The following is a 144,179-nucleotide window of genomic DNA, read 5'->3' on the forward strand; positions in this document are numbered from 1 at the left end:
ACACAGTGTACACCTGCTGGCCTTACATCGACACCCATTCTACAATGGAAACATGTTTTTAAAGTTGTTAGTGTAGTGGAGCATGTAACTTTTGCTTGTATTCAATCTATCCCTAGCGTCTGCCATCTTTCGACCAGTGTGTTAGCAGCGGCTTGTCTTGAAGTCAGAAGGATAAAGCTAACCTACCCACATAATGGGACAGTGCTAGTTTAGCCTAGTACCAGCAGGCTAGCAACTCAAAAGTGATATTAACTGGTAATAAGTAGGCCTATATGATCCCTTGGATATGCCTATCCCTGTAATCTCGACCAATGTCAGCAGTCAACTAAGCCTGGTTAGCATCTGTATTAAATTGATGAATTACTGTGCAGGAAAAACAGCACCCTGAATACAGATGTAGAGAGCAGGTTGGTGATGAATCAGCATCAGGGGTTCAGGTGAGATGTTGAATTGACCATTTTGGAAAATAATGCATTAAATTGCAGTTTTATTGGGATTTTTAGACAATGTTACCCATGAATGTTATTATTCACACTTATACTTGTAGATAGTAAAAAGGTGCTATACATTTGGATGCCCAAATGTATGCATCATATAAGATTTCATTGCTCAGAAGTCCAGTACAGATTATGTAGGCCTAGTACAGCTCTATAAAACTTTGAACCAATTACCTACGTTTAAAAAAAGTGTCCCTACCAAAGATGAGACCAAACCTACGCCCTTGTTACAGGCGCCCCAAAAAAGGGGCAATGTTCACCGCAGAACGTTGGGAAGCCCCATTCAAGTGAATGGAGCTTTCTACAGCATTAAGAACAGCCGTGTAATAACACATAATAAAGTTTAGCCATAGCTGTGGCATTGAAGACAGTACTGTAGCCTACTGCTACACTGCCAGTGGGCGAGCCGAGTCTGTGACTTTGAGGCTAACGTCAGAACAAGACGCGGTCTCACTCAAATTCTAAGTTTTACACAAATAACAAACTATGCTGACCCGCTGGCTGTCTTCACAATCGCCATATCTTTAAAACACTGCTGTCCATTTAGATGACCCTGGTACGAAATTAAGAAAATACTCACCAGACGCAGATCGACAGTTGACAGAGTGTCGACACTGTTGACTGTTGTTGTTTACGCAATCGTCAATGGAGGCTGACAGGCTCTCACGTAGCAAACAAATCAACGTTTTTACAGCAACCTATATTAAAAACTCACCACCTGGCTGTTTTCACAATAGTCATATCGTCATAACATTTCCCTCTTTCTTTTTTTCCGTGTAAAATTGAACTATAAAATTAGCTACAAAAAATACTACTATGACGCTTTCTAGCATGGCTGCCGCCTAAAAGACGAGGCGGTCGGGCGACCTGCACTCGCTCAAACTTCAAAGACTGTCACGACCTAAATCAAAAATGCGAGATTGCAGTTCCACTCGAAATCGCTTTCTCTACAAAGCCAAATAGTTGATTTTTGGGGGGTTGTATTTTTCACTCGTAATCCAAGCTCCAATTTGCGAGCTAGAAAGTCTATCACGTTGTATCCATGCGTCGTTGCTAACGTGTGTTGACGTGGTGACGTAGCTGCTAACGTGTGTTGACGTGAAGACGTAGCTAGCACAGGTTACCCTTCGTCGACAAAAGGCACTTTGTCCACACAAAAACGTTGTAACCTCCTAAACTGTGCTACGGAACCTAAATCCAAATACTAGCAACGCAATCAAGACCAAGACGAACATTTTGACACAGGCGTTGTCTTTGTAGTCCAAATATTGACTGAGCCTTAAGGCCGTTAAATGGTACACCGTACTTCACGATTACGGACACATGGGAAGGGCCTACGCATAGTTGGAACGCCCTGAAACGCCCTCTCCGTCGTCTCCGGGGCCGTCGGAGAGCTCTCCCGTGCACCGTTGAAATTCCTGTCGATCCGTCATGCCGTGCTGTACAGCGACGGATACCCCTTGGCCGTAATTGGTCCGCTACGACATCATTTCCAAACAACATAATTTCCAACTTCAACAGAAAGGCGTTTTCTCTAAGGTCATCTTTTTGAAAGACGTCTGTGATGAGAACTTCTTGGACAGAAAGTTTATTGTGAGCTAGTTTATGCTCTACTCTAGCGAATTCAGAAACGTGAGTTTGTTGTCTGTGCACTGACTGCCACAGTTTAGTGACCTAGAGTAGTACATTCTAGTTTTGACTGTACATACAGTTTGTATGGATCTTTTTGTTTCCAATTATATCAGTCTTTTTGTTTATCATTTTTCACATTGGATTATACACTTGGTGGTGGAGAAATGAATTCACAAAACCAGAGCCTTGTCTATATCGCAGGGGTGTCAAACTCATTTTCACCGTGGGCCACATCAGCATTATGGTTGCCGTCAAAGGGCCAGTTGTAACTAAGATGTAACGTCAGTAACGATGTAAAAACATGGTGTTTTTGTTGTAGCTTTTATGAACATAGGGCCTATTATGCTGCAATTGAAGTCCGCCTTTTAATTCTTGGACAATCTGCTGTTTTTCTTGGAGGATAAATTTGCATATTTTTCTCGGTGTTTGGTGACAAAATGCAAGCGCAAAACTTTTTTGCCCTTCATTTGAACGCAGAATAGCTTTTTGAGCTTAATGTAAAATAAACATTGCTGTTTTCCAATTGGTAAAACCTTGTCTAATGAAGGTGATGTCTTCATAATTTCTGGCTCCAAATTGTCGACAAGGGAAGCAGAAACATGCTAGCTTGGCTGAGTACTCTAACCAAGTTCGAGAGCGATACCAACTTGGGTTGAATGCCCGAGGACCTTGGCTGAAAATGCACATGGGGTACGTTCGCAGAACCGGCTGCATTGGAGTGCTGTCATTCAAACCATGCTCGCCTTCACCCAGTTAAACTTTGCGTTTAACACTGATGTGCATACACTGCTTTCTAGAGGCGGGATGTCGTCACTTTTCCGTAACACAATCGAAATGCATGGCGAGAGATGTCGTTTATGGTCAATGCACGCTGTAAAGCAGCGTAGACTTATTTCAATAGCCCATTAAGCTTCCGCGGGCCACATAAAATGACATGGCGGGCCACATTTGGCCCGCGGGACTTGAGTTTGACACCTGTGCTATATCGTATCGTCTCGTCACATGATCAAATAGAGACTTGCCATTGCACAACAACATACATATTACCCAGCAATCATCATTGCTAATCACAAAAATACCAAAGAAAATAAGAACGTATTCATTTCATGGAATCGTTTTTTAATAGTTTCTATAGTGTATATAAGATAGGCATATCATTTTGTTATAGAGTGCTACTATTTTCCCCACAAATAATACCTACCATGATAGAGATAAGTTTGCTCTTTCAGGTGGTTATAGTGCATTAGACACTGTCTTTAATATAATATTGTGTCACTGCACCTGCTGCACTCATCGTCTGACTAGTGACAGCTGGTAGGAGGGTCACACGTGTGATGAGAGGTGGGAGATAAACAACGACGATTTCTAACTTACAAAGACGCAACAAAGCAACGTGTTTTCGACAAAAAAACGCTTCTCCACCTACTATTCTGGCGGTGAATTGTTTTCAGCACCCCCAGCCTTCGGAGAACCATAAAGGCAACAGAAATGCTAATTAATCCGTCCTATCCGGCGGCCCGCCCATCCGTAACGGAGTCTGAGTACCATACTGGCACCTTAAGTGGGGCAAAAAAAAAAAACTAGAAAAGGCTGTTCCTGCGAAACAGCAGTGAGAATAATGAAAACCTGAATGGGGATAGCTGACCATGCTAAAAAAGGTGAAAATTGTGAACGTTTTTAGAAAGTTATATGCTGAAGCTTCAAAGCGCCCGAAAGGTATTTTAAATAGGGGCTGGAGCTGGACGAAGGCATAAAATTACACAAAAGAGAAGAAAAATACAAAACAAAAAGTGAAAAAATCAGAAAGAAGAGAACCAATGCATACAAATTTGAAAATTTTGCTGAAAATTATTTGCTGGAGTTTCAAAAGGCCTGAAATGTATGTTAGAAAGGACCTGCAGCAAGATGAAGGAAGAAAAGTACAGAAAAGAGAAGAAAAATGCTAAAGTACTGGCAGTTGGAAGGTACTGCTGTGAAAAGTATTTTTGAAAGGACCTGGAGCAAGATGAAGGCAGAAAACAGAAGATAATAAGATGAAAAATGCAAAACAAAAAGGGGAAACATTCAGAAAGATGAGCTGCAGGAAAGTGAAAATTTAGCAGGAAACCAGTTGCTGAAGTCTGGGTTGAACGAATTTGAAGGTAAAAGGACAACACTGGAATGACTCCTGGCCGACTTCTCCCACCCTGGACACTCCCTGTTTCAGTCACTCCCCTCCGGCAGAAGGCTGCGGTCCATCAGGACCAAAACCTCACACCACACAAACAGTTTCTTCCCTTCCGCTGTTGGCCTCCTCAACAAGGCCAAGAGTTCACACTGACTTTAATGACTTCATGTCTTAAAACATTTGCATTTGCACTACTCACAATTCGTGTAATATTTGTATTTTATATTGTATTTTATACTGTAAATTGGCAACTTATATTTTATGGCAACTTATATTCTACTTTATTGTCTATTTTATTTTAAATTGTATTCCACTTAGTATTGCTAGTTTATGTATCCTTAGTATAGTTAGACCATATATCTAAATTTAAGATTCCTATATGTTTATTGTATGCACCTTCCTGCCAAAGCAAATTCCTTGTCTGTGCAAACTTTCATGGCGAATAAATCCCTTTCTGATTCTGATGACTTGAACTTGCTGGAAAAACGTAACAACCGTTGGTCATTGGCAACATTTCTAACCTACAATCTAGGTTTCAGGTTCAAGACGGAGGAGAAACTAATCATGCGTGCCTGCACACCCAGTCCTGTTCAGACACTTAATTTAAGATGACATCAAAATAATAATTCATAGTACAGGGTTGCCGATGTTGTCGTTGTCCCTGGTGAGTTTTTTATACGTAAATAATAAGATCATGCTACATCTAACCAGCGGATCATTTCTTGCAAGTGTGTCCAAGCGGTATGTATTAACACCGTAGCCTTGAATAATAACCGAAGGCGTGAAGCTTATGGAAGCAAATCGTGACCAAAATTCAAATGAAAATGCATTTCCAGAAATGCATTTTCATTTTAAGAATGTGGCTGCATTATTTGACTCATAAATCAAATTAGTATTCAATCATCCTATTTGCATTTTCATTTTCTTCCTTAAGACTGCTCATTCTTTCCCTTAATTAAAATGAAAACGAAAAAGACATTTGAAATTTAATTTTCAAAATATGCCCCAGCAAATAGATACCAAAATTCAATTTGAAATGTAAAATTTGGAAATGAAAATGCATTTCCAGAAATGCATTTTCATTTTAAGAACGTGGCTGCAAAATCGTGACCACAATTCAAATTCAAATGCATTTCCAGAATTGCATTTTCATTTTCAAGAACGTGGCTGCAAAATCGTGACCACAATTCAAATTCAAATGCATTTCCAGAAATGCATTTTCATTTTAAGAACGTGGCTGCAAAATCGTGACCACAATTCAAATTCAAATGTATTTCCAGAAATGCATTTTCATTTTAAGAATGTGGCTGCATTATTTGACTCATAAATCAAATTAGTACTGATTAGTACTGAGCGGACATTGCATTTTCATTTTCATGTTCTGCCCGCAAAGAACTGCCCATAATTCGAAAACGAAAATGCATTCTGAGCGGCGCAGTAGAGTGACGTCAGTAGCCGCTCTTCTTCAACTCCCTGCTGACCGAGCTACCCATCTTGTTCGGTAGGGGGCGGTGTGCACATACGCATTGCATTACATGACAAATGTGCCGGGAAATTGATTGAATTGCCGGGTGTTTAGAGGACGCATCACAGATCATGGCGCTCCCTCAAATTGTGCAGACACTGATAGAATTAGCTGAGCTGGTAGAAACTAATAATATATCTGAGTCTGATGCCCGTGACCGAGTAGAACAAGTCACAGAGAGCTTGGCTGCATACTCTGCCGTCACAGACGTACACATTAATGAGGTTGCCATAGTAAACCTCTCTTCAGTCCTGGAACGGCTGGATGCTGTGGAGCCTCAAATGGGACGGGGACGACCAACCATCCACATCCCGTTCCAGTCCATCGAAAACTATGTATTAAATGGTCTACTTTTTCCTGTGAAAGCAAGCTGTTTCACCTTTGGCCTGGTTCAGACAAAATCTGAATTTCCGCAATCTGAATTTGAATTTCCGCAATCTGAATTTCAAGAATCTGAATTCCTGCAATCTGAATTTTAGAATGTTTTATTTTTGGATCAAAATAATTCAGTTGTATTAAATTTGGCATACAAATAATTCAGATATTATATATTCAACAGCAATATATTTCAGTTTTATGAAATTTGAGACACAAATATTTCAGATCTTTCATATTCAAATTCAGATACTTTTGTCAGCTTTCTAGCTCCGTAAATCCGTTGCTTTGCATCCTCCGACGGATGGTCTGGTGGCCGACAACAGCTCCGCTATGTCCTTTATTTTTAAACCATTTAATACATAGTTTTCGATGGACTGGAACGGGATGTGGATGGTTGGTCGTCCCCGTCCCATTTGAGGCTCCACAGCATCCAGCCGTTCCAGGACTGAAGAGAGGTTTACTATGGCAACCTCATTAATGTGTACGTCTGTGACGGCAGAGTATGCAGCCAAGCTCTCTGTGACTTGTTCTACTCGGTCACGGGCATCAGACTCAGATATATTATTAGTTTCTACCAGCTCAGCTAATTCTATCAGTGTCTGCACAATTTGAGGGAGCGCCATGATCTGTGATGCGTCCTCTAAAGACCCGGCAATTCAATCAATTTCCCGGCACATTTGTCATGTAATGCAATGCGTATGTGCACACCGCCCCCTACCGAACAAGATGGGTAGCTCGGTCAGCAGGGAGTTGAAGAAGAGCGGCTACTGACGTCACTCTACTGCGCCGCTCAGAATGCATTTTCGTTTTCGAATTATGGGCAGTTCTTTGCGGGCAGAACATGAAAATGAAAATGCAATGTCCGCTCAGTACTAATCAGTACTAATTTGATTTATGAGTCAAATAATGCAGCCACATTCTTAAAATGAAAATGCATTTCTGGAAATACATTTGAATTTGAATTGTGGTCACGATTTTGCAGCCACGTTCTTAAAATGAAAATGCATTTCTGGAAATGCATTTGAATTTGAATTGTGGTCACGATTTTGCAGCCACGTTCTTGAAAATGAAAATGCATTTCTGGAAATGCATTTGAATTTGAATTGTGGTCACGATTTTGCAGCCACGTTCTTGAAAATGAAAATGCAATTCTGGAAATGCATTTGAATTTGAATTGTGGTCACGATTTTGCAGCCACGTTCTTAAAATGAAAATGCATTTCTGGAAATGCATTTTCATTTTCAAATTTTACATTTCAAATTGAATTTTGGTATCTATTTGCTGGGGCATATTTTGAAAATTAAATTTCAAATGTCTTTTTCGTTTTCATTTTAATTAAGGGAAAGAATGAGCAGTCTTAAGGAAGAAAATGAAAATGCAAATAGGATGATTGAATACTAATTTGATTTATGAGTCAAATAATGCAGCCACATTCTTAAAATGAAAATGCATTTCTGGAAATGCATTTTCATTTGAATTTTGGTCACGATTTGCTTCCATAGAAGCTAGAGAGGATGCAATGGGAGATTGTCTACATAAGCTAGATCTACTACTTCAAATTGAAAACGGAGAAGATATTTAGAGTAAAGACAAGTTGTTTAACATCTGTGTTCAATATCTTCGATTAAAAGTAAAAACTGTCCAGTTATGAAGCGTTTGTTCGTAGGATTAACGCCAGCTGCAGCAAACACTTAACGCTAGTAACCCAGCCCTGGTTTGGCTGTTCGTGACGGTCAGCTATGCCTGTCTTGAGCCTCGATTTTTGCAGAATTCTGTGAAACTTGCTAAAATATAAAAGATCTAGCTAGATTATGTACACTTTAAGATCAATGTACATACCTTGTTTGGCCAATTTGGTCGATACTGTAGTGGAAGAAAAAGTCGAACCGTTTTATGGAAAGCCATATCGCGCTAGCTCGATTATAAGAGAATGACAAACATTTACCTAGCATCCACACCGCAAACAAGTTAACCTAGACGCAAAGCTGTACGTCCAATCCCAAAAATACAGATATTTTCCGAGACCCAAGACTCTGCCGAAACCATAGGTGTCTGTGCGGTCAGAAAAACAACTCTTTTGGCAGTTTCCAAAACGTTTACCTAGTGCGTGTCTGTTTGATTGCCACGGTGATGGCGCAGCTGTGATCGCTAACGAGCTGGGCAGAGAATAACCAACATTTACCTAGCATCCACACCTCAAACAAGTTAACCTAGACGCAAAACTATACGTCCAATCCAAAAAATAGACTCTGCCGAAACCAGTGATGTCCTTTATATGTCTGTGCGGTCAGAAATACGACTTTACCGGCAGTTTAAAAACACGTCTACTTTCGAAATTCTCTGAGAATTTTACCCACCTCTCCATTGAAGTTAGTGAGAGAATTTGAAAGGCTGCTCTTGCTTCAAGGCTCAAAGCTGAAAATCTGTAAATGTGAGCTCTTTAGTAGTTAAATTGGCTGAAAGAGGACAAGTTTTCCTACATTTGAAGGTAAAACTTGTTTCTGTAAGTTAAACTATATGAACGTCAGAGGAATTTGTTTGACAATTTAGTTGAATATCAGAAAAAGAGCAGCCAGCAGAGTGGCAGCTCAATCATAAAAGTCAAGAAGGAGCAACATTTTTCATGTATTGCAAACTGTCACGATTCAAAATTGGCTGAATATTTCAAAAGCTGAATCATTTGGGAATAGCTGAATGTCTTGTGAACATTTTAAAGGTTGAATGGTGTCTCTAGCTGAAAGTATGCTGAAGCAGTTAAGTTTGAAAGAGGAGGAATCCTTTTAATGATTTGAAAGGATTTACCATTACTTTTAATGGGACAATAATTTGCACTAAAACCTTAATTCTTTAAAAAGTATAAAAGTGAGAAATACCAAAAGTCATAGCCATCATCTCCTGGAGGAGCTGAACGTTTTGATACAAAAATTGTAGGAATCGGTGAAAGTATGCAGGACTAGTTAAAGGCCAAAAAACGGCGGAAGAACTGAGAAGTTGAAAAGCAATAGTGAGCAATTGTGCAATTGTGAAAATGCTTAACAGCATTCTCACGATAATAAATATATTTGTGAGATAACAATGGTTTGTGCTGCCGAAGACAAGCACACCCCAATAAGTCGACAAAGTACACAATAAAAATGTTTCATATGCCTATATTAATGAATATTTATTTGATTAAGTCTACCTGCTTGAGCATCTATTGCAGGCCGCATAATAATGCACAATACTCCCTGCAGATCAAAACATCTAGTAAAAGGCTTGCTTTGAACTCTGGGAGACCATGGAATGTAGCAGGAGGTGGTGAGGTTAAAATTGTAGTCTTTACATTGAAAAGTAATGCATTGATGCAATAATTCAAGTGGAATGACCTACACTGGTATTGTTCTAGACTAGAGTCTTTGGAAAATCAATACCTTAAAATAAGAAACTGTTGATAAGGGTGATAATACTGTTAGAAAACTGAATGTTCCAAGTGCAATAAAACGTTGAATGACCTCCACACACACACTGATGTTTATGTATTTTGGAAATCAATAGAGCTTGAACAAAAATTGTTAAGCAATGATAAAGGGTAAGGGACAATGCCTTCTTGGAATAGCTTACTTAAAGCCAATAAGTTACTGATCTCCATGTTTACATATGTTCAACCATGAAATAGTTAGACAAATAAGGTATAACCTACTCAATGAAACATTTAAACTATCCAAAGAGGCAGTCTGGGGTTATCTTGTACTGGGAGATGCAGATTAAACATAATGCACCTTTCATCTCTGCCAAAGAATGTTTGACGGTATTTAACAGACATGACCACGCTCCATCCTAACAAGGTATCGTTCGCCACTCGCTGGGTACAAACGCTCGATCTCTGACTTGACAAGCTTGGTCACTACCAATTCTGCCAACAAAAAGCTAGCTCTTTGTTTGGCCTTCTACATACCTGAGGAGTGAGTTTCACGGTTCTCACACCGTTACACTCACCCCTCTGAAACTCACTCCGGTGGTTAGCTAACGGTAACCTAGTGAATCTGGGTCCTGGCACCAATGTGACGGGGGTGTAAGAGACGTGGTCTTGCTCCGCCAGGACCACGCTGTTCGCTGCCATCTGGAGTCGAACCTGCCACCTCTGGACTGCCAAGTGCAACCAATACCAACTACGCCAAAGAAAAGCTAGCTATTTGCTGACGCGGGTGGCCTGCTACATACCTGAGGAGTGAGTTTCACGCTTCTCACACCGTTACAAATGCATCAACAGATATTATACCATATTATACCTCGCCAAGGAAGGCAGGCATCTCCTCAGGTGATTGCAGGAACAGGATCACATTAACAGAATTGGCTGGAAAGTAGCAGCCTGCTCCAAAAATTATAAATTGACATTCCACCTATACTGAGCTGTCTGTGTTGCTAAACATCTCAGAGAGTGCCACGTTAGCTTACATAACATGTTCATTGATTGATATAATTTCCTATAGTGTTCTTTCAAGATGTTTATTTGCACAAATAACTTCTCTCTGTTTCAAACCAATGGGTATTCTAGCATAAATTGTGTATTTACAAAGAAGATAGTGTTCACAAAATATCACAGAATATCACAGAAGCTTTCAAAAAAGGCAAAATAAAGCAGGCATCGACAGGGTATAATGTTTTTCACATGCTGTGATTCAGATAGGGTAGAAAAATTACATCCTTTGCCACATTCTTGCTCTCGTTCAAAAAACACTAAAACGTTCTCTCTTTCTCCCTCTTCCATAGTGTGGCTTGTGTAACCTGAATATATAAGACAGAGTTATTAATAACATTTAGATAAACAATTTAATAAACACAGGATATTGATGCATATTTGCTTCTATGAGACAACAACACCAATATGCACCGAGTATGCCATTGTCACACCCCCTCGTGGTCAGCAGCCAGATAGACGGCAGCGCTCTGGCTCTCCTCATTATTGACTGTGGCACTTGTGTCACATTTGGTTGATCAGATTCAGAATCAGAAAAGGATTTATTCGCCATGAAAGTTTGCACAGACAAGGAATTTGCTTTGGCAGGAAGGTGCATACTAGCCTGGTCCTAACCAGACCCTCGTACATTTCATTTGTACAGAGGGTCTGGGATCGCTCCATTGACAAACGTTAACTTCCTTGAAGGCAGGTCCTCTGTTGAAGTTTATAACTATTGGATCTGCCCAGAGCCACTCTGATTTACCATAACCAATCGCAAGCGTTCGCCTTAGCCAACTCCTTCACCACTACTTTAACGGAGCTAGCTGCCGTAGCTGGAAAATCAAACTTTTCCCGAACCGCGTGGGGAGGAGGGCCACAACATCATGGCCACCAACAAAACTCAGCAAGATGTACTTGCTCCGGCTTTAACCTATGGATATTCGGCAGCGTTGCCACAACTGCAGAATAGCTTTGCTCGCATCTTTCTCCGCCGCCATTACTGAACTACTCAAACTAGTGCACGGCATTAACGTCATCGTTCTCAGCCACTCCCTCTTTTCGCTGATTGGATCTACAAAAAATGTGTTTCTGAAAACCGACTTCAGTCATACTCCCAGACCTAGTACAGAAGCAAAATCCAAATTGAGCTGAAGTACGTAGGAGGGCAGAGCCAGGCTAGGTGCATACAATAAACATATAGGAATCTTAAATTTAGATACATGGTTTAACTATACTAAGGATACATAAACTAGCAATACTAAGTGGAATACAATTAAAATAAAATATACAATAAAATAAAATATAAGTTGCCATAAAATAAAATATAAGTTGCCAATTTACAGTATAAAATACAATATAAAATACAAATATTACACGAATTGTGAGTAGTGCAAATGCAAATGTTTTAAGACATGAAGTCATTTAAAGTCAGTGTGAACTCTTGGCCTTGTTGAGGAGGCCAACAGCGGAAGGGAAGAAACTGTTTGTGTGGCGTGAGGTTTTGGTCCTGTTGGACCACAGCCTTCTGCTGAAGGGGAGTGACTGAAACAGGGAGTGTCCAGGGTGGGAGTAGTCGGCCACAATCTTCTTCGCTCGCCTTAGGGTCCTCGAGGTGTGCAGAGGGAAGGCAGATTGCAGCCAATCACCTTCTCCGCAGAGAGGATGATACGCTGCAGCCTGCTCTTGTCCTTGGCAGTGGCAGCAGCGTACCAGATGGAGATGGAGGAGGTGAGGATGGACTCAATGATGGCTGTGTAGAAGTGCACCATCATTGTCTTTGGCAGGTTGAATTTCTTCCGCTGCCGCAGGAAGTACATCCTCTTTTGTGCTTTCTTGGTGAGGGAGCTGATGTTCAGTTCCCACTTGAGGTCCTGGGAGAGGATAGTGCCCAGGACGCGGAAGGACTCCACAGTGTTGACTGGGGAGTCACACAGGGTGATGGGGTGAGTGGGGCTGTGTTCTTCCTGAAGTCCACAACCATCTCCACTGTCTTGAGAGCATTGAGCTCTAGGTTGTTCTGGCTGCACCAGGTCACCAGGTTGTCCGCTTCCCACCTATAATCAGACTCGTCTCCACCAGAGATGAGCCCAATGAGGGTGGTGTCGTCCGCAAACTTCAGGAGTTTGACGGACGGATGACTGGAGGTGCAGCTGTTGGTGTAAAGGGAGAAGAGCAGAGGAGAAAGGACGCAGGCCTGGGGAGATCCAGTGCTGATGGACCAGGAATCAGAGACTTGTGTTCCCAGCTTAACGCACTGCTTCCTCTCAAACAGGAAGTCTGTGATCCACCTGCAGGTGGAGTCAGGCACGTTCAGCTGGGAGAGCTTGTCCTGAAGCAGAGCAGGGATGATGGTATTAAAGGCAGAGCTGAAGTCCACAAACAGGATCCTGGCGTAGGATGCTGGGGAATCCAGGTGCTGTAGGGTGAAGTGGAGGGCCATATTAACTGCATCGTCCACAGACCTGTTGGCTCTGTAGGCAAACTGCAGGGGGTCCAGTAGAGGGTCTGTGATGGATTTTAGGTGTGCCAGCACCAGGCGCTCAAAAGACTTCATTACCACAGAGGAGACTTCATTACCACAGAGGATTACTGTGCACTTCCATGTGGGTTACATACATCCCCCATTTCTCTGGGGACACACTACAGGATAATCGGGCCGATTTCGCCCCTTCCGACAATCCTAACGTCCCGATTATCTTGATGGTTCTACTGATTATTTGATCAGATGTTCCCTTGGTGTGAGGTGTGTCAAGAGTGACCGAATCTGCTCGCAAAGACGTCGGAGGCGACCCGATCGCGAAATATTGAACATGTTGAATATTTACGATCAGAAATCCTGATGTGTGGGGGGAACCCCGAGGACAAACCCCGGGTTTATCACGTGAAACGAAACAATATTCAGTAAACAATATCAGAAAGCAAGCTGAGAGAAGACAGAAGCATAACAAACAGAGTCACGGCGCAAACAAAGTTAAATGGAATTGATTTGTGGCAACAGCAAACCCTTAAATTTTTTCCGTGAATTTTCGGTGAAAATAATTCCAAACACCATCATCGCAATTTATTCCTGCATATAGTCCGCCATGCTTATTCTTAAATCTCGACAGATTTTGCGAGATTTTTTGTTTTAACAATCGGGACACTGATGGCAAATCTGTTTGTGAGTGGTGTGCTGTCTTTGTCAATTCATGGCACACCACACACTGTAGGAGCAAAACGGCTAAATCTAGGATTTTTTGTCCTCATGTTTGTGATCTCTCACAATTTGAAGATCTTATAAGGTTAAAAAATATTTTTGTGTGTCCCCAGCATAAGGGAGGTATTCAACCCTGGTCCTCAGGGACCCCCTGTCTATATACACTGTAAACTTATATATCTGGCTCTGTCATTGTTCTAGCTTTGCAAAGCAAGCTAAATTAAGCCTGTATAGCCTACCTATGTTACTATTATAATGATGATGAGTGTTGTTTACTATTACTAGCTTATTTTTAATGCCATCGTTGTAGTGTTGACAAAGTTAACCATATAACGACCATATTGTGGCTATCAGACATATTATTCATATTCGTCTTTGCTCCAGAATAACATGTCAACAATCAATAATGACGTAACATGCCACGATATTACAACTAATTATATGATGCTATAATTACGTTTGTCATGCCGTGAGCATAATAATTTGTTCATTACGAAATGGTTAAATCTGCTTTAAAATAACGGACATAAACTCTACAAACAACCGTCATGTAGCCTATGTGTGCAACCATTTGTAAAACGTGCTACAATAAAGGCAGGCAACTGTAGATTATCAAGCCCTTTCTCCTTGTTCTCATTCAGCTCAGGTAAATCAGCGGTTTGCTGATGTTCCCTTTTGTGCGCGTCCCCTGTTCGTATCCGCGAACACGTTTCCAGGCAATTTTTCTTGACGTAAGCAAATAAATTGCCTGCAAGTTTACCCATTTCGGATTGGTTTCAAACTTAGCAAAAATCAGGAAAAATTATTCTATGAAAAAGCTAGTAGTATGAGCCAGGTTCGAGAATCGAACAAAAATTATTGGGGGAGATAGTTTTGTAAATGTTGAATGGAGTTAATAGAATAAAAACGACCGGAAGAGTCGGAAACCCAACCGTACATGCAATACCACCTACATCCACCGGGGCTGTTGCCTCAAGCCGAGAGGCGAGGGGTGGGGGCTTGGTTGCGACAGACGCACTTGTCCGTTGGCTAAAACGTTCCGTACAGAAACACCATCAACCGGTTCATGAATAAGGCTAATTTACCATCCATCAATGCTTGGCCTACTCAGGTGGGATGAGACGTGACATTTAGTTTAAAATGTACGTTGTCGTGTCACCTAATTGATTAATAAGCAGACATAGTGCTAATTGTGGAATTCGATTGTCTGACGAGTGCTATACAGTAGGCTACTGGCTGTGCCGGTACTGTGTCACAGTGTGTGATTACTAGCTAGAACAAATTGTTCTATTGTACACTACAGTACTGGGCTGCTGCTACCGATTTTTTGGGGGAGTTGGCTAGCTAACAGTAGCTAGCTAATAACGTTAATTTGATCAAGACACGTGGTAGTATTTATTATTGCAATGGAGTCTTTCATCAAGTTCACAAATCAAAGTCAAGGGAGGGACCGTATTTTCAGGTATGTGAACACATTGGCTTGCTATCATAGTTTGTAGCTAGCAACTATATTACTGTAGCCTACTGAATATATTAGCCTACTCTGGATACAGTCACTGAATGTTGATCAGGACAACATGTACTATGGTGGCTTCTTTCTTCTGTAGCTCGAGTATTACTACCAAGCATAACATTAAAATAGTTTAGTTGCTAGTTAATTGACAGTTATAAAATAAACGAATAGGCTAGTTAGCTCTAACTAACGTAACCTGTATGTTGTTTATTAAAGGGCAACCCAATATGCTTGCGCTTTTACGAAGTACTTACTAAGAAATAATTCAGCCCATCAAGAACTAGCGATGAAGCTGAAAAGTCTGGAGTCAAACATGAGTTCTGGCAGAAAATGTGAGTCTTTTTTTTAACCAGTCAACACTCACCATGTAAACAAATTTGTTTGTAGCCTGGCTAGCAAAATTATTTTAAGTTTGACAAATACATTTTAGTTGACTGTCGTGTAGTGTAGCATTAATTTGATCCCTTTCTATGATCATTGTCTAAAACTTGGGAATATGCTGAACTTCTACGTATTGTTTTGTCTTTCAGTGTTTAGACTGGGGAACACCGCAAACTCCGTTGAAGCTGCAGCACGAACCTTGAAACTCTCTGACCCAATTCTACGCCTGTGCCTTACAGTGGCCAACCTCAACCGCGCCCTTTACTTTATCTGTGATAATGTACTTTGGGCCAGAAATGTTGGCCTAATCCATGATATTAACAAGGACCGGTGGAGCTTGCACGCTTCTCGTTACTACTTTTTGTCCCTGGTTATGAGTCTAACAAGAGATGTTTACGTAATCTGTCAGATAATGGTGCAGAAGGCAAAAGATAAGAGCTTTCAACAGAAAATCAATCAACACCTCAATGACAGTCCTGAGGTGGCCCCTGTTATCATCCCTCAGATTGATACCTTTCTCTATGTTCTTATTGAGAGCCTGAAAAGCCATCCTGCAGTTGCCCTAGACACAATGAAAAACATATGTGATATTTTTATTCCACTGGACAAGTTAAGAATCTACCAGTCAAATGCAGGGGTGGTGGGCTTTTGTGGTTTGATATCCTCATTCTTAGGAATAGTGTCTCTCCTGCAGCCCAACTTAAAAATGAAGCCATAGGCAAGCTTTTAGGAAAGAAAGAGAGGTACAGTGACTTGGGTCTAGTGATTCTAAAATCACTAGTCTAGTGACATGTATAACCCTGGCAAAATTGATATTTATTGGGATGCTACTGCAATGTGCATTGACTGCTGCTGCCCATTAGTTTTGTAAGCAAAGCTGAAGGTTTTGGCAATATGGAAAAGTAAGGAAACTCAAAGTAGTATATTAATTTAATACTAGGATGTTGTTTCTTTTTATTTAATAATGGGACCAACTTCAGTTCACTTATATGAGTCATTTTTCTAAAGGGAACTGCTAGGAGTATCGTATGTGTGCAATAGGCTAGTTGTGAATCACTGAGGTTATTGTTATCCTTGGAAGTTCTTAAACTTGAAAATAACGGTCTTGAATGAAAATTAATAATGTTTAACTAATGTACGCCTTAAAGCCACCACAGCACTGCCCCAGTAAGCCATCAAATATCACTCTTTAATAAGACTAGGATTTTAAAAGTTCAATAGCACTTTCTAGAGGTCTAGCTGTTTAGTAGTCTCTTTGCTAAAGGGAACAGTTTACATCGACAGTACAACTTTGTTTTTCTTCTTTTTTTTTTACAGTGTGCTGACAGATTCTTCCTGATATGTGCACCCAATAAGTGATTTCCAAACTGGCACAAAAAGCTTTGGGAGTACAGTTTGGTCGCCTGGCACTGTGAATTTATACCATAATCAAGTTTAATGAAACAGATCAATATTTGTATACAAATAGTACATATTGCTGCTTTAATCATTTTGGTTATTTCATTGGAGAACAGACTTAATATTTTTCTAATTGGTAAAAGATATGTAAAATTGTGAGTACTGTATTTTTCTGTTTTGTATATTAAACTAAATTACAATTGATAGGGTGCTGAAAATCCTGACCTCACTGCCATGTCAAAACTTTACTCATCATGGGACCTTTGTAACGCACACACAGTAATGTTCAGCATACACCTCACTTATGAAGCTGACATTGGCTGACCAATTTCTAGTGGTAATGTGAAAGTTCTCGTATTTCTATGGGTTGGCCTAATGTCTGTATAACAAGCATGTTCTCCAATTATCAAGTAACAGATTTTTGTATGTATGTTTGCATAACATTTTGAAGCTTTTTAATGAATAGTGCTTTCAAATCAAGTGACCTATATACCCACTTGGTAGTATGAAGCAGGGGAGCTCAATATGAATTCTATGCAACTTATATCTTAAGGATTAAAGAACCTTCAGTATCCTACCAGTGCAAAATGTGCTGAATGAAACTAAATTCTTTTAAGCCATCTTTAAATCAACATTAAAACATGTTACATAAAGAAATCACAATGTTAATATGTCATTATAGTCACTGTGTCAATAGTAATTCCGTTCAGATCAACTGAGTGATATTAAGTGACTATGTGCAATAGGCTACATTTGTTTTCTCTGATTTTCCTTTTAGGATAGTTTTCTGTAATTTATAGAAATTACATGGTTCTGTTGAGAAACACAGAATATTTGGGGAATTTTGCAAAACACTTCTGTTTAGTAAAACTGATGTGACAGTAGTTACTGTTAAAGTAGTATACTTATAAATTATAGTTCAATACTGTTCAAATCTAGGGAGGGAGTCAGGTGGCTGAGTTCTTGGGCAAGGCACTTTACCCTACTTGCCTCGGGAGAATGTCCCTGTACTTAAGTCGCTCCTGATAAGAGTGTCTGCTAAATGAGTAAATGTAATGTAAATGTAAATCTGTGAGTCAAATTTAAAAACCTTTACACTATTACACTGCAGTGTAACCGGTACACTATTGTTCTAATTTGAGATCCATCAGGCTTTGTAAAAGTCTACACTTGTGATGTTGTAAAACATGTTGTAATGTTATTTCTTAAAATGAATCATAGGAAAATAATTGATTGAAAAGAGCTTTATTTTAAATTGTTACAGAGACTAATACATTTTGTTGGCTTTTTCCAAGAGAAAGAGGTGGCGATAAAGCATCTCCCACAGAAAATTGCAAAAATATATTCAATTTCCCTTTCACCATATCTTCTGTCTGAGAAACTTGTGCAAAAGAGAAACCAAAACACATGAATAGCAATAAATAGTAACACATTTGTTCTCATACATAGACAAACTGCTGTGAGTTATATTGACGAGGTGTTCGATTTCACATTTCAATTTTTACATGTATTTTCCAATATCAACAAATAAAGTATACACACCACCAAACAGTTTACTTGAAAAGGGTTCATTTGACCTCTATTAATTGTTTTATACATGACAATATATTTTGCATTTGAAAGGCCAGTATATTGTTTGAATAGAACAAGTATCTTATTTGTCTGAATGCCATAAATAGCTGTCTTGAAACTATTTAAAAAGATTTGAGAGCAAACCTTTTGTTCACATATTATTCAATCAAATTGAGTAATAACAGTAATGCAACATTAATTCCATGTCACTCAAGAATTCCCTAGAAGGCACCTAGCTAACTTCTGCATACACCACAATTAGCACTTATTCAAATGAGTAGCCATTATGGCCAAGTCCAATACTGCACACAGCGACAGTGATCTGTCTTGGTATCAAATAATATAGCCTAATGTGCTTCCCAAAAAAATACATTAACATACATCTCATACATCTCTCAAGAAGTCATGAACTATGATGTTACAAAACTATGACGGCACATACTTTCACCTTTTGCTGATTAATTGACATTACAAAACCATTCTGACACTATACTGTGTGGTATCTCTAAAAGCTTCTAGTCATTGACAGTGGTGGTTTGATAGAATCCGACAATCAAAACTCTTAACATCAACGTGAACATAATTTTCTGGTCATGATTATCAAAATGATTACCACTGATCACTTTTCTTGTTTACAAAAACCCTACGACATACACAAATGATTAAGACTTTCTTGATAAAATACACTAACACTTACAAATGAGACAAACAAATGCATCCTTGCAAACATCCATTAACTTAATTCATTATTTCCTTAGACTAAAAACAAAGAATACAAATAATCAGATCATTTCAACTGTGCAGATAAACAAAACTGAGATGAGAGGTTTCAGGGAGCATGTACAGTATCACAAAAATAGAAATGTGCGACGGGTATGTTACTGTAAGGCAAAACGTTTCTTCCCATTTCCACCCATCATTAAGACAGCACTTAAGTAGTAAGATAGTGTTCACTGGCAGCCCCACATATTCAAATGTTGCTAGAAGTTACTGTATTGGAAAATAATGTCTTTAAGACACTGCATGAGCTATATGAAATCACTAGTAATTGTGTCACTGACAGATACATACATATAGTTTAAGTTGATACGATCCAGTTAGAATGAAGGCATCTCTTCAAACACATCCAGTTGCTAAATGTTGGAAAGTAACATTCACTGATTTCACATCACAATCCATTCAGTCCTAGCAAATCTTGAATGAAACCATGAGTTGAATGTACAGAATTGCATTTCATCCAAAAAGCTTGGAATACATGTTACCATAGAATATTCCAACAGAGCTGTTTCAAGAGCAAGAGAAGAGGTGCAATATGGCATGAGATAAAGGATATTGATCAAGTTAATCTTAAAAAGCTAACATTTTCGATACTTGATATTTTCCTCTTTAGATGTTCTGAGATATTTTCACAGGATCCTATTTCCAAGTTTCTGCAACCAGTGATTAAAACCCTCTCCATAGGACTCAATATTCTCTATCCTTTATCTTACAATCATACAATCAATGATACAGCAAACAACAAATTGTACAGAGGACTTAAATATAACATTTATATGTTTTTAAATAACTGGGTATTAGAAGTTTGGGTTCATCTATACACGTGATTGTAGCCTCAAACCAATGGGCCTTTATGTGTCATAGGAGTAGACAAAACGTTAAAAGCTTTAGGGCCAGAGAGGTTATGTCTATTACTATTTTGTGTTCTAGGTAGACATGTGGATGTAGCTTTAATTCGGTTGCCAAGCTAACCATTTACACAGCACAAAATTCCAGCCATTACAACAGCACTCATTCTCAAACAATCTGGCATTAAAGGGCTTCATTACATCATGAATTGCTGGTATGGGCCCCACTTCCAACAAAAGAACCATGCGCTCCTTTTCCACTGGGAGGAGTAAAGTGAATGTGTGATTCCAGGTCCTCCTTTCGGTCCACAAGGGTGTGGAGAAGAGACCTTTGGTCCATTAGAAGCACCCTGGGAGGGTGGAGGCCAGTAGCTATGAGTGTGTCTGTGTATGGTCGTAGTCCAGGATGAGACCTTTTATGTGTGACAGTTTCTGATGCAGATATTCACATCGCTTCTTCTCATCCCGGTACCCAGGAAACTTCTACAATGACGGACAGAAAGATATCAGCGTGGTGAAAACATTTATAATCGCAGTGGCGTGACTTGATGAGAGCAGCCACAACAAACCTCTTTGCCTGAAACCAATTCGCCCAACCATAACTTACCTTTTTATACTTTCTGTATTTCTGCAGGATTTGGTCCTCCATAAGCTGTGAATATTACAGAGAAAACACATTTGAAGCAAGAGTAAATACAACATTTTACAGCTGCATGGTATATTTTGGTCATACAGAAAGGGGTTGTGCTTTATGTGTCATCTGTTTCTAGCCCATACCTTATATTCTTGTGTTCCAGGGGAAAGAGTGTTGATCTTGGAGCCCAGCTGAACAAACATCTCAGTGATAGTGCCAATGCGGTCATGCAGGACTCTGTACTCATCGTACTCTGCACAGAAATCCTCCTTATACTGTTGACGCTGGTCTGATGCTTTAATGGTGTTGTATTTCCTGGAGAAAAAAAATAGAAAAACAAACATCTGAAGCAGTGTCACTCAAACAGACAGGCCTGTCACATTGAACGGACTGAAATCGAAAGTACAGTTGTAGCTGTTCCTCATTTTATCCAGTAGGTGACATTGTTTGCTAGCAAGCCATTTGAGTAAATTGTCTCTTGGACATTGGACGTGCACATTTTCCACTATTTATATGACTGTTTTCAAGCTTAGCCCAACCCTTTAGGAGAAAATCCGCTCCCTTTCTCAACAAGACTTTAAAATTGCCAAACTATGGAACAAAACAATTCGGTAACAGATGGTACAAAAATAACCTATAATACTGTGTTAACAGTTTGCATATCGAATGACTTCTTAACCACAAGTCTAACCTGAAAACCTGTGGTGATTATAAAATGGTTAAGATGGACTGCTTTGGAACTTACATTAAATAATCAGGCAGCTCTTCAGGTGAGGTACGAGCGACAGGTGTTTTGGTCCTCTCATGGTCTGGAGACACACATATAGAAAAAGGTTCATGTAATCTGCAAATACAAACGTGATAAAGCTCCCATCATGCCAAGGCTGATGGAGTTGTTAATCACAGCTACTGATAAGAGACATGCTCCAAGGCAGGCGGTGACGACAGCACCCCATCATGGGAGGCAGAACAGCCTGCTGACTTGCTGGACCGTAGGTTACCCAGCTGTTTAACAGGCAATCATCTACAGACTAGCCCTCGAAGGGAGGGGGGCGAGTCCAACACTTTTAACACAAATATAGAACTACAGTCACTCAACACAAAATATAGGGTTCGATTACATTGGTAATTCAACAGAAATGATACTTTATACAGTCATTTACCAATAAGATTTTCCTGATTGTGCTTCAGGTCAGGGCTGCTTTCATCCCAGTCCGCTTTTAAGCGCTCCCGTTCTTTGTCTTTGTGCTTTTTGGACTTCTTCTTTTTGTGTTGGCTGTTGGTGAGCTGCTGGTCAGTGCAAATGGGAGTCTGTGAGGGCTTGGGGCTGGGTGCTGCCGGGGCCTGCTCTGTCCGCTCCGCTTTAGGAGTACTTGAGGAGCTGCTGAGTTTGTGCCGTGTGTAGAGACTGTTCGGGCTCCCCTGGATGTGGTTGTTTGTCCTCTCAAACTCAGTTTTAGTCTGTACACTAGTGTTTCCTTGAGCAGGGGTGCTACGAGCCCCATTGGGGCCAATATGTCCATGGGAGGGAGACTGCAAGGGTAAACTCTGGTCTAGAAGCCTCTGTTTCTTAGGAGTCTGACAATCCGGTGGGTCAGAGTGCACGGGACGTTTCTAAAAGAAAATATGTAAATGTTACATTTTACAAATAAAACATCCTGACATCAAGACAAATTCTACATGAGAGCTTTTGAACTGGCTCCTGAAAACAAGCACTGACTGAACAGCCTCCAGCACAGACATCAATAAAAAGCAGATGGTCCAACACCAAGACATTTTCCTTTTTCTCCACATTTATTCCGCAGTAAGCCCAACTGTTGTTAAAACAATTTTAAAATGGTTTGGATTACAATTTACCCCTGCAACAAAGGCACTGTTTCATGTCTAAAACTTTACAAAACTAATTCTCATAATAGTGCAGCAGTGAGTAAGCAAGGTATAACTCATTTAAAGGTGAATATTTACCACAGGGAGATTCTTGACAGGGCTGAGTTGTGAAGGAGAATTCCCTGCTGTTTTAAGGAATGAATTACAGGACTGGAAACTCTTTGACTGGCTACTTCCAAGTGGCTGGAGCTTTCTAAATCATTGAAATGGAAGACACTGTCATTTTTCTGTTCAGATTAGGCATGGTGGGTCATGTGCTGGTTTTATAGTCTCTATATTGTAGTTAAAACTTAATATGCAATGGTGTTGATTTCAGCAAAGTGAAGAAGGTGGGGCTGTGTTTTCAAAGGAAAACAGAGCCAAAACAGGAAGAACCGTCTGGTTACAGTAACTGCAGGATCAAGGGTCATCACTTACAAGGAATGAGGAAAGTCTGTACACTATTCTGAGTATTGTCAGAGAACAGAGAAACATGCAGTATGTCATTGGAGACAGATCTTTGACCCTGAAATATCTTACACCATACTCATTGAGTAAACACAACATTTAGGCATGTGGCCAATTTAGTCAAACTTTTTTTGTTAAGCTTTCCCATGTGTCTAATGATAAAATATACAGGAGGCAGGCACTAGGACAGAGCAGTGTCCAGTAAGGAGGAACAATGGTGCCAGATGCAGGTTCTGCTAGCCCAAACACTCTACTGGCAATCTGCTTCCTACAGCTCCTTCCTTAGATAGAGCCCAGTCAAACCAGAGTTCAGTCATTCCCCCCACAGGACATACTGCCTTTTCAACAGCATGATCAGTGGAATCCGCTCTAAGCTCGACTGGGTTCATGGCATTCTTGAAATACGGCCGACTGACAAAGCTGCTAAACCAGAATGCATAAACACGTTTCTAAACAGTATCTATAGAGATGTTTATGTGAATATCTGAAATGATGTTTTCCTGCAATGAGGAACTGTGTACCTCCTGCATGTTGGAAAAAATAACCTATTCCCTATTTTTGTCATTACTCAGGATTTGTGAACTGAGGGAAAATATTCAGTTGCACAATAACCAGATGCAGTTGGCAGTCCTTCAGAATGATCTACTGTTTAACAGGGCTCTCCAACTATGAGCAAACCTGTACCCCCACCCCCCACCCCCGTTGCAACTAATTGTAAGAATTAGTTGGGCTTGATAAGGCTTTTAGTGCAAACCTACAATGCAAAAGCTTTCCAAAAGGACAGTTGGAGAGCCCATGGGATGACGCTCTTATTCTAAAAAGCATTGCCTTGCTACTCGCAGGCCTCCACATTAATTGTATTTGGCAACATCCTGCAGTGAATATTTCTCCCCCTGCTTTGATGTGCCCATTAACAAATTCATCAGTGCATAGAAATAGTGATTTAGTAGCTATGCTTTCAACATGATCACAGCAGACTGCCACATTAATCCACCGGTCTGGCAGACTTAACACCAGCACATTGTCAAAAGGTTACAGTGCTCGCTGCAACTGAGGAGAGGTGATCAACTAATTAGAGAAGCTTACAGGTTAAACGTAGAAAGACTTCAGACTAGACAGGTCCCTACCCATCCTTTCACAAATTCCTTGTCCCTATGGGTGATAGTAACTTTTTCTTTTGTTGATAATGAAGAGTCTGGTGTTACGTGCAGTGGAATAAACCAAGATTCTGAATGCAGGGACACTTACCTGGCCAGAAGCCTATGGATCAGCGGTTTCTCTTCCTCGAGGTACCCTGGCCAATCCTTTTGAACGTGCTTGTACAACTCATCCTTCAAAGTGAAGCTGTGGTCTTTAGGGTTCAGTTTTGCAATCTAGAAGTCAATGATAGGTTACATGTTAGTGTGAGAGGGCTGAATAGCTAGCTAAAACACTGTATACTGTACTTACCATAAATATACTGTATATACATATATTTAGCAATCATGTTGCATTCTTTTCTAAATAACAGCATGCATCTCTTTCTCATTTACTTTTTATAGACACGTTCTCTCACAATTTATTTTCTACTTCTAAATACAACTTGAAATTATTCAAATTGAAGACCGTAAGAATTTATCATTTCGCAGTACCAAAGGAACCAGAATCTTACTCAGACATCCATGTCTCAGAGCAGTCTGGGCACTGCTGGAGACACCACACCCTTGTCAAAACACAATCTTCTTCTCCAAAAAGAATAAAAGTACAACCCTAATTACAGCTACCAGCGGCGGATGCACAAGTCTTTCCTTGATGAGTGCAATGACTCCAAAATAGGCAGAGCACAGGAACTAACCTCAAATAAACTAACTGGGATAACCATTTTAGCCTCACAAATGTCTGATGATAAACAAATCAATTAGCATTAACCAGGGTGGTTGCAGAGTAGCAATTTACTTTCCATTTGGAAACCCTGTAGGGATCTCGATTGCCTTTAAATGTTGCTGTGACTTCTGAGATACGTTGATAGAGAGTTCCTTGCCTCTAAGTGAATGGTTAATTATAGAGCGTCATAAACCAACTCGACCAATCTACTTCCCCACCCTATTCCTCACCTCGTCTAGTACAGAGCTCAGGTCGGCCTTGTCCTTGGGACCAGACTTCTCTCTCTCCAACCATAGCAATAGCTCAGGCTTCTTGTAGGGTTTTAAGGCTAGCAGGTGAATAATGCGTTCCCTCAGTGACCTATGGACCAAAAGACTAGGGGCATTGCTCTTCTTGTTGCTGGGGGAGTGCTTGTTGCTGATGTCTGTGCCTATCGACAGGCCTGGCTTCTTCTGGATCTTCACACATTTACCTGCAGATGAAGAAGAATCAGGGTTTACATGAAGATTCCATGAAGGTAAAGATGCTGAATTGAATTTCTACACTTTCCTCCAAACTAAGCTAGGATCCCTTAAGTGTATATGTTACTTTTCAGTGACAGTGTAAGCGATTACCACAGTTATCGCAGGGATAATCCAAAGCTTTAGTGGAAGGCCACACAGTGCAATGTCGAGTGAATGTGACAAGAGGGGACGAGAGGATTGAGCCTGTTCTGACAGCCTATGTAGGATTCCCATACAGTACTCTGACAGTCCCCGGAATAGCCTCGTGTCTCAGCTCGGATTCAATCCTCAAGCCAGTTATGCAAATCCTGGACTGGTTTAAAGGTGAAACAAGGTCCACATCACCAACATCTGCACTTTGCCCAGGCTATACCTGTGGTACTGTACAGTGTTCAGTAGACAAACAAACAATAAACACACAGAAATGACACCTTAGTTCCAGCTGTTAAGGCCACACATTTGGTGTGCAGGCCATTAGTGGAGGCCAGTTAAAGGGTTGACAGTGGGGTTAGCTTGCTGCTACCTAAACAGGGTAGCATGGAAACTGAAACACCTCATACAGAGGTTCTTTTTTCCTGTTGCCGCACTAATTCACCTAGAGCCCGGCCAGCAGGACATGGCAATGCTTATAGATATCTACTGACCATAATCTTATTATAAGTTTAAGCTCTGCTTTGAAGGTTGCTACAGGACAAAGAAGAAGCACAGACTCTATATGGGACCTGTGGGTGTTGGATCTACTCCGTTGCATAATTTGTGTACTATCTACATGAGTGTTGTGATTTACTGACATTTTACAGTAAACACATGGGAAACCAACGCACTTAACCTTATATATAGAAAGGTTTACATGAGGGTTAAATTAATCCGTTGGGCAACTGACGTCCAGTCAGTTCGTTATTACACATATTTGACTGACTCTTAGACTGCTGTTTGTAAGTTGTTAAAAATCCTTCTTTCTTCAAGTTGTTATAACATGCCTTGATTTACAATATCACGCGCAACAATATGATATGAACTGAGGAACTCCCAAATCAATTCCCTTCCCAATTTGAGGTTACAGTGTAAATCATGTTATTAACATTGAACATCAGTGGATCAAAGGTTTTCATCTAAATCAGCCCTGAAACTTCATTCTGATTTTGACAAATGAGCATCATGAGCTTGTTTCAACAACTGCTTGTGGTTTAAGAAAAAGTTAAAAACAAGTTAAAAAGTTAAAAACCCAGCTAAAAACAACATTCTCCCTAACAGGGGGAGCTGACTGTGAAATGTTTGTAGTTTTTTGCCTCAAAAAGACTATACTGTAAATTATGATGTCTACATAATGTCTGCCACATATTTTTTACTCTCTATGATTGTGAGTCAATTTAGAAACATGGACACGAGAATAGAATTACTGTACCAAAGAAATACTTCCATCAACAACATGGGGTTTGTGCGCTTGTTGAGCGCATTGCATGGTTTTACATCTTTCATTTCGCGTCCCTTTGACATTACATTAACATTACATTTAGTCATTTAGCAGACGCCCTTATCCAGAGCGACTTAGAGTAAGTACAGGGACATTCTCCCCGAGGCAAGTAGGGTGAAGTGCCTTGCCCAAGGACACAACGTCATGTGCACTGGCAAGGAATCGAACTGGCGACCTTCAGATTACTAGCCTGATGCTCTACCCGGTCAGCCACCTGACTCCCTTTGACATCAACTGTATGGGAGTCCAGGAGCAGTGGAGTTTAGCTGTGTGCTAAAATGACTAAACATGCGTGAAATAGTGAATCCTATCAAGTCTTTATCGTTCATTTTATGGAAATGTCATAGATAGTACATACAGTATGTATGTCACTCTGCCAGGTCAACTCTAAAGCACTGTTCATAAGGCCGTAAAAGAGCCCTTTTAGCAGAAGAGTGTTGAGTTCAATATGTTGGCTCACTCTTAACAGCTGCATAATAGTTTGAAACAGCAATCACTTGTTACATTCACTTCATTAATGTATGTTTGTTGTCAGGTATGCTATTGTCAGCGTGATCATCGAGATTTGAAAGATCTTGTGTCAAATCTTAAGTCCACTGCTTGATTTACAGTTTTTGCTTGAAATGATCTTGTACAATATTTCAGTTAATGAAAACTAAGTGAATCTCATTCCCTGTGATTAAACTCTCAGCAGAACTTTATCCACTCAGCATGAGACTTGTTAGTGCATACTTCTGACAAACGCAATCACATTAATGGAGCCGGCAGGCAGGTTGGCAATGAGCCTGAACAATCTGGTCAGAATGACCAGAGTAGAAGAAGAAAAAGAGGCATCCCTCTTGCATGAATAATTGCAAACCGCTACTTTGATCAATTATGTGATAACTTCCACACCATGTGGCAATTATCAGCAGGACAAGATGGCATAGAGCGATGGATTGGATAGCCACTGGGAAGATAAAACACCTCGGTAGTTTGCCCTTGATCTTTTCATGCTTAGAGACACCCATGTGATGTGGCTGGGGGCCTGGCTCAGGCAGCACACTCACTGGGACGTGTGGAGCCGGGCTTGATCTCGATGGCAGAGCGGCTCCAGATGTCCTTCTCCACCTGGGACATCCTCTCCCGTGTCATCTGGTAGGAATCATCTGTGGCACACACCGTGATCTTGTCCTGAATACTGCCCTGCCCCTCCAGGTGTTCCCTGCCCTCCCTGTGGAGCAGAAAAGAAGAGATAGGATGCTAGACACAACACAGACCTCCATACCTGCCCTAATCAGTACATGGGAGTATTGAAAATTGCTTGTTGTTTCTAGGTATAATTCCTGCTTCATTCCTATGATCATTTAAGTGATTTACATCTTCCAGCCCATTCCTCAAAACCTAAAGTATATTAAAGAACAAGAGAGGGATTGTGAAAGCCACAAGTATTTTAACTTCAGGGCAAGCAGAACAGCACCAGCATATCCTTTCAACCAGCCCTTTGACCCTGCTTGACTACACTACCTTAAGGTTTCTGGCACTAGTCACATGGGTCAGTTGAAGCTTGTTCTTTCCTATCAGTAGTATACAGACCCTTAAAAAGCTAGTGGCAGCCTCAAATTACAACACAGCTGTTTAATCAACAGATGTAGTATTCTGTTTTCATAATACAAAACTGTAGAAATAGGCTGATGAAAACTTTTCAGTATAAACCGCAAGATGCATCTAGCAGTCACATAGGGACAAGAGTTACTTGTATTGGCAAAGAGAGGAGCGTGGAAGAGGGGGGGAGAGACAGAGAGAGCGTAGTGTCAAGGAAGCCCTGAGGTCACAACCTGACCACCAGCAGCCTGTGAATTCCATCTGTGGCAGACTATGATAACAGAGCAGTGTGTTCACTCACCCTGAGATATACTGGTGAATGCAGTCAAAGCTGGCCTGAGGTTTATCTTTGCTGTCGCTGGACAGGTAGAAGGAAAAGATTCGCAGGGCATCAGGAGACTCCGGGGACGAGGCTGGGATCTTGATGTACTGTGGCAGAGGAAACCCTCAGTATTAAATCACAGGCCAAACCACAATGTGGACACTTTATCTGCTTTTAAGTTACAGAGAAACATATTGTGTGTGTATATATATGTGTACAAACAAAACATGCATGAATGAATGAGCCAACCATCCAATATAGCAAACAGATGTCATTGGAATATGTTTTGTAACCCCACAGTAGTCCAAAAATAAGTCAAAAATAACATGTAAACATTAAAAGGAGGATGTTACAGATGTTTAGCTAAATTCTTTTTTAAAAGTTTTAGTGTTTTCATTGGTATCGTGTATAGCCCAGTGCCCCTCCTGTGTCATGTCTAAGTGCTATGTCCTTGCAGAGCAATTTGGTTCATAACTTTGTACTGGCTGTTCCAGTATCCACTCTTGTAGAGTACAGAGTGTCCAGTACAGTGCATTCTATTAGGAATGGAGCACATGTAATACATGATAACTAAAAGACTCAATTGCAATAAGTCTAGTATTACAAGTAAATAACGTTTTCTATTCTATCATCCTCAGGCGAAGATGTCATTAGTCTGTATTACATTCTGTGTCACATAATCTAGCCTATCTTTTAATGTTGCTATTCTAGTGTTGCTGATTTGACATGAGATAGCATTATATAATACAGCTTGACACAATTCAATACTTTGATCACTTTCACGCTTACCTAAATTGAGCAAAGCACCTCAAACGTCAACATGTTGAACTTTTTCTTGTGAACCAGTATTGTGTGATGTGATGTGTGATGATATTGGAGGAGTAAGTAAGAAAGACTTCAAAATTAAAAAGGTTTGAAAAAGGAAATTAAAATCATGTTTTTTCAATTCCAGAGGCCAGTCTGGATATCTTAAATAACAAAATAATGGTCAACCTCGAGAAACGTCTGCGTCATAGGGTGGCTCTATCTGGATGTGACTCAGCTTCACACCTGGGTGACAACCCCTCTCTGCCTTATACTGTTCTGTGCTCCCTAGCAACAAACTAGAACCAACATGTGATGGGCTCAGTCCAAAGCTAGTTACATAAAATGGCCTAAAAACCTACTTTCACTAGAAGGCCAGTCCAACATTGAAATTCATTAACAAACAGGTATTATTATGTCCCTGAAAAATATTTGGATCTCTCTGTCCTTTTATCCAGTTTGTGGCCTGCCATGTTTCAGATTGAAATTGACTGTTTTGTTGATACTGTGTCCTAGATTCAGGCAGAAAAATTTAATGTGCCGGAAAGTTACTATCTCTGACCCCTGCCAAACATGAGCGGAAAACTTTCTGACTGATTGTGCACAGCTATGAGAGTATTAGGAAAATTATGTAAAATCAGCAGAATATCTGGTACTTTCTCTCCCATGTTGTCATGACAGACACAGTTACAAACACAAAGGAGGAATGACTACCCCTTTTTATTTTACTTTTAGTACTTGTCTTATAAGACAAACAAATGGCAGGCAGTGGGGCTTGAAACTGCCTCTTTAGTTATCTGTGGTAAGTGATTGATTTTAAGCTTGCTGGCAGAGAGCACAGTGCTGCAGGCACATATGGCAGGCAGGAGCAGAGCTGTCACAAATGCCCAGTCATGCAGCACAGCCATAAGCAGTATCTGTAGCATGGAGCCAATAAACAGGCCCTATTTCAACACCCCCACCCCCTTCCCTCCTCCTCTAAATCCCACATTGTGCACCCTACCCCCATCACCCAACACACAACCTACAGCTACAACACAAAGCACAAGGCAGCCCACAAGAGCATTGACACTTGAGATATCAAACTGATCATTCATTTTGACCTATTTCTGCCCAGCTGCTTAAATGAAATGGTCAGACAGGATTATAACAATATCTGCGTTTGGTTTCTGCTACTGAACCATTTTCAACCAAGCATAAAAGTAAATAGGACAAACTAAGCACCCAGATCAGGACACTTTCAGATACTACGCATGTAATAAGTGGTAGGCCTAAGGTCTCAACCAAAATGACAAGCAACAAGTCATTAAACAAGAGCTGAAGAAGTAGGTCAAAGCATTTTGCATTGCAATGGAGAATAATGTGTGTAAAATGGGCATGCTGATAAACAAAAGCATGCTTGCCCCTGGGGCCAAAGCACAGCTCAACATTTACAGTCTTGGCTGTGTGCAATGAAGGCAACCCCCAAACCCAACCCCCTCACTCTGAAGTCCCTACCCCCATTCTGCCGCCAACCCCCCACCCCCCCTCTCTCTCTCTGTCTGTGTTTGTGTGTGCCCACGGTGTTAGGCAAGCCCCCTCCAGTCAAATGTTAGCATCAGCTAACCCCCCCAACCCCCAAGCCCCGCGACGGTGCACACTTCTCATTTGAATTCTAATCAACGTCACTCAGGTCGGACCGTTTGGAGGTCGACCCCGTTTTATTCACGGCATCCTTCTCCATCTTCCTAACCATATGTCATTTAACCCATTAGTTCCCAGCTCCCCTGTCCTGGAGAAGAGCCCATCTCCCCTGGCACCTTGGTCGCATAGCTGCTTTTAGACCGTACAGGGCAAGAAGATGAAGGGCCTAAAACATGACACCCTCCAGAAACAACCGCTGGCCTCCTGCCACCTGGTCACCTGTCTTTTTCTGTTAAAATAGAGTATCATAGCGTAAGGGTATAAAACTTGTTAAAAAATTACATGTTTTTGCTAAGGTATACTATTCTCTCAAATGAATTAATCTGACCTTCTCTGGTGATGTGCTTGGGAGCTACCACCCACATTGACTAGGTAGTCATCGTTGGTCCACTGTCAGTGAGGGGTGTGGATTTCTATAGAGCTGCTGACTCATATATGGCCTTCCATGTAGCTGTAGCCTTCAAGACTGAGCCCTTGAGGACTCCAGCATTGTGTGTGTGTGTGTATGTGTGTGTGTGACCTTTCATTCTTTGGTTAAGCCGTAGGAGCCCCACACTGCCACAGGTCACATGGAAGGACTGAGACCAAACGTCTAAGATAAATCACGCTTGGTCACCACAGCTGACACTATATGACACACTTCTTTTAAATAGATGAACTGTCCCTCAACAGTCCCTCAAACATAGGGGGCCCTATTTTGACGATCTGAAACGCAAGTATCAAAACGCAAAGCGCAAGTAACTTTGTGGGCTGGATCCAGCTTGGTTGCTATTTTGCCGGCGGGATAAATGACTGAAATCTAAAAAGGGTTGGTCTGAATTAGCTACATTACTTATGGATGTGGTTTGGGCGTAACGTGCAGTACACAAATCAGAGCGTCATCACACATTCACTTTAAGAGCAGCGCTTGTTCCATAGCAGATTACTAATATAATGGCGGATTTGCCAGGCGCACGCCAAGAGCGGTTCATAGCCGAGGAGACCGACGCTGTAGTCAGGGCCGTAACAGATAGAGAAGTGACATTGTATGGAAAAGGCAGAGCAGTTTTCGTTTTCTCATTTCGCTAAATTGCCCGTTCATGCTGCTCATTCAATTTCTTATTATATATATATATATATATATTTAAATTGTTATATTTTTTTATTGTTTAGTTCTTAAAATTAGTTTAACAATTGTACTTTTAACTTAATTTAAGACCCGTATATGTTTAATGTTTGCAACTTCCTGCCACAGTAAATTCCGTGTTTGTGGAACATTGGCTAAATGGCGAATAAACCGAAATCTGATTCTGATGGAGATGCGAGAAACAAAACCACCCAAATTAGCTTCGGTTAAACAGGGGTGGGAGGAAATTGCCACAATTGTTACAAATCAAGTTCACATACATGGAGATTTCTCATGAAAATATTTCTAGAAATTAGAAGAAATTCAACACACCATAAATCAAAACAATGTACGTAGCTTCGCAGAGAAAATACCCTGGCCTCACCAGCAGTAAGCACGGACCAAGCTTGCGCCCTTAAAATAGCATCAGAATAACGCGCCATTGACTTAAGACTACGTTATTCCTGGTCAGTGGCGGAATTGTTTTTCTGAAACTGCAAAATAGCACCAGAGAACGTTTGCGCCGGAACACGCCTCCTTTTTTGCTGAACCGCCCACGGGAGCGCAAAGTCATTTCGAAGTGCGTCTGTGGAGGGAAAAGTCGGCTTTGCGTGGAGTGCAATCTAGGAATGACACTTGCGTCGTTGACTAAGTCAATTGCGCTGGGTGCAAAAGCTTTAACTTGATCGACAATATACAGTACCAGTCAAAAGTTTGGACAATGTGTCCAAACTTTTGACTGGTACTATATGTTTTTTAATTCCAATCAATTTCACATATCTAGAACTGAAGATAAGATTGTTATCTGTAATTTAGGAAGTTTAGTATTAGGGTTAGTATAGTCGATTATTTATTGCTATCTGTATATTTAGGAAGTTTCACTTATTTAAGCTCAGCATAGATGTAAATTATGTTCTGTGTACTATTTGTTATGTTATGCCAGGTGCTTGCGTTGTCGTCTTAAGAATTTCAGTGCCCAGTCTGACCTTGTGTTGTTCTGTGTACCTGACAATAAAAGACTTGACGTGACTTGAGAGCCTACCGCATGCATAGATTTGCTGTGTTTGGCAGTTAGACAGTTTGGGTTCTCCCAGCCAAATGGCTTCAGATTGGCAATCCTTAGCACCTTGTCAGATTGCCCCCCTACAGGGTGCCCAGGCAAATACAAAAACTGCCTCTGTGGCCCTGGCCCAGCCACATCTGCTGCCCCACAGTTCCAGTGTGTTTAGAGATGTCAAATACTTTCAGGCTGTTGTAAGGTGTGAACTGGACTGGAACGGAACAACTTAGCGGGGGCTCTGCCGTTGGAACAGGACAAAGGGCACCCTCAGTGGTGTCCATGAAAAACTCCCCCTTGCTCAGACACAGCGTAAAACCCCTCGCCATCTTTGATCACTGTAAATAATGCTCTTCAGCCTCACATTTGGCAGCAGAGGAGAACGACTAAGGGGTCGTCTTTTCTTTGCTTCTGTCAGACACATCTGCCATGAAAGATGAAAAGTTGCCTTTTTTTCTGTACTTGGCTCTGCAGATGTAAGCAAGCAGGCAGGGTTAACAGCTCTGGTATTTAGCATGGCAGCTCTGTGATGGAAGCAGGCGCCTGAATGTTAGTGATTTACTCGGAGTCTGGGCCTCCTGCCCCTGTCTGTAGCCACACTACAAGCCATTGTCCTCTCATCCCAGTCTGCTCAGCCATGGCTGCTCTGAGCCGCCCGTCTTTTGTTCCGGCGTCTTCCCCCACAGGGCTGAGTGCAGCGGTCTGACGGCCCGCCTGGATTATTCATGAACAGCAGGGACGTGTGGCTGCGTGGCGAGGGCCAGGAGGGGGAGGCATGGGGATCCCAGTTCAGCCCCAGCATGGGAAATAGACCTCCTCTCTCTGGAATTTGCTCAACACCCCCAACACAGCTAGGGCACCAACACAGAAAAGTCCTCCAGGAACAAGATGTATCAGAGATCCTTCTGCCATGCGTGACCACCCACAAAATACTGTACACTGGGTTAAATTAATGTACCAGAGCTATGACGGAAAAACGATACTGATGTGGGGAAAGCAATGCCATGTTTTACTTCAGCTCCATTCAAGCCAGTGGTCAAAGGGTATCGTACAAGTGTCAGTTGGAAGGAAGACATTATTTCAGTGACACATGTTGACAGCCGATGATGGTTACACGGGCAGACAAAGCCCCAAGGAAAAGGGTGGTCACATTCATCCAGCCAGTTGAGGGGGTTGGTAGAGTTGGAAAACCAGTGTTGGTGGTGGATGTGGGGGAGGGAGACAGAGAGAGGGGAGTGAGGGAAGATGGGGATGGGCAATTGTCGTTGATACAGCATCCCCCAAGGTATAGGCTCTTCTGCCAAGTAAAGTCAGCCCTCCTCCACCAGGCTGGGGCTAATCTGTCAACCTCAACAAACACTTTCCAACCCCCACCCCTACCCTGGTCCATGGTCCCTCATTGTCTGATAGCATGTTGGGGGATGGAGAATCCTGCTTGTGGTAGCCAACACAGACAGACATGACACACTCAGTAACATGGGCTATCAACAACACACAAAGAATAGATTCAACATGCCAATAACAATATGGGCCTACTTGATTCCTGGTCATGTGAAGTGTATGTCAATGTTTCATGCAATGAAATCATTGGAAACTTTGTCTTTTAATTATGAAACACCTGCGATTTCGCTTTTTTGTAACAATGTTGATACATTATTGGAGCTATAATCCAATACATACAGTTCTGTAATGTCGGTTTCAAAGAAATGCGCTGCTCTTCAATCATAGTGAACATGACCAATATGTAGAATTATTTACTGGTATTTTCTTCAGGCTTTAATCCTTTAACAATTTTCAGATTGTGAATATGAAAGTACAGCCAGCACTGATTAACAAATGTAGCCACAGAGAATCAAGGCAAAAGTCTTAAAAATGCAGCAAGCTGTGACGTGTAAAACCATGGCGCAGAGTACAGATAAGGCCTGGTAAATTACAAACAACTGCTCACATGAACAAATACTCACAAAAATAAAGTACATACAGCTAAGAAATCATAAAAGGCAATTCTTGCACAGTGTATATGTATGGCTAGCATTATGTAAGGTTGTTATCCCTCCTTAGGTTAAACAATAGTTCACTAGTTCTGGTGTAAGCTTGGCACAACCACATACTGTACACAGAAGAAAACTGCCCCAGACTCTTCCACTTCCTGCCTATCCTGTTTGTTTACAGCTTCAGTATTGCTTATATCCTGTGTTGCAATTCATAAAAAATAAAGGATGTGGGAAAACCAATACTGCCACAGACAGTCAGCTTAACAACTTACCAAATGTAAGGCAAAGATTATTTGCATTGCTTGCTCTTCCTGCATAAAAACAGCTTGTCATGACTTGCAACTAAAATACACTAGAGATAAATTTCCCCCAAAAAACTATTTAATTGTCACAGTTATTTTAGAACATTGTATCAAAGGAAAGTCTTAAGGCCTATACGGCTGAGTTCATAGCAGAGTTAAGCCCCTGACATGCAGTACATAAGACTAAATCAAACAGGATACCCTTGATTCACTCCATAACATGACGCAGAATACATTGATTTTAACATTATATTACCATTAGTCTGAAGCATGGAAGACAAGACAGATTGTAGGACAGAGAGGCTGTGGAAAATAAAATCAGTTGTTGTTCCCACTTCAAATCAAGAGCATAGTTGATACTCCCTCGGAACTGAACTGAAACATGCTGTGATTATTTGTCATGTTGGTGAGGAGACTCATCCAACTTTGCAGAGGTTGCGCCAGCTAGAATGAACATGTATCCCTGCCACAAACCAAATAAAGTAATTTGAAGAGTACCTTGTGTCCAGCGCCACAAACACAGATTATGTTGTACAACAGAAAACCTTGTAATGAACTGCATGCAAACCATCTTGAATTCAAATATGAACACCAGGACCAAAGAGTAACAACCAGAAATAAAATTAATGTTCAATTATGATTTTAATGCTCTGTTAAAGTAGTACAAAGACCCAACACATTTCCACAACTGGAGGACTGTTCCAAAAATCAGTTATCATCAACCCTGAGGCCAACTGCTTTGCCAGTCAAAACAGTGAGCCTCAGACAAGAACAGAGCCTTGTGCCTCACTTGACACATCTGGATGAATAGAGTGGTGTGTGCCCTTTCAGACACATGTGGGGCAAGCTCCCCCTCTGGCTGTGCCACAGGGACAGAACTGCTCCCTAACCACGTTCCTGTTATTGTTATTCTAATGAGCTTTGGAGAAAAATAACAGTGACGGTCACACACAGGGGCCAGAGCACACACACACACACACACTGATAAGTGTACACACACACAGTATAGGTTCATTTGCAGGGGTATCGGGAGGCTAAGAGCAAAAATGGGGGTAGAGTCAGGGCAGCCACGTGTGAGAAAGAGGCCCTGATGTCTCCAAAGGACTCAGACGAAGCACAGGGGGAAACGATACAATCATCAGGGAGGGGGGAGCAAGCAGAGCCATCACACACTCTTGTCATGTGAATGCTCTGTGGGTAGACTGCAGCCTAACCTCCTCTCACAAAACCATATTTAATGAAACAGTTGTGCACATGCAGACTGTCACACAAGCCACGTAGATTACTGTAATTATTTTGGGGTTTAAAGTGAAGAATGTGTAGCTGTTATAGACTGTGTTAGCACTAATGGTTTTAGGCTGGAGAAAATAACATATTTTTATGGCACAAAGACACCTTTGACACAGGTGTCTTATTTGAAAAAGAAAAGAGAAAAAATATTAGTTGCATTTTTGCAGTAGTAGATCTGGTTGCAGGGTCATGGTACTATTTTTTTTTAGCTAAATACCACTACCAGAAATAAGAATATATTGAATTTTAAGAAGGATCTTCCAGACTTTTTCAAAACTCAATACAGCCCTGAGATGCGGAAGAAAACCTCCACTGTGAATCACTAGCAGGCCTAACTAACACTGAAGTTCTATGTGATCACTGTAAACCCACCATCCTACTTAACTTGGATCAGATCAGTGCTAAACACTCAATACTTGCCGGGAATAAGGAGTTAAGTTATAAGAGCTAATACACCATTCCATTTAGACTCGACTGACATAAAACATGCCAGCCAGCAAACTGCTTTGCCAGCTCTAAAGGAAAATAAGCACTAAGATGTGAAATTCCAGTCCATGGGAACCCAAAACTGAATATCTTCCCTAATCTATTCCAAAACAATCTATACCATAATTCATGAAAGGAATTTCACATAACCCACTCTTTTTGTCATTCCTTTTCATGGAGGCATCTCCTTCATTTGTATCCATTGGCTTCCATTTGGGGCTATCTTGTTGTTGTTATTATCAGTGACCTCTGCATTTTGTAAAGCTCTCTCTTGGAAGTCGCTTTGGATAAAAGTGTCTGCTAAATTAATAAATGTAAATGTAATGATAATATGATCAATTTTTGTGTTTCCTGTAAACAGGATCTTTGTTGTTCAGTTTAAACTGGCACTGTGGACTGGCTGGGTCCACAGAGACTGGAGACTGGTGCTAAAACTACCCATGAGATAGTTCCAGAAGTGCAAGTCCCAGAGGAACAGGCAGCTGACTGTCACATCAAGGCATGGCCTGACAGGGGACTTAAAGCTATGGTTCTGGAGAGGAGCCAGAGATCTAGTTGTGGGAATTCCCTTGGCTTTGTGGCAGAAGGGATGCCCCTTTACAGGAATGTGGCAACTCAGTAAGGTCAAATGGGGCACATCTGAGAACATACAGACCACTGCCACTAGACCAAACCATATCCAATCCTACTCCTAAGTATTTTGAAATATACTATTGATATGTAGTGTACGTATGTGGAGCAGATAAACAGAAACCTATTTGTCCTATGTTACATTAAATGTAATAGTGCTTGTAGTGCAGTACTCCACCCCCCCCAAACTCCCCCTACCCCCAGTCTGTAGTTTTCCAGACTGCCATATCCACCAACATCCTCCCCCTACTAACAGCTTCATCTGGTCTCCCCCTCTCCAACGGTTGCAGATACCTCATTAATGCCCAACCGGAGGGACTAGTACAGCCACTATTGTAAGAGGGGTGCTATGCTTGATTTCCACCAAAGCAATTTGAATATGTAATAGCCAACCAAGATATAATCACCCAATCCGTTTCAATGATTAAATAATTTTAAATGGGACAGTATTAAAATGAGTAAACAGAATGAATGGTGTCGCCTTACAGTATACTGTATTTGATTAATATGTTACAAGTACAGTACAACTAATGTGTGCTGTATATTTATGTCTGCTGAGCACTAAATTTGGTATCTTGCAATGAGCCTGGCTTTATAAAAAAAAAAATTGCTGTGAAGATCTATGAAGTAAGACAATAATTCCATAGCTGCCATTGCATCCCCCTTTCCTCATTTGAGCTCTTTCATGTCTGAGCAGAGACAACAGGCGAGGAGACACTGGGCTCCCTGGGGTTCACCAACTCCCCAATCTCCTCCCCCCCTCTCTGAACAAAGCCTCCCCAGTCACCAGCCTGACCCAGTAACCTGGCGAGCAGCCTGGGGTATAGTGTACCCTCTCTTAGGCTTCCAGGGCCCCGTGGAAGCACACAGGGCTGGCGTTTGTGTACAGAGCAAAGTCACTTTCGTCAATGCAATCGGCTCTTGCAGGGATTAGAGCAGCTCCTTTTAGACAGGGCCGATTGTGTGGTAAATGTGCAGCGGACGAGTGGGCTGGGCTGGGGAGGGTGCTGTTGCGGCCGGGCTAATCTGGTTGGACACAGGCATCTTTCTTTACTGGCGCTTCACAGGAATGTCCTCTCCCTCAGACTGCCAAGTGTTTTTGTAGATTATGTACCCAGCATGACAACCATCAGCATCTAGGATCATTTGACACTATGGGAACTCATTTAAATCAGAGCCACACTACATCCCCTTTCCCCTCCCCCTACCCCCAACATCGGAAATCCGAGGGTTTTCCATATAGACAAATTGCTAGTCATATGTTTATTTATATGCTTACGGAAGATATGTATCACAAATATGAAACACCTTCATTCCACATATATTGAAGCCATGTCACAAAGCCCAACAGCTAAACTAAAACACAATCATCATCACCACCACATTGTCACACAGCAAGCCTTCAGGGTTTTACAGTGGATGCCTGCAATTGTCCAACAGAGATTTGATTGTTGTGAGCATGCAGCACAGCAAATCAGAACTAATTAAATCATTTCATCTCTGAAGCAGACAGGAGTATGAAAAACACATTAATCTTACCCCTTGGCTCCCCTTGAAGCAAATTGCTGGGTGATTTGGTAAGGATCCCTAGGGAGAGAAAAGAAAGCAAAAATATCTAGACAAATTGTTTACGTTTACCAATTGACTAAAGCATTATAGGTCCTAATACAATCCAATACATGTTTTCTGTTGTGAAGAAATATTGAATTTGTGTATTTATTCTACTTTGTTTGCAATATTTCCCCCCTTAGCCTATCTTTTCATGAATGCAATTCAGATAATGAACTGGCAATTCAATATTTTTTAATGTCTTCTTTTCTAAGACCCATAGCAGGCCTACAGATTAAGGGGTGTCAGTACTAAACCAAAATTAATGTGTATTATTAATCAATTGAGACCACAGGAACTTTTCCAATCACCCCTTTTGTCAAATGGCAAGTCAATGAAGACAGGCCCATATCTTCAGAAATGACTCATCATTTAAAAAGCTTCAAAATCTCCACATTGTTATTGTTTATTTCTTGTGAAACGAACTAAAAGAGAAAAAACACATACAGTGCCCTCCAAAAGTATTGGAACAGTGAGGCGAATTCCTTTATTTTTGCTGTAGACTGAAAACATTTGGGCTTGACATCAAATAATGAACGTGAGACCAGAGATCAACGTTTCAGCTTTTATTTCCAGGTATTTACATCAGGATCTGATGCACAACTAAGAAAATATCACATTTTGTTTGAATCCACCCATTTGTCATGTGAGCAAAAGTATTGGAACAGATATACTTAAAACATATTTAAGTGAATAAGACTTAATATTTAGTTGCAAATCCTTTGCTTTCAATAACTGCAGCAAGTCTGTGACCCATTGACGTCACCAAACTTTTGCATTCTTCCTTTTTGATGCTTTCCCAGGCTTTCACTGTAGCCTCTTTCAGTTTTTGTTTGTTTTGTGGGGTTCCTCCCTTCAGTCTCCTCTTAAGCAGGTAAAATGCATGCTCTATAGGGTTTAAGTCTGGAGATTGACTTGGCCAGTCTAATACCTTCCATTTCTTGCCCCTGATGAACTCCTTTGTTGTTTTGGCAGTGTGTTTTGGGTCGTTATCTTGCTGCATGATGAAGGCTCTGCCAATCAGTTTGGTTGCATCTTTCCTTAAATTGGCAGACAAAATGTTTCTGTAGACTTCCGAGTTCATTTTGCTGCTGCCATCATGTGTTACATCCTCAATGAAGATTAATGAGCCCGTCCTAGAAGAAGCCATGCAAGCCCAAGCCATGACATTACCTCCACCGTGTTTCACAGATGAGCTTGTGTGTTTGGGATCATGAGCAGTTCCTTTCTTTCTCCAAACTTTAGCCTTTCCATCACTTTGGTAAAAGTTAATCTTTGTCTCATCAGTCCATAAAACTTTGTCCCAGAATTTTTGAGGTTCATCTCTGTACTTTTTGGCAAATTCCAGCCTGGCCTTCCTATTCTTCTTGCTAATGAGTGGTTTGCATCTTCTGGTGTAGCCCTTGTACTTTTGTTCATGAAGTCTTCTGCGAACAGTAGATAGTGATACCTTCACTCCTGCCATCTGGAGGTTGTTGCTGATCTCACTAACAGTTGTTTTAGGGTCTTTCTTTACAGCTCTCACAATGTTTCTGTCATCAACTGCTGATGTTTTCCTTGGTCTACCTGTTCGACGTCTGTTACTTAGTACACCAGTAGTTTTCTTCTTCTTCAGGACATTCCAAATGGTTGTACTGGCTATGGCCAATGTTTCTGCAATGGCTCTGATTGATTTTCCATCTTCTCTAAGACTCACAATTGCTTGTTTTTCACCCAAAGACAGCGCTCCGGTTTTCATGTTGTTTTCACCTCTGAATACAGTCTGCATAGACAAAACCTATCTTACCCAATCTGAACCTGAGTGTAGACATTCAGTGGTATTTATTGATTGAATAATGTATGTAATAGGACACACCTGGGCAACAAAACACACCTGTCAGTCATATGTTCCAATACTTTTGCTCACGTGACAAATGGGTGGGTTTGAACAAAAAGGTGATATTTTCTAATTTGTGCATCAGATCCTGATGTAAATACCTGGAAATAAAAGCTGAAACGTTGATCTCTGGTTTCACATTCATCGTTTGATGTCAAGCCCAAATGTTTTCAGTCTACAGCAAAAATAAAGGAATTGGCCTCACTGTTCCAATACTTTTGGAGGGCACTGTACATCTTGTCAGCTGTGATGTTACAGGGTGCAGAAGATAAGACCCATTATCTCTAGGCCAGCTGCAGCCATGGTCAACAGGCTTGTTTATCTATAGTTTTGGGAGAGGTCGCTCTTATTTCTGTTTGGTCATAGCTCAATACAGTTAATGTTGTATCAGCATTTAAGCTTTTCATCATATCCCTTTGACCTGTTTACAGCTGGTTACAAGTACAAAAATAGTTTTTTAAAAATATATTTGAGCCATGAGCGTCAAAACCAGGTCTGACCTGACTTTACCATCACCAAGTGAAATGCTGTTCGAAAAATCCACCCCGTTCGGTCTATAACAATTGTAGAAATATATTATTAAACAAAATGTCGAAGACAATACTAACAACTACTTTGACAATTCCACAACTGATTTGTATCCTTAAACATCATGTACACAAGCTACCCTGTTTTTTTTATATCACCCTAAGATAAGATAATGCTTTATAGGTAGAGCAGTACTGCTCTGGCGGACCAATGAGCAGCGGATACGGGATGGCTTCCAAAGCCAGAGCAAAACAATGTACAACAGTACAGAAACAAAAATCCCTTGCCACCACCCATAAGCAACGGGTTTTCCGAGAGGTTCGCCGAAACTGACAGAGCGAACGTCCAGCTGGCTATCAAATCAAGCTGAGCATTTTTTGTTGTTCAATCAAAACAAATAAACCTCTAACTACCCGCACCATGCTTTCTTCAGTAACGCCAATCATATTAATGGAAGTATAGCAGAGGAAAGTGAAGAACCAGCCTACGAACTTGTACATGAAAGCACAAAAAGAAAATATTACAGAGCCTTAAAATTGGCTATAAAGTGGGACTCTTTGGAGAGAACCTGAACAATCAATGTTATTCAGATCAATGCGCAAATTTAACGTTGGCAATCGGAATGGTGCTTACTGTAAGCTTCGTAGAAAACGTTATGTAGGCTACAGATTTAAATGATGTGACATAAACGTAAGTGTAAGATTGCGTTGCAGTGGAAGAGTATGCACATTTTTCGATTGAAGCCTATTTCGTTTAGACATGCGGTTTTTAAAGATGATTCTAATTCATAAACCATTGTGGTTTCATCGTTCTAAAAACGGAATTCTCGGAGATAATCCACATAATCTATTAAATCGTATAGATGAAGGTTTACATGCAAACCTTTTCCATACAATTTCTCATCATTTTTGGCTACATGTCAATACAGTAGCCTCCAAAAGGATACACGCATATTTTTACCCAGACGCAACGTTTACGTTTGTAAATATCTAATCTAGCTGACACAATTATTATTTACAAGACCATGTTGATACCACTTCTTAAACTTCATGGAACTTTTCAAATGATATTCGGCTTCGAGTTCGTAGCTGATAAAACAATCTACGAGATCTTTCCAATGAAAGATGAATCTTACCTTGAGATTTTGGTAGGCTTCAAGCGCCCGGATGGCAGTGTCAGTTAGCTTCACATGATACAGAGTTTTATTTGGGGTGTTTTTGTTGATTTTCCCGCAGGAGAGCCCATACCGATGCTCCTGTCTCAGGGCTGCCATGTCTACAACTGTAGGGAATAAGCGACATTATCTTTGAAACGTCACGTTGACCTAGGCGGAGTTACCAGCGACTACGTTACAACGTCACACACACACACAACCCCCCCCCCCCCCCCCCCCCCCCCCCCCCCACACACACACACACACACACTGTAAACAGGAAACATAACAATAACGTTGTGGTTCCATATTCTGTTTTATTTCATTTATAAACATCAATAAAACTATACAACAAACATCAACAAAACGATACAACAAATACAACATAACGATTTTAGCCTACTGCTGTAACTTATCAAGTCAACTGCAGTGAGTTATCAACTGCAGGCTATATGTTCCTTCAGTGCTGATATGTCAGGAATTAGTTGACAAATACTAAATCGTCAACAAATGTGTGGCTTCTTGCCATTTCTTGCCATTGAATTATGACAATGGCAATTATGTCATCAAATTCTTGGAATGTTTCAATTTTTATTCAGATTTGTTTTTAAACTGATGATGCCATAATAAAGAAGAAATCCAAGTGAAAACGAAAAATATATTCAAATCTAATCTAGTGATCAGAGATTTTAAAAGACACATGTATTAAATTGATGTGGATTGACAATCCTGCTAACAAATAGAGGAGTCAGGTGGCTGAGCGGTGGGGAATTGGGCTAGTAATCAGACGGTCGCCAGTTCTATACCCGGCTGATCAAAATGACGTTGTGTCCTGGATAAGAGCGTCTGCTAAATGACTAAATACGTTTAAAAAGATAATGATGATTTTTTATTTATTTGGGTTAGTTAAAAAAATTACTTAATTCTAAATCTCTTACAAACACAATGAAGTGGCTCTGGATTTAGTCACTAATGCAGACTTTACTTACCATATGGTCCTATGACATTTCTATGACTGTCTCAAACCAGGGTTGCTCCAATATGTGCATTACAACAGAAAATACCTTTTTTTTTAATTATTCAATGATATGGATGATGTTGTTTTAAAACATCCTTGTTTAATGTCTTCAACAGTCCTGGATCTAGTGTCTCAGGAGAATTCCACAACCCAATTCTATGGGTATTAAAGAATCATAGATCCCTTTATGATAAATATGAAAATGCACAGTTTTGCTAAATCTGTAAATTCCCATTTTCAGCTGTGTCTATCCATTTCATTTGGTAATCTGCCCCTGAACATTGTTTTAAGTTATCATTACTGGTCTGCTTGAGGTAGTAGCATAACTCACATTCTAGCCTCAGCATTTGGTGACCAAATGACATGGAGTTGGACTCCATATAGGTGGATGGAGTCCTTTTTGAGTGCAATTTGCTTTGTCCCTTCAGTGTGTAAAAAAGTGCTTTTAGTTTGAGTCTCAGGAAAGATAATTTGAATGTTTAATCATTAGATTTGTTTTGTCCCTACATGACAAAAAACAAAAAGGTCATACACACAAAGGTTTTGTCTTCTGTGTGAGCGTTGTGAGCTTTTGTAAACTACAGTAGTTTTTTTGAGACAACAGTACTTGTTTAAATACCGGGAAATGATTTTTTACTACCAAGAAGGTATAGATGAGATAGTATGCTGACACTAGAACTGAGGCTTGTCTAATCTTGAATGTGTTGCTCAATGGCTTGCCTGGCACAAAAGTCTTGAATAACCTGTTTGCTTTGTATTATTCTGAGATCCTATTAGATCATTACAGTAGTCTTCTATGTATTGCAAATTGTACAGTTTGATATTGTTTTCTCTTGAAATATAAGAGGGTTCAATCAGTGACATGAAGTGCACATACTGCTGCTGATTAGTATTTAAAGAGAAATCCACTCAACTCAGTAATCTAGCACCCAACCACATAAAGGTTATCGGGTAATTCTGATTGTAGTATAAACTTTATACCTTCTCTTGAACACTTGGCTTCCTAAAAAGTTAAAATAAGGTATCAAACTCCAAAATAAGACTAACTTGAGTAAGAGACTTCACTTGAGATCTTATTGGTCGACTGTATTCGTGGAAACAGCATTATAGGGCAGCGCAATGAAGTCATTAAGAAGCTTACAGACGTTCTGGCAGATTAGATTTTGCTCTTCTAATCCCACAGATTACCGTCCCACAAACCTGCTGACTGAGAGAGCTTCGTTGTGCAGCACCGTTTCTTTACATTGGTCATTTCTTGTTGCTTCAACATCTCTGGAGTATGTAGGCCAAGTAGCAGAGCAGCAGGACTGGGTGGTCAAGGTGAAACTGCATCTCTATAGCTTACTTGGATATAGGAACACTTCTCTTTAACACAACTAGTGCAGTTAAGATTATTGTGGTTATGGACGCATTTTGAGTAGCATTCAGTAGAGGTCTGTGGATCCAGGACTTCTGTAAGAGCTAGTGACCACTTCAGATGGATGGAAGTAATATTCCATTGTAAATAGACCCAAGGAGTGTTTTCAGCCCACTACTTCTGAATAGCCTGGTGTCGTGGAGAGAAGCAGGCTGGAGGATCATCCCTCTGGGAAGATTCCACCCATGGTGTCAGTGGCTCCCTCCAGTGACATGGAACCAGAGCCGAGTCCTAGAGAGCCCACAGAGCATGTGGTGGAGCCAGGGTTGAAGGAGGAGGATTGCTCTGGACCTGAAGACAATGACAACCAGCGTGAGAAGGAGCTGTCCCATCCTCGACAAGAAGACAAACATCCTTCCGGATTTGAGGAGGTCCAAACAGACAGCCAAGGACTAGAGGGCAAGGTCACGACAATAACACCACTCTCCAATCCTGAGGAGAGAAGTGAAGATACCAGACGTGAGCATGAGAGGAAGCTCAGGAAGACAAACAGTTTTGGGAAGACAGTCCGGTTTCTGGAACCGGCTGAAGCAGAGATGGTGGAGGAGAGGGCAACCTTAGAGGAGAGTTTTTTTCCAGACTATGAGCTGGAACAGTGGACGTCCTCCAGCTTTGAGGAGCTGTTCATGGCAGAGGACTGGGAAGATATCACAGGTATGTCTACACGCTTCATGTACTGTGTAGCACATATGTAATTCACTTAGTGACTTCTTAAGGAAACTGTTTAGTTTTGCAATATTTGCGAATGTATTTATTTACCAAAAGACAAAGATCTGAACACATGACATCTTCTTCCGCCATGCCTAAAAGAAGTGAATACATTCTCAAAGCTTAATAAGCTGTTTTAACAAACAACAGCATGTGACAGCTTCTGAGCGTGGCCACCTGGCTTAATAACGCATGTTGTGCCGTCTCCTCGTAGCAACCTCAGCTTTGAGCGCCTGTTGATGAACAGCAAGCAGATTAACCCCCATTCCCCTTCCTGACCCCCCTCGACCGGCCCTCCCTTTCCCAGATGACCGGCTGTTGAGGAAGAAGGTGCTGCAGTCTGCCCCCAAGCAGGCCCCTCACCCCGACTGGGGTCATGAGGTCACTGTCAAAATGCAGGGCGTGCTGGAAGACAGGACTATGGTGGAGAAGGACAGCAAGCTGGTCTTCATCATAGGAGAGGGAGATGTCAACCAGGTAGAAACATTATTTCAATACAGATCAAAGGCAGGTTCATCTAGGCAGGAACACCCCCATGGTGTAATCAAATGATCCTATTAAGCATTCATATTTTATCAATCATTCTTGATTAAGTCATAGGCTAATTATTGAATAGGATGAAAAACTTCAGTGGCAGTGTCAGCAAACTATTTCATAGAACACTGCACTGATTATTGACAGCTAGAATAGCATAGTAATCAATGAAAACCATGTCTGGTTAAAACCTAATCAAAAGACTGAGCAACAGCCACATGACCCAGTGCTTTGTCACCCCTAGGCCCTGGAGGAGTGTTCCATATCCATGCAGAGAGGGGAGATTGCACTGCTGCTGGCAGATTCTCAGTACGCCTATGGACTTCTTGGAAGGTAAGACATTGGAAACAAGGCTGTTCTCCACAACAGCATGACAACAAACCTTTCCAGTGCACCAGATTAGCAAGTGACCTATGCAGGAAGACAAACAACTGCCTCTTGGTTTGTAGTGTAAAATTGAAACACAGATTTAACCATTTATCATCATCTGTCAATAGTAATGTGACATTTCTGATCCCAATGAGGAGCCTGGCCTTATTGTACCTGTTGATGTGAGGGCAGCCTGCCTGTGCCTAGCTAATGAACCATAAAGAGGAGCAGATGGCCATCCTCCCAAACAGCATTCATAAATGGCCAGAGGCCTCGACCCTGCTAGCCTTCCTGAGGGAGGACCCCACTCAAGTTACAGCCACTGGCCTGCCTCTAAAACCTAGCCTGCAATAATGAGGCTCTGCCATTATAGAAGACTTGTGTGTAGTGATACCTGTCAGGCTTACTCGAAATCACAGAACTACTTGCATCTAATGAGAACAAAGTGAGATTGGTTTTCAGATATATCTTAATGATGTCAGCAAACCACGGATCATTGTGGTTAACTTCAATGGCGAGGTCACATAATCTGAACGTATGCTGTTGTAAACAAGGGAAAAAAAACTCCCAGTGTCAGGGTTTATATTCAGGAATGGTTTACTGTCCAGTAGCAACAGTGTCCCTGCTTTGTGCATGTCGGGTCCCTGTGTGGTCCCCTGTGCTCTTCCAGGGCCTGGCATGGATGGAGTGCGTGTTCATCTTGGCCTCTCCCATGTGTGGTCCCTGTGTGAGGTCTTGTTTGTATTGAGTTTCTGGAGCTCTAGAAATGGGTCTAGAGAGGCTGTGAAATGTGTCTTTCGCAGAGAGAGCAGAGCAACGGAACAGGAGACAGGCAGGAGCTTGGTTAATGATTGTTTGGATGTTCCTGATTAAGGTTGTGTACAGTGTGGTCAAATTAAGTCCTTAGCCTCACGATAGACATCCTTGGCATCTTGCCAGACTCCTGAAGTGTTGTGACAGAGTTCTTAGTTCCCTTTCATTGCCACATAGATAAAAAGTCTGAGGCTGCTGTAGATATTTTGTCTGTAGAATTGATTAGACTAGTGCACAGTGCCTGTGATGCAGTCAGTGATTAAAATGTCAGTGTAACACACAAATACAGATTCCTTATAGTATACTTCTACAGTGCATAGTGCCCGTGATAAAATGATAAAATGGTGGCACACACTCACAGATTCCTGGAATTATAGATAGATAGCGCAGTGTCCCTGATGCAGCTGGTGATGACTCAGTGGCTTTGGTACCTATATTTCTCAGATCACAATTGAAATGGTTGAGCCAGTTGTCATAATTGTAAGCCTAATTCAACATACAACGCTACATACATTTGCAATTTCTCTATTTTCCTTATGACGCTTAGTTTCATTTAATTGCAAATGCCTTTGTTAATCGCATTAGTTCAACACCGCCAAATATGAACTATGCACAGGACACCTGCAAAATATTAACTTAGCCCGGCTCTCGAGATATTCATAGGAAACTCATTGCAGAACAGAGGACCAATCAGAGTTAAGGGGCTGGGACGCGAACAGAGCAAGCCAAACTGGAGGCTAATTATAAGTATTTTTTCATTAGTTTATGTTGAAATGCTTATCCAAACAATCCCAATCACGGAACCGCACTCCATTGGAATATAAAGAGGACACATGCCGAATATGAACTTTGCAAAGTGCCCGGTTCTTGAGCTGATCATGGGAAACTAAACCCATTCTAATTTGTACACACACACACACACAGATTCCTGCCATTATTAGAGAGAGACGATGAATTTGATGTTGAAAGACAGAGATTTATGGATGGATGATTCTTCTCATAATGAGGCAGATTTGTTGGTATACAAATAGGTAAAAAAGATGAATTAATCCAGGTAGAAGAAGTTGAAGGACAGGAAGAGCTATGTTACAAATAAGGTAAATAAATTGCCGCTGTAGCAGTGTCCCTCTTAGAAAATGTTTGAAAAATATTGTGTAGCACTGGCTCTTTGGTTCGATTTTCTAGAGGAATGGGTAAGTCACAGTGTCTCTGAGCTGTAAAATGACAGAAAGACAGGGAGGGAAAACACCATTAGTCTTCCCATTCTCTGTCAATATATTGATTAGACACTGTCGGGTGCCTGTTGGAGACAGTGCTACCATGTCAGGTAAGGGCTCTTCAAAGCTATTTATCTGTACAGAGTATTTTACTGGGATGGTATGCACACAGTGTGTGATTGCTACTGGTACATCATACCCTAACATACTGGATGGGACAGGAGCCATGTTGGTTTTCAGGACATGGTCAATTAAAACCCTGTAAAAGTCCTTCGCCAGCAACCTTTTACCTGACTGATCGTGGCAGACAGGCTGATGAGATGATTTGGTGTAAATCAAGTATAAGAACCGTGATGTTTGAGCTGCCAGATTGGGTGCCAATGAGTCATGCAGCAATGCAGTAACGAGAAGCCTCCTTCAACCTTTCTGTCTCTGACACAGTCATTGTGCCCCCAGACTTGTGTCCTTCTGGAATGGGGTCAAAGTATTTCTGGGAAAGGGCCCAGACTGGATCCCGTCAGTCAACAGAACCTAATCAGAAACGACTGGAGTCCAAATGTGTCTCTCTGCTCTGCTCTGATGGCAACTTCATGAAAGCCAATGGGAGACTGAGGAGTCTAGCTCTCTCCCTTACTTACAAACTCAAACTCAACAACATAAACACATGTCTCTGACAGCTGTTGTGCTTTTGCCTGGGTGAGGTAACGTTTGACAACCTTCCTGTTTAACCCACGCTATCTACAACCTTTTCAATGCCATTGAGTTATATGTAGTTAGTTACAATGCTTTATTTTCAAGACGGTAGATTCCAAAAGAAAGTGGCATAACAGTGCCATTGGCACATTAGTATTAAGTTTTTTTGCTGAAATGATATTCTTGGCAGAGATAGTTATACCAGTAGAGCGTGCTTAGGAGTTTGCTGCTGTGTTTATGAACCATCACCAAGACAATTACTATCTAGCCCTGAGGCAAAAGGAAACCTGGAGCCAACCTGCAACTGAAGCGTAACATGAGAATCACATGTTGATTAATACTGTTTACATTTTCAACACTCAGACACAGTGATAACCCCAACCATTAGTTATTACATTTGAATAGCTATATTCATGACATGAGATCGGCAACTTGCCATCACAATCAGATTTCACAGTTGTGAAAAGCAAACATGTTTGACAGGGGGAGGGGTAGTCTCTCACGCATCACCCCCAGCTGAACTGTGCCTAGTGAGTATTCAAGCCTGAAATGACAACACATCTCACTGGCCAGGCAGGGTCATCTGGAAGGGCAAGAATCTTTCTTACATATAGACTGTAGTGATTGACTGTATTGATTTCATGTTATGTAAGTCGAACAATATTAACTATAAAAAAGGTTGCTTTACATTGATAAGTTTGTTAGCTTTCTAAACATTTCTCTCACACATTGAATGCCCAACTTGTTAACAATGAAGTTAGGTCCAAATTCTGTGGAACTTTCTGTGTTTACTCAGAGTGCTCACTGCACTGTAAATACTGGGTAAGGAGCCAGCAGCACCTTTCAACTTCCTAGAGAATGTGCTTGAGGGGTACCTTAGTGTAGACAGTTGAACAGACTTGTAATTGTTAGAGTATCTGCTGCTTCAGTCACACACCCATACTGAACAGAGAATGTGGCTATTTAACATTACAGTGCCATTCCTAAAGCAGAGAACCATGAGAATAGACAGTCACAAACCAAACATCGGTACTCTTTCCGGGTACTCTAGGGTGTGAACTCTCATATGTGATGAATGAGATATGTGAGGATGAGTAATAGTACAGCATTGTGAGTGTTGACATTGACTTGTGAATCAACACATTGGAGGCCGAACTACATTTGAGGAAGACCAGAACTTCATGGGAATATGATGACGCACAGTGCTTCTGCTTTTTGCAGGTCCGATTGTGATTTGGAATCTACACCAGGACTGTAGTGTGTGTGTGTACATGTGCGAGTGAATGTGTGTGTGCATGTGTGTAATGTATGTGTTAGCATGAGTCAGCGTTCAAGGAGTGTGTGTGAGTCACAGTGAGTGAGTGGGATGCGTGTGTGGTAGGGCTCTCAATCTGTGTGAAATGACCTTCTCTCAGTCATATCCAGAACAGAAACATCCAGGTCAAAAGTATTGGAGACCACTGAGGAGACCTGGATGCAGGATCAATATGAACAATATCCTTCAACCAAACATCCTCCACAGGATGAGACATAATCACTTGTGACAGTTCCACATACAGTAACGAGATAATAGATGGCTTTTAGGAGTAATGACCTGTAGTAAGGAGTAGGTAAGGACTTTTCTCACGTGTCACTGGGGTTTTGCTGAAGGTTTTACTTGTGCTTACACTTCAGCAAACCTTTAGTTGAACTCAGTTGAATCACGTGACTTGAAGAAGGTGTAAGTTTTGGACTGTTTCGTTTTCCTGGTATTCTGGCGACAACTGTCTAGAAGCCCCACCCAGCCCTCATGAATCAGACGTCTGCCAGAAAGCACAAACAATTATAGAACACATCAGAAAAAATCTACTGATTTTCAGGCAGCATTCATAGCCTTCAGGTCAGCAGTGACTCAGTCCTATCAGTTAGCAGCTGTGACCCAAACACACATCTGTGAGATGTTTAAAAGTGCTTATGTAGTCTTGCTTAACCATGGTTATATTCAGCAGTGTTCAGGCTGTGTAGTTGACCTGTGCATGTGCTTCATCTAATCTTTGGATGTTTACCTTCATCCCTCACTGCCAGCAAGCTCTGCTTATCTCTCCAATCAACACAGGCTTTTCTGTAATATGATCCTGGCTTCAACTCGTCGACTTCTGCTTTTTATTTTTGGAAAGTTAGCAGTCAGAAGATTTTTACAGGAGCAATGAATCACCCAGAGTGAAGCTTTGTATGTAATTAGACCTCTGTGTGTTGTAAAAAGAGTATTGCGGTATATTCTCAGTAAAGTGAGTATCAAAGTAAATACTTAGTGTACTTTCAAGGAGATGGATTTAAATGTAGCTCACATGATGTAGACATCTGTGTACATAAAAATAATGAGTTAAATGCTTTGTAATTACATTTACATGTATGCATTTAGCAGACGCTTTTATCAAAAGCGACTTCCAAGAGAGAGTTTTACAAAAGTGCATAGGTCACTGATCATAACAACGAGATAGCCCCTGCGGAGTCAGGTGGCTGAGCGGTTGGGGAATCAGGCTAGTAATCCGAAGGTTGGCGGTTTGATTCCCGGATGCGCAAAATGATATGTCCTTGGGCAAGGCACTTCACCCTTGGGCAAGGCACTTCATCCTACTTGCCTCGGCGGGAATGTACCTGTACTGTAAGTCGCTCTGGATAAGAGTGCCTGCTAAATGACTTAATGTAAACAGTGCGGGTAGCCAAACATGAAGCATACATTGTGAAACCAAAGAAGTTCCAAAGGGAAGAACAATAATAGCATGTAGTTAGACGAGTGTCAATTAAACATTGAGAACCTGAACAATGCAAGAGTGTTCCTGTGGAGAAAGCAAGCAACAATAATATATTTCACAGCAGGTATAATCATTTTAAGACAGTTACAACAAACCAACAAGACTCTCAATAAGAGTCATTGTCAGAGCCTGTTTAAGGAGAGCCTGCCCACTCCCTATTAAGCCCCATTGTACCGAATTTTGTTGCAGTTCCACCAGAGTTCCACTGGGAGTGATCGTGGTCGAGTGCAAAATGAATGGGAGTCTATGGAGCTAATCGGCTAAATTTGTCTCTTTCGCCTGATTGTTGTTGATGAATCTCAGATTTGATTGTAGTTTTTGCATGTTCAACATAGATTACAAGTCAAAAGTTGAATGAACGAGTACTTATATCCTTTCGATTTCTTACATGGTAAGTCGTTGTGGCCCATAACACGCTAGCATTCTGCTAACGAATGCTGATTGGTTAGTGAAGGACTGACTACGACCAGAGATCCCGCTTGATGGCATCCGAAGCAGAACCAGAATGTCAGAGCATTAGCAACATTAGCAACAACATTAGCAAGCCAAAACTATTTCTAGCATGTGTATTGACAGGGAGAGCCTAACCTGTCAGCTGTGTTGTCGATGCCTCGAGAGAAAAGTGGAAGTAACCAGAGCTTGCCGTCAAGTAGTAGCTCTGGTTGTACGTTGTGTATGACGTCAATGCCATTTTCAAAGGTTTTTTTAGAACAGAAAGGCGACTTTAAAAAATCCAACACCCCGCGGTGTGTATTTATTTTGCCTCCCCTTTCGATTTCAGAATTCAAATTACTAGACAAAAAATTATATCCTGAGAAAAGTGGATTTTGAGGGGTATAGCTCCATAGACCTCCATTCATTCTGCACTCGACCGTTAGCGCCCTCATATGAAACTTGAGTGGAACTGCAACCAGTTCAGAACCCGGAAGTTTCCCGAGAGTGGAAGTTTTCTCTTTATCAAGCCCCCACCCCTCGCCGTGAAGCAACGGCCCCGGTGGATGTAGGTGGTATTGCATGTACGGTTGGGTTTCCGACTCTTCCGGTCGTTTTTATTCTATTAACTCCATTCAACATTTACAAAACTATCTCCCCCAATAATTTTTGTTTGATTCTCGAACCTGGCTCATACTACTAGCTTTTTCATAGAATAATTGTTCCCTATTTTTGCCAAGTTTGAAACCAATCCGAAATGGGTAAACTAGCAACCCATTTATTTGCTTAGTCAATGAAAGTTGCCTGCAAATGTGCTGGTGGATACTAACAGGGCACGAGCACAAAAGTTCACATTTGCCGATAGCTGATTTACATGAGCTCTCGGAGCTAGGGAAAAACAGAGCCACTGTTTAAAGTTAGACAGGAAGACACGGAAGTGGAAAGATTGCCGCGTCCAGTCTCGCGATCTGCGCCACTGAGCACTTTTCATAGAAATGAATGGGGACGCCATCTTGGAAGACAAAAGTAGCTTACTCTAGTTATATTAACTCTATGCTCTTTATTAGACATTCTCTGGTCATTGTGATCCTGGGGGATACTAACATCCGGTCCAGCCAATCATTCCTAAGTGCCGTTGTACTCCCGGAACAAGTGCGTCTTGAGCCTTTTCTTGAAGGTGGAGAGACAGTCAGTATCCCTGATGGAGGTGGGGAGTTGTTTCCACCATTGGGGGGCCAGACAGCGGAAGAGCTGGCGTTGGGACCGGGCGCTCTTGAGCAGTGGGATACGTAAGGGATAATGCCCGACGAGGTGTCCAATATTACTCGGTAATGGACGATGCAGAGGCGTGCGCGTCGGACGGTTGCTTCCGCAAAGTCCATTATCAGGTGATATTGGACACATCGAAGGGCATTATCCCGCTTATAGCATGGTTGATTGCCAACATTTTTTTTTTACAAACATTCATTAATTTATGTGTTAAGGCGTTTTGCAAAAGAAATCTGATGTTTTTCAACGTTAGCCAACACTCTGATATTTCTAGTCCGCTCAGCTCATAGAACCAACACTGGCTTTCCTTTGGCCGACCTATTAGCCCAAAAGCTAATGTTATGCTAGCAGGATTAAAAGGCAATAACATTGTGTACGGTTGACAAACTGTAAATATAATTTGACAGTATGTTTGACAAGGAGATTTGCTAGCTAACCAGCCTTGTCTCGTTCCCAAAATCAATATTAAGATTTTCACGAAAGTATCAGCCGTATAGGCTACTAGTAACTACTAGGCTACAGTAGCCTACAGCTGCAGCCTATGGAGCGAGTTGAATAGCAAACGGATGTGAGATTACTATGGAGCTAGAAAGCTGACAAAAGTATCTGAATTTGAATGTGTAAGATCTGAAATATTTGTATGTCGAATTTCATAGAATTGAAATATTTTACTGTTGAATATATAATATCTGAATTTTTGAATGTCGAATTTAACAAAACTGAATTATTTTGATCCAGAAATACAAATTTCTAAAATTCAGTTTGCGTGAATTCAGAATCTTGAAATTCAGGTTGCGTGAACTCAGATTCTGGAAAATCAGATTGCTGAGATTCAGATTGCGGGAATTCAGATTTTGTCTGAACTAGGTCAAAGGTGAAACAACTTGCTTTCACAGGGAAAAGTAGACGATTTCAGAACGACCAATCTAGACATTCTCTGACCGAATTTTACCTCAGAACAAAAGCTAAGAGTTGCTCGTTGGAGGAAGAGTATGGAGCAAGTGCTTGTGAAACTTTTAAAAACTTGTGTCTTCTCCTCTGCCAAAATCGGCAGTTACTGTTACCAAGTGAGTCGAGACAGAGTCGGAGGGTGGCGGAGTCCAAGGAAGAACTGGCAAAGCTATAGACAAGTTTACGCGTCAAAACTAGGGGGCTGCCATAACTCTACAAATATGCACTTTATTTCCGCCGGAAGTGGTTTGCACAGCGTCTGCCAGTGTAAACACAGCTATGTCGATGCTAGCTTGGGATCACGGTTCTACTACTTTGACATACTTGTCGTTCGACATTCACTACTGGATAAGTTGCCAACGTCGTCGCCATACTTAAAAGTACATTTTAGAGTAAATTTATAGTTATAAAGCTTTTGCCAGTCCATCATTTTGGAGCTTTTAACATGGAGCAAAGGCAATGTCAGAAGATGACTTTAGTCGGTGATTCATTAGAACATTTGTTGTCTAGCTCTTCTATCTCTCAGCAAAATGTAGGCTAATTATTTGGCTAAAGGATGCCACACGTATCAGACAGAAATTGTTCAATAAATTAGTAGCCCGACATTAAAAACATTTATAGTCGGTTGACTGATCGCGTTGCTGTACCCAGTCAAAGGAATAAACACACAGGAACATCATGAACATTCAATGGTCTCGCCAGTTATCCTGGCAAAACATGTAGCATAATGTTCTTTATTTATTGGCAGGACACGGTACAAGTAGACTAGGCATACGTAAAATTGAAAGCTAACGCTAATTTGTTTGGAATTTATAGGCTATACTTGATATTACATGTTGATGTTCAGCCTATTCAATTTAACAACTTCAGAAGGACAAGACAGGCAGTACACTGTTATCCTTATTTATGTGGCTTGTCACTGCCTGAAGTGCCTACGTATCTATTCTTCCTATGAACCCGGTTATGACTGCTTTAAACAAGCACCGGTTGGCTACACACCTCATGCCGGGCTTATATAGATGTGTGTATTGGCACTTTGAAAGATTTGAATTATTATATCCACATATCTATGTATAATTATTAAATCCACTGCAACAATAGGACAAAGGAACACCAACAAAATGTGAATAGCCTACAAACAATACTGTAGTATAGCCTAACTGTAACAGGCTAAAGCGGCGATTCTAGAGGCGATTCTAGGTTTTAAAACTGATCGTAGCACTCTATCTAACCACTCGTTCAGGTGCTTTCTTGAGTGTTTGCAACCAACTACCGCACACGTCGTTCCCGAACCACTTTTCTTCATGTTGTAAATTTGATATCCTCTTTGTCACTGTGATATCAGTGCGTAGAGTTAATATAACTAGAGTAGGCTACTTTTGTCTTCCAAAATGGCGTCCCCATTCATTTCTATGAAAAGTGCTCAGTGGCGCAGTGAGGCAAGCGAGATCGCGAGACTGGACGCTGCCATCTTTCCACTTCCGTGTCTTCCTGCCTAGCTTTAAACAGTGGCTCTTTTTTTCCCTAGCTCCCAGAGCTCATGTAAATCGGCTATCGGCCAATGTGAACTTTTGTGCTCGTGCCCTGTTAGTATCCGCCAGCACATTTGCAGGCAACTTTCATTGACTAAGCAAATAAATGGGTTGCTAGTTTACCCATTTCGGATTTGTTTAAAACTTAGCAAAAATCGGGAACAATTATTCTATGAAAAATCTAATAGTATAAGCCAGGTTCGAGAATCAAACAAACATTATTGGGGGAGATAGTTTTGTAAATGTTGAATGGAGTTAATAGAATAAAAACGACCGGAAGAGTCGGAAACCTAACCGTACATGCAATACCACCTACATCCACCGGGGCCGTTGCTTCAAGCCGAGGGGCGAGGGGTGGGGGCTTGTATCAGTGCTTTATCGGCACAACGGAGCTAGCTAGCAAAACAAACCCAGCCCGCCAAAACGGAAGTGGATTGTATATAGGGGAGCAGTTCAGGAAGTAGAGCGGAAACGGCTCATGAACTTGTCTATAGCCTATATATTTATGTTCCGTTGTTCTCTTTTCTGTGTTGGAGTTCTTTGAAGAGCTTGATGGCATCAACATCCAGCCTGATATAAAATCATGAACTTCAATTGTGTCTCTTAATTATAATACCCACACAGAAAATCCAAGTTGAATCAAGTCACACTAGCTAGCTACTGTATTGGCAATAGCCAATTTTGGCCAACGTTCATTTTCTAAGTGACATTTTAGATCGGTTATGGAAAGTGAAATATTCACTGTCTGAGAGATCGGACATAGTATTTATGTATGTTTAACAGGATATATCCAGGGCTGCCAAATTTTCCAAAAACCTTGGCGTGAGATTTGGTAGCCCCCCCCGGGCGAGCTTTTGCGAGCTTCACTCCCCCCAAAGGCGAGTTTACACGGCTGCATAGCCGCGGGAACATATTTTATCAGGGGGGTGCTGGCGGGGGCTTAATGTTGCGGGGCGGCAGGTAGGAACTGGGAATAAAAATTGGCCCTGGACTTTGAACCAGACCGGCCCACCAGAACTGGCCCTATACGCCACCACAGCTGCCCTGCTAATGCAAGCATAGTCAGTGTTCAATGTGATGTAAGTTATGGAGTTAAATCCTTAAAGCGAGCGCGCATAGCGCCCGAGCCGAAAATTATTTGGCCTTTATTTGAGCGCAAAATAGTTGAGCTTCATGTAAAATAAACAGCCGTTTTTCAATTGGTAAAACCTTGTCTAGTAAAGGTGATTTCTTTGTCTCTTAATTTTTCAGCCCCACCCTACATTTCTTACCCTGGTTTTCCATAGTTATTCTTCTCCCGGTGCTCCCGATTGCCAGTCCGCTACTGCGGAGCTGTGCCACGGTGGTGGATTTTTAAGTCATATCATTTTAAATTCTCGTGATGTCAGGGGGGGCTGCAGCACCCTCAGCACCCCTAGTTCCCGCGGCCATGCACGGCTGTTTGCGCGTCAATGTTGCTTCACTCGGTTAACCTGCGCGTCGTCCGTTAATGTTTACAACGTTAGCTTGGCTACTTGTTTGGCGTTGCCTTTTCAGCGTGAGATATACAAGGTGTGGCGTGAATTTCCGTAATCTGAATTTCAGCAATCTGAATTTCAAGAATCTGAATTCCTGCAATCTGAATTTCAAGAATCAGAATTCCTGCAATCTGAATTTTAGAAATGTGTATTTTTTGATCAAAATAATTCAGTTTAATTAAATTTGGCATACAAATAATTCAGATATTATTTATTCAACAGCAAAATATTTCAGTTTTATGAAATTCGACACACAAACATTTCAGATCTTTCATATTCAAATTCAGATACTTTTGTCAGCTTTCTAGCTCCATAGGATGACCGCATCAAAGTTGACATTTTCTCCAAACAGTGATTATAATTTGACAGTATGTTTAACAACAATACTAGCCAGCTATCGAGCCATGTCATTGTCCCCAAATAAAATCTAGATTTTTAAGAAGAAAATAATCGGCCATATGTAGAGTTGCTGCTACTGTCGTGTTGCCCGCAGCCTTTCTGCAGTAGATTGACTAGCGAGGTGAATAGCGAATGGGATGTGAGATGAGCGGTTACGTGACACTGACACACTACATTCAGAAAAGTGACATTTTTCAAATAGGTTAAAATAAATATTGAAGTCACTCATTGTTGTAAATACAAGTTAGCTTGTTTAAGTCTTTCGAAATTGTAAATGGAGGCTTTGACTCCGTCCCTGTTGTTATGTTTACTTATTTCGGATACTTTGTACAGGCTCCTGTGCAGCCAGCGGAACAATTTAGAACGGTGAAAAGACTGTTTTTAGGTGTTTGTTATCACCCGATAATGGACACCCCTGCAGCCAATCAGAATCGAGTATTCACCCAGACCATGGTATAATGAGTAGTTATACTACAGCAAATCCTTACTACCATGTATCCATTGCCCAAATGCATTTTAAACATTACTCTGGTTTGGATGGGGTCCAGGTAAACATATACTTCAGGAGATCCTGTCAGGCATGTGAGTGTACTAACCCACCCTCTTCACTCAGCTTTCCCCTCCTCTCAATCAGGGCCGGCCCAAGACATAAGCAAACTAAGCGACTGCTTAAGGCCCCCGTGGCCACCACAGGGACCCCAAGAGCACATTAAATTACAGTTTAATGTTTTTTAAAATATATATATATTAACATGGCCAAGGGGCCCCCAAATCAATTCTGCTTAAGGCCCCGTAAAGTCTTGGGCCGGCCCTGCTCTGAATATCCCAGTTTGCTACTTTGTGCTTTGCTTATCTGTGATGGACTGTTCAATGAATCACAACAAAGTTGTTTGTACCAAGGCTGAAAGAAAAGAAGGGACCTTTCCGATGTAGGTCATCAGCAGCTCCCTATGGATCCATTGTCCTCACAGAGACACCATGCTTCCTCCACAAGGGGCCACGTTGTGGCGCAGCATTCAGACCATGACATGCAGACTGTAGGGACAGACAGTGGAGCCCACATGAGCTGACACTCCAGCTCTAATCAATCCTACCTGCTTCCGTCTACTCCTCTTTCACCTCGGTCACACACAGCCTCACGGCCTCCACGCCTGCTGTGCACAGCAGAAAGCCAATTAAAGAAAGGGGGATTAGTAGAGCATGGCAGAGAATGGAGGAACACACAAGGCTCCAGGATCAAACCAGAACCTTTTACAGAAACCTGGAGTTCTTTCCGGACAAGATGGGACAAGATTGTTTGTCATGGTCCCAGACGTGCTTCGGTTACCGGGGAGATGTTGGATCTTGTGGTACACCCTGTATGGTCTAAATTGCAATCTGAATCTCTTTTTTCCACCCCATATATTTGCAATCTACTGAATCTCAAGAATGCCAGACACTACTTGCCTAGTAAAACTGGCAAATTAAGTAATCATAGCCATACACTGATCTTCCTTCTGACAGAATGTATTCTGAACACTAACCAGCCATTCTGGTGAAATACATGGAGTGAAATCCATGGAGACTTTTAAAAAGCTCTAGTCTGTAACAGGAGACCTGGTTTTCCCATGTGTGTGTATTCATAGCTGCTTTCAATCCAGACTGTTATTCTCCACGCACAGGAGGTGTTTCTGAGGCACGATCAGTATTGGGGCCACCCTGCTCCTCTCCAAGTCCACACAGCTTAGCTCTTACTATGCTCCCAGGATTGGAGGCAAGGTTATCAAATAATCGAGAATCTAACCCTCAGACAATCTAACCTCATCCTGACCTTTTGTGATAGCCACAACGCAGTTGCTGGGCGACTCATAAACACAACCACAGTATATGACTTTTTCTGTTTGTCACACCAGCCATAATGGAAGCAGATGGGAAAGTGGAAGGCCAGCTGTTGTTAGAACGAGAGGAGGAGCATGTCGGCGCCACACACACATACAATCACACTTCAGACACACACACACAGAGCTAAATATAATCTCTCTGACTGTCTAGCATTGACCTTTGGGTGTGTATCTAAGAACTAGCATGTTGAATGTATCACACACAGTGCCAGGGTTGCATAGCAAAGCATACCACTGCTAGAGTATACGTGCAGAGAATAGACTATGGACTGTGAACTTACTGTCTGTCTGTGTCAGTGTAGTCAGGCAGGAGAGAGGCAAAGAGATATTGCCATGGGGGGAGGGCGCTCCGTCAGTGGAGACGAGGAGTGGTGACTCATCTCTAATGAACGTCATCAGTCCGTCATCTGCCGTTTGCATCAGCACAGCAGTCCATCACAGGACTCAGTGTTCACACAGCTTTGAAAATGTGCTCTATGTATCTCCTGTTGTCGACCGGCACCAGCCTCACACTACCTTTAATGACTGGTCGCAAAATGAAGTTTGTTAATGAATCCATGCCAAACATCCTCATACCGGTTATTGGTCATGTTTCCAGTCAGTTCATTGTTTCATTCTAGTTATTTGATACAGTATAGAGTGTGGCAGTGCTTTCAGTGGTTTCGGTCATCAGTGCAGCGGTCCAAACATCCCTGCTAATTGACTGCAGCAGCTGCCGAGCAGGCCTTGTGAGGACTGTGACCCCATATCATTGCCGCCGGCACCGGTCAAGTCAAGTCCTTCCTCCTCAGTCTAGCGAGTGTCTCTGCCACTCTCGTCAGAGGGGGTTGGGTGGGGGTGCGGGGGAGGGGCATGATGGGAGGTTCATGGGCCCATGCTAACAGGACGGCTAGATTAAACCGTCCAGATGTGTTGCGCTCCGCCATGACAACCCTATATACAGCTGCCTCATTAAAGCTGCAGGTGGGTGTGCAGCACCAGAGTGGCTGACCGGCAAGATACACAGAGCACCTGCTGGTAACAGGCACAGAACAGGCCTTATCAGTGTTTGGACCAGGTTGTGCATATATAGCTAACTAAACACTGAATCCAAACTAACTGAACAGATGTTTTAGTTGGGAGATTTTGACTTCACTGCCATAATGTGAATTAGCCATTTCAGGAGCATATTCTTATAATTTGCTCAAACTTTCAAATAAAACTGTGATGAAACATTTTCAGGTGTTCATTAGTCATACATGGCAGATTCCATGGTACAACTCCATTTGACTACTGGTTATGCAGTCAATACACAAAACTGATATTCCAGGAATGGTGACATTTCTTTGATCGCCATTTTCTTTGTGGTTCTTATCTATTTTTTATTCAGCAATGAAGATTCACAGTTTGAAAGAAAATAAATAATATTTTGATGACATTTATTTCATTTGCAGAATGTCACATATGCAAGATTGAATTGCACTGAACGTTTCAATATTTTGATATCTGAGGTAATAAATATGTAAATGTATAAATAGTTTAGAAATATGTAACTAAGATCAATTTAATTAATATGATATGGAGATATATTTTCATTCATCACTTTAACATTCATTCAATTAATCACTCACATCCCCCAGCATCTAAAGTATCCAAAATATGAAATACATCACAGAATGTAATAATATAATACAAAACATGTTTATATTCATAATTATTATTAGTTGATATTAGTAGTACTTAAATTTTGTTAGTTGAGACCTCATGACCACATTAATTGAGACCACATTAGAATAAGAAATCATTGCAAATCAAATAGTGAAACTGCAAATACATCGAAATGTAACTATAATGTAATAGTGTTTCACATTCAAATGCCTCTGCTCTGTTGCTTCTTGGTTTTTAGGCTTAAGGAGATTAAGTTGAAACCTGTAAAATGTAAAGCTGTACACATTTAGACTTTGTCTGATAGAGCAGGGCTGTCAGTACTGTTTAATTTAGCCATTTACCTCACTGAGGAATCTGCTGGACCAAGCATCCAGTCTCTGGGGATGAGAGTGAACCTCCTGCCTAACAGCACACAAACCACTGCATCTGTCTACCACCAAATCACTGATTGTTGCCTTCCAGAATTAAATGTATGCTACATGTACTGTTTAGCTTCAATACTGCACATCTACTGTTTAATTTGTTTTATTTGCCTAACATGCAGTGAAGGCACAACACACCACAACCTCAGCAAATCTTCCCTAGTGGTGTTCAAGCAGCGACAGCATTTTAGACTTCGCTGTTCAACTTCTGTTCCATCACTTACCCAGTTTTTCACTGGTGAGCTTTGTCTCTGATGCAGTTTAAAATATCAAAGGTGGCTCATCTACAACATCTAAGCTAGTGGATCACAATGGAAAACCTGTAAACATTATGATAGCACAACCAGAGTACACCATTAATTTGGGCTTTTTAGGACCAGAGAACTGAATCCTAACCCAGGGGATAACAGCAAGGCTTTAAGACCAAAACATTGCATCACAGCACTTAGTTTTAATCACTAGTTTGAGACACACCCACAGATCAGTTTCATATCTCAAAATAGTCCTGTGTTGTCACACTGACTTCAGTTCACCCATGTCCTTTTCAAACCCCAGACCAAAGGGGCATGATGTTGTTGTGGTTTAGCCTCCCTCTGCCTCAGTGAGAGGACCAGCAGAAATAACTACCTATAAAAGCTAGTACAACCACTGCTGATAGGCCCCAGGCTGAGACTGGATTCATTTTAACTGTCTGAAGAGGCCTGCTTCAGATTATATGAGGACTTTTGAAGAGCTTTACCCCCAGGCATTAGGCAGAACCTTTCCTTGATCCCTGCTGGTTTTCTCCCTCATTGGATTTGCTAGCTGAGCAAATAAAAACAAACTGTATCGTAAACACACAGGAAAACAGTGGCTCACTGAGAGGTGGCTGACAGAGTTAGAGCCAGACATTTCCTGGATTATGGACAGTAATAGTCGGTTGGTGTGCAGTAAATGAACTACTGAGGCAGGAGACGGGAAAAAAACAGCTGTGACGTTTCACTGAGAGCAGGATTAGACTTAAGCTCCTTTGTGAGCTTGTTTTTGTGTTTTGTCCATCCTATTCTGGATCAGAAGCCATACCAAAATAAACGCCGGCGACCAATCCAATTGATATGTTTATCACCATATTATAAATAACAGACTAATCATAAATCCAACACTTTTAGTATTAATATTACTCTGTTGTTAGCATTTAATTTAGTAAACAAGCCTATGTTTATTAGCAGTGTGTATAAATGACTAAGGGAGGTTATCTCCATAGCAACCATGATTAGGTAATTACTGGAAATTCTCAACAAGATAGACAAGATCAAATTAGGTGTCTGACATCAGCCAGAGCCAAGTATTTTCCCCTCATTCATTCACAAGGTGCCTGTCTGACAGATAACAATGTGACTAAATAATTTGCAGTCAGCATCTTAAAGAGTGAGGCAGAAGTTTGCATTGCAGCTATGCACGACTTGAACTGATTAGTGATAGGTTTGTGTATCCTGTGAGGTAATATGAGGAAGAAAGGGGAAATTGTCTTTATATGAGGGCTAGAACACAATTACATTGTAGCTAGTGTAGACTACTGGAACACAGTGACATTGTCGGTTGTGTGAAGTAGATTCCATGGGTATGTGCAAGACTGTATAAATAGAACTGTATAAATTCTGCAGCCACAATGGTAAAGTATTTAACTGTAACTGTGTTTCAGGAGCTACTACATACCCATGATCATTTCCGTAAATGGACCAGGTAGACCCTGTCCTGATGAGAATCCCTTGCTGTGTAGCCTTCATGCCTCTGACAGTTACTGCTTTCAGACTGGCTGTCTCAGCTTGTGCTTGTCTTGGGTCTCTAAACTATCCTCTTCCCTCGGCTCCACCCCCACCCTTCCCAGGGCTAGAGGGTGACCTACAGGGTGAGTCCTACGCTACGTGATGAGTGAAACTAGAATTGGAGTTACTGTTAGCTTCTAGCCTTAGGCTAATCCTTATTCCCTTAACAAATCTTGAGTGACTTTACAATAGTGCTCTAGCTGTGTTAACCACCGCTTCACAATGGCCTAATCAAGTATTCAGTTCTGAATGGTGGAGAATAGGTATTCATTTTTTATAACCACACACCTATTAATGTCGTTTCAACAACATTTTGCCCTGTTACAAAGGAATACCAAAATAAGATTAGACTTCGACCATTGATTGGATTTCTAACCATTTGTGTGTCTCCCAAGTCAGCTGATTTGAGTAACAACTAATTAAATCGAGTTCTGAACATTGCACTCATAAATCATTCTCACATGCTTGTAGCTGGGGACATTCTGCATACTTCCCTTATGACACTATAAATAACAAACAAAATAAATGACAAAATTCACCACAATATTGAGCTTATAATGTTTCTTAGGAGTTATATGGTGAGACACAACCAGTTGTATTGCACAATTGTACTTTATCTAATGAGTTCTAACACCTCACGTCTTAAAATTATCGGCAAATCTGAAGTAAGTAGCCATTTCTCTGGACTCCCAATAAAAGGGGTACATTTAACTAAATGAGTACTTATTCAGGGTTAAATGCAGAAGTCTCTAAGCATAGGAGGCAGTGAACCATGCTGCCCTTAGAGACAGAGTCTTAGGATGTTAACCCAAGCTAGGGTTCCAAGATTCCAAGATCACATTTCATTAGGAGGCTAGAGCTGAGGATATACTAGTAGATGAGTTTGTCTTGCTGACCAGCCTGTGTTTCTACTCTGGGCTAATCAGACCCTGGGGGCTCGTTCACAGAGCTCCATGCCATGGTAGACGGCTATGGTGCTAATCACTGGTGTACTGGCTGACACTGAAAACCTTACAGATAATTCCACAAGCTGTGTTTTTCTGATTACATTTGACATGACTTAAATGACACTTTTTGTGTTTGAATGAGATGAGTTATTGCTTCAGGTTTATTGCTGTCCATGGTTTGGGGTCAATTTGACACAAAAGGATGGATTAAAAGGATTGGATATGGATTGTTCAAAATAAGAATGAGAAGTGATTCAGGTACTCCAGGAGCCATATGGCAAACAGCACCTTAAAAAGGAAAACTTACTACAACTGTTGAATATTAAAACCAATTAAAATGGTCTATTAGGTGAATATTTTACTTAAATCACTGATCGTGCAGTGTGTTAGTGTATCTCATGCACATTTGTGTGTGCCTGCGTGCATTAATATGTGTATTTAGTTACATGTTTTTGATACAACGTCTGTGACTGCATTCTTGTTTTCCTTTGATGTGCTGCATCTGATCATAGTAGCGAAGGGGAAACAACTACTTGCACGGATTAATAAAAAATGACTCATCCATCAACCAAGTGGTTGTATTACTATTACTATTCAAAGAGCATGGAACAAGGGCACTTCCAATATAATAAGGGTAAGAGGGTCTGTATTTCAATGACTCACTGTTGAGACTTTACACCTCTATGTAGTCCTCTCTGTGTGACTATATTACAGAACCTAATTCTGTAAATATTCAGTGTTATTGTCACCTGTCCTGCAGATCATTATTTATTTATTTTTGAAAACTTAGATTATGTTGGAATAAAGCTGTTATAATTGTAAAGAAGATTTGGCAGACTGATGTGTCACCTTATCCTTTATAAAGTCTTGTGGCATGTGCCACACTTTTGATAGCAGCAGAGAGTGGGAATCCCAGCATTAAAGGGGTGATTGACTGGGTCTTTTGGGTATTTCACACTGTTCCTTAAGGTCTCCGAATAGGGTTGTAACATTGGTTGGGCTAAAAATGGCCCGGGTGCTGTTCTATGCCCCCTGATACATCCTCAGAAATCTTCCCAGGAAAGACGCTAAGTTTTCTCCATTTATGGTATGCTCATGAATATATAGAAGAGCTGCAAGCTGATTGGTTGGTTTACAACGAGTGAAGCTGTGGAGCAAAGATGCAACACGACCAACAGCACTCAGTGAAACAACGAAGGTGGAGGCTTGAAATAAAAACGTACAAATAAATCTATTTTGTATACACAACACTGTTTTCAACAGATTGACAAGGTATCATTTGAAATGATTACATTAGTTGTTTCCACTTCTGTTGTCGAAGTAAACTGGATCGACATAGGTGGGTAGAACGTTACAGCTTAGCAACCAAACTATATGGTGATTCAACTAAGCTTCAGTTAGCTAGATCAAAAATAACCTGACAAAGATCTGGACAAACATGCATCGTGAATTGTAGATTTACATGTACGGGTTATTTATTCGAATGAAACACAGTCAGGAACATGAAATAAGGCATTAGCCCCATTGCCAATAAACTAAATAATCACAAATTCTACCTACGCTCTTGCGTTAGCAAGCTAAAATAGTTTACATGCCTACAGTCTGGTGTAAGGGCCCCATTACTGTCCAAAACTGTCCTCTGTGAAATGGTTCGAGCAAATTGAGGGTGGAACGTTCACAGCTAAAAAAAATATTGTGAGATTTGCATAGGAAAGAGGTGTCAATGGACTTTGGGGTTCACTGTATGTCCATTTTACCCACTAAACTGTCGGTATTCAATTGTCACATGGTAAATTCGGTTCTGCAATCAATGACCCCTTTAAAAAATAAATTGATGACAAAAATGTTTTCAAGAACTGGCAAATGTTACTGTTGTGTGAACATACTGGGACCAGACACCACTGGGCAGGGTTATGTTTTTATTACATAACGATGTCTGTGGTGAAAAAGATAAGGAAAACATAATTAATCTGTAGTACAGAGCAATTAAGGTCACATATATGAAGGGAATGTTCTGGTTCAACGGACAACCAGTCTTATTGGTGTTTCCTCCACCTTGTGTTATTCTCTGCTGTCACACATAGTCAACCATCTCCTGGTGCTATCAACTGTTAGTTCACTCCAATGGGAGCCCTGTAGATCAACATATTGATACTCTAACCCTCCAACACAATTATTTAATATGACCCCATGTTATGAAACACAGCCTTTCACATTATTGTGAAACATAGTGACGTTAGAGCAAGCGGAAACTGGGGTGGAAAACTGAATTAACACTATTTTACGGTTAGAAAATTCAGTTAATCAGTATCAGTATTCAGTATCATTGCTTTTTCACTGTCCACTGTAATCTAAAATCAGCTCAGCAACCTTTTTCCCATCTAATCCATTTGTGTGTGTGGAATAAGTAGGAGAATGCAGCGTTTTTTATTTAATTTCACATCTGTATCTATGATCAATTGCTTAGAACCATAACCAGACTTATATCAGCATGTCTGTGCTCAAAATGCACACTAAACCGAATAAATTTCAATGGGTGTTACAATAGTAATGCATCTACACAAACGTGCTCTCTATGTATCCATCTATGACCTAGAATGATAAGTATCTCTGAATGCCCCTACTTCCTCTAGTCCCAAACTAAAGGATCCAGCTCACCTTACCAGGCCCATCTGGGCTTTCTGCTCATCTCATGAGACCGGATGTTGTCCTCTGAGAGGATAGGTGAAAGGGTAACCTGATCCCACCTGGTGACAGAGCTTCACAGAGGCTGCTGGAGGTATACTAAATCTCCTGGACAGACATAAAATGTGTCGTTGATGCAGCAAGTTTAAATCATTCATGATCTAACATGCCACACACAGAGATCGCCTTGCACCACAAGCAAGGAAGACCCTGCAATGACAACTGTGTTTATCTTCTGCTCTGGTTCTGGCTCTCTGCTTCTTGGGGTTGAGTGTTTTGGTGTGTGATTATTTATCTATTTCTGTTTTCTCTCTCTTGTTTTATGTCTCACACACATGCAATTTTTCTTCCTTACAGTCTCGTCTCTCTCTTAACACCATCACACTCCTGGCATCAGGGGTGCCCCACAGTAACTCATAATGCACCCTGTGATTCATGTGTTCACTGGGACCAGGGGTCTCAATTATCAAACTGTGCGTAGGATTCTTACTAAAAGTGTACGTACGCCCAAAAGCTTAAAATGGCGTATGCACACAAAAATTCTGATTTATAAAACTGTGCGTACGCACACCAGTACGCAATGTTACCTTTATAAATCACAGATTTACAAGTGTGCGTCCGTGAATCAGCAGTGTACCCCGCCTTGAACACGCCCATTTTTAACCATAAATAGTCAATGCAAAGCACCTCATGAATGCTAATCTAGTATCTCATCATGACCCTGGGATGCGATTGTTCTTTACGGTGAATCATAGCGCATGAAATCTTCTCAGACACTGTTAGCATGTTGGTGGAGCCCGAAAATTTGGTGGCCGGTAGATCACCAATTAAAAAAAACTGCGAGTGGCGTCAACTTTGCCAGATACCGCAAGTCGAGATACAATTTGAAAACAAAAGCGTTTTATAAACATTAATCTATTAAAGTCTGGACTGATAACGAGGACGTGGAGTAGCTAACGACTGTATTTCCAGTTTTTGACATGTCATGATATATGCATAGTATTGAAGAAATATATTTGGTTATACCTACACTGTGTTCTGCAGTTATCTAAAGGTAGGATTTGTGACGTTATCCTGTATTCCATGCAGTCGGGGAATCTCCCCCTTCTGCACTCCTGTAGTGGACTATGGATGGTGAGACTATCTGCGTCGCCAATTCCAACTGTTTTCAAAATGTGCGTAGGCCTACGGGAGGGTCAGAGTTTGCGTGGAGGACCGCACATTCTCCCGTCAAGTTTTTTTTTTATAAATCACAACCTGTGCGTGGAAAGTGGCGTACGCACATTTTCAGCCCCGTTTTGTGCGTACGCAAGCTTTATAAATGAGACCCCAGATGATTTTGAACAAAATAAACATTCCTTCTATAAGACACACACAGGGGATGGTTCATCGCATTCAATTCCTTGCATGTTTAGAGCCATTAGAATATCTCACAAGTTCATAAGTGAAATGGAGTGAAATGTTTTTTAGGGCGATTAGGTGATCCTTCCCTGTTGTTTCAGGTTGTCCAGTGATGAGTGTGTGTGTTTTTGTTTGACAGGGAGCCTGATATTCCAACTTGGGCACCTCTCCTGTACCAGCTGCAGCTCCTGGACATCAGAGACAAGCCAGATCCTGTGACTCTTCCCATCCCTGACCGTATCCGAATCGGCAACCAGAAGCGCGAGCGAGGGAACTTTCACTTCCAGAGGGAGGAGTACAGCATGGCTGCAAGGGCCTACTGCATGGCTCTTGATATGCTCACCACACGCACCAGGGGTAAGCCTGTAGTTTCACAAACATTCAGTACTAATACTCCCCTAGACGTGTGGCGATGGCGATGCATACACACACACAAGCACACATGCATACACACGCATCAGGATTGGTGCACACATCCACTTGTCGTCTTGATAACATGCTTCAGAAAGACCATTTCCACATTTCCAATGCTAAATTTCATGATAGTCTCCTCTTTGCTTTCAGCTAGTCCATCACAGCACTAATTACAGCCTTATAATGCAGAGCCACATTCAGCGGAGGTGACTGTCATGAGAAATTTTTCTGAAATGGTTTATGATTAACAAACCTAATCAACTTTCACGTTTTTTTCTATGTACTTAATCACTTTAATTGCTGGAAATGCTGGGTGGACCCAAGAGAATCATTTGAGATAAATTAGTCAATGAGGAGAGGAGCATGGGGTGTTTTGAAATGTATCAATGAGGATGGAGGCAATGGTTGAATTCACTACAGCACTTAGGCAGGGACTGTATTCAATCCAACAAAATCTTGCACATTTGAAAGAAAGCAAATGAAAGTGCGCAATTGTTGTTTTAAAATATGTTTTAAGATGGACAGTACAGTTAGAATTCTATGAACTCTGTTTTATAGTATTGTTTCACTCAAAGTAATTTACTGTTGAGCTCACAGACGTACAGACTTGGATCTTTGCATCATGATGGCATTACAATGAACTTCATGTGGGATATACGGTTTCAAAGATATTCTGAAAAGCCCTAAATAGCTACTCCTTGCCCATAATCCCCACCTAACATGAATCTGTTAATGACAATCTCTCACACATCTGAGACTAATAACTCTCACTTCTGGTGTGGGTCAAAACAGGCAGACTTCAGGCTCTCATCTCAGTGTCAGAGTCAACACTTCCACAATGAGGGTGACGGTGGATTTTATAACAGGGGTAAACAAATAGACAGATGTGCCTACATCAAATAGTCATTCTCTCCTCCTCTCAGGTCTTTTGTGTGAATAGACTTTACCCCTGATACCAACAGAGACAGGCTGACAGGAAATATACATGACAATGTGACAATGAGCCAGGTGTAAGAGTCTGTGTGGCCCTGTTTCCCTGCAGACGGTGACAATGCTGTAGTCGTGGAAGAAGAGGAGGAGGTGCAGGACTACCGGGTGAAGTGTCTCAACAACTTGGCAGCTGCCCAGCTGAAACTGGAGCAGTACGATGAGGCACTGCACACCAGTCGGGATGTTCTGTTCCTCGACCCAAGCAACGTTAAAGCCCTTTTCAGGACGGGGAAGGTGAGGGACATGAGGCAAAAATACAATGAAGTCTACAATTCATAGAAATACAGCAAGATTTAAAATCTGTTTTTACTAGTTTGAAAAGTATTTTGAATCTAAATAGATTCAAGTGTTTTCTTGCTATTAAACAAATGAAGGGGGATATTTAGAGGGTATTGATCTGTGCTTGCAGCTTATGTCAGACAAGGGGGAATATCAGGAAGCAATGGAGACACTGAAGAAGGCTTTGAAACTGGAGCCGTCCACCAAGGTGAGATATACAGCCTTACTTGGAGGGCATGTATGTTCTCTCATCACCTGCACCTCCCTGTGTCCTGTTAGTGAAATCCATCCCCTGCACACAGATCAAGGGTTATTTCACAAAGAGTCTCTCACAATAATTACAATTCAGACTTATAGCCTGCCAGAAGCCTAATTTACGAGTGAATCATGGCTGCCTTCGTGTTCACCTGTATTTACTCACAACATTTTCAAACCCTGGCTGGCTGAAAATGTTCACAGAGCTGCTCAGTTCAAACCAAAGACAAACACCGTGGAAGCATTTTGGATTTAAGTTGTTTTATTAGATCATTCAATGTTGACTACAGCAATGCCATGAAAACAGACTAGAGCCTAGACACAGGACAGGACTTTCTGTAGATCATTGTGTTACTTCACTACAATGGGAACCTGTCCTGTCTTGCTCTTATGGGTAGTGCACTCTAACAGATCCTACACTCATTTAAGAGTTGGTCTTGAGTCAAATGACACACACACACACACACACAAAAAAGTATGCCATACAGCCAAACTTGAATCCTTGTTGAAAACCAAGTTAAATCAGAGCAAGTTATCCCATATTAATGATCTGTTTATCAGTATTCCTAAATAATGCCATTATGTCACCATGATAAATTCATATTTAAACCAAAGTCTGCTACTTACAGTCTTGAAAATTCAGCTTTGAAACTCATTCTGAAAGAAAATTTACCTCAGATCAACTTGACATGAGTTGCCACATTGCCACAGGGGTAAATGTGCCTTGTCAAGACAAAACTAAAATTGGAATGGAATAATGGAGTTTAAAAATGTGTATTTATTTATTTCAATAATATGACCGGCAGATACAATAAAAGAGGTTAAACAGTATTTATTGCATAGATGTATTAGCAGAAGACAACATTAGTTACAATTTGGATACCGATCAAAGTTTGAAAATGTCATGCCCAAATATAAACAGCTTGACTTCCTCATTTCTGAATCCTCTTTGATTTAGGCTGTCATCTGCTGGATAACTCTTGTAGTACAACTTGCAATGATGCTGTATTGTTGAAGTTGTCTTTTTTTTTCTCCCTGTCACAGGCCATCCATGTTGAACTATCAAAACTAGTTAAAAGGCAATCAGGAGGAAATGATTCTCAGAAGTGGAAGGCTAAACCTGCCCAGATGCTTGGAGAAAATATTGCACCATTTCTGACTCCCTCTAAAAAGAAACCACCTGTAAGCCAATGAGTACATTTCACAGATGGTGAAATGTTTATCTAACTGAGTTTTATTCAGTTAAAAGAAAAAAAGAAACAAAGATCTGACTGTTTTTGACAAATGCGACACTTGGTGTTTCAGGGAATTTCATGGAAGTTCCTGCTTGGAGCTCTGATGGTGGCCTTGGGCAGTTTAGTGACGTCAGTGGTTCTGACTGCAAGGAACTGACGTCCTCTCTACAAAACTGCTATCATCTACGAGGCCAGCTCATGAATACTAAATAGAAGTGAACTATCTACTGTGGAGAATATGAGACAGAGTGCATTGAACTATGACAAATACTGTCTTAAAGGTCACCCCAACATTCAGCTTCTGCATTGACATATGCACCACAGATTGTGTTTAATTACTTTGTAGAACCATGGCGCTTCACCTGAAAATGTATGCCGTTTCCTTCTCTTTGCAATTTCTATCACACTGGAAATGAAGAAAAATGCATCTTTATAAAATATTTGTGTTTATATAAATATTTGCATATTTACATATGGTCATAACTAAATTTGTGTGTGAGTTCACAACAGGCAATGGGATTATCTGTTAAATGAAATGTAGTGACATGAGGAAAGTGTCTCTGTGTGTGATCTTATTATGAATGTTTCTGGGAGTCTTGATTGGTGTAATGGTTGGATAGGATCTATTGGTTTCTGGAGGAAGAAAAACTATTGTGTCTGTATGTGTGTGTGTGTGACAGGGGGGGGGGGGATACCAGGTGGAGGTCTTTCCAAAATCAAAAATCAAAATCACACGTTAACATCATGCATAACTCCAACTCATCCATGGCTATGCCATCAAACCTTATAGCCTTAGGTAATGTAGCTCACATTGTTTTACTACTGTACTTATGTAAAAAAACAAAAAAAATCATACTAACTACTCAACCCAGATGTATATTTTCTGTATTTCCTCTTGCTGATGAAGATAGAAAGAGATGAAAGAAGAGAAAAGATTTGGCTTAACATAATGGTTTCATCTCTCTAATAATGCCAGGAATCTCTGTTTGTGTGTGTGTTTGTGTGACCGCGTTAGTTTCCTACAATTATCTCAGGGCTGCCAACTTTTTAAAAAACTGATTTGGTGGGTGTTGCTGCGTACAAAGCAACGCAAATTAAATTTTACAATCAATATGGCCAAGTTAGTGCTAACTACGGGCATAACATTGAATCTCTGCTTTCAAATAGGTTTCATTATGGATGAAATGCTGGATAGCTAACAGAGCAACAGTATAAAGTGAATATACTATAGATAGATCAGTACATTTTGTTATGTTATCTCAACACCAAATCAACTACACATTATAACCACCAGCTGCATCACGGACATGGGCACTATTCCTACCACTTTAGACTAATTAGTCTGCAAAATTGTAGGCTTATAAGCAACCGCTGTACGGTGAATTAGGCCTACAATAATGACAATTGCCTTAACCATTGTGCATGTAATGACTTATGTTATGAACTAAATGTCTAAATGTTTGTGGTGGTAAGACAATTTAACAAAGAACCAATATAATACATTTTGATCAACATTAATATAAGAAATTGATCATGTAGGAAACATCAGACAAATGAAGGCCACGTAATCATTTGCATGAATGTAGGCTACCACAGCATTGACAATGTAACTAGAATAGATGATTTGGAGGTTGAACAAGTACTTCAAAGATGACAGAGCATTTCATTTGTGATCTGAGAAATATAGGTATAACCACTGAGAAGAACTGTCATCACCAGCTGTATCACGGGCACTGCTCTATCTATAATTCCAGGAATTTGTGTGTGTGTGTGTGTGTGCCACCAATTTGATCACGGCCACTGTGCACAAGTTATTGCATGATTCCATGAGAAACTTTGAATAAAGGACTTTGGGCACTCCAGTTCCGCTGGTGGCGTTAACTCCTCCTCTGGGTACTACCATGTACTGTATCATAAAACTCCACTGAAGGACCGTGTTTTATTTTTGTAATTCCACTGTCCGGAGGGTGGCGGTAAAGCACCAGTAAGATGGATGCTAACTGCCGTAGAAGAACAGGAAGAAGAAGAAGCAGTAGAAGGAAAGGAAGAACAGGATCAGCTGTACTGGCTTTGCAACCGTGGCAAACCGTGTTGGAACAATAAACAGCAAAAATGACAAGTACGTGACAGCTACGATACGATGGGGACTCGTAACAGTTTGTGTAATCATAATTATCGATTCCCATCTTTTTCTTTCGACTAATATTAACTAAATAAGAATGTCAACAAAGGCTCAGGCTAATAGCTGGAGGGATAGCTACACCTATCCAACGTTAGCTTAGCAAGCCAGTGCTATAGCTAACAGCGCACAAAATTCCAATGCATTGAATCTGGTTTGATAACTTTACTAACCAGCACCTTTAGGTCGCTAGATCATTTAGCTTGGTCAGTGACATGAAACAACTTTTGGAACAATCTGAAGATCCAAGGATTTAGCTAGCTAACGTTCACGGAATGCCTGTTCAGAAAAATATAAAAACTGCTTTCTTTTACAACTTAAACACTGTTACCTTCATAGGTAAAGACAATTTTTAATATACACTATTGGGTTGAACGTGAATTATTTGATTATTATATCTGATAACAGAAAAAATAATAATACCGGGACACAGAGGATCTAAAATGAATGCCACGTACTGCAACCTTTTACATTTACTTCTTTGACCAGCATCGCTGTACAGGAGCCTCCACTAGACAAGTTATTTCCTAGATGATTCAGAACCTCATCGTTCACACCGGGTTATCCTACTTGTGTGTGTTTTAACTATATATAACTTGTTTTTTTACGCGGTCATTACATTTGCACAGTCGCTTAATGTACAGGTACAGTCGTGGCCAAAGGTATTGGCAGTGACACATTTTGTGTTTTGCAAAGTTTGCTCTTTCACTATTTGTGGATTATTTTTTCACAGGTTTCTATCGAATACAGGAAAACAATAAACACATTTCTTATTAGGTTTTAAAAGGCGAAAACGTTCAATATAATTATGCAAATAGCCACCTCTTTCACAGCAAAACAACCAGACTAGAACTAGTTCACACTTTCCCATGTGCTGATATGACTGATAAATTGAATTTTTGGGGAGCCAGCTTTTATTTAAAATCCATCTAATCACTGCACAATAATTGAATAACAAAGTTAATCAACATCACAACAACTGAAGCAGCAAACTTTGCAAACACAAAATGTATGTCACTGCCAATACTTTTGGCCACGACTGTACAGCACAAGCTTACGCGCTCAACGTGAACTCTTGGCATTTAGATATACAGAGAAATTGTTTTCCATCTGTTATTATTACCATACAGAAGTCTGTGACAATACTTTATGTAGTTAAAGTGTGTGAACACTCGCTACATAATTCAATCATTCTTGAATATCCTTCGAGAATAATTAAATTAATTGAGATGATAAATACGGCCATGTCAAACTTCTGTTCTATTTCTCCTAGTTGTAATAGTTTTGTTCTAGTTGACTTGTACTATATCAAAATAATCATTATTATTATGAATACAATGTTATTCTTGAACAGTTTATCTTATGAATCTGTTTTGACATGTGCATAGCTGTTTATAGTTTATAGGCCAGATATGGAAAATATGGTCAGATAGGATGTATCTTGTGGATTTTCCAAGTGTGCTATAGCTAGCTAGCACTGGGGGTGGACAATGTAGTTATGGTTTTATACTAAACCATTTCCTGGGTCTTTTACTATAGGGGGAAACCAGCGTGAGCTCGCCCGTGCAAAGAATGCAAAGAAGCAAACTGAAAAAACCAAAGGCAAGACCGAAGATGGCTTGTCAGCTGCAGCAAGAAAGCAGAGGCAAGTGCTTCAAGTTCCAGTACACTAAACTTTGCTTTCAAATAGGATCATGCCTGGATTCATATTTTGTATGGGACTGAAGTTAATTTATCATTATTCTTATTGGTTAGCCACTACTTAACCCAGGCCTTTTTGACTAAACTGCTACTTTATATGTCTGTGTCTATTTGTTTTCATTCTAGGGATGCAGAGATAATGCAGCAGAAACAGAAGAAAGCCAATGACAAGCCTGGAGATGAGAAAAGCAAATAACAGCTGGATGAGGAGCCATTCAAGACTACGCTCTTGTCCTGAGATATAACCCATTTGATCCATCATTCATCCCAAGCTCTTGTTTGTAAAACCACTTTGAAGTCCAGTTAGTGGTGGAGGTTGTACTTCACTGTTTGGAAAATCAACAGTTTAAAGAACTCAGGCTTTACTGTTAATCAGTATATAAAGTAAATGTATGGAACAAGAATTTCTACCTGCATTGAAACTCGTTATTTTATATTTCATGTCAAATCTTAATAAAAGCTTTTGTTTATTCCATGTTTCTACCTATATTTTTATTTGGTATGTATTAATGTACATAGTCATGTTTTTAAACAAGCCAAAGCATTTATGTAAAGATTTTATTTAAAAACACATTTGCATTCAATTTTAAATAAACTTAACATTTGTTAAAATTGTAAATTGCACAATTCAAAACGAGTTCCCAAGACTCGCAATCATTCTACAATGATTAACTTATAGTACAAATGTTTAAAATTAAGGTTTGCTTAGCATTAATCTGAAGTGATAAGTGTGTATACTCTATTACACAAGATAAAATGTATCTCCATCCACATCTCTACACAATCCACCATCATGCTTACATCAGTTGCGGAGCATCAATGATTACAAACCACAACAGTTGTTTAGAGTTTTCTTTGGATTGGCCAGACTCAATTTAACTTGTGATTCGGATTGTCGTCTCAGTTTCACATTTCTCTTCACTTCTCTGAAACAAGAGTACAGAGCTGTTTAAAATTGACACTTATGGTGGACAATGAAATGTACCATGGCTCTGCCTTGCTGCCCCTACCTCGCAAGGTGAAGTACTGCTTCCACCACGTTAGTTCCCTCTTTGGCGCTAGTCTCGCAGAACAAAGCACTGTAAGTCTGTCAAACAAAAAAAGTAATGAACATGGCTAATGGGCCAAAGTATAATTATGTCCTTATCCCATTGAAAGAGATGTAAGTCATACCCTGGCCAGCCTCTCCCCATGCATGGTGCTCACACAGCTGCCCTCAGGTTGCTCTGCCCGTAGGTCCACTTTGTTTCCAATCACACACATAGGGATATGCTCCTCTGTGGACTCCTTGGGAAACAACATGCTCTATAAAACATCCAGTCACATTTATGTATGCTTTTTTAATTTTTATAGAGAGATGACCTTCATGGCTTACATCAGAAACGCAGGTCAGGTTTACCATTCATGGCCATTAGAGATGGATAAATAACAAATACTACCTGAATCTGGTCCACCCACTCTCTGACATTTAGGAAGCTGTTTTCAGATGTCACATCGTACAGCAGCAACACTCCGTGGGCTTTACGAAAGTAAGACCTGGCAATGCTACGGAACCTAAAGTACCGTACCAGAAAGTGTCAAACAGGCTGTACATTACAAGTCCACAGCAAATACAGTTGGTTTGAAAAACAATTGAATATTGTATGCATACCTCTCCTGTCCAGCAGTGTCCCATATCTGAAGGTTTGCCTTTTCTCCATCCACCAACATCTTCTTTATTTGGAAATCAACTCCTGGGAGCCAGGTTATGGGAAGGTTAAGAAAAGACTAAGCAGTATTTTTATCTTGCAATTGCAGTTGTGATGAGCTATTTGTATGCCTTTACCCAAAGTTGTCTGCATGTCTCCCCTGAACTCATTAAGACTCAACCTCATCAGGAAGCTTGACTTCCCTGATCCTGCATCTCCCGCTAACACCAGGCGGTACATTGGCACCGGGCCATCAGTGTCAACACAGTCGAGTGAATCTGTTTGCTTTTCAACAAAGGATACATGTTAGTATGGGAGAATGGGCCATTTCTATGTAGGGTATATTCATAAATTACCACTGAGAATAGACCAAACCACAATGAACCTTGATGGGGAAGGCAGACAAGCGTCTTCTAATAGAAGAAGCTAAGGAGCTGGTTCTGCTGGGGACCACTGACAATGTAGCCTCTGATTTCACTTCCGACATCTAGGGTGGTCAAGATAGTTCAATTATCATCCAAATCTGTATCATTTTAAAGTACCAGTACTGTCCTGTGTGGTATACTCAAATCATACCTCAATTTCTGATGGAACGTAGGAGTAACTGTGGTGCACTGTTTCTGAAGAAACCCTGCTGTCATCACTGTCATAATCACTGACTGAGCTTTCAGCAATGTCCATGGGCATAGCAATGCCACTGTCCAGGTATTTATCAGCCCAACTGGCCACATGGGAGTACTCTAATTTACTCCTAGCTGGAAAATGTTGCTCTGAGCTGCACCAAAACATAAAATAAAGAAATGTGATCTGTGCAAAACAATTGTAATTCGCAAATATATATGATGTACTGTAGGAAATGTAGTCAGTGTACCTGCTTTGGTTAAATGTGCTCTGTCGAAGGGGCTTCATTCGCCGGGCTGGGATTTCATTCTTGGGTGACAACTGTTTGGAAGAAATGTAGACTCTGCGTCAAATATGAGATTGAGTTCTCCAGACTTAAAATTAAAACCGCTGACTTACCCTTCTTTTAGGTGACACTACATCCTTGGTTAAGGCAGAGCGTAACCCATCGTTGCTGTCATAGAGCTTCTTGTTCATGTCCCTGATAGAAGTCAGTCAGTCAGACATATACTCTGCCCATGTTTCAGCACATCACCTCTCTGATAAAGATCTGTGCTCAGAACCTAACAATGAACAAGAATGAGGTGTGTGCATGCATGACCGACCTGTGTGATATGTTCTCGACTGAAATAGAACAAAACCATTCCTAACTTACAATCGCGGTCTGACAGACTTACTGGAGGATTTCAACGTGGCTTGCATAAGACTGGTATTCTATGACCATCTTCTTCAATTCATCACTTTCTCTGGGAAAATACATTGAGCTTTTATGGCCTGTAATACAGTTAATTAATTTGGTAAGCACAGTGGATATAAGAATGAAGTTTGTTCACTCACCTTTCATGTTGAAGTTTTTGGTCTGCATACATGTTCTTCATTTTGTCCATCTCTACCTGCAATATGGAGATATTGGTCTGCGCTTTCAGCAGAGCACCCCGCAACTGCTCGTTCTCCTGGGAAGACACATCAGAGATGATGGAGAATACACTTTATGTACTGGCCTAGGCCACAACAACTTGACCAACTTGACTTTATCCCAACATACCTGTGTAAATTCACCTATTTGGTCATGTAATCTGTCAACAGACTCTCTTGAAATGTGGAGTTCAGATTCTTCCTGGCACTAGAACAGACATATAACTGATACAAATGCAGTACATTTGGATTTCAGAAGCTTCACTGTGCGTAACCAGGGAAACAGACAGCCTACTGTACCTTCAGCAAGCGGTCCACAGCTGCATGCAGGTCTGCCACCTGATCGTCATGTCTCCTCTGGAGGGTTGCCATGACTTTCTCTGTTTTGTTGCGCTCCTACAACAGCCATGAAATCCAAGGAGGGACAGAAAGAGAGGACAGATCACTGGCCTGTACCTCAGAGAGGATTTTACTCTGCTTCACAGAAGGGCCATTGTGAGGTGGAACTGGCCATTTCCTTTGCTTCAAATTTTCAGGTAAACTCTTGCATGCGCAAGAAGCAGAAAGGAACATTGGGTGGTGGAGTCTTGTCTGCTTTTGTTTTGAAATGTGTATTAACATTTCTCATCCTTGGTGCATCTTTATTTACGAGGAACTTCCTTGACAATACAATTCATCAATCTGAACCTATTTGTTTCTCAGTTATTTTGCTGTTTTATCAATGCCACTTACCTCGTCTCTCACCCTCTCCTCTACTCGGGCAAGTTGTTGATGCATGTCATCCTCCAGCTCTGCTAGCTGACTACTATTCATCTCCTCCGTTCTGTCACAAGGCAGAGCAATATGCTTCTTTAATATCCCACTGGAAGCTGGTGTAAATACATGACTGTAATCCTACTTCATGGCTGATGATGAATATGGAAACAGAGACACAACCATCTTTTTTGGTCATTAAAGTGGCATCCACACCAGAAGACTTTGATAGATCAGCTCCTTTCACACCCACTTCTAGAGTAGCCATTGTCTAAGGAGTTTCAGCGGCCCTACTCTGAGCAGGACCTCTCACACTCCTCCACTAGAGATCAGTCTTGAAGTGAATGCCAATATATCTGGCAAGCCCCTCAGACGCTCATACCATAGCAACATGTTAATACTGGATATTTGGGACTTCATAATAATAATAATAATGGACATTAAAATAAGATTGATGAGCAAACTAACATTCATTGTAGATAAATACATCTGTAGGGTACAGGTAACTGTAATGAGAGAATGAGAAGAACTGGCTGAGCAACTTGTTTTAGTCTTCCTACTTCCTTCACGAAGAAATTACATAACTCATTAAAGGCAGGGCTGAAGCCTGTAACCTCGTTGACTGAGCTCGATTTTACTTCACAGGAAGGATTACCTTAGAGGCAGTAAATTCTAAAGAACCTTTAGTGATAATGCCTGCCAAATACTCCAGTATGGATGTGTAAAATTTGCTTTGATGGTTTAGGGAACACCCTTATTCATCTATAATTTTTCTTCATCCTACACCGGTTGGTCGAATTCGAAACACCAATGCATTTGGTCCTACCGCTTCAAAGTAGTCTCCAGCTTCTGGTTCTGTAGCGTGTGCTCCATGCTCTCAGTTACAAAAACCTGGATGACATCTTCATACTGTTGTAACAACTGGAATTGTGAGGAGTAATGAAGGACGTGGTACAAGTCGGCCAAATTTTCTTTAAGCCTGTAAGAGCATACAATTTTGCATCAAATGAGGCGATCCACAGATATTACAAAGCACACTGAACTTAAAAACATTTCCACATCAGACTTGCCTTTCTGAAAGGGCAGCTCCTGCGCCATCAATACTGCTCTGAAATTCGTTCCATGGACCTGATCGACCTTGCACAAACTCCCCGAAGGAAGCCAAATCTAATGTTTCTGAAACTTCTTGAAACCTTGATGAGAAGTTGTCGTAATTGATACATCCGTCGCCGTCCGCGCCGAATTTGGCGAACAAGGACTTGATTTCATCGTCAGGTACATTAAGCTCTCGGCAGACAACTGTGAAGTCTTCATACTCTATCATACCCGATTTATTAACGTCACACGCCGAAAAAAGTCTGACTAGACTGGTTCTGTCCATTACGGAAACGAAATTTACAATATGCAAATGATCAAACCACGCGCGTATAAAGATAATACCGTTTGATAAACTAGGGTAGACTACCGCAGTTTTATAGGCTACCGTGAAAATAAAAACAAACCTTTCCCCTCCACCTTAATAGGATTTAACAGTCCAGCTAGACAATTTCCGTGAGTTTAGGTAAGCTAAAGGAGTAGAGGTGTAAACATTCTCACACTAATTAAAGAATTATCGCAAGTAACCTGAACTGGGCTACTGATTGGTCCAACAGGTGCATACCATAGGCGACGTTTGTAGATCAGACTGCATCCTCCTTAGCTGGAGAGATTAAGCCACGAATGTAGAGAGGACTTCTATATTCGGAATGATATTAAAGTGTTGTATTATTTTCCTTCAAGGTGTGGACTGTGTTCTTTATCAGGGATATACCTACCTGCCCTCCTTTGTTGCACTGTGTGCAAAGTAGGCTACGGCTAAAACTCCACCCAGGGAGGTGGTACCCTGTAGGTCCTTACTACCAGAGTAGACTGATACAGTACAACTACAGTAGCCTACAGTAAATGCATTGTAATGACCACTTCACTTATACAATTGTTGCTACCACGTCAAACTGCCATATACATGTTATGGACGTAGAACTGTATAAAACATAGGGCCTACATTCGTTTTCTTTACTTGCGGGTGGCTGAGTCAGTGGAAGTGTCAGCAAACACTGACTCCACCTACATTAAATGTGACTGATGTGTTGACATAAGACACAGTCAACCCCTATTAACTCACCTAGGAAACTTGGAAGCAGTACACACATTTGAACCATGGGATCATGTTTTTGATATTCACTAAGTGAAGTAAACTCAGTTTAACTCAGACAACGACAGCGACAACACATTTCCATTTTACAGAAGGTAAACAATTAAGGAGAAAAAAGTTAGAAGTGTTTGTGTAATACATAGTGTATTTTAATTCTCTCTGTTGATGAAGGCAGACCATATTAAGATTGATTATGGCCTGAGATAAATGTCAGTTTAGATTCAGGTGAATGACACTATAGCCACACAGTGGGTGTATACAAACACAATCTAGCAGATGTATCTAATTAATCGCTCAACATGGTCGATCGGTCACAAGAACGATAGGAATGTTCTTGTTTTCTACATGGTAGTTATTGGAAGGCCAGAATTTATTAATCAAAAATGTCTATCTTTATTTGAAAAATTAAAATAAAGTGCTTTTATGTACAATACAATACAAACAACAGAAACAGTAGTGATGTATAATACAAAAAATATAATTCACAACAGTTTATGTACATTGGCAGCTAAATTTACAAAACACCTTTAATTTACAAACTTACAACACGACATGAGTCTGAGACACTGTCACAAATAGAAGGCTTAAATGAGAGTGGTTTCTTAACAGAAAGAAAGACATAACATATTACAATGTGGCATTAGCTGCAGGCTCATGAATGTATGCATGAATTGTACTTTGATTTTAAGCTGTGATGGAATATATTTGCTGTGACACTATCTTCATGTGTGTACTGTAGTGTTGCATGAGAATCTCTGTTTTATATATAATTCCTGCATTCGGCAAATGTAGCATTGTTCAGATAATAACCACTTAACTTAAGCTGCCATTTATTTTCTTTATGTTTGAGCGAGTATGTAAGTAAAGTCTTTGAGATTACATTAGAATATAGAAACACCTTTATAGACCTTCATTGTTCCCTCATCATCTATAGTGGTTCCGACAGTTGTATGATTAACTGTCAAAAGAAGAAAATTATGTTTGACTGAGATCAAAGCTGTTTTAAGATATCTATTATTTTTTTTAACTGGCCACAATCTAAAGGCATTCACTCAATGTTTTTGTATTGTATACAGTCTTTCCTGCCATACCTACCACAGGTGACTCAACCACTACCTGGTTTCCAAGGTGATATGGCTTTACCAAACCTGCTCTAGAATTGTTAACAACCATGTGCACCAAACTAAGGCTTTCCCACATTCTGTGCAAAACAATGCATTCAGAGATAAGGTGTTTTCAGGTTTGCACATCAACCACAATCTTACACAGACCTATTCCCCTTAGATACATTACAAAATGTACATTTATACAGTATAGTTCAGTACACTCAGCCCTCGGTCCTTCATCAAAATGCTTTTTTGTCAAAAGTTAAACTATGATTCCCTATAATATATATAAACAAATGTTTTAACTTAAAATGAGACAGTGTTGCTTGAAGTTTCAGAATACTTTTACGTTTACATTACGCTACTACTGGAGAGTATTTATTGTCATAATGTACTATAGTTTGGTGCACTGCAATTCTGTAGAGATGTAGAGATGTCTATACCTTCCTAATTATGATCTGCTAAAATGCTTTCATCAGATTTAACATTTCATATCATTAATATCTTCGGAACCATATTGACCAAAACAAATTACAGTCATTATTGTAATGAAAAAAAAATTCATGGGTATGGCAGCTTTCATATTTCATAACACATTGAGATTAGCAAACTAGTAGTGCCTGGTGGTCGGCTACTATAAGACACATGACTAAACAAAACAGCTCCTTTTGGCATGAAAACATTGTAATTATATCTATTTTTTTCTCACAATCAACAACGAAAACCTCTTACTCACACTGGTGGTTTTGTTACCCCACACAAACCCAGATTTTCTCTGTTTCAATACATCTAATAGGGCCAAGGCAGTTTTATCTACACCTTTGTCGGGTGTGTTTGCAGTGTCCACCTTCATAGATGTGCCTGACTGACATGCTCTAGGATCCAGACCTGTATTGTACTGCATTAACTGACTGGAACTCTATTAAAACAGATAATGCCTTAAAATTTCTTTCATACCTAACTGTACTTTAACTGCAACTAATTAGTAACAAAACCTGTGCTTGACACCTGTGTGCTTGCAAAGTTCTTATGTCATAAATCTTCACCCAACTTCACATTATGTTCTTTGCATAGTTAGCCTGCTGCAAGCTGAACAGTATAATACCTGGAATGAGGGCAACCCTTTAATACAAGGGTACTTTTAAAGCCTTTGAGTGTTCAACTTACACAACTTGTTAATTCAAGAAATACAATCCTTAAACACCTGCATTCATCTGCATTTCCAAGTAGATAATGCATGTTTTTCATCAATCCACCATTATAACAGGTGGAAGTGATTAAGCTTTTATGTACCTCTCCTAATCCCATAAGCTCCAACAAGAGCAAAGGGTCTTCTACATCAGGAGTCCTGTGAGCTTTGTGCTCTTGTTGCTCTAGTGAGTCCAGATGGACACCGGTTCCTCTTTTCTCTGAGTTTCTAAAACAGCCAGCCCTTCTTATTCTCCAATGATTCCTTTAATCTACCCAAGGTATATACTACCACGGTTGACCAGCTGTGTCTATGTAAGTATATACTGCTATACTAGTACGCCTTTGCTGGAGTATTTTTTCTTTTTTCGCACCCCCCTTTATTCCTCTCATGGTTTTAGGTAGAGGACAGCTTGATCTGCTGCTTCAGGTGAGAAAACATCTGGTTAGCGAAAAATCTACAGAACATCACTGCTTTTCCAAGCTATACCAGTAGATCACTTGGACGGACTGAGTGACAATGCTTAGAAATAGAATCCCAGAAACGTTTGAGAGCTAGTACATTGGGCCACTGCCAGCTCTGTGCGGGTCAAAAGCCCACGGTGAGCATCACAGGACAACTTCCAAAGTCTGAAAGCAATCCTGATCAGCTTCCTCTGTCGTGCTTCGTGCACAAGAGAAAGGAGTGACTAAAAGGAAGTAAGCACTGGCCACAGGGACAAAAGGAAATGAGGCAGAGTGTAAAGTCAGTGTAATGAAATGTACTTTTCAGTGTTTCCTCAGTGTTTCCCCTCAGTGATTTCCTTTTCAGTGAGTGCACTCTCCTTTTAGTTCACAGCTAGTCCCTCCACATGATGCAAGTGTTGAATCTCCCACATGTAGTTCATCAAAGCCGTCCTCACACAATGGAGTCTTTAATCTCAGAGCCCAGTCGAACTCGGGGCCTTGGGCATGTGGGCGAGATTTCAACATGGCTGTCCTTCAAGTTAAGCGGCCTCTTCTCCGACTCGGAGAAGCTCTTGCTGTTGTCCGGAGAGGAGCACTCGTGTGGGGGAGTGCTGCAGATGTAGTTGTCGTTAAGGGTCTGGTAGCCCTTGTGGTCTGAGACGGAGGCCGGCACTGTGGTCCCATTCAGGGGTAAGTTCTCTGCCGGCTTGCCCACTATCCTGGGCTTCTTCTGCTGCATATTCGGGCACTCGCCCTCCTTGAGCATCGATTTCATGCGGTCCCGGTTCCTGTAGACCACGAACAGGGAGAAGACCACCAGGGAGAAAGCCAGGAGGGCACACACCACGATGAGCTCGTTCCAGTAGGTCTTGGTGTTCATCTGGGGCGAGCGAGCTTCCCCAGGCAAGATGATGGGCTCCTCTTGGGGTACCACAGGGGTACGTGATCTGCCAATCAGGGTGGTGCTCTCCTGCCTGGCCTCGCCCCTGACACAGTAATTGGCCAGCAGCTGTCTAAAGCCCTCCTCTACCGACCAGCACTCATAGATCTCCTGGCGGTCAGCATGGGCCACCACCACCAGGCCGCCCTCAGGGCTGGGGTATAGGAAGTGACCTGCACCCTTGCTGTACTCCCACTTCCTCTCAGCCAGGTTGGAGCGCAGTTTACAGGGCAGTACTTTGAAGGTGTTGGCTGGTATTAATATCACCTGACATGAAGACATACCTGTACACAACAAAGGGGGAGATTTTGTTTGGGAAAATCCTTAACGCTGAGACATCAGATCAACTGTCAATTACATTCAGCCTGGTAACTGTGTGGATCAAGTGATCAAGCATGGCCATAGGCTGTCGTTCGTCCGAAACAGCTATAAGCTGTAATAAAAGAGGTATGACCATGCAGCAGTTCGACAGCAGATGACTGTGGTAGGAAAAGAAGGAATGACTAGTGAGGTCGTCACAGGTCTTACGTGTGGGAGGAAGTTTAGCAGAGCGCGGGTTAAGGACCGACTTGTTACAGATAACTGATGTGTCTGCCTCATCCACATCCTGCTGCCAGTAGCTGAAAAAACAACACACAGTACGTCAGGGTGTGTCTATTTAGTTAAAGCAATACCAGCTGACCTAGTGGAGTGATGCTATACTGTGAGCGTACCTCTCTGGTGGAGCCTGCCTGATGTCGAGACACTGTCTCCCCATCCAGGCACAGTACGGGTCCCTGGACAGGACACACTCTCCACAGCTCTGGTAGTTGGTACAGTTGGCCACTGGGACCTCCACCAGCCCTGAATAGGAGGAGACGTAGAGAGTCCCCTGCAGATGGGGAAGAAGTGTGTGTGTGTGTGGGAGGGGGGTATTGGACATTTCCATTAGACATCAAATGTACCCATTGCTGATGCAATATCAATACCCCATTGCAGCCCAGCTGTATGCCGTCTTTTGTAAACAAACAAAGTGTGTACACAGCTCCAGAGAACAGGATGCATGACGTGCCACTTGCTGTTTTCAGATCTCCCGACAGGAAGTTTCCTGTAATTAAATGATCCTGAGCTCCCCCTATAGGGCTCTGGCTTTCTCCATGGCTAGTGGGATTTCTAGGCTGCCAGTGGCGGCATTTAGTGAACTCATTTTTTTTCCCAACCTGGAAGGCTCGAGAAATCAACAGTCTTGTCTTACAGTCTTGTATAGCTACCTTCTCCGAATCCAGCTCCATGTGTTGCACAGGCTGGGGCTCCGAAAACAGCACCATCTCCTCAATGATGTGCATCTTGTTGTTCACGTTGATGGCTTTGTGAAGTCTCCCATCATCTGGAACGGACATGATGGAACACCATGCTTAGTAAGCGCTCACACAGTCCTACTCTTACAGAAAGAAGGTTGGGGCGATTGTGGTTGCGGCGTGTTTACCTGTGCCTATGAAGAGGACGTTGTAGGCCTTGTGTCTGGTCTGGACGCGGTGGACTGCAATCTGGGTGTAGCGCACACTTCTTTTCAGCAGGAGAGGCTGGCTGCGGATCACGCTGTCCATCAGGAAGTGGTCCTTGACGAAGTTCAGCACCTTGTCAGGCATGTGCAGGGATGAGGGGATGCCCTGTTCTCTAGCTGCGTTCGTGATGCACTGCAAAGAAGACACTCATTTCACAAACACAGACACACACACAAACATGCACCTCTGCAGCTCCCTCCCTCCCTCCCTCGCTTCCTCCTTCCAGCCAGTCTCATCAATAGACTGCGTGTTTGTGGGCCGCCGTTGATTGGGCTGCGATAAGGCTGCCAGGAAATGAAAGCAGCGGAGCTCCCTGATACAATCAGGTCTTCTGGGAAGGGGGCTGACAGTGACTGCAGCGAGACAGATATCTGCTCAAGCACTGATGCTCGTGCAAGATTGGGGGGTGCGGGAGAGATGGAACGCAGGGGCCGGTTAGAACACGGCTGCTGTGCATACAGCCCCACAACCAGCACGTGTGCCTTCAGACGACAATGCAGGGGGGTGTCCAGCAGGGGGCAGCAAGTACTCACCACTCCAGGCCGTGGCTCAGGGATGGGGTGGTTGTATGTGTACCACTGCTGTGTCTCTCTGTTGACCTCGCGGTAGCGCCCATTGAAAGCCCTCTCCACCTGGTCCATGGTGAAGGCACAAACTGCCGAGCTCCCCGAGGCTCCCTTATACCTGGAGTGACATCCCACCACATTTATACTGTACCTAAGCACTTTTTGCTGTTTTACCCCCCTGAATCGCTTCTTTTGCCTTTCACACTAACGGCTATGACACACATACAGTTAACCAATGCACAAAGCATTCTGTATAACTAATTCCTCGACAGAACCATACTTTAAGAATAAAAACACATTGTGTAAAATGGCTGTCCGACACTATAAAAGTGTTTACATGAGGACATGAGTGCCAAAAGAGGCCGTTAGAACACTGTCTGTGGGTGAGACCAAAGAGGAGTCAGGCCTCACCACTGTGAAGTGAAGACTCCATAAAACATGGTGTTCTTCCAGTCCTCTGGGTTGGGCGTCAACACAAACATGTCCTGGATGATGTTGAAGGGGAAGCCATCGTCAGGTAGAGAGCACAGCAGCTGGGCTTTCAGGAAGGTGGTCCACTTCTTCTGCAAAACCCTTTCTCCTCCTTTGTCGCCCTGCAATAGAAACACGACACTGTCTCAATTGTAGGCTTAACATTCTCCACTAGTAATACAGCTAATGACCAGAGGAGGGCGCAGCCACATCAGTTGAAAATGTACTTCATGGGTGACTGAAGGTAGAGACTCAATTACTTTTTGAATCAATTTTTGATTAAATCTGCACTTGGTATGATGCATATATAGTTCTCTTGTGACTTAACATGAATCTGAGATAATGGTTAACAGTCTTTATTCAATGCTACGATTGTTACATATAGAATCACGATTGTCTTCATTCTCTCTTTTATTCCCTCAGCTTTCCTTTGGCACCATTCCCCAAGATGTATCAATTTGACTGAAGTGAGGAACATTAGTAACTCATAGTAAAAACCAGACAGAACACAATTATTCGTGCCCCTAACATAGATAACCCCTGAGGCGGTGGAGATCTAGGTCAAGAAAACAATGTACTGTCCACCACCACAACTGGCTAGGAGAACAAACAGTGGGAGCACTGAAGAGGCCAAATGCTTTTGAATGCAAGAGAGAAAAGGGCACAGCTCTCACACAATGGTACTTCACTGACACTACCACTCTGAAGCGGTGCCCATGGCATTACCCTGCCCACGGCGCTGCTGTTTGCCATGTGAGATAGGCTGCACACACGGTTCAAGCAAGAAAGGGGCTCGTCCAACTTCTCACATCTCACATCCAAACCTACTTTGTACGATTACATCCCTCTAACATCTTTGTGGAAATGTTGTGAGAGAAAAAAAAGCCATGCATTCATCTCTGCACAGTCATGAATAGCTGTCTATTTAGGAGTCGTAAGAGAGCACATACGATTGAAAAGAGAGAGAGAGAGAGAGAGAGAGAGAGAGAGAGAGAGAGAGAGAGAGAGAGAGAGAGAGAGAGAGAGAGAGAAACTGTTGCCAGACCCTATTATCTGTTTACATTCAACTGAGCCTAGAAGTCAGTGCAGCAATTATTCCAATTGTTTTCATCAACATAGATCTGAAGAGATTCAGAAGCCATTGAGGCCACAGTAATTTTCAAATAGGAACTGCTCAGAAAAACACGGAAACAAATCTAGAAGTCTAGTCTACATAACCCAAAGCCATGTGCCTTTCTTGAGTCCCCCCAGCATGGCTTTATCCCGAGGAAACAGCATCACTGGACGGGAAAGGGAAATGACATGTGACTAATGTTGAGTTTCAGATGCAATTACTTGCTGTTGTAACCCAGCCGGATAATGAGCAACATGTATTCCCTGCTCCCTCTGGCTCCGTCTATTTATTATTTGATCCCAGAGAGTGTACCTAACGTCAACCCTGAATACTGAAGCACAATAACACCCCATTCATTAACTCATAATGCTAGCATCTATTTGAAAGGCTGGTTTGAAAGGCTGGTGTACTTGATGCAAAAATGTTCAGGCCAGGTACTGTAGTACAAGCTAATCCTGGAATTTGAAAAGACAGAGAGCAAAATGATCAGTGAGAATGCTGCTGTTGTGTTTGGTTGTTTGCAGTAAAGTTGTGTTTATCATTCTATGGCTAGCCTTAATGTAGTGGAACTCCTAGCCTCCAGTAACCACCTGAATAAACAACACGGAATCTCATACAACTGACACAGAGTGAAACTGAGGAGAAATGGAAAGAGAGAGATGGATGGAACTCAACTAAACAAAAGTTCAGACTGAAGTATGACAGAACTGTTTTTTTAGTTAAAGCCGCTATTCAACTTCCTTCCACTAAGTTTCTACCGGCCATAGTATATTATTGTAATACTGTGTGTTTTTGACAACGCCTTCGCTTCCGTTTCGAATTTCACCAGGCAGCCACACAAAAAGCTTTTAAAAGGAAACTCCCAGTTTAGTCGGTTATTCCTTTCCCATTTTCCAGCACCATTTGGACTGCACCTTGTACAGAGCAATGTGAGGGACACGAGATTGTGGTGTTGTATTGCAAACATGTTGTTAGAACCACCCCAGTGACTGACAACTGAATGTTCCAGAATACAGGCCTGTATTTGAGATGAGAATAAAGTGAGTGTCTTGTGTCCTGGCCCCCCTGAAAGCAGCTAGATTGTCCAGGCAAACAATTAAAGACAGCTAAGCCTCTCGAACACTAAAAACGTGCATTCAGCCTGTCAAGATTTAAATATATAGGCACACAAACCGTTTCCAAGTGGCTGTCTGCTACCTGGCCAGAAAAATGTTCTCACAATTCAAATGGCATTGCATGGGGCCCCTTAAAATTCAAAACATGCCTTGCGCTGCTAAGTGTAGACTGCTTAAATGAATTTAGCAAGAGTATGTGCTGAGGAAATTGAATATAAAAAAAAAACGGTGATGCAATTGAAATTGACTTGAGAGTTGGCCCCAAAGCATAGCTCTACTTCACGTCTCATCATGGTTAATATTTCCTAATTAAGTTTGATAATGGGCTCGGGTGGATTCATTACGTTTGTTAGCAATATGGGGGAGGATATGGTGCTACTGGCTGTGGGAGACTCGAAAAGGGAGACTTGAAAAGACCAGCTCCATTCTGGCGGCACTGCCAATGGAATATGTCACACCATAAAAGGATGAACCAAATACATTTGCTTAGTTATGGGATGAGTATCAGCAGAGATTGACTGCTGGATGTATGGAGCCTGGTAGGAGTGCAGACTATTAAACTCAACTAATATTTCACACTGTGTCTAGATCGGACTCTATTACAGCTGTAATAAACCCCCACTGTCATGATGCCTCTATAGATACGGTTAACATTCAGATTTTTGGAGATAACTGGAACAATATTACTAAACAACAGATCGCTGTCCATGAGGACAGAGAAGCAGACATTTCAGGTTCGAGCACCTGGACCAGAATAAGGTACTTGAGGAATATATGATGTTTAGAAGATTTGGTGCTTTCAGAGAGTGATGATTGTTGATGATTTCCAATTAGAAAACAGCATGATGGCACAACACCGCTGTATCACAACCACAGCCACTGCTACCATTCCCCTCTGAACATACACACATACTTGCACGCACGCAACACACAGAGGGGCAGTAGCGTCTCTTGCCCAAGGGGAAAGACCCCCTTTAGAGGGGCTGTCTCCACTGAAGCATCTCTCACCTTACACACGCGAGCGATGCGCGATACAATGGTGTTGTCAAAAAAATCAAACTCCTTTCCCGCTTCACTGAAGAAGAAGTAAATTTTATCGTCGTTGCCCACTGGGTTGCCCTTGGGCAGGCTCTCCTGTATATAAGCAGAGCCCACAAAGGCTGGGTCTGAGGAGACAACAAAGAAAGCAGGGTTTAAATGTCAACCCACAATTATGGGTTCTGGGACAAACACAATTTACCATCACTAATTTGCACAGAACATATAGTAGCACTGTAAGAGGCATTAATGTTTTGTCTCTTGTTGGAAAATACTGGACACACTTAAAGACAACAATAATTTTTAACTGGAGAAAGTTAGAAAATATATCTAAAAATGGCATGCAGGCTCAAGTCTTCAGATATGGCATGTATATTTTCAGGATGGACTGTTTTTGAATGTAAAGTTCATCTTATCTGCTATGTATACTAGTGTTCGGTCTGGACATTTAGCAGAGCCAGAGCCCTTACCTTGAAGCCAGTTCAAGGAGTTTTCTGTTTTCAGGGAGGTTCCATGGCCAAGGCTCTTGTAAATGATAGGTTCATTCCCCTGGAAATTACTGACCGTACCAGTGTACAGCTCACCCTCTACAATACAAGAAAAGGGGGGATGAAGAGTAAGACATATATAAACAAAACTTCAACCAACAAGATCAGCCTCTAGCTTATCCACAATAAGCCATTTTATCTACAACTCAGATGCTCTTCCCTGTACTTCTGTGAAGCATAAAAGAAACAAAAACGTTCATGCCATAAAGTCAAATAATTGGCATGGTTTTGTACTCTGCTGTTCGTATGTCTCGTGAGGAATTTGTCTCTGACAGTGGCTGATCCCACAGTGACCCTACCAGCCATGATGGCGGTGGACTTGTACTCTGGGTTGAAAGGGCATCGACTTCGTCCGTCCTCTGTCACAATCTCCCCCGTCTGGCTCCGTACCAGGGAGAAGTCTGCCGTGTTCTGAAGGACACACACAAGCACGCACAGCTTTGAGGGGAAAGTAGGGCTATAATCAACACTGACCGTTGCTGGATGGCTACATCCACAGCAGTGTCCTGAGCGGTGAACCGCAAGTGAGGGATGGGCCATCCCTCCACTCAGGTTTTCACATCCTTTTTTGCTATTTTGTATGATGGCCTTGTTTCTGCTCTATCTTGTCCACTGTAGCTGTCATTACAGTTGTATTTGGGACTGATGACGTGGATGGCAGCGCACAATGAGGAGGGTCTGTAGTTTCTCTCTGTGTGGGTTGAGGCTCACTTACGCAGATAAGATAGTACAGCTCCAAACTAGGAGGACAGGCCTGCTGAAATTCAGGGTCAGAAACAAGACAGCGTGTGCTCTGCCAAATTACTTTCTTGCCTCACGGTTGGACCTCCTGAATCTAAGTGGAGCAGAGGGGACACAGCGCTTCTTACGTAGGCCTGCATTCTCTGCCTGTCGATACATTTCCTAAATGGAAATATCAATGTTATGCCGCAGAGCCTAGGGGCCCCATCTGTGCATAGATCTTTAAAGGTACAGCACGCTTCCTCTCAGATCTGTCATTTCCTACGCATCTCAATCCAGCCTCAGGAGGAAAGTAGCGGCACCTTGACTGACAGAGGGAATCACATGGATAATTAGAGCTCTCAACAGCAGGACCTGGTGGGGCTGCACTGTACGTAGGCAACAGCTGCCGAAATCAAACACGCACTCACTATGTGCACACAGATGGGACTGAAGGCATAGGTTCCGCACACATATAGGTGAGTGCTGTTCAGCCGCAGTAAGATCTTGACGTAGTTGAAGCAGTCAATCTGCATTAAAGACACACAGAAAGAGAAAAGCATCAATAGGATTCATAAGTTTTGGATCATTCTTGTACAATCGGATCATCTAGAGTTACCCAGAAAATAGAGTGGATTGGCTCGTCGTTGGTCTGCAATCCACAGACATTTCCACATTACTCTTCCAGGAATGAACAGCTTGTAAACAGCCTAGGGGATCTTTAGGCAGCTACGTGCTGTGCCTGTGTGGCTGTCTTCAAGACTAAAGTGACTTAATCAAGATTACAGTCTATGAATTTCCCACACAATCAATTTAGTCATAAATTAATCATCCAGTTTAGTCACCTGATGATACTCCTCCAACACTGAGCGTATTGAGCTACAATTACCAGGTGAGTCAAGTTAGGGAGGGGGAGCAGGAGTGTGTGAGAAGGACCTAAGGCATCACTGCTGAATGGAAATGTACTAGTTCCGTGGAAACTTCTCAGGGCATAGGGACGCCACTGAGTCTATTTTCGGTGTTTTGCAGAAGAAAATAAAAACCCTGGAAGCCAGGTCATGGAAGTGTAAACACTGCATGTTGAGTTCCTCAGCACAAGTGTACTTCGGTACTCACTTGTAGGTTTTTGCCTTTGAAACCGCACTCATGTCTCTTGCTCTGTGGCGTGCTCCATGTCAGCTGTAGGAGAGCGAAGATATCATATGCATTCAAATTATACTTTTTAATTCTCCTGTTAAAAAAAGTTCAAATTCCTGAAATCAAACTGGGATCGAAACATTGGCAGACAAACGTTAGTGCAGACTCACATTCCTTTGGAGCTCGGCCCTGCCGATATCAGTGAGGTTGAGAGCAAAGAGAACCTCTCTAGCTCCCACATAGAGCATGTTATCTTCCTTGCTGAGGAGGATAGAGGTGTAATTGAAGACGCCATCTGCAGAGAATCTTTTGGCTGACCTCTCCTTTGCATCTGTAAAGGAAGGAGACAAAAATGGAGGTGGAAAGAGAGAAATACATTGAGTGGAGAAGAGCAAAGTGTCATAGAAATGTCCAGCAAAAGAAAAGTTGGACAAAGTTCTGATCCGAATGGCAGAGAACCATGAAAAATTCAGCCCAGAACTCTGAATACATTAGTTTGCGTGTGTGTGTGTCTGTTTGTGAGATTGTCAAGCGTGCCTGTGCAAGCACGCTCCAGTGTGCGTGTGTCTGTGTGTGGTCACAAAACATGATATGCTGCATGAAGACAGATGTTCTTTCTTAATCAGAGACACCGGCGTACCATGTCATTACTCGCACAGTGCCTGCAAGCTGTTTGTCTGTTGCCATGGCAATGACACGCTGTCTGGCTTGGCTGTGCCGTTGTGCCCGAGGTGACTGCATGGCCACTGGACGAGCTAGAGTGTGACACACGCAGTGGGCTCGTGCTCCACAGCTGATACTGTTGAATCGCTCAGATCTTGCCTCAGGAATTCCAGACGAAGGCAGCAGCTGGTGGAGTAACTGTGTGTTCAGTCAACTGTGTGTGTGTGTGTGTACGTGCATGGTACTAGAAGCAATACCCCCCCAGTGCAGTCACACTCTCTCATCACCTCTGACGGCTGCAGACAGAGAGAGAAAAAGAAAAAAGAGAAAAACAGAGATAAAGAGACAAACTGAGAGAGAGAGGCCAGCAAAGAGAGAGAAAGAGAGAGAGAAGATGAAAGAGAGAGAGAAAGCATTCTCTTTCTCATGCCACACTAAGACCCCTTCTAAACCCCTCATTCTTGCCTGCAGCCCAGTGACAAATCATGGAATCTCTTTGCAAGCCTTTCACACTGGTGTCTAAGCCCTAAATTCAGCTCACAGTTGCAGCCATGCTCAATGTCCTGTTAGCTGGCCTGGGCTTGACAGCATTCCAACCCAAGCTTAATATTGTAGCTAAAAGGACATGCTGCCCTAAAAACTTCATGCACATAAGCCTAATCATGATGTTCTAAGGATATGCAGGCCTGCCATGTATCAATTAAGTATGAGCCAAACCACTACAGAGGACAATTCCCAATCTCTGAGTGAGTGAACACCACTGAAACTGAGCAGGTGGCTGTGTGGTTCTCCTGCTAACCTGACATTACCCCATCCCAGAGGGCAGAGGGTTGGCAGAAACAACTTCCCTTGGGTAAACACAATAAAAGCAGTGCATCACCACAGCAACAGGGGGCCTTGTTACCACGAAATCCATCTAAGAACCACAAGAGGACCTCCCCTCCCCCTCCACACCCCTCCACACCCCTCCGCGTTCCCTCTTAGAGCTTTGGGCACATTTAACGGTGATTTACACAGGCAAAGACAAAGGCTAGCGTTTGAACCAAAACAAGGGCTTAGAAGGATTGGCACAGAGCAGGAAATCTACACGACGAGTCTCTGGAGTGCTAACTTTCTCCACTGTCATGCTCAGACATCAGTGCTTGGGGAACACACCATGAGGCATTTCATTGTGTATCATTCATGAGATGCGTGTGGGTTTTAAATAGTGGAAGGCTTTCCATTTATAATTTCAAGTAAACAATAATCACTCACGTCTATACATTGTGTCTGGCTGCGAGGACTGTGCTGTAAGAGTACATTACAGTACAACCTCTGAACACAGGTCTCTGACAAAATCCTGTTGTCTACAATCCACAAGAAGGTAGGCTTAAAACATACTTTTAATGGTTATTGGTCCTAGAGAAATCCTGTATCACTGTTCAAGAGTTCAATTGAATAGATATGGAACGCAAAAAGGAGAAAATAAAAGAACTACTGTAAGATAAGCCAGTATCACTGATTTGATTGATCAAATATGCTTCTGGAAATATGTATGATATGAGGATTTTGTAGAAGAGCCGTAAAAGTACATTTAAATTCTTTATGGAAAAGACTACCACGCAAAAAAAAAGAATTGACATTGAAGGGGAATTTTTGTTTAATCATCAAGAAGGTTCAACCTTTTTATCCCTTTTTCCGGTCATCTGGTAGAGTGACTGTACTACTGCACCATGGGACAGCAGTGAAACCCAACTAACCACAATGACCTCTTACAAACGGATATGATTTAGCAATAAAAGACGAGCTCTGGGATTGCAAACCTCCACACTGGAATGAACATTCTGTAGGTCAGAGACTCATGTCAGCGTTTCCAGGGCTGTGTGTCTGAGATCTGAACTTGCCCTATGCTCCTTTCCACACCGACCACAGCCTGGATTGTCATCTGGGCGTCTGAGGTTGACTGCCTGGGGGCCTTTCCATGACGGTGCAACCCAATAATGGGAAGAGTCTGGTCTGGTAAAGTGGAAGTACTCAGGAGAGAGGGTGAGAGAGATAGATAGAAAGAGAGTGCGAGAACGCAAGAGGAAAAAGAAAATAGAGCTGCAAATGTCTACTGGAGGTAGAGGGAGAGAGGGGGAAGTTATTAAGCGAGGGCAGGAAAGTGGGCACTGTGTAACAAGTTGAGAGCATCAACATATCATAACTAGTTTGCCCTCGCTTTGTTGAGCCCCCTCCCCCTCCAGCTGGCCCCTACAGGCTAGAACATTAAGTGTCCTGCCACAGCGCTCCACAAAGGACGACTTATCAAAGGGGATGCCACATTATTGAGGCCCACAATGTCAAAGACCAACAGGGGAAATCAAGCTAATAGATGCCACCAAATTGAACAGTAGCACACAGGAAGACCCATCTAAGAACCGAAACAAGTCTTTGTTCATCGTGCCGTCGTCTGACGATCTCCGTACACACGTTGAGGAAACAGCCAAGGAGAGCAGCTTGGATACGACAGTCCAACTGCTTTAGCTGCTGTCAAAGCAGGGTTTGTTTTCAAACATTCATTCGGAGGGGCATCCTGAACTGTATCACAGCTCCCAGACTCTGTTCCTCAGACAGGCTGAGGATCACATTCATCACAGTCCCTCTTTAACCTGCTGGCTGCTGCTGAAAGAGAGAGGCGCCGCCTAACACTCCTGCCAATCACACCTGCCAATCACACCTCTCCTTTCCTGTCTGTGGGTGCCAGCAGTTCTCCTCTCACCGTATCGCCATTCCCAGGCCCATGATCTCAGGCCGGGGGTAACTGAGAGAAGCTTTGTGTGGCTCACAGCACTTCCTGTGTGATCCCAATCCGCAGACACACAGGGGATTCTGGAGAACACACAATAAGAAGCAGTGAGGGGATGGCCTGGTCCTGGCAGCTGTAAGCAATGCTAGATCATTACCCTCATTATGCAATTAAATGCAATTTTTGTAAAATGACACTGCTAAATGGATTGTTGTATCCACCCTGCTTGGCTTGGTAATCTATTTAGGGGGAAATTAATTACTCTGTGGGCTTTTAGGGAACCCTCTTCAGTCTGTCGCAGTGGATTTCCCAACAGATCTGAGTCCAAAAAGGCACAAAGTTAATTACAGTCGTGGAACATCCTCTTTAAAGGCAGACGTGAAGTAATCTGTACTTCAGTGTTGGAGATGAAAGTGCTTACTGTCGGGCATTCAACGAAGGCAGGCTGATTCAATCATCAACATCCTTGATGGTGGTCTGTATCAGTGTTCACAGCTGTGTGTTCAAGTGTTGGAAATGTGTGTTGGAAACGGGTTGTTTTTGTTTATTCAGGAATCCAGAACTACACGGAAACACTGATGGCCTCTGAAAGGACCGTAAGTATCTCTGGGTCCCATCACTGGGCTCATTCGGCCAATGGAGACTAGCCCACAACAGAGCAGTCATCAGGGAACACTGAGAAATTTCCGGTAGGCTTGACAGTTGGCGTACGGGCCTCTATTGTACGTTCTTTAGCAAACTCCTTCATTCTCCTCCCATCTTCTCACACTCCTTCACAGCCCCCACTTCCTGTTTCATTAAGGATGCCATCATGACATCTTGCCAAATGTCACATACCACAGTGACAGTCCCTTCAATGTGGTAATGATATGTACTCTCTGTATTGACCCAACAGCTTTTTTACTGTGGAAGAAATTGGGATTTCCTGTGTACTTACATTATTCACTAATCAATAGAACTAGTCATTGGATATTAGTTAGTGTGTTCTCATGTAAGTTGGCTATTGATAAGAGTAGATTGTGTTTGTCAGGTTGAATAGATGTTCGGGGTCAGGAGAAAGTACTGTTGCGATGACGACAGGGATAGCTCCACCTATGATCTCTCTGCCCTGAGAATGGTCATGGGCTGGGATCTGTGAATCTCTTTCTCTGAGACTGTTGTAACGTCATTACTGCCTGACTGTCACTATCTATGTTTACATTCTTGTGCCCTATAAAAGATGGTCCTCCAGCTTCCAGAGCTGAGAGAGACATGATTGAGACCTAAGCCTGGTGTTGTGTTGTCATTTATTGTTAGAGGTCTGGTTCTCTCTATGTGCAGATTGATCATACTTATTAAAATCCAGAACTCAACTGAACTTAGTCACTACGTTAATGAAGAGACGGACAAAACACTTTCTTCATCAATCCACAGATGACCTGGAAACAAATCACATGTCTCTTTTGAGATCAAGGGAGCGCTTCAGTGTCCTGATGGCACATCTTTAAGGGATGTCTGATGTCCCATTTCCAGGCGCCTGTCTGTAAACATGGCCTAGATTTGCCTCCAAGAAGGAACACAAGGATACTTACATGGCGAGACCCCGCACATGACAAAAGGGATAAGCGGTAAGCGGTGCAAAACAAGGGTATCAGCTGCACAGACTTGGGCACAGCCTAGCACCGCAGATGTTAATCTAAGATGGAGCGAAGCCTATCACTCACACACACACACTGTGTACACATCCCGACACACACATACACACCTTCCCAATGAAAACATGATGGAGCAGCGCAAATCCAAACACGTTAAGCTACGTAAGCTAACCGTGCCTTGTCATGAGTTGACAGCTTACAAGTTTTCCATAGTGGCCAAAATGAAATCTATTGTCACTTTAACTGTAACCTGACAATCTAGCTCCGGTCACGTAAACACCCTCTTGACATTTCTGTGATAGCTGATAACAAGGGGTGACAAGTATTTTTATTCAGCCGTTACAGATGTGTAACTGTGCTTTTGAGTTGTCAGTATGTTTTAAGGGTGTGCAAGTCTGAGAAATAAACTATTTTACAGACATAAAAGTAATCCAGCCATTCAGAAAAAAGGGGGGTTACTGCATCTGTGGATGCCGCAATTATGCAACTATGCGTCCTAAGAGAATTATTCTGTGCGGTGGGGGAGAAAGGTTAATTGAAGATTAGGCTAAGCTACGGAAGGTGAAGTCATGGTTGGAGAGACGCAGGAGGACAATAACACTTTAAGACAGGGACAGCCAAAACAGACCAAACAGAACTCACCAATGATAAAAGCATCGTGCTGTTCAATATCTGTGGGTCTTTCTGCTCCACCTGTACCAGACTGGCACCCCACCCACCCTTACTCCTGGGGTGTGTGGTGGAATCATCTCCCCACCTCCATCAGAGATACTGACTGCCTCTTCACCTTCAAGAAAAGGCTAAAGACGCACTTGTTCCGGGAGTACACCAGCACTTACGAAAGATTTGTTGGATCAGATGTTGCTTTTTCGCAATGTATGCTTCATGTTTTGGCTGCCTGCAATGTTTGGGGCTATCTCGTTGTTTATAATCATTGACCAATGGACTTTTTGTAAAGCTCTCTCTTGGAAGTCGCTTTGGATAAATACATGTAAATGTACTCCACCCTTCCCATTTCATCTCTCATTTCTATTATGTCTCTATCAGCTAATGTATCAGCACCACAGTGATGAATTAAGCCACTTTTTGTTCTTGCTAATCAGTGGTAATCAGCTACAAACTATGATGACTGATAGTGCTGTGGACAGTACAGGGCCAGGGTAAAGGGGGGACAGACACGGCGGCATCTGGAATGCATTAAGACTTCAAGCCAAGAGGAGGGATTCACCATTAGATTCATTAGGCAAGCTGTGAGCCCGCTGTTTGTTTAGGGAACTGCATGCCTGGTCTCCCACTTGTTAGCATGATAGCAACAAATGGTAGGGCAGACACCATGGTGATGCTGGGAATTCCTGCTGTTCTAAACATGACCTTTGTGAGGTCGGGAAAGCAGTTTGATATTAGGTGGTGACTGTGTTAAAGAATATATAAAGAATCTATCAAGTTAAGCAAAGTATCTGCCAGAAATTAATGGATTCTCCCTGGATATTCATTAAGGCAAGAAGGGCAACAACAGGTTTTAAAGGGAATGGGAGACATATTTAATAAGAGAAAGAATCAAATTAAATTTATTTAGAAAGGAGGGGTGTTTCATCTGTAAACAACAGGGAAGCCTTCCCTAGGTAACATATAAACCGATTTCAATAGCGAAGGAATGCTGTTCTTGTTCTTCCATCTAGATCTTGACCCGGGTTCAACCATTACATCGTGTAGCACATTGTAAACCATGCTTTACTTGAGGACCTCTCCCTGACCCTGTCCTCTAGAGAGAGCAGAGCAGGAGCATCGCTAACATGTCATGACCTCATGTAGTCCCCTTGGTCTGAGTGCCTGTGGGGTTCTGGGCAGGCTTGCGTGACCACATGCTGTGTGTTTAAAGCCGGGCAGCGGGGAGATTGCCTCAACACCTTGGATGTCAGAGCGTGGATGGGATGAGGGGTGTTTTCACAAGGCCTGTCGACCGTGATTTATGACCCACTCCCTGGCGGATTGGCGAAACACTGGTCTCAACACTCGTGAGTTTCCAGATCCACGTTTTCACTTTTCAGTATCAAATAAAAGATGGATACTGCTGTGACCTTTGGACACACAGGTAAAACATAATATGTATAAAGTTTGTCACACAACACTCAAAATGGCATGCTGTTCTTTTGAAGAACACTGTATGCAGTATGAAACTGTTCTAGATCTATGTCTATAAACAGGGCTTTTGGTTCAGTGGAGCATACATATAGTCCAGATGCTTAGGTATCTAGTCCAGAACCCTCCCATACCTATGCAGTCCACACGCACACATTACAGTACAATAAGAAGCACTGTATTTTGTGCATCATGCTTCGCAGACTAGTTATCTCACTTGACATGATCATGTCATGTCATTCTGAATCACTTCAGTGGGAGCAACTCAACAGGCCTTAATGCAGTCCTGTAGGACAGGGATTGAGCACATTGTGATGCATGCGCTTGCTTTGCGGCTTCCAAATTAATTACGATCATTCTTATCTGAACGGAGGGCAGGGCCTCTGTCTTCAACTGTGCCGTGACTGCATGTTTGCTGTTGGAGAGCGGGATGAACAGATCAACAAGCTAAGTGAGCCAACGTAAACCGCTTAAAGGTGTCCCTTTAAATAGCATGCTTGCACACTAAGCTCTCTGGCATGGTCTGCATTAAGTCTGGGAACAAAAGAGGAGGGGAAAGCAGATGTAGTCTCTCCTCCCTGAACTCATGATCCTTCCTGATAGGCGCGTAATGAGAACCAGACGAATGTTCACACCATAACACACACAAATCCCCATTCATTATTCATGGTAGATTAGCTTCTTCATTAAGGCGGCAAAGGGGAGGAGGACAACGGGGGGGGGGGGGGGGGGGGGGGGGCATGTCCAGGAAAATGCCGTGTGGAGGAGCCACCATGAAGGAACGGTCTAACGGTCTAACCCTCTTCATGGATCCAAAGGAAGGAGAGCCAGCAGGCTCAGATGTCCAGGCAGGACAGGAGGATGGGGGAGGGGCAGTCCAGACCCCTGTGCCTTGTAGCTGTGGGTGTCGCCTTGTAATCACAGTACAATAAACATGGACAGACACAGAAGGCAAGGGCGGACGCACCAGTGAGGATGCGTCCATGCCAAGCCAAGCTCCAACTGTCAAGCCCCTAGCTATCTGCCTCCCCAGCATTATACACACAAGCTCTGGTTTCCCCACCAGGAAAATGGCTTGTCTACCAGTGGAAGCTACTATATAACAATGGAATCTGCTGTTGGTCATAACTTCATAGGCCTCAGCTAACTCCATCTCCTCAGGTTCTGTGCTGGTCATTGAAGTCTATTGTGTGTTTAAATGTCCATGGAACCAAACATTTGTGCTAGTTTTAGTGCTCCATTCAGCTTGTAAATGCTTATGATCGTAACAGGGTAACTGCATGGTGTGAGACCGAGGGCTGTAACTAGCAAGACTCTCAAAGTATAAAAGCGCAAAGTCACTTTTAAACTGAACTGTATACTCGGGTTGTAAAAAGATGGCTAATAGGTTGACAGAGCATGAGCATTAACTTGCTCATAGGTCTGCATTTCCCAATGCCACTGACAATGTTTATGATAATTCCAATCCATGGCATTATATAAAACAATACAACGGGTTAGGGAGAAACTCTTTACATAACCCTTTTCACTGGAAAAACTGAGTGGGCCGGTGAAAAGTTGAGTTTGACATGCTTTATGGTTGTGTTCCAAGATTGTTGTCTCACCCCAAAAGCAATTTCTTTATGTATGTCAGAACACGAAGGAGTGTGTGAGCATGAAGGGTCGGTCTTTTCTCTGGGAGACGAATGGCAAGTTCTATTGTGAAATGCTCTGTCTGAAACTTGTTTTGTGGAGGCTGGCAGGTGAGAGAGATTACCTGGTGCTATAGAGTTCCTCTAGCACAGGGGAGGCAGGCTGAGACAGGCAGAGCCCCATCCCCACCAACCTCCATGCTGGCTGACCAGCTCAAATCCCTGCCTGGCCTCACAGAACCAGGCAACCCACCAGAGGCTTAGCCTTAATCCAGATGCAGATATTTTGACAACGAAATCTCAGCAAACTCCTTCTCTTGAAACTCATATGTTTGTTATTAATGATGCCAAAGGATGAGTCACTGATCCAGGTACCAGGTATCCAGGGTAGGTTCACTTGCATCACCTGCATAATACAACCAAATTGAAGATGTACATATTCAAAATGATGATTCCGACACGGTGTCAACTAACTGCTAAATGACTAAATGTAAATTAGTGTTAGCGTAACAGGAAAACAACAAAAGAGACCCCTGTATGCTAGTGGAGACTCTGATATGTTACCCTGAGCGGGTCTAACAGCACAATGGCCTTGTTCATAAAGTAATTCCCTCTGACCTGTGGAAACTTGACAGAGCCACCCTGACGGAGCTGAAATTCATGGTTCGGGATTTAGCTAGCTTTACAGGCGTTAAGGTTTAGACAAACATAAATTGCATACTTCAGTACTTGAAGTAGCCTAGTTCATTTTGCAGAGCCAGTCTGAACGTTCATTCACTTTCTCGGGACACTGACTGATAAAATGTTCAACAATCAATGAAGTCAAACATTGGGAACTGAAAGCCATCAATGTGTGTGCCTACATAGTTGATACAATTTAGAAAGCACGCATTTAAGGCATAGACTACGGTGCCTTGAACTGAGTAACAATAAATAATCATTGTAGACATTGTAGACAGGGACTGCTCGTAGCGAGAGTATTGCTGTACTAGACTGGCAGAAACATTGCAGCAGTGCTGCACTTACGTAAACATGCTGCTTCACCTCTGTCTAGCCGAGAACACAGCCCTACTCAACAGAGCCAGTTGCGGCTGAGAGATCTGCTCTGGTCTGTCTGCTTATCAACACCTCATCCAACACCACTGTCTGTTTAAAGTACCCCACAAAGCCCTGGGTGAGCCCCAGGCACCTCCAGAGCTCTCAACGCCCCCGGAAGACCCAGGCGAGCCCCCACACTACACTTATTTATAGTACCAGCCCCTGGGAGCCTGCTCTCTTACACTCTCCAGTAAATGGATGATCTGAGCACTCGGGTCAGTGAAGGGGGCACGGTGTCAGGGTAAACACACAGGCCTCTGTCTTTGTTTTGTTTTTTCCGAGGAATTCTGGTGTTTCTCACTGTGACCGGTCCTGACAGAGAGGACGCACACAGCGGCTCGCAGGACTGAGGAGACACATCCCCCTCAGGACTCGTAGCATAACCACTCAGAAGGCTGACAACACTTACTGTAGGAGAAGCTGAGGCGAGGAGTGACATCGTGTTGGGGCGCAGCTGGGTGAACAAAGACAGTCAGTAGGAGCGTCAGGGCCGGTACACAGAGCAAGGCCATACTTATTGTCCACATGGCTCCTCAATGCTGCCAGCCAACTCGCACGGTATGCCTTTCAGGATTTGGGGGAATTCATGAAGAGCGTCTCTCCGTGTTTATTTTCCCTGCGTGTCGTTCTGGAGTTCTGCGTTGCCTGAAAGGGGGGGACCTGTGTGCAGTTGTGAAAGCGAAGTTGGAGGAAACTCCTTCTAGTGGTAGACAACACCAGGTGAGGAATAATGATCTTTGACCCCACTATGAGCCTCCCAGGACAGCCAGCCTCGTGAAATCAGCTTCGGTGCACACACCCCAGGGTTCTCCGCCGAGATCTGTAAACACACAAAAAACAACATTTGTTGACATGGGTGTACAGTAAACACCAACTCTCAGGGTTTCTCTCCTTATCGTGGAACGTTTCTTGGTAAAAACATTCCGTACGCACACAGGTTTCAGCTCCAACAAAGACTGTGGCTGCAAGGTCACAGGCCGGAGTGCTCCTATCTCTTTTGTTTAATTTCGGCTTGTGATACAAACAAGTACGTATGAGAGCATGTGGGCAGTATTGTTTTTCTTGCCTGTGGCCATGTCTGCACGTCTGTGAATGGGCAGTGTCCTCTTTCCCTCGATGGAAACAAACATGCCATCTGTCCTCTTAAAAGTCACATTAGTCAAGATCATATCTGACAGCGAGAGAGAAACACAGGCTGCCCTGACATTTCACAACACGTCCTATCCAACCAAAGGTTACTATGGCTCTACTACTATAACGTCTCTCAAATGTGATCTTGTGATCATGAATGTGTATCATTATGTTAAGGACACACTTTACGATAAACGGCACATTTGCTTTGTGGTAAGCAAGCATTGTACTTTGTGAGATAAAAAAAAAGTAATTTGAAACTCTCAGGTTGTCACTAGTGGGTGCGTCACTAATGTAATAGGAGTAGGCCATGGTTCTTGGAGACATCAGTTGGTATCTTGTTCAGGACAATGAAAGTCTGTCCATTTCAGGTGAGGGCTAATATAAGAGACACTATTCTGGAATGGAAACTCACCAAATCTGTGACATGATTGAATGAATGAGCAGAAATACAAAATAACAAAAGTACAGTATTGGGAATGAACTGGTGCAGTATCCTCCACCAGTGATTACTGACAGAAGACATATGGTAATGTGTTTGTTCATCGTGATTCAAATACTCTTGCAGTGCATCAAATAATTTTTTATTGTGTCTGCTGTCTATTATAACCCACTAAAAAACCTATTAAGGGAAATTAGAACAACTGAGGTTTGTGGTGGGGTAACTGAAATGATCTAAAACCCATGGGAGAAGTCTATGTGATTAAAGATTTGTTTGCACACAGCTTTACCAAGTCTAAAATCAATATGGATCTATAATAATAAATCTTCTTTGTGCTTGCCAAGACCAAAGTTAGACACAAACTAACCGTTGTTCCCACATCTCAAACAATGAGACATTTACCACAACAAAACCGAGAGACTTACTGTATAAAGGTGTTACGTGTTGCGTATGCAAAGGGACAGGCCTCTATACGTAGTGACAGAATTGAACTGGATACACACATCCCCACTGCATCTGCTCAGCTTAATGGGGTGGTTTCAATGACTGTCGCCCCAGGGGGAGGACCTTAAATACATTCAAGGCAGGGTCAGTTACGCTGGATCAGTCAATGCCAAATACTCGTAGAACTATTTTTGACTTCTTTCCGAGGCCCAGTCAAATTAGTGATCCTGATACTAGTGGGGACACTAAGCATCCTGGGAAAGGGGTGTGGCCGAGAGGACTATAGGCTACACAAGGACCAGGAAATCCATGAATGAAACAAACGTGATTACATCACAGGGAGACAACTGCACAGCCATTTAAATCATGGCACATGTGTTTAGGAATAACAGAGTGCAAACAGGGCGATGTGGAGTATCTCCTTTCTGAGAGAGCTACCTGTCACCATCCATACAGTACTACAAGAAAAGGGTGCCTTACAAGGATATGTGTTATCCGATGACTCTGGTAGAGCACAATAAGTGGTGATAGAACTGTATCAATGTCAGAAACTCCCTAAGGTTCAGAAACCCAGAATCCCACCCCCCACCCCTGTGTGTAACCTCACAAGGGTCCCCTCTTACTGAATATCCTAAATTCATCAAGATCAAGATCACCATTTTAAAAATCTAGGCCAAATCTCTGCCCACATTCAGAACCCAAACTGGCCAAGTTAAAGCCATTTTTCTGCTAAACTTTGCGTGAAATGTGGCACGTGATATTCAGGGATGTGGAGAGGAAGGCTGTCGCATTAGCTGTCACTTCATTAGTCTCTCCTGTTGGTTGAGACTGGAAGCTAGGTCCCATTCTTGCAATGTGCATGGGAGGCTTTGTAAAGTTTGTGTGACAGCCTGGCAAAAGCAGACTCCTTTATGTATCATGGAAGTTTGCTGAGGCACGTGGAGGGGCAAGGGGGGAAACCAGGGCGTTCGACAGCAAGATTTATAGGCAACTCCCAAACTCTGTCAAACTCTTCTTTCTTCTTTATAAGTTTGAGTTATCTCCCCAATGCCTTACTATAACTTCAAAGACAACACATAACATAACCCTTTAATGGTTCTAAAAATGACCCTAACAATGAGATAAAAACTATGTATTGGTAATAGTAACAGAGGGAAAGGGAGGTGACCATAAATCGTTCCTCCCTCACTGTTAAATTAAGTGTCGGTATAACTCTGGGGGCAACAGGAGAACAGGCACTGGGGGAGAACAATTCATTCACAACCCAACACAGACGTATGAAGAAGCTCAATGGAGTCGTGTTACTGTGGAGAGTGAAGTTCAGCTGATTCCTTGCTAGCTACCTCAGAGTTTCTGCGTTATATTATCTTTGGAAACGTGTTTTCGTTTATTTAAAGAGCCATAAAATGTTAGTGGTTGAGTGACGTGAGTTCATTCAAAATAGGGTGGTGCCTTCAGGCAAATTAGATTTAGGCATTAAATACTAACAAATGTTGCCTAATACGTTAGAGAAATTGATATTCCAGATATAGCCTTGTATCCTTCCCACTGTCAAAATAACTCACATAGGGGTCTGACGCACAAGAGGAAATAAGACTTATATTTGAACAAACTGGGTAATTCCCTCTACTACTCTACTAACTCATCAGCAATTTCCTGGAATATGTATCCTGGCATAATACACAGTGTACAGTACATTGCTGCACTGCAAATTCTGTCAATGAATAGCAATAGATATGAGGTTCCGAGGCCAATAAAAAGCAATACTTCTACAGCAACAGAAACAGGTGGTGTGACTATCAGGTTTGCCATTCGAGTGGAGGGAGGGAAAAGGGGGGACGGGTCAAGGTTTCTTGAATTCCACTCCATGTCTGTTGACTGGAAACGTGTTGACTGATAAATAAGACCTCTCTGGCATGTCAGTCATCCGTAAACACACCTGTACACCCAAGCAGTAACACCGCTTGGGCGGCCTCCACCACCTGCTTCCAGATGTGGTCTTTAGCCTGGGACCAACAATCCCCCGTGCCCTCTTCATCACCCAACCCTTAAGGGGATTCTCTTGTGTGTATCAGCACTTGTGTAGTCGATGTGTCTGACTGTCTGGGGGGTCGGAAATGGGAGAAGGCAGCAGTGTGTACTGTGTGAACACAGCCTCACCCACCTCCTTGTGTAGAAGATCAGTAATGACTACACTTCTGAGGCAACACTTCAGGGCTCTTTCAGTACCAGTCACCGACATCTACAGATACCAGGGAGCAAGAGAACATTTATGTCCAGTGAGCTTCAGTATCGGGGTCAGAGTGATTCACAATAACAAAGCACTTTCCATAATTACCTAGCATGATTCATGGACACATGCTTTTTTGTTTTCTTTTGGAACGGGTATACAGACCCCCCCTCAGGTAACTTTGCAGCCAATCTCTGTGATGAGGTGACTAAAGTGCCATGTGTTTGGCCCAGTCCCCAGGCCCAGTTTAGAATAATTAATGGCTCATTCATCCCTGAGTGAACCATCCAGCGGTAATTATGACCATATGCTATTTCTAAGACCTTTAATTGCCTAATTAAAGTCTTATTAACTACTGAAAAGAGATAGGGGACATCTTGAACTTAAGGTTTGTGAGGGTAAAATTCATCAAGCTCTCTCCACTACTGGGACTTTTGACACATGGTCAGTAATTCTTAATTTCATCAGCACTGCTGACGAGATAAAAACCTTTACATTTGAGGCCATCGGCCACTGAGAGGGCATTGATAGATTAATGTAATATATGGCTGTGAAAGTGGACTATTTCATTTCAGGATATTTCATCACCTGTGTCTTTGAAACCAGCATGAGTTTCTAAATCACCCAGTGCTCAAAAGTGAAAATATTTGAAATGGTATTCCATTTCATTCCATTTCCCCTCTGCGTAAATTTCCATAACAGATGTGGAGCCAGCACAAGCAGCTTGCTGATGAAATGTATAGTAGCAGTGCTGCATCTGTATCCAGGCCTGCTATCACTATCAGCTCTGTGGAGGGTGGAAGGACGCCAGCAGGGGATCCTCTTCACAGACAGCCTTGTGCATTAATCCCACAGATGCTGAGGGTAGGGGTAAAGGGGCTGGGGTGTGTGTTTTTGCTCAGATACCTGTGAGGGGAAAGCAAAGTGAAAGGACTTCTTTGAAGCGTTTCCCAGAAATAATCTGTATCTCAAAGCTTGATTAGATGTATGCATTGTTATAAAAGTGGAACAAAAAACCTGTCCAAACAATAACATTCATAGAGGTTTATCTTTCATGGAGTGTGAACTAAGAGAGAGTAAATTGGCACTCCTTGGCTCTCTCCCTTTTGCAGCCAAGATGTATTTTTCCTGGCACTGGGGCCAAATCTCCCTGTCATGACACATCAGATCAGGTCTAAACCCAGATTAAAACCCTTTGTGTGTTGTCATGCATAATGTTTCAAAACAAAGTGGATTTATATGCTGAGTTACTGAGCAAAACTATGGAGATGTTAGAGGGGGAGGATCCAGTTTTTTGCCATATCAATGCTGTATTCTAAGCTGTTCTACTTTTGAGAAGTGGCCTGTCGATTTTCTGGAAGTGGCCTGATTCTTTTATTCTGTGTGTTTCCTTCTGGTCACACCTAGTATTGTGGCAAGCAACACCTATACTTCCGTTTCAGCGAAACATGAGGATCCAGGGCTATTTGATATGTCTTCTGTGTGTTCTATATTGTGTGAGAACAATGCTGTGAGTTTAATAACAGGTGACCCTGAGAGTTTACTCCATTGGCTAATAATTAAAGTTCACATGCATTCAGTACAATTCATATGCTCTTCCCTCAATAAGCAATAGCATCAAACCTTCCCATAATTGCCCTTTTCACGGCAATGCAAAATTGCAAATGACATTTTTACTTTTGTGAGATTTGATTATATAATCAACTGTATGAAAGCATGCTGTGGGTTATACATCACCTCTTGAGATGTCCATCAACAGCTGTTAGAAAAGTAAAAATCTTTCCATTATTTTGGCTATAAGAGTCCTTAACAGGAGGGCTGGATTCACCAAAAATACCTCATAAAGTCAACCCCATCTAGAATGCTGCCAACAGGCCTAAATACTTCCAGACTGCTATGACCTTACAATAAGTTCAATTCGTAAAGTCTATATTGGAGGGTATCCAACAAAATGCCAGTTAATACTGTATGAATATCAAAGCTAAATGTGACACTGATTCAGTCATTCCAAACGAAAATAAAGCAAAAATTAAAAGTAGGCAGTCTGAATGCAGTACAATGACCCTTGAAAGGTGCCTCTGCAAAAACGTCCACGGCGTGCTGTTTAAGAGATCTAACTGAGCAGTTTTTATGAGGAGTTATGCCGTCGCTGAGATACAGGTAAAGAGCTGATAAAGTCTTAGCTGTTGTAAGTAGGTCAGGCCTGTTTAAACACTTGCTCCTGTACTGCATGGCTCCAATTGTTTTGAATTATCCCACTTCTTTCCTTCTTTTTTTATTGTGTTTGAATTTTGACCCTGATAAAATGAAGCCTGATAACTGCTATAACTTTCTCTATGGAAATACGCTGTATGACAGTTCAGTCCAAACTGAATGTGAAACTTTATCCCAAGTTTGACTTCAAAACACAATGAACTTGTATAGACAACATACAAACACTACATTGACCTGCAAAAACAACATTACAGATGCTTGGAACGAGACTCCCTTTTGGAATAGTAATACAACCTGCAGTCCAGCCACCTAATCTGAAGGGCATGCTCTTCATTCCTCAGCCTGTAACTAGTTGAAAGACAAGCAGGCTGGAGAATGCGTTCCCAACTTCTCCTTTAAAATGGATTAGGATGGGATGGCACTCCTAAAAAAGCTGTAAACAAAGCAACGAGGCTGCTATCACTTCTTGTCCATAGAGAGAAGAGTTGCACGCATTCCAGTATCTTAGAGGCAAACACAGAGGCTACTGGGCAGGGTGCTGAACTCATCCATCACTGTGTAAGGCTGATAAAGCGATCAGAATGTTGTCTCCTCCTATCGCCTTCCCTCTCACACCTTTCTCACACACCAGTTGGATGGGGTGGAGGGGGAAGAAGGAGAGGAGACCCCCCCCCCTCTCGCCTCCTTTTCTCTTCTCCATCCCTCCATCACCAACCTAAGGCTGTTCCTGCCAGAAGTCTTTACCCCCTCATCCATCTCGGAACATGTCCTCCCCACTGCACTGTTGTTCCTGGTGTCTACGAAAACACAGTAGCCAGACCAGCACGGCCATCGATCAGTTGCACCAAACTCTGCAGATCTCATAATATAGCATTTCAGATTGCAGATTACGGAGGTGCAGCTCTGCTGTGAAGCCACGTGTGGTCTCCAAAGGAAACCCTGTGGAAACTGAAATCAAATCAAACGAAAACACTGGGGGGAAAACAGCATCACCGTACCTAATACAATACACAGCAGTTGTGGTGCTTGCTCTTGTTTGTAACAGAAAGAAGGGGAATGGAGATGCACAGGTCTGTGGCTGACCAGAACTTGATTACTCTAGAGAATTTGCACACAGCTAAAATGTCAGAAGAGCTTCAGAATGGTGACTCCTGAGGGTGCAGACTGCTCTCCCTTCATAGTCTGGCTGGACTCTGTACGATAAGAAGCTTCTTTGGGCTGCTGGAGGCACAGAATTTCCAGAAGCACTTTCATGAAGAAATCCCGAAGTACGTTGCAGTACAAAGATTGTTGTCGGATATTCTTCAGAAACCAGGTTCAGATTATCCATTTAAGTAAGATATGCACATTTACAGGACCAATGCAACTGTAAAGATTCAACCCTCTGAGGTAGAGGCCTGAGGCTGTTCTGGATCCTCTGCCTTGCCCCTGGCTACTGGCTCAACATGTGTGGAGGGATGATATGGGGCCCCAGCTAACAGCTCCTTCTTGTTTTTATCTGGCAAACACACAGACATTTTGAGTGGTCTGGATGGGGGTAGGGGTGGGTCCCCTATGTGAGGTCTATGGGAGGGTGTTTGCCCTCCACATTCAGTGACCTCACTTGTAGAGATCAATGACGGGCTGCACATTCCTGAGTGTAAAGATTCAGAGGTTACCAAGACGTCGGCATCCTAGTTATCCGAGCCATGTTGTGAATCCTTTGCAACACAGATATTTAGGGCAAATTCCAATCAATGGTATCCACCATCTTAGACAACCAGGTTTGACCCTTGAGGGCAGCTTGGCTTGAAGTCCATCAGAGGGCAGGGTCTTATCACTCAAATGGTTATCCTGTTAGACATGCAATCCCAATAGATTTGTGGTTTACTAGGTCCTCTGTTAACTTGTGCATTATCAATTAGTCAATTTGTTTTTTTCTCTTAACATTGTATATTAAAATGTTCCCTTGATCATTGAGCAAATAGTTTGAAACTCTGATCGCTTGCTCTAGTTAACCAAACTGGCATAGGATGGGGATTAGCAGTATATCAGATGACAGTGCAACTGTAGAGATACACAGGCAAATCTCCTGGGTCAGAGGGTGTGAGTGAATCCTCACTGTGCAGTAGGTGTGAAGTCACCATTTGGACTGCTTTAAATACAGTATCAGCCCTGATCTTGGTGTCAAAAAGCCATATTTGGGTAGTTGTTGGAGGCTCGCGGCTCTGGATCTGCACCAGTTGGTTAATGAACGACCTTCTGCAATATGAACAGTCATATTGCACTCTTATTAACAGTCATATTGCACTCTTATTTTATTTAACATCTCATTTTATATTTTAGATCTTACATTGTATAATATTGTTTTAGAATTATTTAGACTGTTGTCCTTTTTATACTTTTTATATTTAAGATCTTATATGTTTATTGTATGCACCTTCCTGCCACAGAAAATTCCTTGTTTATGTGAACTTACATGGCGAATAAAGCTCATTCTGATTCAAATTCAAGAGGCTCCTTGACATTCTTCCAGCCATTGTTTGCTGTGAAAGGCCCACACAGGAGAGCGTGTTAGATTCAATCAGTCCTGACGCGTCCACACAGAGGCCTGGGCCCTGAGACGGCCTGGATGCATGGAGGTGGGAGTTGATATCATGGAGAGATGAGAGTGAAATTATCTGTTCCAGGAAAGCCTCAGTGATCTTAAAGAGCCCACAGAGCATCAACATCCTTTGACAGCTTCACCTGGTTTCACAACTTTGGAGGTCAAGGCTTGTCTGCTGCGACGTCACCAAACAGACGGCTTTGATTGCATCAATGCCAGTGAGGAATGAGCGGGATAAGACACGACTAAGACCAACTATTTTGTCAATTCAACTAAAGTCAAATAAAATGTGGCTATGAGTTTTGGAAAAAAAGAAAAAAAATGGGAGATATTATTAAAGTAAATCAATCACGAAGATTATATTGAGAGTAGTCAGTACTAGAGTAGCTTCAGGTTTAAAAAGAGACTCACAGTCTAATCCTAATCGTAACATTTTGTCTACAAAAGTTAACTCATTTGATCAGAGGAAGAGTACAGAAATTATGGTGGCCGAGCGGTTAGGGAATTGGGCTAGTAATCTAAAGGTTTGTATTTTTGGTGAAGTTCGATTCCCGGCCACACCAAATGACATTGTGTCCATAGGCAAGGCACTTCACCCTACTTGCCTTGGGGTCTAAATGTAGACATACCTCAGACAATGAACATATTTGGAGAAATGTAAGGCAATTTCACAAACATTATCTCCTGAATATATTTCAGGTTTTAGAAGCATAAACATTGCATACTAGACAGTTCTGTTTCTCAGTCAAATAAAAGGGTTATTTTAGTTCATATGTGCTAAATGTAAGCCCGTAAACTGTTACATTTACATACTCCAAGTCCAAATAAGTGTGGGAACAGTGTTAGTCAGGCTAAAGCAGAGCCTCTTTGAGAGGCAGTATGAAGATATCTTAGTGACCTGAACCAATCAGACCATACGCCCTCTCTTCTGTCGACCATCGCCGGCAGCAGTGGGGAGAAATGAGAATCAAAGTCAACAGTGTTAGTTCCTGTGAGCTGCTACCTGCATGCTAAGCAGCTTCACCCTGCCAGATGTCTGGCCCAACACCATATCTGTATCAGTCTCCCAGTCTGCCCAGGTGCTGGTGGACACCTGCCAGAGGGGATGAGAGGATGCTGGGCCTGCCTCCCACACACTGCAGAAAGCCACAGCGATGGGATGTTTTGTTTTTTTATTTTTACACAGAAGATGTTTTACACTGTGTCTTAATATATCCCATCTTTGATCCACTCGGATGAATTATTCAGCCTAGAGTGTACTGTCCGGGACTCTCACCGAAATCATGCTTGTGATGGGTTACAGGCTTTCACGACAAGAAGCTTTTAGACTGTCACTGTTTGACCGTCAGAGCTCCACTCCAGCTCTGTCTCTCTCTGTTTAGAGTGTTTAATGTACTGTATACCGGTTGCAAAACATTAGGCAAAGAGGCATGTTATCATGCTGTGAAACAGTTTAATATCTGTTTGCATGCAAAGACTGAAACAGATTATGGAGGGAAGAGACACTGTGTGCCAAGTTTTCCTAATTGTGTCAATAGTTATGTGCTAATCTAATACAAGACTAACGGTGCGTGTCCACTACAGCGTCGCGGAGCGTCGCGGAGCGTCGCGGAGCGTCGCGGAGCGTCGGCTTCCAATCCATTTTCAATGAAACTCCGCGCCGCTGTAGTGGACACGCACGGTAATTCAAGTCAAGGCCTGTCAGCATTACCATGAAAAGGGATTTTGGGGGTTTGGGCAAGGGGTAAAAATATTTGGAGGGGTATGTCCTAACCATCCAGTTAGATGTCAGGTAGAGGGCAGAGGGAAGAGGAGAGCAGAGAGCTGTACATGTCCTCTATTCATTAAACAGCAATACATAGAGGAAGACAGAGAGGAGAGAGGAGGGGTGGGGGAGTAGGGTTGCACTGGGACCTGCACACTCCTCATCCACTCACTCACATATTCCTCTGTTTGGGCATTCCAGCTATGCGTGACATGCTCACATCCCAGCATCCCTTCCTGCCTGTTCTTCACTGTGCTCATCTCTCACTCCTAGCTCTGTGAACGGGACAGCTAAACACGTCACACTATACTCTCTATTACCGTCAGTCAAGGTTATGAAAGTACAGTGTATTTCAGCCATGTAATATCAACACTTTATGCACTTTTAATCAAAGGGTCTGCTTCCATAGAAACCCTATGAATCCAGTGTCTTGGTTCCCTCAAGTAATCCGGGGTTTGTTTACAGAGAGTAAGCATGCTCTGATCAGTGGGCAGCAGTAGTCTATATGGGAGGGTCAGTAGCGCCTTTGGTGGACTAAAGAACCCAACCTGGAATGTTGAGAGATATGATATCACCACAGAAGGGAAGGAACAACCTGCCGACTCCTTACTCGTCTCACGTTGGTGTCGCAAACGCCACACATACAAAAACACACAGACGCAGTTTCGACGTGTACCACTGTGTTCATTTTTACCGCACACATTTACAGAGAGAGAGAGGTACAGACATCCACATTCCGCCGGCCCTGTTTAAAATAGCAGCGTGTAATGCATGTAACATGGACATGCCAGAGGAACAGGTGTGAAGTGGAGGGTGACTGACGCCGACCGCTGAAATTTTTTTTCCGATTCTCATGCGGACGCGCTAAGAAACGCTGATGCAAGCGTCCACACATTCCACACGTTTTCTCCAAACGATTCCGCCAGTGTACATGAACAGTAAAGATCCACGCAACCCTAGACACCTAGTCCACAAGTGGAGTGTTTTTAAGCGTGTCTCCCAAAGGTTGAAAGGCCCGTCTGAGTGGGTCTAGGAGACAGGCGAGCAAACACAGCTACCTGGCTAAGTTCCATGTCCCCAGTCACTTCCCGCATCTCATCGCTGCTTGAACTGGGAAAAACACAAGAGGCTGCTGTGCTCACAGAATGATTGTTTTTTAGTTCCCATCAGCAAACTTACAGTAACAGGACTCCTTGAAGGCCCTAGTTGAACCATCGGGTTGTAAGCGACTGGCCATTCTTCGGCCGATCCTCTTGACTTCCCACGCCGACAGTCAGCCAACTGCATAAAATTCACTGGCATGAAGTGCCATATGACAGAAGGGATCTGTTCACAGACATCTTATCTAGAGAAGTGTTCTACTACTAAAACGCGGAATACTACTGAGGTAGTGCAATGTGAGACTGAAGTTTGTTTACATTCCTTGTTTTACTACTGCACTGACCTCATTTTGTGGTTAAATCCCACAACACAGGGCAGGGCTCAAACACAAACTCAGTTTGCACACAGGTAGTCACTAGTCACCTGTCAAAAGATAAAAGAAGAGGAATCAGTGTAACACACACACACACAAAATGGATCCTGGGATATGATTGGACTATGATTGGAAACATATGTCTGAGTGTGGCTGGGGTATAGGGGATTATGCCAGGCAAGGATACTCCACTGTGATGTATCTCTTCTACGCCTTTTATCTTTGGGAAATCACTAATCTGTAGCAGGTTGTCCAGGGCTGTAACAGTGTGGGGCATCAGCCCATCAGGCCACAGGAGAACTGTTATTCATTTTTGCTTTGTGGCCCTTTAGCTGCTTATGAGAGGAGCAGCACATCAAACGCATGGCCTTCCACTGTTCCAAACAACAGCAGGGTGTTACAGAAGTATATATCATTTAGGCCTACTTTAGGCCTGTTTAGGACAATGATGGTCCAGCACGGATATTTTTTTTTTTCTATTATTCTGGACTTTGAACACTCCTATAAGATTCTACATTATGCTGCATAATGACATTTCCATCTGTTTTGGGATGCTAGAAGTGACTTGCTGGTGACTGGAGTTGTATTGATATAGCAGGCACCGTCCTCTACCAACGAGCCAAACTCATTCTGACAGCGTCATACAGGCAGTTCCATTGTCAAGGCCCTGGTACCCAGAATGCCATTGCCAGCTGTTGTTTTTGCGGATCAGACCCAAAAAAACACAGGGCCAAGGTCATCCGTACTGGACAAGCTTTCTCCAAGCAAATCAAAGTCCGACAAAATCAACAAGTGTCCACACAGGCCCAGACTAGAAAACAAATTGCTCTCTTTGTATAATAAAAAAAATAAAAAAACAAGAAATCCATAATTCCGCCCCCTCCACAGTGAGAAGAACTCCCTTTTGTTCGTCAAAGGCATGAATGTGCTTCTTTATTCCGATTCTGCAACAGTTTCTGTGTTTGTTATATGCTCTTGCTGTGTGTCTATTCAACCAGGTCCTTAGCTAGAAGGACTAGGCTGCTCTCCTGTCCAGCTGTCCATTCCCATACTGCAGGATCCACCCACAAGATCACATGAGCTGGCCTTAGGAAGATGCCCCGAGTTCCTCATGCCACACGAACCACACAATCATCGTGTTCCAGTCACAGTATATACAGCGTTGTGCAGGCAGATGCCAGTTTCATGATACAAATGGATGACATCTGATACACATGATAATCTAAACCGCTTATCTGGGTTGTAACCCACCTGTTTCTGAGTGAACCTCACACTGAGGTAAAATTCAACTGTCAGGTGCTTGGAAATCCATATCTTTATCAGAAAGGACGGCTTCAGAGCACAGTAGCAGTTAGTCTGATTCCGCTCTCTGTTACATTTCTGTCTCAACCACTCCTCCTCTAACACAACGGTAGCCAAAAGGAGGACACTGTTGCTCAGCAGAGAAACGTTTGAATTCCAGACTAACACCTGCAGCCCCTGACCTGCAGTTGCATTGCCAGCCCCACATCATCAAATCCTGACTTCACAACATCCCAAGCCAGACCACCAAAACCATCCTTCTCCACTTACCAACAACCGCCAAGAAAGCCCAGGCATTACCACAGCAACACAGTCTCGGCCGTAAATTTTGTTTCTGATCTTTTCCCTCCGTTTAAAAAGCCAATTTTACCACATGCCTCGGAGTTCACTGGAAGTTCTCGTGCAGGGAGAGGATATGTGTGCACTGGCTGCCACATTCACTCACTCCTATCTGCAGAGAGAGGCCCCATTCCCAGTCACACACTTGCCTTGCCCTGAGTTCTGGCCTGGCTGGAAAGAGCTGGAGCTCTAAGCCATCAAATCCAGAAAGAAAACCGTGGCTCTCCTACAGATACTGACTCAACTGACACCCAACTTCAGCCTATTTTAAATACACCCAGGTGAAAAGCTGGGGTTTTCAAAAGAAATAAAAAGCTGACCAGGCTTGATCAAAAAGACAACACGTCTTTAAGAAAAGGCGTACCAGAGTGGTCTCTTTAACGATCCCTTTTGCCCTGCTATCACCTTGTGATAAAAACTTGGAGAGGAAGAGAGAGAGGCTGTCTCATGTCAGCACACACTCTGCCCAGTGTACAGGACAGAAAGACAGAGAAAGACAGAAGAGAAGAGAAAAGAAAAGAAAGAAAAAGGGAGGCAGAGAGAGAAAGAGAAAGCAGAGCAGTACCAATAAGCCATAGCAGACACCATGAGCTGCCCATAGGGCTTCCTGCTCCAGCAGCAAAATGATAGGACAGCAGTGTCGTCATCTCACTAGGTAACCAGAAGCCCAGGACACTCACATCAATGATTAACGCAGCCAGGGCAAAGCACAGTAAATTAGTGCACAAGAGCAGCCTATCTAGAGGTGGGGGGGGGATTGTACTCACTCTCTCTCAGCACTGGACCACAGCTATATTAAAAAATACAACAATTTCCTTTCTCTTGAGTCAGAAGAAGTTCCCTTGGGGAAGAGCAGGCGGATTATCCGACGTAGAGCAGGTACTGTTTAAAGCCCTGGCTGCCTGCTCTGTGTCTGCATCCTCTCTCTCTCTCTCTCTTTCTGACTGTCTGACACGCTGTCGTAGTACAGACCTGCCTCCCTCTGGACACAGGCCCCTCCCCCTCACAGTCTGTCAGCGCGAAAGAGAGAGAAAGAGAGAGGGAGGGGGGCTGAGGGAGACAGACGAGAAGGCAGGATACACACCCACACAATCACCCTGACTCAGTTTTCATTTCTGTATCTATATACATTATGTGTGTGGGGAATAACCAAAGTAGACTAGTACTTCCAGTTAACAACAATTTGACCATTTTGTAGTTCCTCTTCCATTCTATTTTCCCTTTTGCATTTGAAATGAGTTCTGAACTGTCTATAAATGAAAAACACTTTTGTGCACTTAGTTAGGACATTTAAATATTTTAGTTTCATAACTAAAACATGGCTTGGACCTTTCTCGTGGCATCTTTCAATATATCCAAACTTCAACCTCAAAGTTTCATCCTGCTAAATATCAAATGTATAATTTGAAGCACATAACTGTCTTAAACTGTAAACTGTATGGCTAACTTACCAATGGAAATTGGGAATACTAGGATAATTAGTTATGTTATGCAGGGTATTCATTTACAAGCAGCAGGCACTACGACCTCAGAACTGGATTGTCTATCTTTAAGATGAATAAAGAGAGTCTTGTGTCCTGAAGTAGGTTCTACAATAATACACACTGCACAGGGAGCTTTCAGTTTAGTGTTCAGGGACATGAACAGTGACGCTAACAAGACTCTGTGGAAATTTCATTCAGAACTAAGAGACCATTTCATATACTGAAAAGGGGCCACTGTCTTCATGTGAAACTAGAGACAATCCATGCTTAACAGACCCAACTTGGATGGGCTCTCTGTTGCCAATGCCATTTAGCCTGGCTGCCAGCCCAACTTATCCTCGCCCACAAAAAAATGTGGTCAGGAAGTTGGGGCTGGAGTAGCTCGTTTGGGGAAAAACTATATCCGAACAGGAGCTGTTCGGACCAATCAAATTGTCAGGGCGGGCTTTATACGATGATGGACATCAACAGTAACCTAATCAACAACGTTACCAAAGAGCGCTTGGGTTGAATATGTTTTCAACAAACAACATATCGCGTTGCTCTGATTGGTTATAGGTCTATCCAATTGAGCGAAGAGGCATTTGTTTTACAAGTTCGGTTGAAACACGCCCCATAGTCACAGCCCAACGGAGAGTTATCAGACTCATATTCTGACTAGAATTATGAATATGACTACGTCAGGCTAAATGCCATTAGTAGACTTTACCATTCTTTAGAGGTTTCCTCTGGAAATGCGTACATCTGAAAACGTATTAAAACACATATATATGTGTATATTTTAATGATCAACTGAATCCTAATTTTTTAACTTAAGGTGCTCTGGCTAGAGGAGAAACAAGACATTTTTCACCAATAACATTTTTATTAAAAACCCATTTAAAAGCGGGGATAAGCATTAGCCAATATGAACACAGAGGTGTAAAATATCAAGTCGTTGAGAGTCAGAAGTGCCCGTGGCAAAAAAAGCATGCTAATTATATACTTTGGGAAATGCTAAGGAGGCAGACGGAATGCCAGGTTTGGAAGCGTCAGGAGTTGGAATGCCAGCTCTGGGCATGTCGGTGAGAGGGTACAGAGCTGAGATGCCTTCTTGGTCACATTGGTCATACTACCGGAGCGGAAAGGCCACTTAGCAGACGTCTTGTTTACGGTCACTGGGAGCCGGCTGTGACGTTGGCCTGTCAGCTTTGTTGGGAAAGGAGACCTCGGCACAGCGCAGCACGCACCTCTGATAACACATGCCTGTCAGACTGCTGAGCTGGAGCACCTGTCGTGGCCTCGCAGACGCTCCAAAGTAAACAGTCTACAGAACAGAAGGAAGTCTGGTGTAAGTCTAAATACGTGGATCAGGCTAGTCAAACAGAAGTGGACCGGGGTGATTGGTGGTCTTTTTATTGCCTCAGAACCCCTTGATGAGCCGGTTTCCTAACACCCTCCAAGGTTGCCTCTTGTTAGCAAATCCTGCTGACAAATTCTAGAAAGGTAAACAAAAACAGTTATTCACTAACTGTTGCAAAAGATTTGAAAGGCAATGGTAAATTCTTTAGAACTCCTTGGCTCACGAGGTCCTGACACAAGAAAACTGGCAAGACAAGTTGGTAGGGAACTCTCAAATGCTTTCATTTTAGTGCAATATCCACACTCATTTATTCGAGCATCCTCTAGTGTATACCACGCCCAGAAAGAAAGGCTGACTGGTCCATTCGAACAGATGGATTACAGACAGTACACTTATTCAACCCTTTGCGATAAGGCTGCTTGTTCCACGTTGGCCTAATGGGGAACACCCAAGATAGCAGGTTACCAGTTGAACTACTGGGGGTTAGCAGGTACAGTAGCAGTTCAGTGACATCACATCTATCTCCAGGGCCTGTCATTTAATATTTCAGACCACATCCCCTCTCCTGGCTTTGGCTTTCAATGACACAGTGTTAACACGTGTTATGTGGCAATGTGAAAGAACACAGATATTTTTATCATGATGTGATTGATGCGGCGTGAAGGTGTTACAGACAGCTGTGGAGAACCCTCTCCCTGTCACATGGCTTCCCTCTATCCATCTCACCTTTTCTTTGGCAGCAATAGATCATCAGACCAGTGTTATGTCACGGAGGCATCCGGGAAGGTAATATTCGCCCCCCCCCCCCCCCCCCCCCCCCTACATCTTGTTCATCGAATTTAAACAAATTGATGAAATCATAAATGTACGCACTGGAGCGTGATTTATTTCTAAGAACATCCTCAACAAAGTTATAATGGCCAAATGATCATGCCCTCTGTAGGCTGAAAATGAAAATGCAGGCATTACCGCATTCTTTCACCTGACCTCCCACTCAATGCCACTCAGTATCGGGAAGCAAAATCTTAGTTTCACAATTAGAAAGCAGGACTAACTAGAATGGATGAGTCACCCACATCCGCAAACACAAATACCACAGTTCCCTCCTTTCAATAATTACGATTTCCTGGGTCACTTGATGGTTTGCTTCGACGCAAGTTCTCCACCTCACTTTTTCAACATCTCAGCAGTGGGACAGATAGAGCTACTAGGTAGACAATTGTGTTTGACAATAACCCAATACAAAATGTACTGGCTACAGCTGCCACTTACTGTACAATCAATTATTGCTCAATTGATAAATAAGATATTGGGGTAGATAAGAATTTCCAACTTTCACTGGTTGAGGTTAATACGATTCTGTTGCAACAAAAGAGTACTTGTGAGTGACAATGTGTCACATTGCTTTAGGTAAGTGACTCATCATAAGCCCGAAGCCTGACTGAATAGTCATACCCGATGTGGCTTAACACAGACTGAGTCACACAGGCAGGTGACAGGGGATGTACAGGATGCATAGTCCACTCCTACACTGCTTGTTGAAATTGCGTTGAGCCATTCTGGATTTCTCTCCAGTGTCATCTCCCTGGGTTGTGTCAACATTACCATGTGATATAAGTCAGGTGTCACAACTTCCTCACTAGTCACATTTGAGTTGAATTACAGTTGTCTTTCTGAGAGAGGTACTTTATCGGCTGAATGCCATCTGGCAAGTTGGACATGCCAGTGGTTATGGTAATCTGAATGAGTAAGTCCTGTGTCCTTTCATTACACTGCCTACTGCATGCCCCTCTCCTCTGTCGCCCAAATGCTATGTCACTCCAGTAAGTCACCAGTCTTAACAACGCCGCTGTTTTCTTTCATCAGTCATGTGTTCACCACAGCACGTTCTCTCTCTCTCCCCTCTCTCTTCTCTCTCTCTCTCCTCTCTCACTCTACTCTATATTTCTCTCCCCCCTCTTCCCCTCTCCCCCTTTCCTTCTCTTTCTCTCTCTCCCCCTTTCCTTCTCTCTCGCTTTCGCTTTCTCTTCCCCTCCCTCCCCTTCCCCCTCCCCCCAAGCTCTCGTCTTCTCCTCAGGTGGCCCTCCACGTCCATATCAAAGGCAACAGCAGCTCCCTTTCATGTCCCGCTACTTTAACCCTGCTGACGTCATGTAACAGCATCGTGTGACATACCGCTTCGAACGTAGACGGAAATTACAAGACATACAAATGATTCCTAAAAGTTCGAAGAACGCGTATGGAAGAGAGGTGGGATGGAGATATCCCATCCCAACTTGAAGGGTGTCATTTGGAATGTGAGTTGGGGCTGCTAGTGCTGAGGCTGGGGTTAGCTCTACAGCTGCTGGCTGCATCGAATACGTAAAGAACCAGGAGAGGTGAAGGCTTGAGAGAGGGGCTGGGGAGCCAGCTGTGCGCCACAGCCATTGGATGTCTCTGATACAGGCCAGGCCTCTGGGGGCCCTGGGATGCAACCCTAATAGTATCGTCTGAACAGACTCAAATGTTTAGCAACACTCTCCAAGAAGCTAATGTAGTTAAGAAATCTCTCTGAAGGATGAAGTTTACATTTAGATTTCATTAAAGTAAAATATCAATTAGACTCTGTTGGGGAACAAGAGAACTGAAAGGCTATTTACTACTATACAGCAACAGCGTACACAATTCTACAACATGTGAGGCATTTTCTCAGCCTCTTAATTGGAAAGTATGTCCATAACACGTCTATTTATGGGTTATCCACTTTCCCAAGAGCAGATTTACTCAAAACACCTGCTGCAGTGCTTCTATATTTAGTGAACAAATCAAGTGTAATGAGCAAACATCTTCGTTTGAAAAACCTTCTCCTTCGAGGATGAGCAGGAGTGATCAACATGACGGTAGAGAAGCCCAGCTCAATGGTGTCCCACTCATATCGGCCTGGATTAGCTTGAGGATATAACCACCACAGGCGTATTCTGCTCTGTCAAAACTGCCAGGGAAAGCAATCAGTGCGAATATTTATCTGGTTGAAATAACACTTTAATGGGCACTCAATTGGTTCACTCCCGGTTAACATCACTTTGCCCGTAAGGTAATAAAAATGAAGGTTAAAATGACAAGTAGGACTCTGCCTCTTAATTTGAGCTGTCTATTGCAGATATTGAGGTTATGGTCTTTCCTCTTGCAAGGCAAAAGACGGGGATCTGGCAATCAGCCCAAGGATATTGTGCAGGGTGTCTGTTTTGTCTCACGGAACCAATTACCTTCACTGTAAATATGACCTCTTCCCTATGGGGAAATCATAAAAGTGACCCCCCAAAAGAACCACATGATTTCACCTGACCAACCAAAGGCACTGGCTCCCTGCTGTCTTCTACACAAAGGACTCCAGCTTCCAGTTTAGTTTAGGGTACAATTAATTATGATAAATTAACTCACCACCATATAAGGAAAATGATAGCACCAGTGCCTGCATTAATGATGAGTCTCTATGATAAGCAATTAAAGGTATTTAATGTGTGATAAAACAAGTGTATAAATGGGGTAAAGGTATTCTACACTGCTGATATAACAGGAAAAAAGTGATGAATGAATTAGTTATATCTCCACATGCAGACAAGACATTAAATATTGACAATGCTACTATGGTAATAGCTTACACAGGGCAACCACATATAATTCCTAGGCTAATTTCAAAATGAGAAAGTCACTGACGCCACTGTGCAAAACATTCTAATCATAGTTTTTCTGTGATACTGATGACGTAAGCACTTTGAGAGGGAGCTTCTTCCATTTTTAGAAGAAATCACTTGACCTAAATGAAGACAGAAATCTTGTTGCTGATTATCTCTCATGTAAACACCCTAATTCTATAGAATCAAAATCATTCACAAATGTTGTACATTTAACATAAAACGACTGCGTTTAAGGATAAAACAAAGGTCAATCAAAGTAAATACCAACTAAGTGAGGTAAATTCAATATTTGAGGTGCATATTCAGTTATCTTGTCTTTTCTTGCTCTTTTCAAATGAAGCTGAGATAATTGAGCGGAAAAACAGCTTACTGTAATCCTTAGTGAAATCTGCCATGGAAAAAGGGGCTCACCTTTACCAGGAGACATGCTGATTTAGGTCTAAAAACCAAAGTCCGTCTCATCTCAACCATGAAAACCAACACCTTACTACATGCACACACAGAAAGCCACGGGGAGGATTCAATCTATTGCCATAGCAGCCAGCGCTGCCACGTCGAGAAGCTTTCAACACCCAGACCCATTCACTGAGCAGTTTAGTGGACACCAAACCAGACTGGTATTGCTCCAATCGCCTACCTTATCTTCCCCACTAGTAACAATGCATTTCCTTTGTCATGAACCAAATGAATTACCTTGAGCAGAAGACAAGGTCTTGCAGAAGCTCAGTAGCAGCAGCTCTCGCGGTCGGCTGGTGACAGGAGGAACAGAAGCTCTGCAGGGATCCCCAGAGGTGCCCAGGGCTGCAGCTGAACCAGCACACAGCCACACACACACACGCACAGGCGGAGGCAGACAGACACAGCCACTACCACCAACACCGGCAGCAGCAGCTAGTGAATAGGGGAGGGGTAGAAATCAAAAGCAGGGGAGGGGGGTTGCTCTATCAGCAGCAAGGCGCATTACATCATAGCTTGATCCTGTGGAAGGCTGGGGGAGCAGGAGAGGGCTGCGGGAAGGAGGTCCCTGCAAGACTATTCTCCACCCCTCACCAGTCTCCACCCCTGGCAGGCTCTCCACACGACATTGTTAATTGCCGGTTGGCTTAATTACAAAAGGCTGATGATTCCAAAACGATCCCATAATCAACACTGTGGAACAGCTGTATGCTATGGTATTAACAACAATTCTGCTGTAGCGGTTTTTGCTCATAACTCCTGTCTAAATTATTATGAACATTTGAACTGTGTATCTAGACAGTCCATATTGCAAGACTGTGTGTACTGTACATGCGGATATATGTCTTCTCCTACAGTACACAAAGTCTTGCAGTCCACAGTGTGAGCATGGCGCTTGCAATGAATGCTGCTATTCAGCCCTATGGAAAGATTATTGAAGACTCCTTTCCATCAATGCAGAATTGAAACAATTGAATTGATTGTCAACATCTGCTCTAAGCTGATTGCATTTAAGGTAACCTGTCACATCGAATTCTGGTCAATATGCTCAAGCTGGCGAGAAAACTGCAGTGTGAACAGTCCTGGGTGTGTGTTTCTGAGGCTCAGAGGGGATGTGGCTGGACCGTCTGGCTGGGGAGACTGGGACCCACGATGGTCCTGCCCTTCCCAGTCATCAGCTGTTAACCCCCCTACACACACACACTCACACACCCATACACACACACCAAAAACCGAATGCTGATGATAACTTTTCCCACGACAGATTAAGTCCGAGATGGCATGAGCTTTGTGACACGATGCATACAGACATGCAGGCCCAAAGCACACACACACCAAGCCATGAGGGGAGATGAAGAGTTCCTGACACGGCACGTTTGGTAAACGGTAGAAAATAGCCATTTCCTCCCCCCAGCTGGAGCCAGCTGTTACTGGCAGACAGCACACTTCAGTCGACCTGCTATTATTACCTGGAGATTACAGGAAGTATTGACACCCCTTGAACTTCTCTCTCTTTGCTTGTGTCATATTGATTCATGGAGACAACTGAAAATAACCAAATCAATTGGCATTTTGGAGTGAAAGAGAATGGGGACCTTGGTGTGAAAAGCACTGCTTCCCCCTCTCTGCTGTGCCTGTTTCACTCCCCTGGAAAAAGAGACAAGCCACCAGCCTCAAAACTGTCATTGTTTGATCAAGTTATTGTGCTGTTCCAAGTTGAACCACATCCATCGGGTTATAGCCTTAGAATCCCCCCCCGCCCCTCTCAACATACATCTACACAACAGACCTACAAGAGACATCCCAGTGACTTAACTCAACTAGACTGATTCAAGTCCATGAACTGTTGCATCTTTGTTTGAAAGAGACAGTTGTCTCATTGTATTCACAATGGGGTCAAAATGGAAGGTTGTCTATCCCTCCAGTGTTGATGAGATGGCAGCCAGTGTCAGAGATAAGTTCAACAATAAAATATAATCAGATGCTTTGAAAGGAGTCCCTGAATGGTCTCAAAGCAGTGACTTTACTTAATGTCTGCAGTCTGAGAAATGATTGAAATGTCTGTGAATCTTACAAATGTATTTAAAAATGGTAGGCTTAAGCTTTCAAATAGTTAAAACCAGGTGTTCCTTCTTGACTGATATTTTGACAAAGATGGAATACATATCTGGTATCAGATATGACCTTGCAGATGTGACCTTCAGACTTGACCAACAATAACAGGATCTGAGTGATAATACGCCCAAACAGAACCACAATATAAATGGTGCACTGTGTGGCATTCTGTGTGAACTGTAATATTTTAATAAGTATGACCGGTTACAGAGCAATTCAAGCAAGTCTTTTCAATGTGTCTTTCTACTCTCACATTCCAACCATGCTGATTGTTGTAGGCTGACTGGAATGCTGAACTGATCTCGGACAAGAGGACTGTATGTAATCCAGTGTGTGACACTCACTATTCTTTCGATGACATGGCCCGGGGAAGGGGTTCCCCGTGATATGAACAGCACCCCAGATGGACCTGACCCCTGCTACCACAAATTGTTTGAACCCTTGTGACCGCAGGGGACAGGAACCTTGAAATATTATTGCTACAACACATAGTGTCCTATTTCCCGCTGCAATGAAAACCACTTACTCAACGAATTGCGCGGTAACAAAGTTGCATGACATTTGTTGCGTTGTAAGAAGAAAATTGAAAACAATGACAGCATTGAAGTAGAGGGATGGTCTTGAGGAGATCCAAACCAAGGCAGCAAATATCACTTTCAAAATTAAACACAAATAGTCTTTTTTATGGCTTGATTTTCATTTACATTTACAGTGTTAAAGGACAAGTAAGACAAAAAGCAAACAGCAAAATCTGTATTCTGTTAGGGTAGAGGTTGTGTAACAAAAAACAAAATGCAGCTATTGAGCATTAGCTAATTTAAAAAATGAAAATACAGATCCCATAGTGGATTGGAAATCTGTGAATTACTCCGATTTCACACATGGAGTGAAAAGTGGCCAGGTCACTGAGCAGCACAGTGCTGATAGATCACACTTAGCAGTGGCATCCTAGCCCCTAGCCCCAGAGAGCACTTCCCTAATTAAAAAGGTCAGAGGTGACTGGTTGGCCCCTTCTGTCAATGCTGAACAGAGGCAAAAACAATCAACCATCATGACATGCCCACTTTCAACATCCCCTCTCACACGAGAGGATGTGGAGGCGACAAGATCATTAGTGTAGTGATATCTGGGCCCTCACATGCATCAATCATTTGAGATAAGCCCACCACATCAATGGTGACATGGTTAACACAAAATGCACATGCTTACTACACTTTAAAAAGGTTTCTGGCCAGACAGTCAATGAGATCTTCTCAGAAGGATAGGATCACACATCAAAAACTTTTTTGGCGTCCTTACCATCTCCTCTTTATTTTTCCATAGTACAGGACTGTGCTGCACTAACATTAGTACACTCACTAAAAGATGGCCCATAGTGTTAGAACACATTCCCAGTTCGAATTAGGGTTTCAGCTCTAAGCAAGGCCTTCCCAGCAAGGCTTGACCTAATGCTGACTGTAGACTTCCCCAGTCTAGTTCTCTTCTTTCAATGCTCTGGTGATGTATTTGAACAAATACAACAGCAAAAAAAACACTGCAAATTTGGTTCTAGATCTGGAGCGGTACAGAACATTCAATATTCCAAACATTTGACCTTCCTTGCTAGATAAGGAGAAGTATGTCTATGTCTGCCCCCTGGACGTGAGAGGGATAGGCTGCAGTAACTTCAACAGACATGGCGTCATTGTTCGTTGTCCTTCAGTCTCAGATGGTCTTGTGCCCGGCCCAGGGCAAAAACGTAATATCCTGTCTCACAAGGATTTTCGATTTAACATTCAAGTGTGGTTCCCTTCGTCCGAACTGCTGTAAAATAAAGCCTGACAACAAGCAGATGTCGTCAGCTACCAATTCAGCTTTTGTCACTCAATATTGTGAAGGTTTGACATCTAAGTTAGTAGATAGGCACTAGACATTCAATAGGACATCAAGGCTCTAAACCCCTTCTTTCATGTGCTCTGAGCTCAACAGAAGACAGGGTGGGCTATGCATTTGGTGCTGTCAGTAAGAGGCAGAGGAGCCACAGTTGCGGCTTGGAATGGTGACCTTAACCCCTGGCGTGAGCAGCACTTCAGGCCAGGAGATAACAGAGCCCCACCCCTGGCACCGTGTCAGAGAAGCCCCCTTACCCTTGCCTGAATCTGGGGGACACCAGCGGAGAGGGGTGGGGCTGGCTGTGACCTCTAGGTCCTCAGAGCACAGTTGTGATCTGTTGGACAGGGACAGCTGCCCTGAAGGGGATCTGTACAGCATAGCTTCTCCGACAATGCCTGTCATCTACCGCCAAGCACTGCCCTGGCTGGGACGCACCAGAGACACATCGGCTGTCTCAGAGATGAAAAAGGCGGAGCACGACACACGCTGTCCGTCTGTTTTTAGTAATGGACCCAACTGAAACTTCAGGATGCACAAACTGAAAATTTATTATTATTATACTTTTTAAGAATTGGGGGTGCTGCTTTTCATATTTGAATGTAAGTAAGTATGTAGTAAATGTTTTTTATTTATAAAGTGACTTTCAAAGAACTGGGAGAAGAAGAAGTAAAACAAAAATTATACAAAATTATACAAATGTAAAGCATGGAATCATAAAATAATGAAATACAATACAAACTGTAAAACTACACAGAAGGCAAAAACACATTACAAAACAAAGTGATTGCGGAACAAATTAGTTCTTAAAACTATCCATTGACTTGCGTTTTTGATGTCTAAGGGAAGACGGTTCCAGGTGGTGGGAGCAACAACTGAGTAAGCTCGGTCACCCTTGGTTTTGAGCCTAGCGTTCGGGACCACCAGAAGGCCATGGACAGAAGATCTAAGAGATAAGGCCAAAGGGCATAAAAGTTTGGATATATAAGGTGGGGCTACTCCGTGTAGTGTCTTATATGTGATTACAATTATTCTTAAATCAATTCTGCAGTCAATGGATGACTAGTGGAGGGCAGCCAGCACAAGTGTCCTATGTACCTTACTTAGTGTCTTGGTCAGGGGCGGTTCTACACGGGAGCCTACAGGGAACAGGGCCCCTGTAAAAATATCCCTGGCCCCCCCTGTGGCCCCCCTGAGCTGACTGAATTTTCTTTTTTTTTAATACAATAAAAAATGTCTTCTTCTAGTAGTCATCATGAAATGAGGAAGAGACATTGCAGCCTTTTTTGCCCCAGTAAATACAAAAGTTAGAGAAACATATCAAGGTGTTAAGAGAGCTGAAGAGCTGGAAGAGGGAGAGCCAGAGCCATTTGTATGATTTTAATGTAAAGCAAAATTAGAGTATTTAATGTTTAAATATCATTTGTTTGTTTTTAATGTGCCCCCCTGATTAAACACTGCCCCCCCCCCAGTAAAATCTGTCTAGAACCGCCGCTGGTCTTGGTTAAAAGTCTGTTTTATTTTGTCAGGGCTAAGCTGAAGGAAGTTGTTTAATATGGTATTAAAATGAGAAGTCTGGTCCATTGTGATTCCTAGATTTTTTGCATGTTGGCTTTGGGAGACTTTGATGCCGTTGAGGTCCAGGGAGAGATTGGACAGATTCTTCCTGTGTTTTTTAGGTCAAAAAATGTGCACCTCTGTTTTATCCGAGTTGAGAAGTAGGAAATTAGCTGTCATCCATGTTCTTATCGCAGATAATTTTTTTTTTTGTCATTTAGCAGACGCTCTTATCCAGAGCGACTTACATTAAGTACAGGGACATTCCCCCCGAGGCAAGTAGGGTGAAGTGCCTTGCCCAAGGACACAGCTTAATTTGGCACGGTGGGGAATCAATCCGGCAACCTTCTGATTACTAGCCCGACTCCCTCACCGCTCAGCCATCTGACTCCCAAGAGACACATGTTTCAAGAGCATGTGTTACTTCTCCAGGCTTTAGGGACATGTATAGCTGCGTGTCATCTGCGTAGCAGTGAAAAGTTACTCCGGAGCTTAGAATTATTTTTCCTAGAGGCAGCATGCAGAGGGAAAATAGCAGAGGGCCTAGGACAGAACCCTGCAGTACTCTGTATTTTACTGTATTTTACAATGGTGCTCCTGAATGAGTGGACACATTGTGATCTGTCAGATAAATACGATCGAAACCACTGGAGTGCCGTACCAGAGATCCCAAAATTGTTTTCCATACGTTCCAAGAGAATTTGATGATCCACTGTGTCAAATGCTGCACTTAGGTCCAGGAGAACCAGGACAGAAATAGAGCCTGTATCCAGGCCAAATAGTAGATTATTGACTATCTTGGCGAGTGCTGTTTCAGTGCTGTGGTTATGACGAAATCCGGACTGGAGGGGTTCATAAAACTGATTTGATAAGAGGTGTTCAGTGAGCTGTTGTACCACAACATTTTCAAGAATTATTTAGAGAAATGGCAGATTTGAAATTGGCCTGTAGACATCCGGGATCCAGATTTAGATTTAGCTTGTTTAAAGTTGTCAGGGCAGTTACAATAGATTCATATAAAATGCCATGGGTGGTTTCATGCATAGGGAGGAGTTCCTTTACAAAGTTTGGCAGGTGGGGGTTGAGAAGACTGCTGGTGGGTTTTGATGAATATATTGGTTTTAGGAACGTTTCCATAGATATAGCGTTGAGGTGGGTGAGAGCCTCAACATGCAGCGTGCTTGGTATGGAGGAAGATTGTGTGTTCATGGTAATTTGTCTACGGCTAATCTGTCGTTTGTCCATGATAACATAGATTTCGTGGTCAAAGAATTCTAGAAAGTCAGTAATCACAATTTCCCGTGTGAGAACTAGATCTAATGTAAGTGAGTGAAGATGGGTAGGTTTGGAGACCACTTGGGTGAAGCCTTTGAAATCAATAGTCAATGGATCTGTCAGGTCATCCACATGAATGTGGAAGTCTCCCATAATTAGGATGTTATCAGTGTACTTCACAAAATCAGCAACAAAATCAGCAAATTCCTGTAAGAACAGGGAATATGGGCCTGGGGGGCGATACAGAGTGGCTATACAAAATGAGGGGTGGGGGGCAGGAGTATTAGGGTTTTTCCTCTTTAATGGTGGTTTCATGCAAATTATTTCAAATGTTTTGAAGGTGTTCACAGATTTCAGGCTGAGGTTGAATCTGGAATCGTAAATCATGGCATCACCGCAACCTTTCTTAGAGGCACGAGGAATGTGTGAGCATGCAAAATCCGGGCAGATGCTTCATTTAGAGGGGTATAGCCTTTGTGGATAGGGATCTGATATTTAGGAGTCCAAAATTCCAGTATGAGTTTTTAGCAGCTTTAGTCTTAGGAGATATTTCCTCTGAAACAGTGGCACTGTTAGAAGCAGTACAGTAGTAGTAGTATGGGCAACGAGGGAGCAAGGCTGAATACGTATTAGATATTTCGTAACAATTGAAGGCAGAGATTATTTGGAATAAGAGCGAGGGACCGACTGTATTAATCATCCATAAGTATCACATCCAGTTACTCTTCCAGGTTTGCTCTGGGCAAAAACTACAACAAAAAAAAAACTACCTGGTGTAACCAGTTTTTTGCAGATGCATAAACTCACATTTGAAAGTCTAGTGCTGCTGGACAAGAAAGCAGTCCTAGTTTCAGGCTTGAGTAAACAAATATTATTGTGATACTAAACATGATCTAGTTTGCTGGAAGAGAGAATTGCTTAACACACATCCACTCAAAACAAGAACGAGCAGAACTCTCCATTTTTGTGATCTTTCAATATACATATACGCCATTCATCTTCATCAAGCAGCCACAGCAAAGCCTTTACAGTATTTGCAGATGTGCAAAGCTCACATACATCAATGGTGCTTTCTGAAGCCAACTTCAGGACACAGCATGCTGTTGTAAAGTAATATTTTACATGAATTAAGAGAAGTAAAAAAATGTGTGTGTCTAAAAAGTGGTTGCATTACTTACACACAAAACTTTTTTTTACCTACACTTAATATTTATCCCTCCACCCACTATAATACTGTTGGGAGGATGGGGACACCCCTGCCCCCATCTCTCATATGCTAAAGACTGGGGTTGCTGGACGGTCTTTGCTTGATGGGTCTCACACCTCATTGTGTGACTCAGTGTTGCTTTCTAGTCAAATGTTGATAAGTAAAGGCCGATATATGCTGCTTCTGCGTTTTTCGGAAAAAGGACACATGGGAACTCCCTCATCTCCGTGGAACGCCCTTTACGAGCTCTCCCTCAGCCCTCGGAGAGCTTGATGTGCACCTCCTGAATTTTCAAGGGTCAAGATGTGGGCTGATTGGTTGTTAGATAATAGTTGGGTATAAAGGGAATTGTGAAGCATTGTTCTCTAGATTCTTGATCTCTTGAAGGCTTCTCTTCAGCTCTGGCTTCTCCTACTCCTTCTCCTTGCTCACCTCTTAAGGCCGTTATATGGTACTCCGTACTTCACGATTACGGACACGTGGGAAGGGCCTACACATAGATGGAACGCCCTGGAACGCCCTCTCCGTCGCCTCCGGGGCCGTCGGAGAGCTCTCCCGTGCACCGTTGAAATTCCTGTCGATCCGTCATGACGTGCTGTATAGCGACGGATACCCCTTGGCCGTGATTGGTCCGCCACAACATCATTTCCAAACGACATCATTTCCGACTTCGACAGAAAGGCGTTTTCTCTAAGGTCGTCTTCTTGAAAGACGTCTGTGATGAGAACTTCTTGGAGAGAAAGTTTATTGTGAGCCAGTTTATGCTCTACTCTAGCGAATTCAGAAACGTGAGTTTGTTGTCTGTGCACTGACTGCCACAGTTTAGTGACCTAGAGTAGTACATTGTAGTTTTGACTGTACATACAGTTTGTATGGATCTTTTTGTTTCCAATTATATCAGTCTTTTTGTTGATCATTTTTCACATTGGTGGTGGAGAAATGAATTCACAAAACCAGAGCCTTGTCTATATCGCAGAGGTGTCAAACTCATTTTCACCGAGGGCCACATCAGCATTATGGTTGCCGTCAAAGGGCCAGTTGTAACTACGATGTAACGTCAGTAACGATGTAAAAACATGGTGTTTTTGTTGTAGTTTTTGTGAACATAGGGCCTATTATGCTGCAATTGAAGTCCGCCTTTTAATTCTTGGACAATCTGCTGTTTTTCTTGGAGGATACATTTGCATATTTTTCTCAGTGTTTGGTGACAAAATGCAAGCGCGCATAGCGGAAGAGCAAAACTTTCATCACAAATCACAAAAATACCAAAGAAAGAAGAACGTATTCATTTAATGGAATCGTTTTTTAATAGTTTCTATAGTGTATATAACATAAGCATATCATTTTGTTATAGAGTGCTACTATTTTCCCCACAAATAATACCTACCATGATAGAGATAAGTTTGCTCTTTCAGGTGGTTATATCGCATTAGACACAGTCTTTAATATAATATTATGTGACTGCACCTGCTGCACTCATCGTCTGACTAGTGACAGCTGGTAAGAGGGTCACAAGTGTGATGAGAGGTGGGAGATAAACAACAACGATTTCTAACTTACAAAGACGCAACAAAGCAACGTGTTTTCGACAAAAAAAACGCTTCTCCACCTACTGTTCTGGCGGTGAATTGTTTTCAGCACCCCCAGCCTTCGGAGAACCATAAAGGCAACAGAAATGCTAATTAATCCGTCCTATCCGGCGGCCCGCCCATCCGTAACGGAGTCTGAGTACCATACTGGCACCTTTACTCTTTCTATCTCAGATTTACAATAATCATGGTGAGTAGGTAAGATTTAAAACCTTCATTTTGTAACATGTTTGCCTTGTAATTTATTTAATTTATTTGCAATGTTATTAAATTTCAATTTCATGTAACTTTATTTTTACCATTCTTGCTCTAATTTAACTACATCAAATAACTACAATTCCAGCATATTTGGTTCATATTAATACACTGTCCAGTTTACGTCTTTCTTTAGACCAAGGGGAATAGTTTTGGTTGTTTGACCAATATAAAAACTCCTACAATACTATTTTCAAAAAGAATCTCATACCATTCAGCTATATAAATGGATGTCAATCATCACCCCGCACATGAAAATGTAACAAGAATTCATGGTGTTTGTAGTAAAGGTGTCCCAAAACTTATACTTATATCTTATTATTTTGCTGTTGGCCCATGAGACCATTAAGGTGAGAGCATGCAGCCTCTCCTATCTAAACTGCATAGCAAATTCAGGTAACCACACGTCCTCCTCCACCACCTCACACTGAAGTGTCCTGTTCTATGTTACCAAGGCAACACAGTAGTAATGTTCACAGTCCATTCAGACAACACTTTCGTCCCCCTAAGGAACATTAGGCGTGTCACATTCTGAGGTAAAAAGAAGTCCCATTACCACAAACATTGTCAGTTTCACAATGAGACCTGGAAGTGCCCCGTATTACTTTCTGGAGGACTTCAAACAAACCATGACATAGAATGGTGTACCTCCAGGGTTTACAAACACTTTTCATAATGTGAGAGGGAGGACAGTTCCTACAGTGTCCTGCCAAAGGCAACATGATACTCTTCTTTTAATGCAAGCTACATTATGTGGAGCTTTTCCCCTTTTAACATGGGCGTTTTGCATACAGCATGTCCCTCACATTTAATCGACATCTTGTTGCTCAATCGCATATTGTACTTTTCTGCCATAATTGTCTTTGTTTTTCTGATGGCGAGTGTTTCTCTATACTGTCAGGGTGCTTTACCTGGTTTCACCTCGTCTCTCTCCAGATTAGAAACAAAAAAACATTGATGAGTGCAGCTGATCCCCCGGCAAGATTAAACCTTCTCACTCTGTATTCAGATCCAGCCCTCTCTTGTACGTCTCCATGACACCCCCCTCGCAAACTGCACATTATTCTGTTTTTCTGTCTCAGTCTGAGCAAGGTGGGCTATTTGCGTGCTGGTAATTTTAGGGCCTGAGATAAAGAGTAGGTATGTCAGGGCGAGCTGGGCTATGTACACAATGCCAGCCTCTTTATTTGCTCACACGCCTGTCTGCCCGACGCAGTTCTAATGACAAGCTGTGCTACAGATCTGCCTCCTCAATGTGACCTGGCTCATCAGAGACACTCTGATGCTCAGAAGGCTTGTGTGTGCCTGTTCAGGAGTGATTCCCCTCAAGGTAAATCAGACATACCTATATAAATGGAAATTTATTAATTTAGACCTTTTTCCAAACCTGCAACCTCTAGATTTGAAGTCAAATGTTCTCCCACTGAGCTATACCATACCCAATAGCTTCCCTTGTAGAACTGTTCAGTTATTTGCTGATGATAACAGCAGGTGTCTGCAGAGCTGCTGCAGACAGTCAGCCCCTGCGTCCATGTATCCATCCACAGGAGAGCAGAGAGCAGGGAGAGAGCAGAGAGCAAGGATAGATCAGAGAGAGCAGAGAGCAGGGAGAGAGCAGAGAGAAAGGAGAGATCAGAGCAGAGGGAGAGGAGAGCCGAGAGAGCCGATAAAGCAGAGAGCATGGAGAGAGCAGGATGGGGGAAGAAAGAGAGCAGGGAGAGAGCAGAACAGAGAGAGAGCAGCAAGAGAGCAGAGCATATGTTGCTTATAGGCTACGCTTGTGATTGTAGCCTCGACGTCACCATGGTTTTAATCATATTCGACATGATACCAAGTTTAAATATCAATTGGTGCCTTTTTCAACTTGTAGTTTCCCTCAACAGAATGCTTTTTATCAAAGGATGATGATGATGATTAAGATGACGAAGAGACCTAATGAATGCTGCCGCAGAAATGGATGCAGAGAATTATTATGTATGGTAGCTACTGGTGGTTCTCTCTCCATGTACTTTTATTTACTAGCTTTTTTTGTAATTGTCAGTTACACTGACATTATGAGAATAATGAATATAAAAACGATTTGCACATTCTGACAACAGGGCATGCTGTATACAGTGAGATGTTCATTTAATGGCAGGTGATTTTTGCATGTGGAACAGTGAAATGTAGCTAATGTAATCTCATGTTACAAGTAAATTTGTTGTACAAACTGCACCTCGTGAAGAAAGTGCCAAAAACTGACCAAGAGATGGTGTAGGCCTACTTAGGGTAGAAGAATAAAGGCTAATCTCGAAAAAGATTTACTGGAACACCAGTTACGAGAGGATGCATGGTCACAGGTGATGTTAGTTGTAGGAACAATAACCTATATGAATATAAATAGTTGAATTTTCTGAATTTCTATTTCGACCAAGAGATGGTGTACTTAGGGCAGAAGAATAAATGGTGATCTTGTAAGGCTATCAACCTGCCCCCACCTCTCATATGGTAAAATATGGAGTTACTGGATGGAGTCTCAACTTGATGGCTCTCACATCTCATTGTGTAACTTACTGTAGCATTGGTAGTCATGTTGATAAGTAAGGGTCAAGATTCTGGTGTGATTGTAGTTGTTCTTAAGGAATTGTGAAGCATTGTTCTGTGGATTATTGATCTCCTGAGACGTTCTCCTCAGCTCTAGCTTGTCCTTCTCCTTCTTCCTCACTCTTGCTTTCTATCTCTGGTTTACAATAATCATGGTAGAGTAGGCATAAGAGTTAACCTTCATTGATATCATTCATTTGCAATATGAAAAAAAAATATTCAACCTTAATTTGACCATTCTTGCTCTGATTTAACTCAAAAATCAAAATAGTCAAATAACTGTAATTCCATTGGTATTGGCATTATTTGGTTATTGTTAATACACTGTTCAGTTTCCCATCTTCCGTCAAACCATAGGGGAATTAGTTTTGGTTGTTTGGCCAATATATTGACCCCCAACAATGTTGAAATAGATTTGCTGAAACAACAGTTACAGGATGGTAGCCTACATCATGTAAATTGTAGGAATCATATGAATCATGTAAATTGTAGGTACAATAGCCTATAGAATTAGGCTACTCATTGTTAGATTTCTATTTGTAGGCAATAAAAAAGACCAAATACAATTTCAAATATAGCTGCAAGCAGCGATGTGGGTTCCTCTGCAAAATGGCAAATATTATAAAAATGTACATTGTAGAAGGTCAAGAGTTGGACAACAAGAGAGCAAAACTACTTCATGTTAGGCCACCTACAATAGGCTGAATGGGGATTTGAACTCATGAGCATAAGGTTACAATGCAGCCTCTCTATCCTCTCTGCTACACACCAACTGTTGAGGTTATATGAGTAGAAAGGGCAGACTATTAGCTTTGGTCAGCTTTGGGACAAAGGTTAAGAAGCGGTTGACATTTCAAAGTGGAATTGCATGAAATTGCGCATGGTATTTCATAATGATGTCATCCTGTTTAACTAAACAGATATTAAAATTTAAGACAGGCTAAAAGACTGCAGCTGGATTCAAACCTACAACCTTACACTTTGCGGTCACTGTCCCAGTCCATTGAGCTATTCTCAGTGTTGAATATTATCATGTTCAGTTACTGTATAAAAAAGTAAGCTGGTTCTTCTGTGGTAAGAGTTGTTAGATTCAGCCAAAGTTTAAACTACTCAAATTCAATCATATTTTGACATACCAAGGTGAAATTGTTGATGGTACTTCAGAGTGATGTCATCTTGAACCCAATAAGGTTTGAAAACCATCAGTCAAAATGATATTTGATTTATTGACACAAGATATTGAGGCAATGTGGACATTTACATAAATACACCCCTTTCAGACATTTTGTATTACATTTCTCATTCCATTTCACCCTATATAAAAACACACCTGCCCGCACACTATCCCAATCCATGCCGTTTTACTCCCTCCCAGCGCAAGTCACGCCAAAGCAGAAATGCTGCAGCGGACGCATGAGGTTTAGATGTCGACCAAAATTTGCCTCCCACAATCAAAACACAATTTCTCAAAGATGGCTTGAAGACCGCAATCCAGAACCACAGTCAAATTTCAATCAAGAATAACCTCATAGGCAATAATTCTATGACACAACCCATGATCATCTCTTTGAAAGCATTACCTTTCTATGGCCGACTCTCACTTCCAAATCAAACCACACAACATGCACTCTCAGGGTGACCAACAAGATTATTCTTAACTAACAAACAATATTACAAACATCTAACTGAACGAACGCAACAACTGAAATGCCTTGCATTGTTGTTGTAACCAAACTATTTTCCACAAGTCTTGGCATTTTTTTACATGCCGCACTGCATGCTGGGTACCCAAGAGCGCTGACGCTGATGATCTAGCTGTGCTCCGACTGCGTGATATGACGAGATGCTAGTGACACGCTAAGGTCTCGGAGTCTCCTGAAATGGAACGCGTCTTTCTGCCTTGAAGCTGCGTGCGCATAATCATCAAGGCCCCATGTAAATGTCAAGATAACATCCAAGCTAACAATTTCGCCAAATCTGACTGCAGCTTTGTACACCATATGTACTGTGTTATGGTTATGGTACTTTGACTTTTATCAAAGTAAAAAATACTGGTTTGTCCTTTTTCATCAATGTCTTTAAAAAAGCAGTCTGCAGAGCTTACTGTGTCTGTGGGGTGACTGTCTGTCTCTGGAAGGCTGGCAGGCAGGGGCAAGCAGGGCCTGCATGCAGGCAGTCAGGGCACGCCAGCTGGATGAAGCTGGCCTGCCCTGGTCAGGGCTGAGGAGAAGCTGAGGAGAAGCTGTCCAGCTGGAAGGGGGTAGTCTAGCATGTTCAGGTAGTTCAGCATCCTCTGTTGAACTCTGTTGAGCAGGCCTCTGCATGACCCTCCAGACCTGTAAAGTAAAGAAAGGATCCATGTCAGTTGTGAAAAATGAAGCTTTTTACATTTACACTTGACATAAACTACAGTTTTGACTGTGAAATGCAGTGGCATTACTTGAACTTGAATCAAAATGTGGTGACCTGATGGAGACCCGGCCATGCAAAGTCACTCAAAACATTTGGTTCGATTCCAGGCTCTGGCAGGAGTATTTAGCTCTAAACTGGTCAATATATACAAATCTGACAAAAGACCAGCTCGACCTTTGCCTGTAAACAGTGATTCTGACTGTCAGAGACCTTTAAATAGGCTGACCGAGTGAAACTAGCCTGGCTACTGTAGGTCGCTTTCTCAGGCAAATGACGAATGAAATAGGCTTGTTTTGAAAGATGCTATATACTGGCTATCTTCAGCAGGCTCTTGTTTACAAAAAGCAGCCCTCCCTGACGTTTTAGGAGTAAAATTGAGGGAAAGACAATATTGTTTACACACTGCCAGTGAGCGAGCCGAGTGTGTCTCTGAGGCCAAGTCAAAACAATGTACCCCCGGGACGCAGTCTCACTTTGCACAAATCACAAAAATAATCGGAGCATCTGGCTAAAAGCACAATTCCCACATCTCCTGAAGGCTGCCCTCCTTGACATTTTTGGTGTCGACCGAATTGTAAAATGGTGAACTTATGAACATGACGCGACCAAAACATGGCTGCCGCCTAAGCCTATGCGGCCTCCCTGGCGCATAGGCTTATTACAAAGACTCTCACGAGCCAAATCAAAATTCTGAGCCGACAGGTCTGTGGGGAATCGCTTGTTCTCCTAAAAGCTGCCCTCTTCTACCTTTTTGATGAATTTGCCGAGATGCTACATGATTCACTAATTACACAGAGGGAAAAGCTAGCTACTTTTCGAGTTTGGTTTTCCGTCACTTCAAACTCACGATCTAAAGGTTTCAAAGTGCTCAAACCTTCACTATAATTCAAGAGTAGTGTACTTTCACGAACCCAATCATTGATTTTAGCTTAAAATGTGTAAAAATAGGACTTACCAAACGTGGCTGCCTCCGACACGGCTACCAGGCGATTCCAGTTGAAAACAACAATGGCCGCCGAAAAAGAATTAATTGTCGTAACGGCGAGCTGCGATTGGAAGCGAAATGAAACAGAAGCTAAAGACCAAGGGTGGGGGCTTGGTCAGCACACCATTTCCAGAAAGGATGTGCGTCTCGCCAAGCTCACGCGTGTCACGTAGGTTGACCACCTGTCCCTCTTTGCGCTGCATTTTCAATATGCGACGTGCAGGACAAGAGGTGCAAATGATGTGCGACACAACGCAAAGCGGGACAGGTGGTCACCCTAGTGTCAAGGGGCAGGATGAGTCTGAGAATTTGGAGCCGGCGTGCTGTGGAGCAATTCACTTGAATTCAATTATATATTGACATACCAAGGTGAAATTGTTTATGGTATGATGTCGTCTTGAACCCTATTAGGTGTAAAAAACAATTAGTCAAAATTATATTTGATTTATTAACACAAAGATATTGAGGCAATGTGTACATTTACATAAATACACTTCTTTCAGCCTTTTTGTATTGCATTTCTTATTCCATATCATCCTATGTAAAGACATGTATTCTACACCTCTGGAACAAATTTCAAGTCGATTGGGTCTATGGTTTATGAGTAGAAGGGTTTTGAAGGTTATACCAAATTTGGACAGTACAGCAAAATCTATCATGGCGGACCTTATGGGACCTTACGCTTGTTCCCCATGAGAAATAAGGCATGTATACCAATTTTCAGGCATTATGGAGTAACGGGGCGCTGGGGAAATCACGTAGACTTTGGGCGTGTTTTATAGTGCCACCTATGGGCGCATATGGGCCACTCTCAGCCGTCTGGGAGTAATGAGTGACCTGTTGTATCATTGGGCCAAATTGGAAAAAATCGGGTCCAGGACTTTTGGAGCTGTTGGGCCATTTAGCGGAGAAATATAATAATAATAGGAATACTAACAAAAGCAATAGGTTCCCTCCTACTGGAGGAACCCTAAGTATTTATCTTTATTTCAGTGCCAAAAGGCATTTGGTCAATTCTGAGTGCAAATCCACGGTGAGTAACACTATCGATGAAGACCCAAGGGCTGAGAATGTTGCTAAAATAAATTACAGATTGTGACAGGAAACGGTAACGTTAACTTAGGTATTCATCAGGGAATTAAAGTACATCAAACCGCAGTCTTAAAATTGTCTCCCGGCGTATAACTAAGCAAATACAATTTTGTTCGAGATCGCTCTGCTGAACCAGGAAATGATATGCCGTGTCTACCAACGCTATCAGGCTAAGAAAGTGGGAGGGGATCGGTAGAAACGCAGAGTTTGGCATGGAAACCTGCTAGCGAGCAGGTTAGTTTCACAGAGTAAGTTACCATGGAAACTTACCAAAAGGTTTCGTTACCTCTCTTTCTGGAACGTGGAACTCGGAGTATGCCTCTTTTCAGGGTTAAACAACTCAAAGTTTTCATTAAACCCGCTACCCCTGGGGGCATCCTCCGAATTCCACGTTCCAGAAAGAGAGGTAACGAAACCTTTTGGTAAGTTTCCATGGTAACTTACTCTGTGAAACTAACCTGCTCGCTAGCAGGTTTCCATGCCAAACTCAGCGTTTCTACCGATCCCCTCCCACTTACTTTTGGTAGAGCGTTGGTAGACACGGCATATCATTTCCTGGTTCAGCCGAGCGATCTCGAACAAAATTGTATTTGCTTAGTTATACGCCGGGAGACAATTTTAAGACTGCGGTTTGATGTACTTTAATTCCCTGATGAATACCTAAGTTAACGTTGCCGTTTCCTGTCACAAACTGTAATTTATTTTAGCAACATTCTCAGCCCTTGGGTCTTCATCGATAGTGTTACTCGCCGTGGATTTGCACTCACAATTGACCAAATGCCTTTTCGCACTGAAATAAAAACAAATAATTGAAATTATATTTGGTCTTCTTTATTGCCTACAAATAGAAATCCAACAATGAGTAGCCTATTTCTATCAGCTATTGTTCCTACAATTTACATGATTCATATGATTCCTACAATTTACATGATGTAGGCTACCGTCCTGTAACTGTTATTTGAGCAAATCTATTTCAACATTGTTGGGGGTCAATATATTGGCCAAACAACCGAAACTAATTCCCCTTTGGTTTGAAGGAAGACGGGAAACTGAACAGTGTAATAACATTAACCAAATAATGCCAATACCAATGGAATTACAGTTATTTGACTCTTTGGGTTAAATCAGAGCAAAAATGGTCAAATTAAGGTTAAATAATATAATCATTTTATCATATTGTAAATGAATGCAATCAATTAAGTTAACTCTTATGCCTATTCTACCATGATTATTGTAAACCAGAGATAGAAAGCATGAGGTGAG

At 42.2% G+C, this 144,179-nt stretch overlaps 6 protein-coding genes across 7 annotated transcripts; 3 read left to right on the forward strand and 3 right to left on the reverse strand.

Moving 5' to 3' along the window:
* Positions 1-14,876: 14,876 nt before the first annotated feature.
* Positions 14,877-18,427, forward strand: pex11a (peroxisomal biogenesis factor 11 alpha). Its single transcript, XM_047033385.1, has 3 exons — positions 14,877-15,295; positions 15,563-15,678; positions 15,877-18,427. Exons 1-3 carry the CDS (start codon positions 15,240-15,242, stop codon positions 16,443-16,445), a joined length of 741 nt encoding a protein of 246 aa, XP_046889341.1. The 5' UTR covers positions 14,877-15,239; the 3' UTR covers positions 16,446-18,427.
* Positions 18,428-19,331: 904 nt separating this feature from the next.
* On the reverse strand, positions 19,332-43,725 carry LOC124476311 (RNA polymerase II elongation factor ELL2). Its single transcript, XM_047033384.1, has 12 exons — positions 43,535-43,725; positions 39,927-39,974; positions 29,016-29,143; positions 28,180-28,343; positions 25,384-25,625; positions 24,539-24,663; positions 22,922-23,036; positions 22,120-22,570; positions 21,702-21,765; positions 21,100-21,271; positions 20,930-20,974; positions 19,332-20,805 (listed from the first exon to the last, which is right to left on the reverse strand). The coding sequence occupies exons 1-12, from the start codon at positions 43,670-43,672 to the stop codon at positions 20,695-20,697; spliced, it is 1,803 nt and encodes a 600-aa protein (XP_046889340.1). The 5' UTR covers positions 43,673-43,725; the 3' UTR covers positions 19,332-20,694.
* Positions 43,726-46,140: 2,415 nt separating this feature from the next.
* Positions 46,141-73,762, forward strand: fkbp16 (FKBP prolyl isomerase 16). The gene is made up of 8 exons (XM_047034383.1): positions 46,141-46,641; positions 47,003-47,172; positions 47,474-47,562; positions 70,143-70,360; positions 71,460-71,641; positions 71,817-71,894; positions 72,986-73,123; positions 73,247-73,762. Exons 1-8 carry the CDS (start codon positions 46,173-46,175, stop codon positions 73,331-73,333), a joined length of 1,431 nt encoding a protein of 476 aa, XP_046890339.1. The 5' UTR covers positions 46,141-46,172; the 3' UTR covers positions 73,334-73,762.
* A 1,426-nt stretch (positions 73,763-75,188) lies between these two features.
* On the forward strand, positions 75,189-77,531 carry serf2a (small EDRK-rich factor 2a). The gene is made up of 3 exons (XM_047035021.1): positions 75,189-75,295; positions 76,895-77,000; positions 77,183-77,531. Exons 1-3 carry the CDS (start codon positions 75,289-75,291, stop codon positions 77,250-77,252), a joined length of 183 nt encoding a protein of 60 aa, XP_046890977.1. The 5' UTR covers positions 75,189-75,288; the 3' UTR covers positions 77,253-77,531.
* Positions 77,532-77,597: 66 nt separating this feature from the next.
* On the reverse strand, positions 77,598-82,869 carry zgc:162879 (ras and EF-hand domain-containing protein). Its single transcript, XM_047035018.1, has 17 exons — positions 82,104-82,869; positions 81,860-82,012; positions 81,013-81,103; positions 80,581-80,676; positions 80,411-80,488; positions 80,203-80,318; positions 80,043-80,111; positions 79,765-79,846; positions 79,616-79,686; positions 79,321-79,519; positions 79,130-79,231; positions 78,882-79,029; positions 78,708-78,789; positions 78,496-78,610; positions 78,230-78,343; positions 78,067-78,143; positions 77,598-77,982 (listed from the first exon to the last, which is right to left on the reverse strand). The coding sequence occupies exons 1-17, from the start codon at positions 82,412-82,414 to the stop codon at positions 77,880-77,882; spliced, it is 2,007 nt and encodes a 668-aa protein (XP_046890974.1). The 5' UTR covers positions 82,415-82,869; the 3' UTR covers positions 77,598-77,879.
* Positions 82,870-84,053: 1,184 nt separating this feature from the next.
* sema4ba (sema domain, immunoglobulin domain (Ig), transmembrane domain (TM) and short cytoplasmic domain, (semaphorin) 4Ba) lies at positions 84,054-119,963 on the reverse strand. 2 transcript variants are annotated; one of them, XM_047035017.1, is made up of 17 exons: positions 119,786-119,963; positions 117,348-117,427; positions 117,083-117,184; positions 105,500-105,910; positions 95,329-95,489; positions 95,138-95,200; positions 94,453-94,551; positions 93,601-93,712; positions 93,224-93,340; positions 92,724-92,881; positions 89,427-89,608; positions 88,983-89,133; positions 88,371-88,581; positions 88,156-88,271; positions 87,619-87,776; positions 87,434-87,525; positions 84,054-87,189 (listed from the first exon to the last, which is right to left on the reverse strand). In XM_047035017.1, the coding sequence occupies exons 4-17, from the start codon at positions 105,615-105,617 to the stop codon at positions 86,417-86,419; spliced, it is 2,511 nt and encodes an 836-aa protein (XP_046890973.1). In that variant the 5' UTR covers positions 105,618-105,910; positions 117,083-117,184; positions 117,348-117,427; positions 119,786-119,963; the 3' UTR covers positions 84,054-86,416. The 2 variants fall into 2 exon arrangements, with proteins under 2 accessions (XP_046890973.1, XP_046890972.1); XM_047035016.1 differs by lacking the exons at positions 117,083-117,184; positions 117,348-117,427.
* Positions 119,964-144,179: the final 24,216 nt, after the last annotated feature.

This window comes from Hypomesus transpacificus, chromosome 14, assembly GCF_021917145.1.
Source record: "Hypomesus transpacificus isolate Combined female chromosome 14, fHypTra1, whole genome shotgun sequence".
In the NCBI taxonomy this organism is placed as follows: Eukaryota; Metazoa; Chordata; class Actinopteri; order Osmeriformes; family Osmeridae; genus Hypomesus; species Hypomesus transpacificus.

Coding starts and splice junctions, on each gene's coding strand:
- pex11a (XM_047033385.1), top strand. CDS start 15,240: ATGGAGTCTTTCATCAAGTTCACAAATCAAAGTCAAGGGAGGGACCGT. Junction 15,296..15,562: donor GGGAGGGACCGTATTTTCAG/GTATGTGAACAC, acceptor TGTTTATTAAAG/GGCAACCCAATATGCTTGCG. Junction 15,679..15,876: donor CATGAGTTCTGGCAGAAAAT/GTGAGTCTTTTT, acceptor TTTGTCTTTCAG/TGTTTAGACTGGGGAACACC.
- LOC124476311 (XM_047033384.1), bottom strand. CDS start 43,672: ATGGCAGCCCTGAGACAGGAGCATCGGTATGGGCTCTCCTGCGGGAAA. Junction 24,664..25,383: donor TGAGCTCTGTACTAGACGAG/GTGAGGAATAGG, acceptor ATTGACTTCTAG/ATTGCAAAACTGAACCCTAA. Junction 20,975..21,099: donor CTGGAACACAAGAATATAAG/GTATGGGCTAGA, acceptor TAATATTCACAG/CTTATGGAGGACCAAATCCT.
- fkbp16 (XM_047034383.1), top strand. CDS start 46,173: ATGGTGTCAGTGGCTCCCTCCAGTGACATGGAACCAGAGCCGAGTCCT. Junction 70,361..71,459: donor GCTCACCACACGCACCAGGG/GTAAGCCTGTAG, acceptor GTTTCCCTGCAG/ACGGTGACAATGCTGTAGTC. Junction 71,895..72,985: donor AACTGGAGCCGTCCACCAAG/GTGAGATATACA, acceptor TCCCTGTCACAG/GCCATCCATGTTGAACTATC.
- serf2a (XM_047035021.1), top strand. Junction 77,001..77,182: donor GCTGCAGCAAGAAAGCAGAG/GCAAGTGCTTCA, acceptor TTTTCATTCTAG/GGATGCAGAGATAATGCAGC.
- zgc:162879 (XM_047035018.1), bottom strand. CDS start 82,414: ATGGACAGAACCAGTCTAGTCAGACTTTTTTCGGCGTGTGACGTTAAT. Junction 79,232..79,320: donor ACGTTCCATCAGAAATTGAG/GTATGATTTGAG, acceptor TGACCACCCTAG/ATGTCGGAAGTGAAATCAGA. Junction 78,611..78,707: donor GACACTGCTGGACAGGAGAG/GTATGCATACAA, acceptor ACGGTACTTTAG/GTTCCGTAGCATTGCCAGGT.
- sema4ba (XM_047035016.1), bottom strand. CDS start 105,617: ATGTGGACAATAAGTATGGCCTTGCTCTGTGTACCGGCCCTGACGCTC. Junction 89,134..89,426: donor GGAGTCTTCACTTCACAGTG/GTGAGGCCTGAC, acceptor ATGTCACTCCAG/GTATAAGGGAGCCTCGGGGA. Junction 87,526..87,618: donor AGGCAGGCTCCACCAGAGAG/GTACGCTCACAG, acceptor TTGTTTTTTCAG/CTACTGGCAGCAGGATGTGG.